The 125,252-nt window shown below is 40.0% G+C and overlaps 5 protein-coding genes across 6 annotated transcripts in view; 2 read left to right on the forward strand and 3 right to left on the reverse strand.

Moving 5' to 3' along the window:
- The window catches only part of glmna (glomulin, FKBP associated protein a), a 26,535-nt gene extending 25,918 nt beyond the window's left edge, over positions 1 to 617 (reverse strand). Inside the window, exons 1-2 of the mRNA XM_036556646.1 lie at positions 231 to 617; positions 42 to 116 (exon numbers count right to left, since the gene is read on the reverse strand). Of these exons, the coding sequence (XP_036412539.1) occupies positions 42 to 80 (39 nt within the window). The 5' untranslated portion in view covers positions 81 to 116; positions 231 to 617. The remainder of the gene's footprint in view (positions 1 to 41; positions 117 to 230) is intronic.
- An 861-nt stretch (positions 618 to 1,478) lies between these two features.
- rpap2 (RNA polymerase II associated protein 2) lies at positions 1,479 to 33,064 on the forward strand. The gene is made up of 12 exons (XM_036556495.1): positions 1,479 to 1,585; positions 1,831 to 1,876; positions 4,021 to 4,135; positions 5,801 to 5,899; positions 8,247 to 8,312; positions 8,408 to 8,496; positions 8,598 to 8,633; positions 11,625 to 12,564; positions 14,329 to 14,420; positions 15,028 to 15,108; positions 18,054 to 18,122; positions 32,818 to 33,064. Exons 1-12 carry the CDS (start codon positions 1,534 to 1,536, stop codon positions 32,981 to 32,983), a joined length of 1,851 nt encoding a protein of 616 aa, XP_036412388.1. The 5' UTR covers positions 1,479 to 1,533; the 3' UTR covers positions 32,984 to 33,064.
- A 1,397-nt stretch (positions 33,065 to 34,461) lies between these two features.
- Positions 34,462 to 48,403, reverse strand: gfi1aa (growth factor independent 1A transcription repressor a). Its single transcript, XM_036556533.1, has 7 exons — positions 48,350 to 48,403; positions 44,149 to 44,307; positions 42,004 to 42,234; positions 40,615 to 40,970; positions 40,292 to 40,429; positions 39,149 to 39,314; positions 34,462 to 34,877 (listed from the first exon to the last, which is right to left on the reverse strand). Exons 2-7 carry the CDS (start codon positions 44,258 to 44,260, stop codon positions 34,699 to 34,701), a joined length of 1,182 nt encoding a protein of 393 aa, XP_036412426.1. The 5' UTR covers positions 44,261 to 44,307; positions 48,350 to 48,403; the 3' UTR covers positions 34,462 to 34,698.
- Positions 48,404 to 52,072: 3,669 nt separating this feature from the next.
- evi5a (ecotropic viral integration site 5a) lies at positions 52,073 to 100,282 on the reverse strand. 2 transcript variants are annotated; one of them, XM_036556530.1, is made up of 17 exons: positions 99,951 to 100,279; positions 98,577 to 98,679; positions 95,757 to 95,916; positions 93,807 to 94,031; positions 92,360 to 92,434; positions 90,542 to 90,667; positions 88,698 to 88,841; positions 85,727 to 85,816; positions 82,866 to 82,963; positions 82,164 to 82,224; positions 82,010 to 82,063; positions 81,583 to 81,702; positions 80,408 to 80,545; positions 77,844 to 77,972; positions 75,308 to 75,445; positions 68,175 to 68,294; positions 52,073 to 52,650 (listed from the first exon to the last, which is right to left on the reverse strand). In XM_036556530.1, exons 2-17 carry the CDS (start codon positions 98,672 to 98,674, stop codon positions 52,594 to 52,596), a joined length of 1,833 nt encoding a protein of 610 aa, XP_036412423.1. In that variant the 5' UTR covers positions 98,675 to 98,679; positions 99,951 to 100,279; the 3' UTR covers positions 52,073 to 52,593. The 2 variants fall into 2 exon arrangements, with proteins under 2 accessions (XP_036412423.1, XP_036412425.1); XM_036556532.1 differs by lacking the exon at positions 77,844 to 77,972 and having other exon boundaries at positions 99,951 to 100,282.
- Positions 100,283 to 104,192: 3,910 nt separating this feature from the next.
- rpl5a (ribosomal protein L5a) lies at positions 104,193 to 121,458 on the forward strand. The gene is made up of 8 exons (XM_036556140.1): positions 104,193 to 104,327; positions 108,254 to 108,323; positions 111,956 to 112,071; positions 112,700 to 112,834; positions 114,099 to 114,301; positions 116,866 to 117,043; positions 119,572 to 119,660; positions 121,290 to 121,458. The coding sequence occupies exons 1-8, from the start codon at positions 104,325 to 104,327 to the stop codon at positions 121,387 to 121,389; spliced, it is 894 nt and encodes a 297-aa protein (XP_036412033.1). The 5' UTR covers positions 104,193 to 104,324; the 3' UTR covers positions 121,390 to 121,458.
- Positions 121,459 to 125,252: the final 3,794 nt, after the last annotated feature.

Here is a 125,252-nt window from a genome sequence, read left to right on the forward strand (position 1 = left end):
GGGCTTCCATACGAATCCCGCTGAGCTCCATTCAGCCTTACACATCTCTGGACGACATCACTGAACTGCTCTAGAGCCATTTTCACCGCATTCTCCTCTTCTTTCACACAGACCGCCTGCAGTGATGAGAACACGCTCAGTAACGCCGGATGTGCTTCATCACGCCAAAGAAATGAGCCGAAATTCCACTAAATCAGTCCGAAATGTGTGAAATAAGCAGCATCACTCACCAGCTTTACGTCCACTACAGCATCTGCAGCCCAGTCCCTGCACCGCGCTGCCCTTTTACACCACTTTACGCTCTTATTCCTTTATTTAAACTGAATTTAAGACTTTGTGACTCACTTGTTTTCCAATGCAGCCAGTTCATCTGCTAACTTAGCTGGCTGCGCAGCAAAATGGTCAGAAGAGTTTGCGCAAAAAACAGTAACCCTCCCTCGCAGAAGCTTTTCTGAGCAACGAAAAATAAATACAGAAATACAGAGAGAGCTTACTTTGATTCAAAAGCCACTCAAAAGCTGAAAAAAATAGGACCAGCTTCAGTGTCGGCGGGTTAGCTAGCTACACGCCTCCTGACGTGAAAGACAGCGCGGTTTGGACCACGCTTGTTGCTTCGCGGTTGCCGTAGAGCTGTGACGGAATCATGGCTCTGTCCCAAATCGAGCCCTAGATCCATACATAGTAAACAATTCTCTCCTCTGCTTAAAAAGGGACCGATTTTTCAGAACGACTGAATGATTCAGCGGCTGAGATGTAAACAGAGTCATTCAGAGTGGTTTGGTGTGAAACGCTCTGTTTTTGAGAAACTTACCGAGTCAGAGTTGTTCACAGTGGCGGTGATAGGAACCAGACGTCCACCTCTAAAAGCTCCCTCACAGAAAGTTACTGAAATGGTTGATAATCACGCTGCCTGATGACTGAGACACTGTTTTACGATAAAGTTTTGCCTTAAAAAGTATTTTAATCCGTTTATTTTGATCTGCTTGAGGTGGAGGGATACATGTAGGGTGTTGTGAGGCAAAATAGTCCTAAAAGAAAGCTTGTTTTTTCAGATTTATCACTATTTTGCCATCATCATCATTCCATATAAAACTCAGAAGACACGTGTAGGTTCACTGGTGGTTTTGGATTGTAAATAAAATGGCTATATTTGTGGCGACCCCTGGTTCCTATCGCCACCACTGTAAAAACATCTGAACCATTTCACACCAAACCACTCTGAATGACTGTTCATATCATAAGGATTTATTAGGAATTATTCAGAAATTTTGAAAAATGGGTGGAATTCCCCTTTAAGACACATGCTAATTTACATAAGCAATTTAAAAAAAAGCATAGGACACAGAAAACGGACAGCATATCACATATTTGAGCCCAAGCAAACAGCTATATTTAATATAGTTTAAAAAAGTATCAGTACTAGTGAACCACATAAGATACGTTCTACAAAAAGCACCCAGTTAGCTCACTACTTAGGCAACGAGGCGTGTATTTGGGACGCGGCCAGCGCGATTTGTTTTGAAGGCAGAAAGCATGGACGCCGGTGAGAGGAGGAATGTTCGTTCTTCTAAAACCAACAAGAAAGGCAAGACAGAGCTTTTTAAATCTGAAAATGAGTTCATTTATGTGTGACTTCAGCCTAAATGACACGTTTTGGCTAGATACTGTACAGCCAGCTAACCTAGGTTAGCCTTGTTAGCTAAACTGAACTCTGCTGACTTTCACTCTCAGCAGGTCTGAGCTGATATATGACTACCTTAAGGCTTTCTGTCCAAGTTAGTGTTCTTTGAGATGTAATAACAGTTTAAGACCTTTTCATGTGTGTTGCAGGTGGGAAAGGACCTCAGGTGAGGTCAGCTGCGGAGGAAGCCAAGAGGTCAGACTTTCACTTGATTGGAGTCATTCCCAATGAAACACGTCCATAGTAACACTACAGGATTCTTATAAGAGTCACACAGTTAAAGGGGAATTCCGTCCATTTTTCAAAATTTCCGAATAATTCAGTCGTTGAGATGTGAACAGAGTCATTCAGAGTGGTTTGGTGTGAAATGGTTGAGTGTACATTTACGGCATTTGGCAGACGCTCTGTGGTCATCATTTCACACAGATAGGTGAAGGTAGTGTTGGGAGTCTTGCCCAAGGACTCTTATTGGTATAGTGTAAGGTGCTTACCCAGCCAGGGAATTGAACCCCAGTCTACAGTGTGGAGGACAGAGACGTTACCCACTACACTATACCAACCACCATCGTAGAGACTCGTTTCTTAACAGTGGTGGTGATAGGAACCAGGGGTCACTGTGACACACAACACAAATGTTGCCGTTTTATTTGCTATCCAAAACCACCAGTGACCCTACACGTGTCTTCTGAGCTTTTATATGCAATGTTGATGATGGTAAAATAGGCATAAATCTAAAAATATAGGTTTTCCTTTAGGGACTATTTTGTCCCTATCCTGCATGTACCCCACCTCCATGAGTGGATTAAATTAAGGCAGTGAATTCATAACTAACACATGTAATAACTTTGTGTGAGGGAGCTTTCAGAGGTGGACATCTGGTTCCTATCAACACCACTGTGAACAGTTCTGACTCGGTAAGTTTCTCTAGAACAGAGCGTTTCACACCAAACCACACTGAACGACTATGTTTACATCTCAAGGACTAAATTATTCAGAAATGTTGAAAAAGGGGTGGAATTTCTTAATTTATGTAGAATTTATTGCAAAATCACTGGAGTTCTTCTTAAATTCAGTATTAGTTTACTGCAGAATACTATACAAGTATTATAGATTGCTGTAATACATGACTGTAGAAATGCGTATCGTAGATTATTATAAAAGTATTAGACTGCAGTATAGAAATGTTATGGTTCTGATAGTATCAATATCTTTTTTGTAAGAGGTAGGGCCAGTGTTCCAGACCTAGATTAGGCCTAAACCTGGACTAATAAAAGATTTTCAGTGGTGATTCATCACTGCAGTGAATTTTGGTCCAATGCCAGGCTTAATTTATGTCATTCTGGCCCAACACTATATGTAAATTAGATGTCTTGCTCATAATCTTGTTAACAGGTTTGTTTTTTATGGTTTTCAATTTGAAAGTCCCAGTTTTTACCTTTAACTCTTGCAGGCAAAACCGTAGGTAACTTCTAGACTTCATAACTTCAGTTTAAGCTACAGACATGATCCACATATCAGGACATTCAGCAGACCCGCCCCTAACTAGTTAGCATCATGTCATCATCAGTGAGTAATTTGGCTTGGAAAATCACCCAAAATATTATTGCTCAGCTTTTTGGCCTTCATATTCCAACAAAGAGTTAAAACAGTGACATGATTCACACATCAGATCACTCATCAGACTCTGACCTCACCATCCAGAGTGATTTCATCCAGCTGTGACCGTCCATCAGCCAGAGATCCAGCTCCAAAATCACCCAAACCCCACTCACTACTGTTATATTACATCTCTGCTTTTAGCCTTCATATTATAAACAAAGGGTTAAAAATAGACATGATTCACACATCAGAGCACTCAGAAGAACCTGCCATCACTAACCAGAGTGAGAGAAACCAGCTCTAATATCCCACAGCCCAGAAATACAGCACAAACACACAGCCAGATCACTGTAAAACCTGCTGTTAGGTCTCTGCTTTAGCCTTCATATGGCAGCAGAAGGGTGTAAATGTTTTTTTTTTTATATAAGTTTTATAGTATATTTTGTAGTGCATGTCTACTTGACCTGCATACATAGACATTCATATCTGCATATGTACAGATACCAACACATCTCATATGTATTTATGAAGAGGTGTATTACAACACACCTCTATATTCTATTTATTGCATTTTATTTTACCTTTCCTTTCATTTAATACTTGTTAACAGTTTGTTTGCTTGTCTGGTCAGTTTAGTATGTTACATGACATACATGTGTGACTCACCAGGACAAACTCCTTGTATGTGTAACATACTTGATGAAATAAAGTGATTCTGATTCTGATCCCTTCATTTACAGGCGGGAGGTTTTGAAGGAGGCGCTGAGGGAGAAGTTGGAGTTGGAGCAGAGGGCTCTTCAGGTGGTGGAGAGACTCCTGGACGATAGTGTGACGGAGGAGTTTCTTATTGACTGTGTGAGCATGCAGACTCATTTTACCCAACACATTAGTCAGAGAAGCCCAGACCAGCCACAGTTTTCCTCTGTCACAGCTCCTAAACTAGGGCTGGGCAATACGACGATATTTTATCATTATCGTGATACGTAAGGTCACAATACACTCTTCGGAGAATATCATGGATATCTTGAGTACTTAAAAATTTACAAATTTTAGAGGTTGACATGTAAACAGGGTCATTCAGAGTGGTTTGGTGTGAAATGGTTGATTGTAGAGACTCAGATTTCTTTACAGTGGTGGTGATAGGAACCAGGGGTCACCACAGTGTGACAGCACAGTTATAGGCATTTTATTCACTGTCCCAACCACCAGTGAACCGACACGAGTCGTCTGAGCTTTTATATGAAATGTTGATGATAAAATAGTGATAAATCTGCATAGTACAGACCTCCTATCTTGTCTGAGGCATCAGGCAGCATATTTGTTACTATCGTATATAATAACTTTCTGTGCTGGAGCTTTTAGAGACATTACACCCTTCACTCATCTGATTCTGTTCAGCACCGCTGAGAGCATCTGTTTTTTGGCTGTGAGCACACTGACCAATCAGAGCTCCAGAAGAGTTTCTGTTGGTGTTTGAATGAATGAAGATATTCATACACCGATCAGGCATAACATCATGACCACCTCCTTGTTTCTACACTCATTGTCCATTTTATCAGCTCCACTTACTATATAGGTGCACTTTGTAGTTCTACAGTTACAGACTGTAGTCCATCTGTTTCTCTGCATACTTTGTTAGCCCCCTTTTACCCTGTTCTTCAGTGGTCAGGACCCCCATGGACCCTCACAGAGCAGGTACTATTTGGGCACTATCAGCACTGCAGTAACACTGCCGTGGTGGTGGTGTGTTAGTGTGTGTTGTGCTGGTCTGAGTGGATCAGACACAGCAGTGCTGCTGGAGTTATTAAACACCTCAGTGTTGCTGCTGGACTGAGAATAGTCCACCAACCAAAAATATCCAGCCAACAGCGTCCTGTGGGCAGCATCCTGTGAAAACTGATGAAGGACCAGAGGATGACCAATACAACAAACTGTGCAGCAGCAGATGAGCTATCGTCTCTGACTTTACATCTACAAGGTGGACCAACAATGCAGGAGTGTCTAATAGAGTGGACAGTGAGTGGATACAGTGTTTAATAACTCCAGCAGCACTGCTGTGTCTGATCCACTCAGACCAGCACAACACACACTAACACACCACCACCACGTCAGTGTTACTGCAGTGCTGAGAATGATCCACCACCCAAATAGTACCTGCTCTGTGAGGGTCCATGGGGGTCCTGACCACTGAAGAACAGGGTAAAAGGGGGCTAACAAAGTATCAGAGAAACAGATGGACTACAGTCTGTAACTGTAGAACTACAAAGTGCTCCTATATAGTAAGTGGAGCTGATAAAATGGACAATGAGCGCAGAAACAAGGAGGTGGTCATAATGTTACACCTGATTGTTGTATAACCGAATAAAAGTCAGTTTTGTTTCCTTTATCCATGTCTCTATACTGGCTGGCCAATGTCTTAATATATAACACATCGTGATATAATTTGAGTGCTGGTGTTTTGTTTATATTGTTCATCTATAATTTGTTTTTGTGCCACTGTTGTGTATAAATCTGTTTCAGGCGCGAATGATCACCCCAGCCAACTACAAAGATGCAGTGGAAGAGCGCTCTATAGTGAAGATGTGTGGATATCCTGTTTGTCCGAACAAGCTGACCAATGTAAGAAGCTTCTTCACATTTTCACAAAATGACTGAAGCACTTGGGGCTCGGCGATATTGATCAAATTTAGTCTTGTGATATTTTCCAAGTATAACGAACTATTGATGTAAATTGAAATTTCTTCTGATAAAGTTAGTAAGTTAGCATTTATAAAAAATAATGAGATTAGATTAGATTAGATTCAACTTTATCGTCATTGTGCAGAGTACAGGTACAGAGCCAATGAAATGCAGTTAAATGCATCTAACCAGACGTGCAAAATACAGTATTATTTACATATAAAGTGCAGAAGAACGGTATAGTGGTTAAAAAAATCATACTTCCTGCTACTCTACGTTGAAAGAATGTCTTGTAAACCTGATACGGCTTGTTTTGACTGGACTATCTTGTTCTATTTCTCTTAAAATGACACCGAAACAAACCTTACATAGTATTATAAACATTAAACAGAGACAAACCAAATTAAGAAACTACAGTACAGTACGGTGCAAAAGTCAGAACTTCATTTATTTAATTTTCAGTCAGTTGCTTATTAAGAAAAGGAAATAGACTGAAAAGGGACATTTGCCCGAAACTGGATTGGTGTGCCTAAATTTTTAGCTGGGATTATTTGGATCGTGAGAAGCTGAAAATGATAGACCAACTTCTAAGACTGAACTTTGGAGGTGTGTCTGCAGGTTTCTTTGAGAAACTGAAAGTGAGTCTCCTGAAAAGAATGGAAGCTGGAATAAAGGGAGAGAGTGACACAATAAATACCTAGAAAACGCTGTTATATTTAGTTGTTGACACTTTGTTTTCTGCTTCTTTCCTGGCGCTGAAAAATTGGTAAGTTTTGCTTAATGGCTGTTCTGGCTGGAAATTAAATAAGTAAACAGGGGTCTCTGACATTTCACAGTGCTGTCTTTGTCAGTTCTGAATACCATTGAGTAAAGCGCAGAGCATAGAATGAAAATTCTGAACACAAACCTGGTGGCAACAGGAACATCACTATTTTTGGACATTATATAACATACAACATAAGAATTGTCATTATGCATGAAATATAATAAAAAAAACGGGAACACTATATTGTAGTATGTCAGTATCAATCAATCAATCAATTAATCAATCTTTATTTTGACTCCGAAGTACATTGAGGGTGACCCTCTTTTACAGTGTAGCAGAGCAAATTACAAGGGATTGAAAAAGTTTAAATGAAATTTACAAACTAAGACAAATGAAAATCATCAAGACAAAAAGATTTATTTAAAAATAAATACATTTAAAATGATAACAGCTGAAATAGAAAACAGGCATAAAATATCAATAAAATATACAGGGTGATTCAAAAAGATTCATCTGATTTCAAAATGATTTATTTGACTTGTGAATCATCACAGATCAATGCAGTGAACTGTAAACGGTTTAAATGAACATAAAGTTTATTATGTAATTGTACAAGGTCTCAGTATGAACCTCCTCCAGCTGTACAGACAACATCAACACCATAGTCAAACTCATCCCATACTGGATTGAGCATGTCGGGTGTCGCTGCACTCGCGGCTCTTTCAGTGCGATTTCGGAGATCATCCAGTGTTGTGGAACCAACGACGAACGCTCTGAGCTGTTGGAGCTTCACTGCCCACGAAAATCACACTGTACAGTTATGACGGATTCACTCTTATTGAAGTGGAGAACACAGAACGCTTTCTGCTCAGGGGTCTCATCTCCTCTCAGACTGAAGGGAGCCATCTTCCACTGACAGTCAGAAACTGTATGACCCCCTCTTTCAATTAGTATGTGATTGGTTCCTCGGCGCCTCACGGCTGTAAAAATATGACGCTTTGAAATCAGATGAATCTTTTTGAATCACCCTGTATAATGAAAACACAAAATGAAGTAAAAGAACCAACTTAGATAGTAAGCATTAAGAAAACTAAAATTTTAGAACAATTCAATTATTTACTAGAATAAAAGTTGCAATAAAATATAAAAATAAAATGTATTATTATTATTATTATTATTATTTATTTAGTTATTAATAAATAAATAAATAACTAAGAAAAAGGAAAGTTTTAACTCAGCTAAAACAGTTCTGAAGGTGGTTAGAGATTAAAAGTTTAAAATGACTGAGTGGCTCCAGCAAGTGAGGTTTAGAGACTCCTGTCGTGAATTCCAGCTTCCTGCTAAAAGCAGATTTTCCCAGTTCAGTAAAACACAGTATTACAGTTTACTGTCATACACCATAGATCAGCCAGCCCTAAACACTTCTTATTTAATTTACATATAATTGATAGTTATTTGAATGTGACTGTAAGTGTTTTGTTGTAATGAGTGTTATGTTAATGTCTCCTGTGTGTATTTCAGGTTCCAGCTCAACAATATAAAATCTCCACCAAGACCAATAAGGTGTATGACATCACAGAACGTAAGGTACTGAAACATCTAGAGGGAAGAATTATGGTCAAAATATTAACAATAACTGCTCTAGTTTCTCTTATAAAATTACACTTTCTTCTCCATTTCAGTGTTTTTGTAGCAATTTCTGCTACAAAGCCTCAAAATGTTTTGAGGTCCAGATCTCAAAGTCACCACTCTGGCTGAGGAAGGAGGAGAGGTAGTGTGATTTACTTACTCTGTGTTCATAGTAAATACGCTAATGAAGGATTAATGTTGTTGCTGTTGTGAATAAGTGCTCTGCCTTTGTTTCCTATACAGACCTCCAGACATCAAGCTGATGAAGAAGGGAGACGGGTATGTAAACACTCATCTTCTATTTCCAGAAAATAAACACATACATTAGAGCCTAAATACATCAGACCTTTGGCCGATAAAATTTCTTCACAGTTCAGGCGTTGAGATGTGAAATGGTTCATTGTAAAGAAACTTACAGACTCAGATGTCTTTACAGTGGTGGTGATAGGAACCAGGGGTCGCCATGACTACAACGCAAATATAGACGTTTTATTTACTATCCAAAACCACCAGTGAACCTACACGAGTCTTCTGAGTTTTTGTGGAATGTTGATGATGGTAAAACAAACGTTTTATTTGGGGCTATTTTGCCTCACAGCACCCTGCATGTATCCCTCCACTATGCATGGATTTTAAAAAATAAATTTTGGGCAAAAATCTTCTCAAAACTATCATAAAAAATAGGCAGTGAATTCATAACCATTTCATGTAGTAACTTTCTGTGAGGGAGCTTTTAGAGGTGGACGTCTGGTTCCTATCACCACCACTGTGAACAATTCTGACTCTGTAGGTTTCTCAAAAACAGAGTGTTTCACACCAAACCACTCTGAATGACTCTGTTTACATCTCAGCCGTAGAATCATTCCGTCGTTCTGAAAAATCGCTCCCTTTTTAAGCAGAGGAGAGAATTGTTTACTATGTATGGAACTAGCGCTCGATTTGGGACAGAGCCATGATTCCGTCACAGCTCTACGGCAACCGCGAAGCAACAAGCGTGGTCCAAACCGCGCTGTCTTTCACGTCAGGAGGCGTGTAGCTAGCTAACCCGCCGACACTGAAGCTGGTCCTATTTTTTTCAGCTTTTGAGTGGCTTTTGAATCAAAGTAAGCTCTCTCTGTATTTCTGTATTTATTTTTCATTGCTCAGAAAAGCTTCTGCGAGGGAGGGTTACTGTTTTTTGTGCAAACTCTTCTGACCATTTTGCTGGTTCCTGTCACCACCACTGTGAACAGTTCTGACTCGATAAGTTTCTCTAGAACAGAGCATTTCACACCAAACCACTCTGAATGACTCTGTTTACCTTTCAACCATTTAATTAAGCAGAAATTTTTAAAAATCACTGGAATTCCCCTTTAAATGTCCACAGATTTTTCAGTACGTGGCGAGTATCCATCGGTCAAAACACCAGCAAATTTAAGTGGCTTTTTTATGTTGTTTTAAACAATAAACCTTTAACGTGACGCGAATCATAATTTTTTTTTTTTATTATACTGATAAACACAAAACCCATCATGGTTAAAATAATACACACATATAAACTGGATCCCACTGTCACTTTTTGTGTTACTCAAAACATTTTTTAATGAGGAGAAGTGCTGAAGATAAGAAAAATAAGAGCTTATCTAGCACAAACTCACAAACTGCCTATAATTCGAGGAACCTCCACCCTCAGCGCTAAAGTATTCGTATTTTTCCCCAGACGTAGATTATTTGTTTCCCAGACATAGATTAAGGCTAGTCTAGGACTAAAGTGCAGCGTCAGTGGTGAATCGCCATTGGAAATAGTGTTTAGTCTAGGCTTAGGCTTGAAGGGCCCCCGTCCTATTTTATTATTATTTATTTATTTAATTCATTTTTGTATGACCGTTTTCCAACCTCTCTTCATCCCCCTAGAACAAGCTGTTTTTGTAACTGTGCCTTTAAGACTTATATATTTAAATGAGCTCTGTTCTGATTGGCTGTCCTGTACTGTGCCTTGTTCCAAAAGCAGTCTCCGATGAGACACTCCGCGGGAATAGGTGGAGCTTAATTGCTGAAGTCTGTTTGACCCCATAAAATTATATTTTGGTTATTTTGGCCCCTTAAAGCTGCATTATGTAAGCTTTTTTGGTTAAAACTGAAAGAAGTAGCATTTCTGAGTCAGGAGAATAAAATCAGGCTAAAATATGGCTGCTGTGAGTCGACTTTTAACCAGAAATTACTTCTTTATGTATTAACGTCACACACAGAGCCTCAAAAAGAAGGTGCGGCTCGATGTCTAGGTCTTAATGATGTCAAAATCAGCATTATACTGGTCAAGATATGATGACAATAGTGGATAATTCACTCACATCCATGGAAGACGCGTCCTTCACCAAGTTTAGACTGAGTTGTCTTTAAATTTCTTTCAATCATCAGATTAATTTGCTTGAGGAAGGGGTCCTAAGCACAGCCCATGTTATATAATGTTCTTCTGCACGTTCCATGCAGTTACACATTTCCACCAGAGAGGTCTCCAATCCCCAAATCTGACATAGTGCAGCTTTAAAATTGGTATTGCAACCCCAATTCCAAAAAAGTTGGGACACTGTGTAAAATGTAAATACAGAATGCAATGATTTGTAAATCTCATAGACCCATATTTTATTCACAGTAGAACATAGAGCACATATCAGATGGTGAAAGTGAGGCATTTTACTATTTCTTGAAAAACATTAACTCATTTAGAACTTGATGGCAGCAACACATCTCAGAAAAGTTGGGACAGGGCCGTGTCTACCACTGTGTAGCATCACCTCTTCTTTTAACAACAGTCTGTAAACGTCTGGGAAGTGAGGAGATCAATCGCTGGAGTTTTGGGAGAGGAATGTTGTCCCATTCTTGTCTGGTGTAGGTGCTCAACAGTCCTGGGTCTTCTTTGCCAGGTTTTTGTTTCATGATGCGCCAAATGTTTTCTATTGGTGAAAGTGGTTGGGCCCTGTCCCAACTTTTTTGAGATGCATTGCTGCCATCAAGTTCTAAATGAGTTAATATGTTTTTCATGAAATAGTAAAATGCCTCACTTTCACCATCTGATATGTGCTCTATGTTCTACTGTGAATAAAATATGGGTCTATGAGATTTACAAATCATTGCATTCTGTTTATATTTACATTTATTTACATTTTACACAGCATCCCAACTTTTTTGGAATTGGGGTTGTATTACAAGTGACATTTCCATATCAGTAGAGCCCTATCCCCATAGATTTTAGTGTGATCCTATTGCCTCCTCCTTCTTTTCCATATTTAGAGGCAGCTCCGGTTTGGAGGTGAAGCTCACAGATAAACCCGTGAGCGAAGCGGACATTGAGAATCCAGTCTCAGAACCAGCAGAGGTTCATGGAGGCTCCAGCGGTCCGAGCGACAGCAGTGATGTAGAGCAGGACTTTGTGTCCAGCGTGGTGGCCAAAGAGGGGTCGAAAGCTATAGTGCACTGGGGTAAACTGCCCAAACGTGATGGAGGGAGCGAAGAGGAGCAGTTACGTGAAGGACAAATTGTAAAGGATAAACAAGAGCAAAATCTGAAGCCACAAGAAGAAAACCATGATGAAGCCAATAAACCCTCCAGGTGTTCTCCAGAACGCAATGACGTGCATAGCTTCCCATCTGCGCCAGACAGAGATACACCAGTGGAGGAAACTAGGAAGCTTTTGGACCAGTTTGCTCTCTCAGACAGGTCGGTTACACCACAGAACGCTGCTGCTGATGTAACTCCTGAGATTTGTGATGCGAATGCAAACACCAAAGATGCTCCTGACACCAACCTAAACATCTCTCACGTTGGTATGAGTAAGAAGAGTGCTGCTGGACTCAAAAGCCTGCTGAAGAACCACATAAAAGCAAAGACCGAAGCTTCACCGGTCACGCTCAGCCTGCTAGAAAGCCTCAGAGTCACTCTGACGGAGTGGAGAACCGAGGAGACCATGACGTTTCTGCATGGACCTGATTACACTTCACAGACTGAACCCACATCACAGAGTGAGGAAGAAGAGGAGCTGGACGAAGACGATCTTGAGGACGTAGTGGAGAAACCTGCACCCCCCGCAGGACGTCAGGCCAGGCCCACCGCAGCAGCTCCTGATTACGAAACCCTGAGGAAAGAGACCGAGTTGATGGACGTCAGGGTGCAGGAATTCTACAAAGGAGTCTGCGTCCTGCCTGAGGAGCTCACAGCAGATAAAGGCACAGAGGTGAGGTTATATACAGTACTGTGTAAATGTCAGAGACCACCCTTTCTTTATTTAATTTCCAGTCTAAATGGTCATTGAGTACAAGTTAATAGACAAAAAGAAGAACTCTTGCAGATCGGATAAGGAAGCTGCTGTTGAGAAGCAAGAAGTGCAACCAGCTTCTCCCAGCTGTGGAAAAATATCCCTGCAGATTTCTTTGAGAAACTGAAAGTGAGTCTTCTGAAAAGAATGGAAGCTGTAATAAAGGTGAATTGGACACACTGAATACTGAAAAATGAATAACTTGTGCTTAATGGCTATTTTGACTCAGAATTAAATAAATGAAGGGTCTCTGACTTTTACACAGTAATGTCACATTTATGTATTCAGTGTATTTTTTATTTTTTTTTTTTTTAGGAAACTTAGATTTGTAGCAAAATAACCAAGTTGGGGTGAAATTTAAAAGTGTATGATGCATTGAATTATTTCCTAAAGTGTCGTATTATTGTGTGAGTTTACATGCACTCATTAATCTGATCATAATTGGATTTCTGCAGTTATCTGGTTATTCAAGTGGTCATGTGAACAGCTGACTCGGATTTCTTAGATCAGAGTAAGGTCTAGAAATCTGATTAAGAAATCTGATAGAGAGATGGATTTTAGCTCAGTAGTCAGATTTCTCAGTGCATGTGAACTCTTACTCTGATTTCTTTCGGATTTCTCAGTCTGTGCATGTGCGAAAACAGACTGTAGTACCAGAAATAAGCGAGCAGCGTCGCCGCGAGACGCAGCAAAACACTTTTAGAGTGACACTGAAACCAAACACATGCTTGACGGAATGAAGGATTTAAACATTCCTCGTCTTCTAGATGATGTATGTTCATATTTTCAGGAAAAGCTTATTGGCTGGTTGTAAAGCAGGTTATAAAGCAGAAATCTGATTACTGTGTGACTCATGTAGACCTGGAGTTTCCCCATTGTCTGATTACTCAAGTGCATGTAAATGCGTTGATCAGATTGCTGACAAAGGTGATTTTCTGCCGGTATTTAATTATTAAGTGCATGTTAACGCACTCACTGTGAGGTGAGAATTAAACAGCCATTCGTGTGACACATGAGAAGTCAAACTGCTTGATTGTGCAGCTGTATTAATGCTTATTGGAGTAATAACTGCTTTATGTTCTTCATATCTAAGTTGTGTATTTGTTTTGTTTTTTTTTTGTCGCTGAAAAGTGAACATTTTTACACAATTGACACCACAAACATCGCAAAGCAGGAGAAAGTGACTGGAGGGGTCTGTCATGTCTGATTGATGGGGTCCTGATTGATCCAAAAGCTGTTTGTGATCCTAAATTGGCCCTGGAGGAGGATAAAAAAGAAAACATATACATTTTAAGTTGCCACGGTGATGTAGCCGAGAAAAATGATCCACAGTCATGAGACAGAAAATTCAGGGTTAGTTTAAACTAAGCTTAAAGTGTGGGACAGATCCCTGCTCTCGGTCATGGCACTGCTAGCCGAAACAATGTGCGTCTTTCTCAATTAACGTTCTTCACGTTGTGTGAGGAGCATGTTTTTCGCTTCTAATGTAAATTTACAAGGAGATATGACGTTTTGCTCCGACAGCAACAGTTGTTTACTGTGAACTCACATGTCAACAAAGACTGCTGAGACACTGTGTGGTCATGTGTCCTGCTGTATTTGCTGTATTGTCCTGATGTGGGCGCTACATGCAAGCATTTGAGACTTCACCTTTTAAAATGCATGTGTTTGATGTGTCTCCAGGATGTTGATAAAGATCCTCCTCTGCCGCCGGTGGATTCTCACGCTCAGCGTCTCCTCCAGAAGCGCATAGTAGTGGAGAAGCTCAGCAGAAGGTCAATATTCAACACGTTTTAATGTCCCTCATTCTGTCACATGCAGTCGAGTTGTTATCCCAGATTACACGTCGTTTTTAATGCTTTAATTGAAACCATGTTTTAATGTTTTAACCCCTTAATATTTTACAGTAGCTTTATTGTTCACTTATAAGCCTGAAGGCTTATTATTCAGGAACTACTGTGAAACTAATATGCAAGTTGTGTTACATTTGAGAGTGAGGAACTAAAGTATTTTCAGCAAGCCATCAAAACGGCAAATATCCATCTCTGTATCTTCTGTTTTAGGGAAGAAAATGCACCTTAAAGCAAAGAATAGTCCCAGAAAATTTCATACATCTGCTGTCTGTAGTTCAAAAGCAATGCATTTTTTCATAGCAGTCAGGAAAAAGTAAGCCAACACTCACTTTTTAAGGCCTCAGTCTCAGAAACTAATGAAGATACAAGCCTAAAATCACAATCCCTTAGAGTTCAAGGGGTTAACCTGCTTGTTAAGGTCAGAATAAGGCTCTCATAATCTCACAACAGCTGCAGTCATGGTTGTAGTGATCACTGCACACCTGCATGTTTTCTTTTTTTAACCTGGCTATCCTGTGCTGCGCTCTAGCTTGCGAGACGTTGTGGGGCCCCTGCATGTGACCATGAGCGAGATTATCAACGACATCAACAACTTGGTCAGAACTTTCAGGTGAGCGACATTTCTCAGCAGCTGAACTCAAAAAGATGCGTTTAAAACAATCCAGAACAATCTGCCCCATTTTTGTCATATGATTGAATAGCGGAGATGATCATTTTAACATATTTCCCTGCATTTAGGGACGACAGAAAACCTGTTGACCTGAAACACAGTCACCTCAGGCCAAACGACATGTTTTGTTGATTTTTATAGTGAAAATAAGTGAACACATCCTCTACAGAGACACACTTGTGCACGTTTTAATGCACAGTTGCTGGTTATTTGCTGAACTTAAAATATTGGGGGGGGAAAAAGCATAAAATGTGACCTCCTACAGAAGTTATTGCACATTTTATTATGTTTTATCAGGCAAAAACTAGAAAAGATGCACTAAAATAATTACATTTTAACTTATTTTCACTTAGAAAATCAGCAAAATGTGTAACTTGACTAGGAGTAACTTCTGCATACGACTGTTTAACTTGCGTCAGCTTCTGCCCTTTGACTTCTGTTACAAGTTTGCTTTGAGTCAGTTGGTTTTCTGTACAGTACAGCGTGTTAGAATCGTTGTGCATATTAATTAACCATATCATATAGATGGGGCAGCTGGAGACTGAACTGAACAGTGCTGGAGCGCTCGTTTAATTCCCTTTATGACGAGCTGTGAGAAATATTAAGAACATTCCCTTGTACTAGCAGAATATATAGATGCTGTATCTGCGAAAGCAATCAGTGGGACTTTTTAGTCAGACGTGAGATTATTTTAATCTTCACACGGCCTTGAATAGCGATCGGTCATGGAGGTGTTGAGACAGGAAGTTGTGGGTCACACTTTGTAGATAATATACGGCGGCTCTGAAGGGCCACTTCAGTCTTAGATTGAACCTGCTTCCAGGAATTCAGCTGCTCCTATTGAGGACCACTAAATCTGAGCCCTGCACACAAGAGCACAGCACCCTTAAAATGTACTGGTTCAGTAAACAGCCTGTAGTAGCTTTTATTTTAATGGCACATGTCCAGGGGTTAAATTGGGGTTTGGGCAGTGGACACGCCCTGTTTTTTCATGAGGTGGATGGTATTGTTTAATGTATGTGGTATTATATTAGCACTGATGTAATGAAAACGTGATTAAAACTGTTAGTCTATTTCTGTCTTAAGCAGGAATTCCCCTGATTTTCAGATTTTCCCCTGAGCATAATTCCTGCATAATTACATTAAGATGTACACAAAGTCATTCAGAGTGGTTTGGTGTGAAGTGCTGGGTTCTAGAGATACTAACCAACCAAAATTCTTCACAGTGGTGGTGATGGGAACCAGACGTCTGGAGAGTTTAACACCTCTAAAAGCAGTACTTTGCTGCCAGTGCCATCCAGTCAGATTTGTAAACGGGCTTCTCGAAATACTTTAAACCCCAGCCTTCCTACCGTACATCACCAGCCAGTTCAACACTGTTGAATAGCGTTATTAATCTGTCAATACTGTTAGCTGTTTAGATGTATTTGAGCACATTCAGCAATAGGGCTGAACGATTTTGGAAAAATATCTAGTTGTGATTTTTCTGATCGATACTGCGGCTGCGATTTAAATTGGGATTATTTTTGTAAAATGAGGTCCAGGCCTGTTTTTTTGGTCAAGAAGACCGAAACATTCGCTTTTTCTGGCTTGAGACCTGAACACTGAACATGCCGGACTGCCAGTTAGCTGTGATTGTGATGTCACAGCATATTGTTCGGTTGCTTCTGATTGGTCCAACTCATCTACAGACAGTTTTCGCTGTCTCTGATATTACATTATTATGTATTACACCGATCAGGCTTAACATTCTGACCACCTCCTTGTTTCTACACTCATTGTCCATTTTATCAGCTCCACTTACTATATAGGTGCACTTTGTAGTTCTACAGTTACAGACTGTAGTCCATCTGTTTCTCTGCATACTTTGTTAGCCCCCTTTTACCCTGTTCTTCAGTGGTCAGGACCCCCATGGACCCTCACAGAGCAGGTACTATTTGGGTGGTGGATCGTTCTCAGCACTGCAGTAACACTGACGTCGTGGTGGTGTGTTAGTGTGTGTTGTGCTGGTCTGAGTGGATCAGACACAGCAGTGCTGCTGGAGTTTTTAAACACCGTGTCCACTCACTGTCCACTCTATTAGACACTCCTACCTTGTCAGTCCACCTTGTAGATGTAAAGTCAGAGACGATAGCTCATCTGCTGCTGCACAGTTTGTGTTGGTTATCCTCTAGTCCTTCATCAGTGGTCACAGGACACTGCCCACAGGACGCTGTTGGCTGGATATTTTTGGTTGGTGGACTATTCTCAGTCCAGCAGCGACACTGAGGTGTTTAAAAACTCCAGCAGCACTGCTGTGTCTGATCCACTCAGACCAGCACAACACATACTAACACACCACCACCACATCGTGTTACTGCAGTGCTGAGAATGATCCACCACCCAAATAGTACCTGCTCTGTGGGGGTCCATGGGGGTCCTGACCACTGAAGAACAGGGTAAAAGGGGGCTAACAAAGTATGCAGAGAAACAGATGGACTACAGTCTGTAACTGTAGAACTACAAAGTGCACCTATATAGTAAGTGGAGCTGATAAAATGGACAATGAGCGTAGAAACAAGGAGGTGGTCATAATGTTATGCCTGATCGGTGTATGTTCCCCATTAAAGACGTCATAAATAAAAAATGGCTATAATTAATATTGCAGCTCTTGCGATTTGAAAATTGCACTCTTTTAAATTGTGATTTCGATATAAAAACTATTCATCTTTCAGCCCTATTTAGCCACAGTCAGTTAGCACAACACAAGGCTAAACACCATAGTAATGCAATGCTGTCAAACTCAGTTAAAATGTTTTACATGGAACAGTTGATATGATACGAACATGTTTTTACATCTTGGTGTGCTGATTGCTGGTCTGTGTCTCTTACTAATGTCCTTTCAGATTCACAAATGTTAACATCATTCACAAGCCTCCTGAGTGGACCCTGATCTCAGTCGTTCTTCTGTCAGTGTAAGTCTCAGTCTTTCTGACCAAGTCACCTATGATCCTAAATCAAATTTTGGTAGTGGGAGATATGGCCAAAAATGTATATCACAGTAAAAGTTTCTGACAGTTTTGGTATACGTCACAGTGTATGTAATATATATTATAATAAGCACACAATCTTCCAAAATGTCTTGGTTCTGCTGAAGCATTAAGATTTCCCTTCACTGGAACTGAGGGTTCTAGACCAACCCCTGAAAAACAGCCCCATATCATCATCCCTCCTCCACCAAACTTTACAGCTGGCACAGTGCAGTCAGGCAGGTAATGTTCTCCTGGTATCTGCCAAACCCAGACTCGTCCATCAGACTGACAGATAGAGAAGCGTGATTGGTCACTCCACAGAATACGTTTCCACTGCTCCAGAGTCCAGTGACGGCACTTTACGCCACTCCGTCTGACGCTTGGCACTGTGCATTCTGATCTTAGGCTTGTGTGCACCTGCTCAGCCGTGAAAAGCCATTTCATGAAGCTCCTAATGTGCAGTTCTTTCGCTGAAGTTTCTTCCAGAGACAGTTTGGAACTCGTTAGTGATGATTCAACAGAGGATAGACACTGTGCGCTTCAGCACTCAGCGGCTCCACTCTGTGAGTTTGTGTGGTCTTTGGCTTCGTGGCTGAGCTGTTGTTGCTCTGAGTTGCTTCCATTTCACAATAATAGCACTTACAGTTGACTGGGGCAGATCTAGCAGGGCAAAAATGTGTAAATAATTTCAAATAAAACCATTTCAGATGCTTAAGTAAACCTGACAATTCCTTAATATTCTGGCATTTTAATAAGAATCATTTTTTAGCAATCAAATTGAATCTGAATGGTGCGAAATAGTATAAACAAAATTCAACAATATTTAGATAAACCTTTTTTGGCAGTATTGCTTTCTACTGCTAACCCCACAAGCCCAGCAAAAACTGTCCTATATGTTGTTTCGCATCTTAATTTCGTTGGTTTTTCATTTGGAAGCTTTTTGTTCTGATTTTGGTTCCACCTTAAACGGAGCAGCAGTTACATTCCGGGACCTGTAACGGAACCTGAATGTAACTGCTGCACCATTTAAGGTGGAACAGGAATTTACAACAAGACACCAAATGCAGCGTCGTTAAAAGTTTTCAGGTCATTTGTCTCACATGTGTGTCCCGTACACTCATGCTTCCGACCGTCAGACACTTCTGGAATCTGGGAAACATAGTTATACAGCTCTCAGTACCAGCCTGTTTCACGCTGGAAGCTCCAACCGCGGCGGCTGATGCAGCTGATGGATGTGATTGAGGGTCTGCTGCATTTTCCGGTATCTATTTGAGACGTGCCTGAAGCATCCCCCGACCCAGCCATTCAGCTAAAGGGCTTAACGTTAACGTGGTTTAAGCTGTTTGTGCATTAACACATCCTCTACAGCAGGGGTGTCCAGCCTTATCCGCAAAGGGCCGGTGTGGCTGCAGGTTTTCATTCCAACAAAGCAGGAGCTCACATGATCAGTTCCTCGAGGACTGACCAATTGATCAAGCAAGTGGAATCAGGAGTGCTCTGCATGTTTGGAATGAAAACCTGCAGCCACATCTGCTCAACAGGAAACATTTCTTTCTGCAAATTTTAGTGCATGATTTCTATTTATTTGCTAAGTTTAACATATTGGAAAATATAAAACATAGAGTACTAAAACCTCCAGTTTTATTAGGTTTCCAATATGTTAAATTCAGCCAATGTGCTGAAGTTCTCTCTAGAGAATTTGTTAACTGGGTCGTTCTACAGAAACGCCCATTTTTGTGTTCCTAGCGTTTAGAGATACATTACACTTAAAAAACATGTTAGGGTTACAATTTTTATATATTTTAATATAAAACAATGAGTTATTTTAACAATTACACCACCTTTAGCCATCAATTTAGCAATATTGGTTTTTAAATCAATTATCTAGAATTCCAAGCACCACAGAAGAGCTCATCCTCACAGTCATGTGTGAAGGCTGAGGCCATATTTTAAAGAAAAAAACATTTTTTTGCAGTTTTAACTACAAGAATCTATACATGACTATGAAACATATGATTTAAATGACATAAAGAAAACAAATAAATATTATAAAATATAATGAAAGCTCCCCAGGAGTCGTGTCACTGGTGTTACTGCGTAACAAAAAATCTCTTATTTTGAAATAAGAATCACACTGATGACATCACTTTACTTCCTTTTTCCTATTTTCTGAGTATCTATGAAGAAAAGCACATGGTGAGTCCACTGTGTCTTTCAGTTATCAGAGATTTTCTCATTTAGCTCATGATTTCATATGACCTGGCTGACTTTTATTCTGAGGTAACTGTGAAAAAACAGACTAGAAATGGATTAAATTACATATTTTAGTGGATTTTCCATGATTGACAACATGAGGTTTGATCCTCTCTTGTCATTTTGTAAAATGCATTTTTCATTAAAATGTCACTGGTGTTACATACAGGATCGGTAACACCAGTGACACCTATGGATAGATAGAAAAGTGGACGTTTCTGTAGAATGACGCAACTAATTTGGTAACAGCGCTGCCCAAACTTTTGCATACAACTGTACAGTTTATGCAGTTTCTATACACACTGGTTGTTGTGGCTCTCTATGATTGATATTTCTGTGATCTATGCAGTTGTTCTAGATGTGCTGACTCATGCACGTTGTGTAAATTGTGCAAATAGCACACAAACGGCTGTATTATTCTTTAATGAGTACCATGTTAGACATTAAGGAGCAGACATTTAAAAGGAAATCTTTACAATATGATTAAAGCCGCAGTGATTAGGTTCTGTACAGTCTTTCCTGAGAAAGTAGCAAATGTGCTGGTATTTAATGAAGGACTTCGGTGGAACTGCTGCATGGCTGAAGCCTCTGTGAGCTCTTTAATGGCTCAGATTATAGAGCTGTAGTGTTTTGCTGTTATCTGATGACGGCTGCTGATTAGAGTTTATGGCAGTTTGGTGGCCTGCTGTGCGACGGCAGTGAAAGCATGCGGTGCGGCAGCTGGAGGGCAGGATCGTCAGAGAGAAACTGACCGAGGAAATCAGGGAGCATTGTTTTCTCTGCAGGAACACCCAGTCAGTAAAACCATTACAGCAGAGTGATTTATCTTCGGGTGAGACGGAGCGAGCTGTCCTGATGATTTTACTCTCAAACATAAACATGCACACAAGCTGCTGAAGTGCTTGGAGTAACATCGTTCTAGTTCTGTGGGTAGTTTGAAAATAGACCATTTATGTTTTTTTGATATTTTCAGTCACGTTAAATAGTAATAGACATTGCTAATAGAATATATTTTCTAATATACGAATATAAAAACTTCTTGTAGAGGTGCAACGATTTACAGAAATGATACGATATAGCGGTGTCTCAATTTGATAGAGCAAAAATAAATAGTGGATAAAAATGTCCCTCATGTTAATATGTTGACCCTTGTGTGGTGTTGGGGTCTGTGGGACTCGTTTTCAGTGTTTACCAAAAGAAAAAACGATGTGATTTATTATTATTTTAGCCTTATTATTTAATTTTCTGTGAAGAACATATAAAATAACCCATTTTCAGTGTCCTCACTCTGTTCACCCCCTACACATTTATATTACATGTGGTGTTGGGTGAACCCGCAGGAATAAAAGTGTGGAGGTGCTGTGTCCTTCACTCTGTTCTCCTCCTACGTGGCCTGCTGTTAGAGTGTGAGTGTGAGTGTGAGTGTGAGTGTGAGTGTGAGGGTGAGTGTGAGGGTGAGTGTGTGGGTGAGTGTGTGGGTGAGGGTGGACAACATGGACAGGCTGCTGACTGGCTACAGCTGCTAAAGGAGAACCCTACACTGGCCACTTGTGACATTTTAAACATCTGCTGTTTTTTACATATATTGTTATGACTGTATTGATTTAAATACACAGTAATGCGGTGAGTTCACCAGACCACTGAGTAACAAACACATCAACACCACCCAAGGGTTAATGTTTCCATTTTCAGTTTATTGGAGCAATGCAAAATTAATTTATTCATTCATTCATTCTTTCATCTTTTAAGCCAGTTATCCTCCTGGGTCATGGGGGGGGGTGGAGCCTATCCCAGCGCTCATTGGGCGGAAGGCACCCAGGACAGGTCGCCAGTCCATCACAGGGCAGACACACAGACATATACACTCACACCTAGCACCAATTTAGCATCTCCAGTTGGCCTGACTGCATGGCTTGACTGTGGGAGGAAACTGGAGCACCCAGGGAGAACATGACCCTGGTCACCTGGCCGGGGAATCAAGTCCAGCCCCTTTTGCTCTAAAATAACAAACTAGCCACGAGCTATAATACTAAACACTATACAACAATACAATATGAAACACTCTCAGGAATAAAGGTACTAAACTGTCACTGGGGCAGTGCCCCTCTTGACGCTGGGGTGGGACCCTCAATGGTCCATCTCAGTACCTTTAGTCAGGGAACATAACTGAACCATAATCCACTGAAATGATATGTTCTGAGCTGTACTGACTCCACACACCCCGTCTCGTCTCCAGGCTTTTATTTTACTGTTCTGTTTTAAAACATTCGGTTATGAAAAGGTACAAATACGAACTTTTCACCTGGAAAAACTTATTTAAGGTTCACAGTCAGACCTTAAAACCACTGTTGTACCTTTGAGGGAACGTTTACATTGTTTGTACCGTGATGAACGAAAACTGTTCCTGCACAGAACCTTTATAACAGTGTACATTCTATTGTTACTTACAGAAAATCAGATTGGAATCTGTATCGGCCGATACTTAATTACTTAAGCTTATTAAGTGCCGTCAAGTCATTTCCGATACCTGGTAACCCTTTATTTAGTGTTTCTCCAGAATATCCTGTCTTCTGTTTATACCTTTAGTCTGAATGGCTGCTTCATGTTTCCTCTGATTGTGTCCACCCACCTTCTAGCTGGTCATCCTCTTCCTCCATTACCTTCACCGGTTCTAAGCATAATAGTCATTTCGACTTAATTGGATGTTCTCAGAATGTTTCCAAAGTAAGAGCCTCAGTTCTGGGCTTTGAGTGAGAGGTGAGACTTGATTTGGTCGAGGATCCGTTCCTTTGCCGTCTAAGGGACTCTCAGAAGTCTCAAAAGCCTTTGCCCTTTAGCCAGTGGTTGGTATTGGGCATGGTGACCTTAAACTCATTCTACTGGTCAGTGCTTTTCTATCAAGATCCTACAAGCTGTGTTCGCAGTTCAACACCTGTGTCCACAATGGGTGCACTTTCAAGGGGAATTCCACCATTTTTTTTTCAAAGTTTCTGTTTCTAATTCAGTGATTGAGACGTAAAAAGTCATTCAGAGCGGTTTGATATGAAGTGGTTCATTGTAGGGAAACATACTGACTCAGATTTCTTTACAGTGGTGGTCGTAGGAACCAGGGGTTGTGATGTCTACAAGGTAACAGGCTGTATTTGTGTTCAAACCAAACTTTTGAGCCCGATTAAAGCTCTAATGTATCTAGCTGGCTAGTAGTTTTCAAAGAGAAACTGGAAAAATGCATGAATCTTATTAGTTGTTACTGTTTCTCACCGCAGGAGCTTGTAGCCAATAGGAGCCAGTGTGATTAAACAAACTAATAGACGTGTTTGTTTGACGTTTGGGGCGGTTAAATATGGAGAAATCAGAATGATGACTTGATTGACCTTTGTTGAACATCATTATAGCACAAATATTGCACAGAACTGTTGTTTGACGTGTACAATCAGGTGGGCCACTGTAAACAATTCTTCAATTCTGACTCTTAATAGAACATTTAACATTAAACCACTCTAAATGACTTTGTTTATATCTTAACCGTTTTAATTGTGCAGAAATTCTGGTGGAATTCCCCTTCAAAGTAGCTAGAAGGGCTGTCCCTATGTACTTTTGGACAAACAGTGTACGCTAGCCTTGTAGCTTCAGTACAGAGCTAAAGAAGCTTCAGCAAACATTTGGATTAAGGGTGAAACTGTATTAGATTTTTTTTTTTAACTTTAATTTGCAGAAGATATTATACAGAAGTGGCCAGATTGCAGACAGACGAAAGATGTTGTTAGATATGGGATATATATCTCTTCATAAAAATGCCCACCCCTAATGTAAACACCTCCAGCGCTGACCTGTTGGTGTCTGAACCGTCCGTGCCGGCGCACTGCTGGTATGTCTGCATGAAGAGCCGTGGAAAGGTGGACTTGCGTTCCCTCTATGTTTGGAGCAGAGTTGACTCCGGGGGGGCTGTTTGTATTGCGCCAGATGGCTTGTGTGACTTCCCCAGGTTTTATGAAGGCTCTGAGGAGTTCCGTGCTGCTCCCGCCTGAGTCAACACGCAATCCGCCTTTATCTCAGCGGATCCGTGATAGAAAAGCAGCAGCATGGGAATTACTCCACCTGAGGATTTACACCCCCCTCCACCAGAGAGCTGCTCAAAAACAAGACTCTGATTTATCATTTACTCCTGCAGTGCAGTTCTGCTTTAACACGCACAGTTTTCTCACTTCTTGTTCGGACACTTACTGGGTTAAGTGTCCTGCACGCTCCAAAACATGCTTATTCATACACCGACTGGCCACTTCATTGCATCTACACTCAGTGTCCATTTTATCAGCTCCACTGACCGTATAGGAGCACTTTGTAGTTCTACAGTTACAGACTGTAGTCCATCTGTTTCTCTGCGCACTTTGTTACCCTGTTCTTCAGTGGTCAGGACCCCCACAGGACCCTCACAAAGCAGGTACTATTTGGGTGGTGGGTCATTCTCAGCACTGCAGTAACACTGACGTGGTGTTGGTGTGTTAGTGTGTGTTGTGCTGGTCTGAGTGGATCAGACACAGCAGTGCTGCTGGAGTTTTTAAACACCTCAGTGTCACTGCTGGACTGAGAATAGTCCACCAACCAAAAATATCCAGCCAACAGCGTCCTGTGGGCAGCGTCCTGTGACCACTGATGAAGGACTAGAGGAAGACCAACACAAACTGTGCAGCAGCAGATGAGCTATCGTCTCTGACTTTACATCTACAAGGTGGACTGACAAGGTAGGAGTGTCTAATAGAGTGGACATTGAGTGGACACAGTGTTTAAAACTCCAGCAGCACTGCTGTGTCTGATCCACTTGTACCAGCACAACACACACTAACACACCACCACCACATCAGTGTTACTGCAGTGCTGAGAATGATCCACCACCTAAATAGCACCTGCTCTGTGGGGGTTTATGGGGGTCCTGACCACTGAAGAACAGGGTAAAAGGGGGCTAACAAAGTACAGACTACAGTCTGTAACTGTAGCTCTACAACGTGCTCCTATACGGTCAGTGGAGCTGATAAAATGGACAGTGAGTGTAGATACAAGGAGGTGGTTTAAATGTTATGGCTAATGGGTGAATACACACATACACTGTATGGCCAAAAGTATGTGGACATGTTACCTCACTATTATATGAGCTTGTTGGACACCCCCCACTTTTGTGGCTGTAATGGGGTCCACTTTTCTGGGACGCTTTCCACACGATTTTGGAGTGCGTCTGTGGGCGTTTGTAAGGTCAGACACTGATGTTAGACATAGGTTTAGTCATGCTGGAACAGGAAAGGCTCTTCCCCAAACTGCTGCCACAAAGGTGGAAGCATATAATTGTCTGAAGTGTCTTTGTGCTGTAGTATTAACATCAGCCTTTACTGGATTTAAGGGGCCCAAACCCTGAAAAACAGCCCCAGCCCATTATCCCTCCTCCACCAAACTTTACTGTTGGCATTCCAGTTGGTAACGTTCTCCTGGTATCTTCTAAACCCAGATTTGCTCGTTACGTCACATCTTATTCTGTGAGTTTATTGTCTGTAAAGCAGAAATCCGATTATTGCCTGACTTATGTAGACCTGGAGTTTTCCCATTACTGCATGGAGATCTTCAGACTGCTAAATACAGCTTATAATGGAGTAATATCAACATCCCTAATACCAATTAACCCTTAATGCCAAAGCAAAAAAAAGATTCTTCCTTTCTAAACTAGTCTTTTTCAATAACACAATTTCTCAGTGTGGTTGTCACATTTATTTTGATGTGTGAAGAATATCATCCAACAAAGCCGAAGATTTGTAGACTTTGGGTTGGATCTAAACTGGTTTGAGGACATGAATGCATGAGTAATATTATTCTTGTTACTCTGATGAAACAAATCCATAAGTCATTTCCATAGCAATCTGAATTTCATCCTGAAAATATCACAGTTCACCCAATGATAAAGGCAGCGTTATACAGTTATACAGTAATAGGACCCACAGTAGCTCACAGAAATCTACACACTGATCCATTTTATTATGGCCGAAGTGGACCTGCATGCTCACCTACTACTGTGGGAGCAGATTTTAGTCAGATAAAAGAGGCAAACCATAAACATGATGGCTGGATCTCTGAAGAGACGTTAAAGTGTGTTTAATTAGTACGTTTTTACCTAGAACCATTTAGGAACCTTTATTTTTGAGAGTGCAGTGGCTGCTTTCGTCCTGATGAAGTTTCAGTATGTTATATATATGATAAGCTGGTTTTGTGTGGAAATAAACAGCCCTTTGTTTCCATTCATGAATAATTTGGATGCAGGCCTTACGTTAGCCGTGCAATTAGCCGCCGCTGCTTTGTTCAGACTCGATAAATAATGAATAAAGCTGCTGAAACAGTAGAACAGGTGGAACGCGAGCTGCCCCATTGTTTTTATCCTGAGAGAAATATGGACGGACAGGCGGTTTCATCTACCTGCTGGTGCCCCTGGGTTTCTCTTCGGAGTCTTGGCTCCAATCTAGGTCTTGGTGTCTTCATAGCAAATCTGCGAAAACCTGTTTAAATTGATCATACTTTTTTTTTTTTTATCATAGATATTTATCATGTACTCTAGAGTTCAAAAGTTTCGAATAATAGATAAAAACTGTAAATAAAATGAAGAAATGTGTCCAGAGATAATAGATGACTGAATAAAGCTGTAGAGCCTCAAGATTTAGGTTAAAATTAAATTAATGTCCTCAGTTCATCCTATTTCAAAAGTTATCTAGTTATCCAGTTATTTAAGTGGTCAAGTAGAGAAGTAGTGAATCCGCAGGAAATAAAAAAATAAATTTTTTGATTATTTTTATGTAGTATAATCATCTTGTTTGTTGTATTTAAACTCTTTAAGTACTGCAGTAATACTTTTATTTCATTATTAGGTTTTGGTTGGAAACAAAAAGTTTAAATTCTTGAAAGGCCCAACCAAAATGATCCAATCAGGATTGTGTTCTTAGTGGTATCTAGGTAGATACAGCCAAAATGAGCTTTCTCATTGGTTAGGATATCAGGAGCCAGACTGAGGGCCTTACCCGTTAGGTTAACAACCAACATAAATTGGTGAAGTAACAGAGGAATCAACCAGTCAACCGATTGCATGATAAAAACTATCACTCTAGATCTAGATCTGAAAGTTTTAGATACATCACTGACTGTAAATAGTCTAACCAGGTTCCAGTCAGTTCCAGTCAGAAATGGAAAACAGCGGTGACAGCTCTGTGCCAGAGTTATATATATCGCTGTTGTCGGAAGAAAACCTCGTATCTCCATTTTTGATGTTTTTCAGTTTTTGACATATTTTGAAAAAACCTGTTGCTCTTTACATTGTCTGTAAATTTCATGATTAAAGGACCAAAAGAAACGGCCCAAAATGACTTGGAGAAAATTCTGGTTCCATTGACTTACATTAAAAGTAAAGTATGTTTTTTCCTTCTCCTGTAAAGTTACCATTTTGGAGATACAAGGTTTTCTTCCGACAACAGCGATATGTATGTTAATGTCTGTTTCAAGCTTCAGATGTTTGTAATTAATCTAGAACGTCCAAAAAATGTTCATATGAATTGCTATTAGCCTAGCGCTAACATACTGGTAGAATACCATAGGGGTGCTAGCAGAAATTAGAATTATCATAGAGGTGTTTTTTTTTTTTTTTCCCCTTGTTTTCCTTGAAGGCCTAACTCTGACAGTCATGGCTCTACAGGTCAAGAAATGTGATAAAGTGAGCTGGATCTTGACTCGGTAAGGGTGTTTTTTTTTCTCAGCACCTGTAGACCCTTACTCTGATTTCTTTCATTTTTCCTCATCGGTGAATGTACGCAAATCAGATAAAGAAGAGGAAAAACAGGGAAACACTAAACTCTAGTTGCGCAACAGTGAAATGGCAACAAATGAGCATGTTGTGCGCGATTTGGAAAGTCCCAGATCAATATTTACCTGTAAACAAATCCATGTTTAAAAAATGCAGCGAGACGTTTCCATGTGCAGTGCTTTTTTTTTAGTGAGTTTGTTGTCAAGTTGCTAAGGAACAGTTGCACAGTGTATTAAAAAGAAATCTGATGGAGTGACTCATGTAGACCCCAAGTTTTACTCATCATCAGATTACTGAAGTGCTTGTAAACATGTTGAGTGGATTTTCTCCAAAATCTGCTTGCCTGCAGTTATCAGATTGCATATATAAATATGTGTACATGCGTATTAACTCATAGTACATGGATGACTCTTTGACACGCAATTAGTGGCATTCATTACAATTAGCAGAGTGGTGCTGTTGTGCAATCCTGACCAAATCTTAAGGTCCTGTATTGATGAAATAGTGCTGTTATGATTATATTCTGATTTGATACATGCATTAGTGCTTTATTTTGTGATTGCATTATTTTGATCTTTAATACACCGATCAGGCATAACATTATGACCACCTCCTTGTTTCTACACTCATTGTCCATTTTATCAACTCCACTTACTATATAGGTGCACTTTGTAGTTCTACAGTTACAGACTGTAGTCCATCTGTTTCTCTGATACTTTGTTAGCCCCCTTTTACCCTGTTCTTCAGTGGTCAGGACCCCCATGGACCCTCACAGAGCAGGTACTATTTGGGTGGTGGGTCATTCTCAGCACTGCAATAACACTGACGTGGTGGTGGTGTGTTAGTGTGTGTTGTGCTGGTCTGAGTGGATCAGACACAGCAGTGCTGCTGGAGTTATTAAACACTGTGTCCACTCACTGTCCACTCTATTAGACACTCCTACCTTGTCAGTCCACCTTGTAGATGTAAAGTCAGAGACGATAGCTCATCTGCTGCTGCACAGTTTGTGTTTGGTCATCCTCTAGTCCTTCATCAGTGGTCACAGGAAGCTGCCCACAGGACGCTGTTGGCTGGATATTTATGGTTGATGGACTATTCCCAGTCCAGCAGTGACACTGAGGTGTTTAAAAACTCCAGCAGCACTGCTGTGTCTGATCCACTCAGACCAGCGCAACACACACTAACACACCACCACCACGTCAGTGTTACTGCAGTGCTGAGAATGATCCACCACCCAAATAGTACCTGCTCTGTGAGGGTCCATGGGGGTCCTGACCACTGAAGAACAGGGTAAAAGGGGGCTCACAAAGTATCAGAGAAACAGATGGACTACAGTCTGTAACTGTAGAACTACAAAGTGCACCTATATAGTAAGTGGAGCTGATAAAATGGACAATGAGCGTAGAAACAAGGAGGAGGTCATAATGTTAGGCCTGATCGGTGTAGACTTTCGTTGGATTACGTGAAGAGCCTGATTTACTAAAACAGCCACAGAGGCTCTTCAGGAGCTGTGATTGGTCAGCATGATCACAGCGCACTGTAAACAACACTGGTTGGTTAGGGGGCTCATTTGCACATTGCAGCCTTGCGTGATGTAAGTATTGTAAAAGCTCGTATCGGCTTACGGTTAACAACCAATACACCGTGCAGCCCTAGGCTTTTTTCAAGCATCAATGTCGAACACAGTGTTTACGCTCGGAAAATCTTCTCGGTTATCTCAGGTTTACTGTGTGGAAAGTCTGCCTCTTCCGTCTCATTTCGAGTAAACGTGTGAGACAGGTGCTATCTCTGACCTCTGTGATGTCTAGCACATCTTCTGGGTTTCTGTGGGTTCTTAGAAGTCAGAAAATATAGTTTCTGACATCTTCATTATTGAAATGCGTATAAGAAATTAGCTCATAAATGTTCATATCTGAAATTTCCTATTTTCTTTTTTTTTTTTCGAGCTCTGTGCACAAATCTGAAAAACTTCTCAAAGTAATCAAACCACATAGTGAGTTTTTATCACGTTTTTCTTCACGATTCAGTTATGATGTTTCTATGGTTTATGTACCAAAAACGTTTCATTTTTACACAGCCATTTTCCAGCCACTCTTTATCTCTTAGACTTAAACATGCTGTTTTGTTACTGTGCCTTACTGACTGTATACGTAAATGAGCTCTGTTCTGATAGGCTGCCTCATTTAAAAGTGGTCCATGCTGAAACACTCGTTATAACTTCAGTGAGAATAGGTGGAGATAAACCGCTGTAGACTGGATGAGCGGATGTATGTGAATGAGTTCATTTTTGTGACATCACTGAAACAGTGAAAACAGGCTGTCTCTGCAGTTTTAGTTTCCCTGAATTGACTGTTTACATCACCATTTTATTTCAAAAGGGCAAGGAAAGTTCAGTTCTCAGTGACCGTATCCCTTTAGTGATGGTACAACCACAAAATTTCATCACTTTAGTCCAGGGATCGCAACCCCAATGCTAAAAGCGCCATTTTGTCCTTTCAACAAAAATCAAGCCATCTTTGGAGCCACAACATTTTGAGTCCTTTTTACCATCTTGGCTGTAAATATGTCTCAGTATGTGCTGATGTGCTAATATAGGCAAAAAAAGTGTGAATGATTAAGTAATCAAATTCACGTTCCCTTTGACAAATCAGGTCCTCGGGCGGCGCGTTCGCTGAACAGATAACAACGCCGAGCAACACTGGAACTACGGCAAACAAAAAAGGTTCAAAAACGGTCTGTACAGCTGCTGTATTCACCCAATCGGCGACAAACAGTACAAAAAGTGTTTATCAGTACGATTGTTTACTGTTTACTCGAACTGAAAATATTATTTATTACGGAATCTCAGTTATCTCAATTGTGCCGTGTTATCTCGGGTGAATTTATATCGGGGATTGGGTGAAAACACGCGGCCGTTTAATCTTTTTTTGAACCTTTTCGCTTTCCGTAGTTCCAGTGTCGCTTGCTGTTGTTTGGTGGATGCGCCGCCTGAGGTCCCTCTTCAAAGGCAATGTCAGTTTGAGGGGAAACTGATTCGGATGAACACATAAGCTCACTCACATAAGCTCTGAGTTTTGCTGACTGTGCGACGCAGCGCCGTCGACCCAAGCAACACTAACATGCAGGGTGGAGAGGTACATGCAGGGCGTTGTAAGGAAAAAAAAATAGTACCCAAAAATATATTTTTTTTTTTACATTTAGCAGTATTTTACCATTATCTGTGTAACATATAAAACCTTATAAGACGCAGTTCACTGGTCATTTTTCAACAGTAGAGAAAACGGTGATATTTGTAGTGGAGACGTCTGGTTCCTAGTACTACAAAGGTGAACAATTTTGACTCTGAATTTCTCTAAAAAGGCGCATTTCACACCAAACCACTCTGAATGATTTTGTTTACATCTGAACGGTTGACTGATTAAGTAATTTTGCTAAATCGGTGGAGTTCCCCTTTAAAGGGCCCATATCCTACACTATTTACTGTTTATTATTGTTTGTGTTTATGTTGTAACATCTCAATTCATTTTTATATGACCAACATATGAACAACAGTTTTTGTTTCTGTTCCTTCAAGAATGTTATATGTACATGACCTCTGTTCTCATTGGCTGCCCTGTACTGTGCCTCATTCCAAGTAGTCCGGGCTGAAACACTCCTTATAACTTCAGCGTGAATGGGCGGGGCTAAACTGCTGTAGACTGAAAAGGAGGACGTATTTAAATGTGATTGCATGACATCACAAAAACAGTGAATTTAAATCGCAGCTTAGTCTCCATATATGGACTTTAACAATGTTTATAAACCACATCAGCCTCACTGATTTTGGAAAAGCAGGGGAAATTCACTTTTCCGTGATTTGGGCCCTTTAGGATTTGTAATGAATTGTAATTTAAGACCTAATTTGCGGTGACCCAAATCACAGTGTCTCAGCAGCAGCCAACGCTAGTTTGATGTACGGCCCTGTGTCGCACATGCAGCTCTGTACTATTCAATGTATGGGGTGTCTATAAACTAAAAGACCACAAACATTGAATTTAAGATCATTTAATACCTATTAATGCCTTTTACCTATTTATGGGCAGCAACTATCTTTAGTATGCTATGGGAAAATGCCACAGACCTTGTTGTCTCTTTTACTGCCCTGAGGGGAACTGTAGCTGCAGGCTAGTAACTACAAAAGCACGTAAGCTTGTGCGCGTTGAGAATGCGGCTTTGACAGGAAAGTAATCCTGGAGTAATTTTTGTTTTTGGCCAAAACCTCATAACAAAACTATCACAAAACAATGCCGCAGGCATCAAGCAATGCATTTATAACCGCTTTGTGTTATAACTTAACGGGATGTGGCTTTTAGAGCCAGCGTCGGACGTCCGGTTCCTATAACGGTGAACAATTCTGACTGATTTCTCTAGAAAGGCGCATTTCACCCAGAACCACTCTGAATGATTTTGTTCACATCTAAACCACTGAATGATTGTCATTTAGCAAAATCAACGGGGTTCCCCTTTAAAGTGTTACATTTAACTCGAGGATGCCTGGTGACTGTGCTGTGTTTTGGCCAGGTTAACGGAAGTGTCCCCGCTGCTGAAGGAGTCGATGGCCAAGGCGTCTTCCGTGGAGTACATCTCCTCCCTCATGAAGGAGCTCAGACTGACGGAGCAGGATCTACAGAGCCTCGTACAGCTCTTCAAACCCAGCAGACACACATCCTCCACACACCCACACTAAATCAAGCAGTGCTGAATTCAATTGATTGAAATATGTTGATCTGTTCCATATGAATAAAATGATTTATTAATATCATGTCGACATCATTTTTGGACATAATGACACTTTTTTTTTTGCTCCATGTGAAAACACCTGCTGCTCTTTATATTGTGTGAACATTTCATATAAATGGACCAATATAAGTAAAATTTCAAAACTACAAAAAAAGTCAAATATAAAACAAATTAAAAATGGAGAATTGAAAATGAACAAAAAAGCGCTCAGAAGCCTCAACAACTAGATGTAATATCAGATATCAGAAGTGTTCAGTGAGTCACTCTTTACCTTTATTATAGTTTCCATTCTTTTCAGGAGTCTCGCTTTCAGTTTCTCAAAGAATCTGCAGAAACACCTCCACAGTTCAGTCTCAGAAGCTGGTTGATCATTTTCAGAAGTGATCAAACACATTCAGTGATGTTGAGGTCTGGACTCTGCGGTGGTCAGTCCATCGTTCAGCTTCTTTGTTTGATGTGTCCGTCTCCTTTTCTCAGTGAGGTTCTTCTTGACAGCTACACATCCTTTCAGACCCACAGCGCTGAGTCGTCTTCTCACAGTGGAAGGATGGACAGAAACACCTGTGGATGTTTTCAGATCTGAAGCAGCTTGATTTTCTCCTCTCTCTCAGAGATGAAAGCTTTAAGTGCTGTTTATCTGATGGGGGCAGTTTTGGTGTCTACCAGGTCTTCCAGGTGGTTGTTAGGAGGAACATTTTCTCTCTAGCTTTTAATCATTTGTTGAACATTTTTTTCCACTTTGACTTTTGACACCTTCCTTATACAAATGGATAATCACACATATATATATATATATATATATAAAATGAATAATGTAATGAATATGTGTATATATATATATATATAATGTGTGTGTGTGTATATATGTATATATATGCACTACTTATTGGCTGTTTTGACTCAAAATGATATGAAACCATAGGTGAAATTTTGCCTTATAAGCAGCTGTGCATGATGTCAATCAGAATCCATTGGTGATCATTTCAGCAAAGGTTATTTCTATGTAGTATGTACAGTCTTGCAAAAGTTTGGGAACACCTGGTAAAATAAACAGTAATTGTATTGTGCATTCAAATGTGCAGAGGGGTGTTCTCTGTAGAGGGTATAAAAATGTTATTTCCACTTAGAAAATCAGCAAAACATGGAATTTGACCCATATTGTCTTCCCCGTTTCAAAACCTTGTATCTCTACCAGGAGAAGGGAAAAACATACTTTTAATGCAAGTCAATGGAACCAGAATTTTTTTCCAGGTCACTTTTGGCCATTTCTTTCAGACCATTCATCATGAAATGTATACTCAATGTAAAGGTCAACAGGCATATTTAAATTATGTCACACCAAAAATGGAGATACAAGCTTTTGTTCCGACAGCAGTGATGCATCCCAACGACGTACATGACTGAATGATTTTATTGAATACGTTTATTTCCATGTTTTGCCTAATTTTAAAAAGTCTAACTCGTGTATGTGATTTTTGTAGAAATATGAGCAAACATTCAACATTCAGAGACATGAAATTAAATTAAGAAGAAAGTCACATAAAGTCTTGTCCATGGTGAAAGTGGAGATCAGGAGTATGTCCGTCCGTGGACGTCTACACGTCTGCATCCTGATAGTGTTTTCTGTGTAAAGCGTGAGTCTCTTAAGCCTGTGAGCTGTTCTTATTTGAGACCGTGCTGTGCCTCTCTGTGCCTCCTCAGGTCCACTTTGCGCTGGAAGCCTTTAGCGCACAGATCGCAGCCGAACGGCTTGAAGCCTGTGTGTTTGCGGCTGTGTGTGATGAGGTTGGAGCTCTGGCTGAACGCTTTCCCACACACCTGACATTTATGGGGCTTTTCACCTGGAAATACAGGAAAGAGAGGCGTGTTTATCAGTATATTCAGCTAAAACACAAACAATTACACACAAACATGCTCACACTATAAAAATGATCAAGATTTTTTTTTTATGGTTTTAACAAAAGAGCTAATAAGTTGGTTGCTTTAAAAGGTCCATATCTTTCATTTTTTTATTTTACCTTTTCCCTGAGGTCCATTTATATCTTTCGGGTGGGTTGATTTACCAAAAAACAGTCATAATTCATTTTCACATGGTTAATTTCCAATCTTTGTTTATCTCCTATGATTATAAACACACCAGTCTCTTACTAAGTGCCGATACGCTGGTAAAAAAAAATACACTGGTAAAAGTTGAAGTAGGTAAAAAGTGAAGTATTTAAAAATTCCATTGTTGTTAATTGGATGTTCGCAACCATGACGTTAAGCAAGGTTTCGTACCCCTATTTTGAAAAATAATGGTTTGTGCGAGACTTGCATGCGTCATCTGCAAAATTTATTTATTTATTTATTTAATTATTTATTTATGTGTGTGTGTGGGGGTGTAAAGCATACGCCAAAAATGTTTTTGACCCAACGAGACTGAAGTGAGCAGATATGTAGAAAAGCGCAGATATATATTTCAAGGGATCAGCTGCTCCTCAACTCAGCCACGTTTACATGAAGCCTAATAATCCATTAATAATCCGACTAATGGCTCAATCGGAATAGAATACGTCCATGTAAACACCTCAGTCGGAATGGACTAGCCCGATTGAGGCCATTCGGAATATAGTTTCTTTTTGATTGATTGTAAGATTGTAAATAATCTGTTAAAAAGAAGAATAATATCCGTGTAAACGCCTGTATCTGATTACATTCCCTATCGGAAAGCTTAAGTATGTTCTGATCATGTTCGTCACGTCATAGTGAAAGTTTATACCGTTCAACATGGTGGAGCAGAAACTGGTCTGCAGAGGAGACGAAGTTTATGCTCTGATCTTTAAAAGACGGCGGTGGGACGGACGTCCATCTTATGTGTCTCAGAACACGACGTCTTCCTCTCGGCCTTCTTTAATAAGGACATGTGAAGGACGTTTTCCTGAGTCTGACATCATTTTAAAGTAATTAAAAACACAAGCGCTGCTCACTGCTGCTCATCTCACTCTGACTGGACTCACATGATGCCCGTTGTTATGGTAATATCTACACTAAGCGGTTCTCTACAAATGCACGTCATTTTGGATCAGATTACTTGTAGTGAGCATGTAAACTGAGATTTTCCATCAGATTGTTGAGTAGAGTGAGAATAAACACCTCAGTCTTAATCTGTAATCAGAATGTATTTAATCAGATTGGCAAAAATCTTTGCATATAAACGCAGCCAATGTTGCTATACTAAAGTGAGGAAGAGTTCCATGATATGGGCCCTTTAAATGTTGACTTGATTGAAAACAACACAAGATGAACCTGAACTGGGGAACCTGGAATTATTTAATTTAAGAGAAAATCTTTTAATTTTACATAATGATTTTTAATCAGTATTAAAATTGCAGTTGTTCAGCCGATCGTCATGACTCAACTCTCCTCAGCGAAGTGGAAGATGACGTGGCAGAAATTATGGGGGGGCACTGGCCACCTCACCCACCCCTTTAAAACCACACATGCCACACAGTTTTCAGTGCTTTGAGGGGGGAATATGCACTTCTAAAGTAAAATATGAGGTACAGTTTACCTCCCAGGGGCTCCAGGGGCACAGAAGGAACCCAAAACAGCTTTTATGAATGCTAATATCCTGCTAATGCAGCACAGCAACATTCAATCTTACGTTATGGTGAAACCTAAAGTGACAGAAGCTCATCTACTGGGACTATTTTACTGCTCCACACTTACTTGATTGCTATGCATAGTGTGATGTGTTTCTATCTAGCTATGAAGCTAATATGTAAATAAAATGTTTATGCTAAAAATGACTTGCTATATAGAAATCTGTCATTTATAATAAAAAATCTTTTTTTTTAAATGGTTTTTGTCCATTTTGAACACAAAACAGTATGCAGTTCTAGGCCTCATATCATAGAAGCCTATATGATTTTTATATTTAAGTTCATGCTGCTAGAAACACAACACAATATCAATATTGTAGCATTCCTGCACAAAAATCCTCAATGAACCCTTTTATTCTAGATCTCCTAGATATGGGCAAGTCCAGTTTGAAATCAGAGTGAAACTTAAGCCATTTTCTCGTCTCAGAAATTTGTCTCCTGAGAAATAAAACTCAGATTTTCTCGCTTTGATTGAAATGTTGTCACATATGTGGCTTAACTCATTTGTGTCTGACTCATTTCAGCCCAGTCTGAGCTGAGTAATATCTCCATAAGAAAAGTGTGAGATCTCATCGGTTCATTATGTAGCGCTGTTCCAGATCACAGAACTCTCTCAGGAGTCTCTCACTGTAGGAGGAGAACTCATGCTTTGCCCATTCATCACCAGAACTTCTCACAGTGAAATGCTGATCTCCTCTTTTCTCCTGAGGGGAGGGTTCAGGAGAGAGAGGACTGAGAAATCAGTGATTCTTCATTAATACAACACGGAGATCTGCTTTTCTGGCTTTCACTGACCAGATTGCTCTGAAAGTTGGGAAAGCTGGGAAGAGGAAGTTAGCAGTGTTGCTGGCTAATGAGTAATACGGTAATGTCTTTCTTGAGGTATCTTACGTAATGTATAGTGGGCTGACATCATTATCTGGCTTAAGTAATTAAAAACTCACTGAGTGGTGGAGCTGCGGCTTATAGTCAGCAAACTTCTCAGAAAACCAGGTTAGAAAAGAGAAGTTAGCAGCGCCGCTAGACTCTGAGTAATGGAGAGGGTTAGGCTAATTTGTTTCCTTTCCTATTTGCGTATGGTCTGAGTGAAGTCATACCTGCCTCAAATCATTTAAAACTCATTCTTTGGTCACTGCCTGTTGTGGGCTGTAGTGACCAGATTTCTCAGAAATGAAGTTATAAAAGAGGAGTTAGCAGCGTTGTTAGCCACTGAGTAATGTTATGCTTATGTTTTTACGTAAGCTGCCTTTTGTGCCCTCAGAGTGACATCACATCTGACTCAACTGTAAACTTGTTCATGCTGGTGCCACGTTTACATGCACTAATAACCTGATAACTGCAGAAAGATTTTGTCAGTGATTTGTTCTATTGGTTCAAAGCGTTTATACGCGTTTGGGTTATCAGATAATGGAGCAACTCTACACGAGTCAGGCATTAATCGGATTTCTGCTTTATAACCGGCCAATAAACTCATAGAATAAGACGCGATGCAAACTTTGTGTAAAACTCAAACTTCGCAGCTTATTTTAAAACATCAACTCACTTTAACGGAAAATATGAATACACATCTTCTAGATCCCATGTATCAAACAAAAGGCCTGCAGGCCAAGTCAGGCCTGTGGCACAATCCATTTCACCATGAGCTGCACTACAGTTTCCAGCATGCACTGCAACGTAATGTGTGCTCCCACCCCTTCCCCAGCAACAATCTATGGGACAGCACCACAAAAACAAAACAAAACCAAAAAACATGCCAGCTGTCCAGTTCAAGCAAATGGGCAGTTTTAATAAACCTGCTGTACACTGGGGACGTTTGAAGAGGTTTAACAGTTACTTGCAGATAATGTAGTCTATTTTTTTTATATAAAACATTTTGTTTTTATTTAAAATTATTTTTGAATCAGTAGTATTCAGTCCCTATTTTGCTGTTGTAGTTTTGGCATATTTTGAAGTAACAATGACCAGTTTGGGTCGTGGCAAAATGTTAAGTAAAAATAAAGTAAAAACACAGATTTGTAGAGATATTTTAATACGGCCTTTTTAGTGGTTGAGTTTGACACCCCAGGTCTAGAAGATGAAGAATATTCAAATTCCGCATTTTGTCAAGCATGTAGTCGGTTTTAGCGTCACTCCAAAAGTGTTTTGTTGCATCTCGCAGGTGCTGTGTTAAACGCTTCTTGCTGTTTTTTAGGACAGGGCTCAGTTTTCACACATTCACAGAGAAGTGAAAGAAATCAGAGTAAGAGTACACATGCACTGAAAAACCCCATTACTGAGCTCAAATCCAGCTCCTGTGTCGGAATTCTTAATCGGATTTCTAGGTCTTAATCCGATTTAAGAAATTGGAGTGTGCTGTTTACATGACCACTTGAATAATCAAGACAACTGCTGAATCTGATAATGATCAGATTATTATGTGCATGTAAACTCACTCATTGTGACTTCAGATGTAATTTTTCACATTTTTTTACCTGTGTGTATAAATGTATGTTTCTTCATATCTGATTTCTGGTGGAATCTCTTGCCGCAGTACGGACATGCGAACGGCCGAGTGTCCGAGTGGATCAGCACGTGCGTGGACAGAGTTGAGGACCTCTTAAAGCTTTTCCCGCAAATTTTGCAGCTGAAAATCCTCTCCTATCAAAATAAATAGAGAAATCATTTTAAATGAATATATACATACATAAATTAATACACGGAAATATTAGATGTACAACACACAGAAACCTAAATAAAAAGAATACATGACATAATATAAAATATTATAACAAATATACATTTAAATAATATTAATCAATAAATAAATGTAAAGTAGTATGATAAATGAACGCTTAATTCATTAATACAATTAATGTATAAACGTATTATGATTCATTTATGTTTAATTAATATGCTTATTATATCATTGCTGTGCAAAGAAAAACAAGTATCTCCGAATGTTCTTTACTTTTAAAGTAAGTTAATGTAAAGAGATTTTACTCCAAGCAACTTTGGAGCATTTCTATTGTTACGTTCATCATGAAACTTTCACGCAATGTAAAGGGCAGAAAATCACAAAATTTGAGATAATTAATGTTTTTTGGACAGCGACAATATTTTAATGACACATTAATCCCATGCTTTATTAATTCCGACAAAAAAATCCAATTGACATATTTTTCCACTCACCCCAGATACAGATAATCAGCCAAGACAGGTTTGGTCTCCAAATTTTGCTTCTTTAATTTAGCTCTGGAGCTACAAGGCTAACGCTACTAACACACTGCGCCAATAGTCACCCAAATGTCTTCCGTAAAGACATCCCCAAAACTTCTCTCAAACCACTTCCAGCTCTTCATTAAGGTGGTGCAGACTTGTTGATGTGGTTTAGGACACAGTATGATTTACTGGGAACTATAAAAATGGACCCAGATGCTGTTTGAGTGGTTTGAGAGAACTTTTGTTGATGTATTTCTAGAAACAATTTGGGTGACTATTGACTTCTAGTGTTTGTTAGCTACATTAGCCACACAGCTAAACTAAAGAAGCAAAATTTGGACACAAAACGTCTTATCTGTCTGACCACTTCTGGGATAAATTCGATTTTTCGCTGAACCCCTTATTTAACTCTGTACCTGTGAGTGGACGGCTCTGTGCTGTTCCAGACTGACCGCGTGGCCGAATGTTTTTCCACACGTCTCACAGGCGAAGGGTCTCGAGCCACTGTGGGACCGCCGTACGTGCACCTCTAGACCATGGGGGGTGGAAAACACCTGCAGAACGATATAGAACCAACAGTGTATCACCCAAAAACGTATGAAAGTAATATTAAAGTTTTTCAGTTGATGAGAGTCTTGATCTGTCCACTGTTCATTAGAGTTAAACTGACCTAATCAGGGAAAACATATGAATAGATACTGTAAATCACTGTAAAGTAAAAGTGATTTGTAAACCTTACCTTGGTACATTTTATACACTTGTAAGAGCCGTTCAGCTGAAGTCGTGTGTACAGGAGATCAGGCTGCGGTTCGGTCTCAGAGACATCAGCAATGGCCTTAAAGTCAGAGTAATATCCCCTTGTGCGATTGTCCAGTAGACTCAGTGTGCTGTATTTGTGGCAGTATCCCCCACTGGAGGGCTGTTCAGTGGAAAGAGCCTCAGTCTTTCTATCTGATCCTCTGTAAATGCCCATAGGAACCCGATGGAAAGGCGAAATGAAGCGCCTGAGCTCGGATCTGGCCCAAGCAGACGGACGGTAGGTCATGTCAAAAGGTTGGAGGTCATCCGGTGATGAGACAGGACATTCTTCTACATCTGTTCAAAGAATATTGGCTTTATTATTCATAATGCTCTTGGTTTAATGTAATCAGCCAAGATATCTTTGGTGTCTTCTTTAGTTCTGGACTGGAGCTTTGAGGCTAATGCAGCTAACACAGCTAAAATGTAATGTAAGCATACGAATTAGCATTATACAACCTGCATGCCTGAGCATCACACACTCACCTCAAACCGTGAACATGCTAATATGATTTCTGACACTGTGTGACTGTCAGTGGGGAACCTCAGGGGCTTCAAAGCCTCCAGAGAAGGCCTAGTGATTTCTGGGAACTAAAAATGCATGTCTGTATTTTTTTTTTTTATTCATTTTTATTTACTGTGTTATAGTAATACTCTTGTTTCACTGTTAAGTTTAGGTTAAAAACAAAATAGTTCCAATCTTGAGAAGCCCAATGTAAAATTATACAATCAGGATGTCTTTTACAACTTTCAACTGTCTGTTTAATCTAGAACAACCCAAAAATGCCCATATGCACCAGCATTAGCTTAGTGCTAACATACTACTGGAAATCCCATATAGGCGCTAGCAGAAATGAACATTTAAGGCCTGAACTGAAGGCCTATCTCTAATAGTTATGGTTCCACTGCTTACGGTTATCCACGAAAAATGGCTAAAGGTATGCTGCATAGCTAAAAACAGCACTAGTCACCTCAGCTTTGTCCATTCTTTTGTCCATTTGTTCAGATAACGTTCATGTCATGATGTATGTTGATGATTTAGTTATACAGTTTGCCTAAAGATTTGTGGGATATGAGCTTCCACTACTTCTGAGCTACATTGCGCTCCAATGCAAAACGTCAGCCACCACGCAGGTCTTGACTGATTGACTACATTTACAAGGCATAAATCTGACTTACTGTTGTTTTAACTTACTATTTGGATTTCAATGCCTGTCATATTCTAAGGCAACATATTAATGTCATAATCTAAGGAAACAACAAATCATTTCCTTACAGTGCAGTGTGAAAATGAACCCGGCACTAACTGACAGGATTAAAATATTTGCACCTGGAGATGCAGACGACTCCTCCTCATGGTCCGAAGGTCGGTCACAGACACTGTCTCCACAGCTGAGGGATCTCCACGACTCCTCTTGGTCTGAAGGTCGGTCACACACACTTCCTCCACAGCTGAGAGGGGAGTGCTGAGCGCAGTTCTCCGCTGTGTGGACAGCGCTGCCCTCAGGTGAGCACCTGCCTGCATCCTCACAGCACTGGGACACATTTCCTGCTTGGATTTCTGCACAGGAACAACCAGGAGAAGGTTACTTTTGTTTGTAACTGTTTTATGTTCCCAAAATAGCCCTAATTCTGTTTTAACATGAGCATTTTCAACCTCACTTTAATTAAACAGGCTGTTTTTGCTATCGTGCCTTTAAAACTCATTAGTAAATGACCTGTATTCTGACTGTGATTAGGTGTCTTGTATTGTGCAGAACAAGCTTTCAGTTGGTTAAATTTAGACTAAAATGTTCAGTGAATTAAACTTCAGCCGCTCCTTTTGGATGTGTGGATCTGTGAAAGGCTGCAATGATCCATTTGCTTCCTGACAGCCACAAACAGCACAGCGTTTAATCGTTTTCTCCACATCTTCTGTTCTGATAACTCTCTGTCTACAGACTGTCTGCAGGTACAACACTCCACATTACTTCAATGGGACCTGGTGGGGCAAAGCTGCTGTAGGCTGAATGAGTGGGACTAAACTGCTGTAGGCCGAGTGGGTGGGACTAAACTGATGTAGGCTGAATGGGTGGGGCTAAACTGCTGTAGGCTGAGTGGGTGGGACTAAACTGCTGTAGGCTGAGTGGGTGGGACTAAACTGCTATAGGCTGAATGGGTGGGACTAAACTGCTGTAGGCCGAGTGGGTGGGACTAAACTGCTGTAAGCAGAGTGGGTGGGACTAAACTGCTGTAAGCAGAGTGGGTGGGACTAAACTGCTGTAGGCTGAGTGGGTGGGACTAAACTGCTGTAGGCCGAGTGGGTGGGACTAAACTGCTGTAGGCCAAGTGGGTGGGACTAAACAGCTGTAGGCCCAATGGGTGGGACTAAACTGCTGTAGGCCGAGTGGGTGGGACTAAACTGCTGTAGGCTGAATGGGTGGGACTGAACTGCTGTAAGCAGAGTGGGTGGGACTAAACTGCTGTAAGCAGAGTGGGTGGGACTAAACTGATGTAGGCTAATTGGGTGGGACTAAACTGCTGTAAGTAGAGTGGGTGGGACTAAACTGCTGTAGGCTGAGTAAGTGGGACCAAACTGCTGTAAGCCGAGTGGGTGGGACTAAACTGCTGTAGGCTGAGTGGGTGGGACTAAACTGCTGTAGGCCTAATGGGTGGGACTAAACTGCTGTAAGCAGAGTGGGTGGGACTAAACTGCTGTAGGCCGAGTAGGTGGGCCCAAACTGCTGTAGGCCGAGTGGGTGGGACTAAACTGCTGTAGGCAGAGTGGGTGGGACTAAACTGATGTAGGCTGAGTGGGTGGGACTAAACTGCTGTAAGCAGAGTGGGTGGGACTAAACTGCTGTAGGCTGAGTAAGTGGGACCAAACTGCTGTAGGCCGAGTGGGTGGGACTAAACTGCTGTAGGCTGAGTAGGTGGGACCAAACTGCTGTAGGCCGAGTGGGTGGGACTAAACTGCTGTACGCTGAATGGGTGGGGCTAAACTGCTGTAGGCCTAATGGGTGGGACCAAACTGCTGTAGGCCGAGTGGGTGGGACTAAACTGCTGTAGGCTGAATGGGTGGGGCTAAACTGCTGTAGGCCTAATGGGTGGGACCAAACTGCTGTAAGCAGAGTGGGTGGGACTAAACTGCTGTAGGCTGAATGGGTGGGGCTAAACTGCTGTAGCTGAATGGGTGGGGCTAAACTGCTGTAGCTGAATGGGTGGGGCTAAACTGCTGTAGGCTGAATGGGTGGGACTAAACTGCTGTAGGCTGAATGGTGGGACTAAACTGCTGTAGCTGAATGGGTGGGGCTTAACTGCTGTAGCTGAATGGGTGGGGCTAAACTGCTGTAGGCTGAATGGGTGGGACTAAATGGCTGTAGCTGAATGGGCGGGGCTAAACTGCTGTAGGCTGAATGGGTGGGACTAAATGGCTGTAGCTGAATGGGCGGGGCTAAACTGCTGTAAAAGGAAAACCAGTGTTCATATACAGTACCTGTGCATGAGTATGTTATAAGTGTATGGAGCTGGATGTGGTCATCCTCCAAGCTGCGGGGCTGGTGGTAGCTGTGTGCCCGTTTACTCTTCACCAAAAACGACCTTGGCATGATGGTCACTCTCAGGGTCAAAGGTCACTACCACAGGCCTTCAGGAGCTGTGTTGTTTGATTGGGGAGATTAAAAAAACAATTTATCACCAAACCGCAGCCTGTGGGCATTTTTATAAACACAGCCATGTGCATGTAAATGGGTCACATGACGTAATTCACCACATCCATAAAACCTGAAGCCCTGCGTCGTGGATCTGGTGTGAGCTGAAATAAATTCCCCTGAGCTCACCCTGGTTTGCAGTTTCTCTGTTTGGAAACCTGACCAGTTCTCCTGGAGTATCAGAGAAACATTATCGCCTCCGCATCAGTGATGCAGAGACACAACCAAAACTGCATGTAACAGCCTGCTGGCGTGGCCGAAAGCATCCTGGTACTGTCCAGATAATTGTTTATTAATATGTGCAGGTCAAGAATATATATATATATATATATCGCTGCTGTCAAAACCTTGTATCTCCAAAATGGTAACTTTACAAAAGAAGGAAAAAACATACTTTACTTTGAATGTAAGTCAATAGAACCAGACTTCTTTCTAGGCAATTGGTGAAATTTACACGCAATATAAAGAGTAACAGGTACTTTCAAATTCTGCCAAAAACTGAAAAATGGAGACTTTTGACACCTTCCTTATTCAAATGAATAATCATATATATATATATATATATATATATATATATATATATATATATATATATGTGTGTGTGTGTGTGTGTGTGTGTGTGTGTGTGTGTTATATGTGTGTATATATATATATATATATATGTGTGTGTGTGTGTGTGTGTGTGTGTGTTATATGTGTGTATATATATATATATATATATTTATATATACACCTGATGATAGAATAATCTGGAAATACCAGCAGCTTGTAATAACATAGATTTACATGAACTTACACTGGAACTTAAGAATCTTTTTCAGTTCTCCTTTTTCAGTTACTATTTTAGAGCTACAAGATATGTGCAATATTTATATATATATAAAACGTCATAGAACACCATTCAAAGGTATAGACGTGCTTTGATTGAGTATTTTTTCATTTTAAAGGCATTCTGATGTACACATTCACACATTTTGGCTTAAATGACAGAAATGCCTGCGTATGAATATATTTCAAACAAGTATTTTCCTTTTGCAGTGCCTCCAAAAAGCAAACCAGGTCTCAGCATATGTTGAACCTCATCAGTTCTGTTGAAGCATTCTAAGTGGCTCCTCATCAAGGTGTCTGAGATTATGCAGGGTGCATAAAATTGAGATCAAGGCAAAACAGGCTACTTTTAAGAACCTAAAACATGAGACAATTCTGTTTCATTTTTTCAATGGTCAATCAAACGATGTTATATCATAGTTTGATGTCTTTGATCACTTTTTATCTTAAATGAATAAAACAGGTCTGTCTAAACGTCTGTGCTTTTGATTGGTATTGGAATAAATACAAATAAGCAAATAAACAATCCCAGTAATTACAGTTACCATCACCTGACCAATCCTTCATTACATTAAATCAGGCGCTGCTGATGGAACTGAACAAATCCATGTGAGGATCCATGTCAGGAACCAAACCTGTGTTTGTGTTTTATGTTTATTTTTGTATATATTCTAATGTTTTTCTTACATTTTACTGGCAAAACCACACAATAAATAGTTTTATACATTTTACTCAGCGTCTATGACTTCTAAAAAGCTTCTATCTAGAACCTTTTTAAAAATGGTTCTGTAAAGCACAAAAAGAGGGTTCTTCTTTTGCTTCAAGCTTGACATCGCAACATGTAATTCTCTATTTCAGAGGGTAAAATCATAGAGTACACTCTTAAAAGATGGTTCTTTAGTAAAGAGTTCTATATAGAACATCTCATGCTTGACATCGTAACAATAGAAGAACCTTTTTTGGTGCTTTACGAAACCATTTTCAAAAAGCTTCTATATAGAACCATATGCAACACGTTCTCCACCAATCCGAGGAACCATTTAACCATGCAGAGAATCATTTAAGCATGAGGTGCTCTATATAGAACTCATGGTTCTAAAAAGAACCATCCTCTTTACTAAAGAACCCTTGATGAGCCATCTTTTTTAGAGTGTAGTCTATGGTTTTACCCTCTGAAATAGAGAATTGCATCATCTATTGCCACCATAACTGTGTATTAAAGTAATACGTAAAGCAGTATAAGAACCCAAAGATCCTATCAGTCAAATATGTTCTAAAATTCTGGGCTACAAGTTTAGGGATAATGACGCCGAGCGCCTAGAAGCTCCCTGTGCTGGTCATATGCAGCAGGTTTTAACCTCGTCCCCATAAAATCATTGCCCGCGTGCTGAGCTCAAGGTCTGACAGCAAGATAGAAGGGATTTCAATCAATGTGGGAAAAAGTTGAGCACAGCAGCTGTGAGCACTGAACCACACGAACTGCAGCAGCACAGAGAACATGCAGCACAATCTGCACGGCTGAATTAACATCTGTGATGAATGGACACCTGTAGAGCTAATTTAATACCTGAACTTTTGAAGTAGGACCTGCAGCGCTCACTGCTGTTCAGCTGGACAGACAGTAAACGCTGCACGTATGTTTGATTTGTTAGAATTAAAGGCTAAGATGGTGAATTCTGTGACAACAAAACACAAAAAGAGCTGTAAGTTGTAAGTGTAAAAGTATGAATTATGTACGAATAAAACACTGTAAGACTGATTACTGAAATAATAAAACACTGTAAGACTGAATTTTACATGTATAAAACACTGTAAACTGAGAATAAACCACTGTATGTTGAAATTATATATGAATAAAACACTTTAAGACTGAATTTTATATGTATAAAACACTGTAAGACTGAATTCTATATGAATAAAACACTGTAAGACTGAATTCTATATGAATAAAACACTGTAAGACTGAATTCTATATGAATAAAACACTGTAAGACTGAATTTTATATGACAAACACTGTAAGACTGAATTCTATATGAATAAAACACTGTAAGACTGAATTCTATATGAGTAAAACACTGTAAGACTGAATTCTGTAAGTAAAACACTGTCAGACTGAATTTTATATGACTAAAACACCGCAAGACTGAATTCTATGAATAAAACACTGTAAGACTGAATTCCATATGAATAAAACACTGCAAGACTGAATTCTATATGAATAAAACACTGTAAGACTGAATTCTATATGAGTAAAACACTGTCAGACTGAATTCTATATGAATAAAACACTGTCAGACTGAATTCTATATGAGTAAAACACTGTAAGACTGAATTCTGTAAGTAAAACACTGTAAGACTGAATTCTATATGAATAAAACACTGCAAGACTGAATTCTATATGAATAAAACACTAAGACTGAATTCCATATGAATAAAACACTGCAAGACTGAATTCTATATGAGTAAAACACTGTAAGACTGAATTCTATATGAATAAAACACTGCAAGACTGAATTCTATATGAGTAAAACACTGTCAGACTGAATTCCATATGAATAAAACACTGCAAGACTGAATTCTATATGAGTAAAACACTGTAAGACTGAATTCTATATGAATAAAACACTGCAAGACTGAATTCCATGTGAATAAAACTTTAAGACTGAAAAGAGTGACAACAAGCCAGAATGAAAGCTGCTGTGTAGATCAAGATTTAGCTGTATCTTGTAACTGTTCTGGAAATAATGTACGTAAAGCAGCCAGTAAAGCCCATTAAACGAAAACTGAACTGAACTGAGATTCGACTGTGTACGTGTTGAAAAGTTGCCATTTCAACATCAAAACCTTTCTAGGCGTAACAAAACATCCAAACGTAAACAGTTCTGAACACGTCGTCATTTATAGCCTCTATTTTTTATGTTTCATAGCGAATTAGTGCTGATCTGTTCAGCAAAACGAGAGCGTGGACAGACTGGAAACCCACAGTCAGTGATTCCTCTCTACAGCTGCAGCAGCACAGACATCACAGACTCCACAGCGCATTAAGAAACAGCACATTAAAGAAGTGAGTTAAAGTCCAAAGAAGCCAAACAAGCCACAGTTAACACAGTGCTTTAAGCTCCACAGCTGAGTTTTATGATGTGTGTGTGTGTACTGACCTGTTGCTCTCTCTCTCTGTGTCTCTCTCTCTGTGTCTCTCGCTCTCTCTCACTCTCTCTCGCTCTCTCTCGCTCTCTCTCGCTCTCTCTCGCTCCCTGCTGCTCTCTCTGAAAGTGTAACTGCAGTGAAGCTCCGCTCCTTAAATAAGACCGTCCACTTCCTGCAGGTGAGCAGCAGCAGCCCCCTCACAGCAGGACGGCGCACAGCACAGGTAAATCTGCCTCTACAGCTGCACTGACGAGATTATTATGAACACAGAACATATTTTGATACTATAAAATATGACCAAATATGATTTTTATACTATAAAATAGTTACACTGTAAAACATGATTGTGATGCTATAAAATATTCATGTATCATTATTTAATACTTTGATATCACAACATAATATCAACTACAATTCTGATACTCTTCATTTTAATGCTATAAAATACTATTATGATGCTTTACAACATAACTTTGATTCTGTATTATTAAACATTATATTGATACATAATAAAATCTCGATGATATAGGATTGGGTATCGCTTTAGAATAAGACTACCCTTATAAACGGTTTATAAATGATTTAAAACTAGTTTATTAATGTTACTAACCAGATAATAAACACCTTAAAATTCTTAATGAACATTTATAACACTTTAATAAGAAGGGTAAAGTGGGCTATTATATCTGACGACGAGGTGTAAGGCTGACTGATGAAGGTGTTTATAAACTGATTAATAAACTAATTTTAAACCATTTATAAACCATTTTTAAGGCTTGTTATACTATATAAGTTCATTATGATGCAGAAAACTATGACTTATATGCTACAAATATTATTTAGACGCTATTTACAATATCATCTTCACGATATAAAATGACTTTGATACTACAAAATACAAATGTGCTGCTAGAAATATGTTTTTGATACTATAAAATGGGATTATAATGCTATAAAATACAGTTTTGACAATATAAAATATGATGTTTTTGCTTTAAGATATGATTTTGATTCTCTGAACTGAATCCCAGGTTGGATGTCGATGTCCTCTTTTAGATTTCAACGCCTGTACTGATCTAAATCAGATCAGGATTTTCTTCCTCTCTTCACGGGCAGATTTCATATTTGGCCTGCATGTCATTATATGCAATTATTCTGCCAGGAATAAAGAACAACGGCACACTGACGACACGCTGAGTTATGTTTAGCCCACAGCTCACTGCCTCGAACCTTCTTTTGAGTTATCCAAGTCTAATTTGGTAATAGTCACGGTGTAGGTGTGGAAAAAACTCCAGATTTAGCCTTGTGTAGTAAATATGTCATAAGGACACGCCTCGTGTGGGATGAGTGCACGGAAGCTGTGTCAGCTTTACAAATCGACTCAGATTCAGTTAGTGGTAGATAAAAATCAACACTAATTTTTATGGGCTATGAAGCCTGTATGGTAACCAAAAATCATATTCAGTCAGAGCATTAATAACATACTTTTCATTATATATATCGCTGCTGTCGGAAGAAAACATTGTATCTCCATTTTTGTTGTTTTTCAGTTTTTAACATAATTTGAAAAGGCCTGTTGCTCTTTACATTGTGTGTAAATTTTATGATGAATGGACCAAAAGAAACGGCCTAAAATGACTTGGAAAAAAGTCTGGTTCCATTGACTTACATTAAAAGTAGAGTGTGTTTTTTCCTTCTCCTGTAAAGTTACCATTTTGGAGATACGAGGTTTCCTCCGACAACAGCGATATGCATTCATCTCATTTCATATTCATATACTTTACAACACCACTGATATGAAGGACTTTGTTCTTAGCACCACAAAAACATTTAGAGAAGTTTACGTTTCATGCAAACTATTATTAACGAAAATAAACATTTTCATACCATAAAATATGACCAAATATGATTTTTATACTAGAAAATAGTTACGCTGTAAAACATGATTGCAATGCTATAAAATATTCATGTATCCTTATTTTATACTTTGATACCACAAGATACTATCAACTACAATTCTGATACTTTTATTTTTAATGCTATAAAATTCTGTTATGATGCTGTAAAACACTTTTGATTCTGCATTATTAAACATTGTTCTGATACATAAAATCTTGATGGTATAGGAGTAGGTATCACTTTAGAATATGACTACCCTTATAAACGGTTTATAAATGATTTAAAACTAGTTTATTAATGTTATTAATCAGATAATAAACACCTTAAATACTTAATAAACATTTATAACACTTTAATAAGAAGGGAAAAGTGAGCTATTACATCTGACGACAAGGTGTAAGGCTGACTGATGGTGTTTATAAACTGATTAATAAACATTAATAAACTATTTTAAACCATTTATAAGACTGACTGATGAAGGTGTTTATAAACTGATTAATAAACATTAATAAACTGATTTTAAACCATTTATAAACCCTTTATAAGGCTTGTTATGCTATATAAGTTCATTATGTGCTATAAAATATGACTTATATGCTAGAAATATCGATGCTATTTACAATATCGTCTTCATGATATAAAATGGCTTTAATACTACAAAATATAAATTTACAATGACAAATATGATTTTTATACTATAAAATAGTTATGCTGTAAAACATGATTGTGATGCTATAAAATATTCACATATCATTACTTAACACTTTGATACCACAAAGTCTATCAACTACAATTCTGATATGTTTAATTTTAATGCTATAAAATACTATTATGATGCTGTAAAACATTATTTTGATTTTGTATTATTAAACGTTGTTTTGATACATAATAAGATCTTGATGGTATAGGATTGGGTATCACTTTAGAATAAGACTACACTTATTAACAATTTATAAATCAGCGCTTTTATATCCGATGACAGCTGTGAAATATGACAGGTGTAATTCTGCCTGATGAAGGTGTTTGTTAACTGATCAATAAACTTTAATAAACTAATATTTAACCATTTATAAACCCTTATAATTGACCCATAATAGCCCATTTATAAAGGCTATCCGAGCTGATGTGCTTGTGTTGGAATTTTATTTAACAATAAAGTTCAGCATGTGCCTCAAACAATGCACTGTTCAGAAATACATCACATCTGAAACAAGAGTCCATTACCAACCCCAGTGCTCAGATCATGATCAGTCATCGTTTTATGCAGTGGACTAGTGCAGACCAGCGGTGTGGATTCAAGGGCTCATTGGAATTGGGCCTTCCTATGTTATTTTACACTCACCCAGGCCCAGATTAAGCCTAAGCCTAGACTGCAAAGTACTTCCAGCGGTGATTCACCACTGCCACTGTGATTTAGTCCAAGTTTAGGCTTAATTCTGCTCAGGGAAACCAGTCCTGTCTGTGGGTTCACACTTCAGTTCCACTTCAGTCTCATAACTGCAGAGTTTATAGAACATTCTTACCAAAAGGGTTCTATATAGTACCAAAAAAGGGTTCTTTGGCTTGCAACAACAGTAGAACACATTTTTCAAATAGGGTTCTATATAAAACCATCGAAAACACATTCTCCATCAATCCGAAGAATGCTTTCACGATGCTTTATTCATGCAAAGGGTTCTTTGAGTGTCCCAGGTTCTATATAGAACAATTTTCTTTAGTAAAGAACCCTTGAAGAACCATCTTTTTAAAGAGTATAACTACTGAATAATTTAGTTGCTGCTGAATAATTCATAGTAATTGATGAGGCCTTTAAAGTAGTTACTAAATAATTCATAGTAGCTACTGAATAATTTACAGTTGCTGCTGAATAATTCATTGTAGTTACTGACAAATCCATAGTAGCTACAGAATAAATGATGGTCATTGCTGAATAATTCATAGTGGTTACTGGATAATATATTAACAGTTACTGGAAAATTTGTTAAGATGAAAAAGTCAAGATTAATAACTGATAATAAGCCTGCAGTTTAAGGCCTTAACCAGTGCAAGTTAGCTTCAAGTGCAAGTGCATGACAAGATCTGATGTTCGAGTCCACAAAGGCAGCACAATGGAGAGTCTGCAGAACAAGAGTGATGACCGGACCATCTGTGGTGTGGTAGGCTAAGAGTCTCCGCTACAAAGCGCTATAAAGCCTGTATTACTTTACAGCTCACACAGGTGCTACACATCACTGCTTTGGTGGACATGGTCGTGGGCCGGTTGGTCAGTGCTGTTCATAGCCCATGTTCTTCGCCCCTCGTCTGGTCGGATGCTCATGGAGACAGTTCGGCTAGCCAGCGGGATGGCCGCCCACTCTCAAGTGTCATTATGCTGCAGCCTGGTGGCTTCCTTCTGCCTGGAAAGCCTCCGAATCTGTACAGGACCAAGACCCACCCATGAGTTACAGTAAAGCCTTAAAGGAAAAATACATGCAGTCTGAGTCAGCTCTACAAATTATATCAGGTTCGGTTAGCGGTAGATAAGGACTAAGGCTCATTTCTATGGTATATAAGGTACTGAAGAAATAGTTTGGCAAAAAAAAGTGAAATTTACACAATTTTCTCCTAACTTCAAAATGTGTGAGATCAATCAAGACATGTTTTGTGTCTGAAGTTCACTTCTTGAAGAAACAGAAGCTTATGTTTACCAATTAGCATTGAGCTGACTGCACATCTGCTTCCTGATAGCTGCTACTACTGTTTTGCTAATTGGTGGGGTATAAGCTTTCACCACTTATTAGCCTTGTAAAGCACTGTGCCAGTCAGAGACCACCCTTCATTTACTTAACTTTCCAGTCAAAACAGCCACTGTTATTCATTTTTCATGAGAGATTTCTGAGATTAGAAATAACAATCTACTTGCATAAGTTAATAAAATAAGAAAAAAAAAACAAGTTTCCAAAACTTGAGCTTAAAAACCGATTAAAATCTAGAGAGAAAGGGGGATTCCTGAAAACCACCTGGAAGACCCGGTAGACACCAAGACGGCCCCCATCAGATAAACAGCCCTTAAAGCTTTCATCTTTGAGAGAGAGGAGAAAATCAAGCTGCTTCAGATCTGAAAACATCCACAGGCGTTTCTGTCCATCCTTCCACTGTGAGAAGACGACTCAGCGCTATGGGCCTGAAAGGATGTGTAGCTGTCCAGAACAATGGACTGACCACCCCAGAGTCCAGACCTCAACATCACTGAATGTGTTTGATTACTTCAGAAAATGATCAACCAGCTTCTAAGACTGAACTTTGGAGGTGTGTCTGCAGATTCTTTGAGAAACTCCTGAGATAAAGAATGGACACATTAAATATTGAAGAAATATATTATGTTTAGTTGTTAAAGCTTCTGTGTGATTTTCTGTACATATATATATATATTTTAAGTGTTCAGTACCTCAAGACTGTCCAAACTTATATATATATATATATATATATATATATCCTATGCTGAAAATGGCGAGGCCTACTAACAAAGCTGAGCAGATGAGAGAATAATTGTACGATGCACTTGGAAAATGGAACTGCAATTGCAGTCTGTGTTCAATGGCGTTTACAGTGTGTGAATCACATAATCCCACAATGCCATTTCTACAAGATGTGTTGAGGTACTGAACACTTAAAAGTGCAGGCTTGATTCATGAGGCCTACTCTCTCTTTAACTGTAAACAGTAGCAGCGCCTGCTGCATGGTGAAAGCTGTACGCCTTGTTCTCTTCGTCTCTGGATGAAGTCTCACTGTGCTGAACGTAAATGTGACAAACAAACTCTCATCAGTCAGAACAGGAAAACCAAAGCCGCTCTGAACTGACGCTATCACTGCACCGAGAGGTCAACGTGATGATGAGCTTGTGAAATGAGGTCTGCCCTTTTTTTTCTCTCTCTCTCTCACTCACTCGAGCCTTGATCGTAACTCCTCGGCTCTTTAGAGAATACGTGATTGAAATAGCAGCACAGGATAGCTGTGATAAGACGCTGAGGTTTTTCTTTTTTTGTTCTTCTCGGTTTGCGCTGAACTTCGACGGATGGAGCAGGGCTGTAAAAAATAAACAGCAGAAGCGAAGTGTGCGTGGCCTGCTTAGATATTTCTGCAGCTCAGCCGAAAGCTCTTCAACCTGAGAGCCATAGCAGGTGACTGTAGCTGAGGCTAAAAAGACATGACCTTTGTTGCCACATTTCATCACCACACATGTGTGAATTAAAGGTTAGATCACAGAGCTGTCCAAACTTAACAGCTTACCAAGGCTGCAGGAAGTGCAGGGTATTTTAAAGCCTGCGTACTGTCTCTGTGAGCTGCTTTAGCCAATGTCAAGCTAAAACACGAGCCTAGCATCTCTCTCACTAGGCCAGGGGTCAGCAACGTGTGGCTCTGGAGCCACGTGTGGCTCTTTTACTGCCCTGTTGGGGCTCCACAGCAGAATTAGATTTGTAGGTAAACATAAAATAATCCTCCTTTACAGTAAAATAAAGCTCTGCTGATCGTTCAACACAGTTTAACAGTAAATGGTCTTAAACTCTGGAGTTAATGTAGAACTGCTAATTCAAACTTTAACCCTGAAGGCTGGCGCACTGACTGCTGGTCACCATAGCAACGCAGACTACGGTCTCGCCTAGCTAGTAGCTAATAAAAAGGCAAAGAGAAAGATTTAAGACAAACATTGATAATTTGAAGACAAATTTACATTTATAATCACTCCAGCTGGTTTCCTGATATGTTTAATCTGCAACAATAAACTGTCAAACGCTAAAAAGTCACGATGCTGAAGTCAGTTTCTCATGTACCAGATTCTTGTTTGAATTTTCACATTCCACCTTAAATGGTGCAACAGTTAGCTACATAATTAGCTACATTCTGGCACCTCAGGCACCATTTAAGGTGGAACGGGAAAATTCTAAGAAGAAGCTGGCGAATAAGAAACTGACCTCAGCTTCATAAAAAGTCAAACATTGAGAGACATTTTACTAGAAACTGTTCTACATTTGGAAAAGTTTCCTGCCAGAGATGCGAGAAAAGCAGCTATAGCTGAGCTAAAGCTTAAAGCAGAGCAAAGTAAGTCTGCATTTTCGTTTATATTATATTTTTAGCCTATACTAGCACATCAGCACATACTTACACCCAAGATGGTGAAACGTTACTCTAATAAAATAGATATGAAGTGTTGTCCAAAGGTGGTTAGATTTTTGTTGAAACTTGACAAAACGGCTCTTCTTAAAGTTTGGGTTGCGACCCCTGCACTAGACAATCTGTCTTCCACTGGGTTGCACACAAACAGCAGCCAGATTATGAGAAGCAGATGACTGTTCATCTGAGGAGAGAGAAAAACCAGAAAACCGCCATACCCGGTTTATCATCTGGTAGGTTCCCCCCGGCCACAGAAACCACACAACCTGAGACTGAGAGAGGAACTACATTTACATTTTACATGTAGTCACTTTGCAGATGCTCACACAACAAACATGCTAAGAGTCAAAAAGCAAAGTGAAAGGCTACATAGCAAATCTGAAATGATTCATAACCCATACGACAAGAAGACTCTTCTCTGTCTTATCTGATCGTGATTGTGTGCAAGTGTAATGCAGAGGAAAAAAACATTTCAAAGTGCAACAGTGCAGTAAGAGTAACAACACTGCTCATTTACATCTAGCAAAGCAGAGCTAGCCAGACCAGCACAAACCCAACCCCTTAACTTGCCAGCACATTATTCAGATATTAACATCAAGACTTTTCATTTAGAAACTACTATAAATTATTTAGAAACTAATCTGTAAGGTCTGTAGTTGAAGAGTGTGAGGAACTGAACTGTGTACCCAAATAGAGGCCCTGTAGAGTTCATGCGGTTCAAGATTTGAAAAGTACTTTCGCACTGCAGGTAATGGAAGTATATGGATACTTTGTTCTGCAGTCAAAGAACTTTAGATCAGGGCTGGCCTTGGAGCTCAGATCACTGCTCTCAGGCTCTGGTCTTATTCAGAACTAATCTGCGGCTCACTTCCCCCAGCCACTTCAACTCTGCTTCACTTTCACACGATGCAGCATCTGCTAACTGAAGGCCGCCTCTCATCAAGCAGCACAGCTTAAAGTACATCACGGCTACTAACTCTTTAGGGTCAGCTCAAAAAGCCGTCCATTTCTGACATTTAATCTGATCTTTTTCTATCATAACTTTAAGTGCAATGCTGTTAAAACGTGGACTAAAGTACAACATGGCTGCTGTTTCTGTTTTTAGCTATTTAGTGTAGCTTTGTCCATTTTTTTTTTAGTTAATAGTACAGAGTGTCCCAAAAAATTGACATAATTTGAGATGTGAATGTCTAAGTAACTACATTAAATAGGCTTCATGTTGAACAATACAAGATTTATTTATCAAAATTCGAAACAGAAATTCAGAGGGATGTAGATTTTATAACTGATTTCACAGCTTCACAAATGTAATATCTTCCAATACTGGTGGTCGTCCAGGTCCCTCTGCGCTGCACAGACAGCCTTCCTCTTTGAATTTTTTGTGCCACGTCCAAATTCTGCTTTCCAGTTGGTGCATTTTTATTGAATTTTCTCGAAAATGCGCGCTGCACACTCTCGTTTGACTGTGTTCGAGCATATTCTAACACACAAAACGCCTTTTCATTTCTACTGAACGCCATTCTTCAACCTGAAAAACAAACATTAAAAATTAAACTTGGCTAGTTTTTACACATTTTGCTCTAATCTGAGATAATTTGAGGGAGAATTGGTTATTAGACTGCGAAATAATGTCAATTTTTTTCGACACCCTGTATGTTACAGCATGTTATCTATAAAAATATGATTTAATCATGTAATTTGCACAATACAAATATATCACTGCTGTTGGAACAAAATCTCCTATCTCCATTTTGCCTGTTTTTGACATCATTTGAAAATGCCTGTTGCCCTTTACCTTGACTGTAATCTGATCTTTTCCATTATAACTTTAAGCGCAATGCTGTTATTAGTTTGATATGTACAGCATGTCGAAAAGTTTTGAAGGAGAAAGCATGTAAATGTGAATACACTTCATATATTAGTGGACTTTTATAGGTACTATAAAGAAACAGCAATAAAAAGAGGTCTTACACATTAGAGGTCTACACAAGGCGGGCTAACACTTTCACACCATGTGAAAAAAATGTGTGTGTGATTCATTTTGAGGCATTGCGCTCATAGTGGGTAAGCAGCTGGTCTCATTGAGCTTGTGCATGTGGACGTTATGGCTTGCTGGGTGGGTCAGGCATAATGCAGCTGTATAACACATGTTTTCTAAGCCGCTTATCCTCCAGGGTCGTGGGGGTGAGCCGATCCTAGCGCTCATTGGGCAGAAGGCAGGAAAGACCCCGGACAGGTCGCCAGTCCATCACAGGGCAGACACACAGATACTGGTTGCCAGTTAAATTTCGCATCGATCACAAAATTCTTTTACTGACCTATAAAGCTGTAAACGGACTCGCCCCTCAGTACCTGAGTGAACTTCTCTCATACTATCTACTATCATACTATCTCTCATACTACTACCATCGCACCTACTTAGATCACAAGGTGCTGGATTACTATTAGTACCTAGAATTAGTAAAGTTACATCAGGGGGTGGAGCCTTCTCATACGAAGCCCCCCCACACTGACTGGAAGAATAATCTTCCAGTCAGTATTCAGGACTCAGACAGTCTTTAAGTTCAGGCTAAAAATGTACTTTTTTAATCAAGCCTTTGGTAATTAGCTTTCCCTGATAGCTAAAAGGAGGATGGGTTCCCCTTTTGAGTCTTGGTTCCTTTCAAGGTTTCTTTCTCTTTTTCTTAGGGAGTTTTTTCTTTGCCACTGTCGCCACTGGTGACGCTCATGGGGGCTTGGACCCGGATTTTTCTGTAAAGCTGCTTTGTGACAACACCTGTTGTAAAAAGCGCTATATAAATAAACTTTGACATGACTTGAGACATACTTTCACACACACACACACACCTTTGGCCAATTTAGCATCTCCAATTTGCCTGACTGCATGTCTTTGGACTGTGGGAGGGAACCCTTGCACATACGGAAAAGGACCCCTCACAAATGGACCCTGGTCACCTGGCCGGGGAATTGAACCCGGTCCCTCGCAGCATGCCACAGTCATGTATATGGCCTTTAATTTCATTTTGACTTACTTGTGAATGCTTTGTTGCATAATTAACTAATAAAATAATGTTGATTCAGATAAAAAGTAGCGAAGCAAAGCCAAGCTGCTTGGCTGTGCTGCCGCACGCTAGTCTGTTGATGTCACACAGTGCTCAATATGTGGTGCCATGAGTATTTTTTCAGCCTAAACTTGCACAAAATATACAAAAAACTTCTCTCTCTCAACATTAAACGTTTATTTTGAGGTGTCTGGAGGTATGATGGGTCAGGAGGCTGTTCAACTGCGTCACTGGGATTATGCGGGCATGCTCTACTCCAGTGGAGCGGATCTCAAGGCTAAACGTGGGTGGGTGCAGACAATGACCAAAGGCCAAAGTAAGCGGGTGGGGACGGGCATGAAGTGTGGTGGGTGGCTACTGCAGTGCATCCAACAATAAAGGCAGCACGGAGTTTCTTTTATATAGTGATAGGAAATGTGGTAGCTCACAGAAACGTCAGATTCCAAATGCTGATCCACTTTACTGACCAACGTGGACGTGCGCGCTCACCAACTACTCTGGGGTCAGATTTTGATCAGTTAAAGGAAACAAACACAAACACTCCGAATGTGTCGCCACTGAGACATTAGGTTTGATAAGCATAAAAGGCGTGAAATGGACTTTCCCGAGTGCTGGGGGAAGTCAGAGTGTTTGATCGTGCTGAACTGGGATGGGTCCTGTGACTTTAAAATAAACAGATTTGATGGTGTGGTTTCTGACACTGTATGACACACTGTTATCTATAAATCATGGACTAAAGTACAGATGTCAAGATGGCTGATATTACTGTTCTTAGCTATCCAGTTCAGCTTTGTCCTTTTTTTAGTTAATAGTATGTTACAACATGTTATCTATGCTATTATCTATAAAAATATAATTTAATCATGTAGTTTACACTATACAAATATATCATTGCTGATGGAACAAAACCTCACATGTCCATTTTTGTTGTTTTTCAGTTTTTGACGTCATTTGAAAATGCCTGTTGGCCTTTACATTGTGTTTAATTTCAATGATAAATGGATTAAAAGAAACGGCCCAAAATGACTTGGAAGAAAGTCTGGTTCCATTGACTTACATTAAAAGTAAAGTTAAAAGTTTTTTTCCTTCTCCTGTAAAGTTTCCATTTTGAAGAGACAAGGTTTGGTTCCGACAGCAGCGACGTACTTGTTAACCACATTAGCCTCGTAGCTCCATCACCAAAGACACCAAGTATGTCTACATCTATTGGAGCTGGATTAGTCATCTGAAAAAAATCACAAGATCCATGATTTTAATCCAGTATAAATCTGCAATGTCTGTAGTTTTTACTAGTCTGCTAATTAACAGTTCCAGAGCGGATTACCTTCAGTCATTTGCTGAACTCCATCAGCGACAGTAGTCCTGTTCCAATCAACATCACAGCAACGTAATAACAAAAGTGGGTGATAAAAAATGGCAACTGTTTTTTTTTTCTGTTTTTTGTGACCTGAAGACAAGACTACCAGCTAAATGGAGCTTGATTTGACCCAATTCCTTAATCCCCAAGTTCATGACAGGACTACTGAAATACACAGCCATTCGTTATACATGCCCTGCCATATGCTAAGATTACGTACCATCATTTGGAACTGGCGTTGATAACAGGTGTCACCCTATGCTGAATTGAGAAGTAAAGTCTCCTCCCTTGTCTGGTGTTGTCTTTTTTTTGCACCATATATGCCATTTAGCCACAAAATGGGTTATTGTTTGGACATGTGGCACCTGTCCAGGTAAATGTAAACTAATGTATTTATCTCATACGAATCGACCAGTTAAATCACACACAAATTACATTACCAGACCTCATCTGGTAAAACTAATCCAGCTCTAATATGGCTTAATTCTGAAGTAAAGGTGGGGAAACTGGGTTCATTTTCACCAAACTAATCCTTCAACAATGTGAGGTTAAAGCAAAGCCTACTGACAAATCTATGCAGGTCGAGTGCAGAGAGAATAATTTGACTTTAAATGTGGAAAGGTTTAACTTCTGACCCCAGAAGAGGGCTTGCCACTCATGCTGAGAAAGAGACAGTGGCCGTTATGCCATAAAGCCCAAAGCACTAGCAATAGAGGTCATTACTTCAACTGACCAACACTAGTGCTGAGTGCAGATAGGGCAGTGGGGGGAAACACAGGCCATAATTTACAACACAGGAATCAAAAACCACAAGACTGGGCCCCCCGTTTTCATCAGTATGGTCCAAAACAGATAAATGAATGAATGGAAGAGCCTTTTTGAGCTAAATTATTACATATTTGAAAACACTTTGTAAGGTCATGTGCATATATGCATAAACTGGGAGTTTATTGTAAAGAAAAATTTAAACGGCAATAGTTTTGTGATGCTTTACTGCAAAATGTCAAATGTCCCCAAAATTCTGACTGCCAGCATTCATTCTGTCTCATAATGGATCTAAGAAAGTCATGCAACTCGTAAGAAAAGTCACTGAAGTGCCACAGCAGGAGTTAAAAATCCTTCACAGTTCATATTTATGTTGTTTATAACAGGATCCTGTTTGCTGTGATAAATCATGTGAGTATGAAGAATAGCGGGCTGAAAGGCGGCAATAAAGGCAGCCAACACAATCAACAGCTCTGAGACTCGAGGGGGGTTTTCTCCTATCTGTAAAATCAGCCGTGCTCATCGTGACCCCTCCAACAAGGACTTCTCGCTGTAAATCTAACAAACGGCTGAGGACTACAAATCATACGCTGGCAGACATGTTGAGAGACTTTCCTGACCATTGTGTGGCTTTGAGATAATGTTCTCTCTCTTTTCTCGTTTCAGCCATGTCTATTTGCATTTACACTCTGAGATGAGTAATACAGCTCTCCAATGAGGGCCTACCAGGAAAACTTGTGTTTGTGCTGGTAATAATATGACTTGTTGATTACCTCAGCAAATTAACCCCTTATAAAGACTTAAGTGGGAATAAAAAACAAATGGGATAACTTTAATGTAAGAATATTGTTACAGTTACAACTTTGATATACAATGATCAGGCATAACACTATGACCACCTCTGTTTCTCTGCATACTTTGTTAGCCCACTTTTACCCTGTTCTTCAGTGGTCAGGACCCCCATGGACCCTCACAGAGCAGGTACTATTTGGGTGGTGGATCGTTCTCAGCACTGCAGTAACACTGATGTGGTGATGGTGTGTTAGTGTGTGTTGCGCTAGTCTGGGTGGATCAGACACAGCAGTGCTGCGTCTAATAGAGTGTCTGTCCACTCACTGTCCACTCTATTAGATGCTCCTACCTTGTCGGTCCACCTTGTAGATGTAAAGTCAGAGACGATAGCTCATCTGCTGCTGCACAGTTTGTGTTGGTCATCCTCTAGTCCTTTATCAGTGGTCACAGGACGCTGCCCACAGGACGCTGTTGGCTGGATATTTTTGGTTGGTGGACTATTCTCAGTCCAGCAGTGACACTGAGGTGTTTAAAAACTCCAGCAGCGCTGCTGTGTCTGATCCACTCGTGCAACACACACTAACACACCACCACCATGTCAGTGTTACTGCAGTGCTGAGAATGACCCACCACCCAAATAGTACCTGCTCTGTGAGGGTCCTGTGGGGGTCCTGACCACAGAAGAACAGGGTAAAAGGGGGCTAACAAAGTATGCAGAGAAACAGATGGACTACAGTCTGTAACTGTAGAACTACAAAGTGCACCTATATAGTAAGTGGAGCTGATAAAATGGACAATGAGTGTAGAAACAAGGAGGTGGTCATAATGTTATGCCTGACCGGTGTATGTGAGTAGGCAAAAAAACTAGTATAACTGTTTATTTCAACAGCTGTCAGATGTTATTTATGACTGCTTTGATTAAACATTAATGTGTGATGGTAAAATAAATCTTCCAAACAGCTTTAAATAGTGAAAAGATTGGTGTAAGTTTTTTTGTGACACTGTCGCTATTATCTTAGAGCAAATAATGGTCTTCGACTTTTACTCAATGTTGTTCCCAATTTAGTCACGGCCATGTCCACCTGCTGGCTAGGCCTCCCCCTATCACACGATACTGCTAAGCTGGGAGGGCGAAGGCTAGCACGTGCTTCCTCTGAGACATGTGCTCCATCACATCATAGCTATGGTGCCCCAGCGAGCTGGAATATGGTAAAAGACACACTAAAGCTCAACTGTCTCGCTCCTCTGAAGGTTTTTACTCTTTATTTTTACTCTCTAATTATTTTTACTCTGTTTGTAATTTAGTTGATTATCTTAGTGTATTGGATGGTGGAAAGGAGGTGACACTTACAGCTCTGCTGTAGTAAGGAATAGTACTCATATTACTAAGCACTGCCTCTTGGTTTATGCACCTGTAGGTGTTGCTTAGCTATTAATATACGTGATTGCTCTGTGTGTTTCTGCTTGGACGTTTTAGATGATACACTGGATATGACAATACACTGCACTGTCACCTGCATAATACTTACACAACTTTACCTACATATTTATTTACTGCACATTATACTTTTTATGGTTGTGTTATTATATTCTTATTATATATCTTCAGTTCTATTTATGCATCTGCTTGATAATGTACGGCAATATTTGCTCTTATTTTGCTCTTCACTGTAATTTATGCTGCTGTAATACATGACTTTCCCTCTGGGATTAATAAAGTAAACTATCTATCTATCTATCTATCTATCTATCTATCTATCTATCTATCTATCTCTGTGTCCGTTCGTCCGTCCGTCCGTCTATCTGTCTATCTATCAATCAATCTGTCTGTCTATCTGTCTGTCTGTCTGCTTGTCTGTCTATCTATCTATCTATCTATCTATCTATCTATCTATCTATCTATCCGTCCGGGTTTTTCAAATTCATGTGCATGAATGTGCTACAGATGGTTCTATATAGAACTTTTTTGAAAAGGGTTCTATATAACACCCAAAAGGGTCCTTCTATTGTTACAAGCTTGACATTGTCATAACAGAAGAACCTTTTTTGGGTGCTATATTTCAAAATGGTTCTATATAGAACCATCTACAGCACATTCACCATCAGTCTGAAGAACCTTTCACGATGCAAAGAACCCTTTAATGCAATGCAAAAGATCCTGTGAGTGTTCAGGGTTCTACACAGAACAGTCTGTCTGTCTGTCTGTCTCTGTCTGTCTATATCTATCTAGCTGTCTCTCTATCAATCTATCTGTCTGCCTGCCTGCCTGCCTGCCTGCCTGCCTATCTGTCTATCTATCTATCAATCTATCTATCTGTCTGCCTGCCTGCCTGCCTGCCTGCCTATCTGTCTGTCTATATATCTATATATCTATCTGTCTGTCTATCTATCTATCTATCTATCTATCTATCTATCTATCTGAAAACAATTATTACTGAGTAAGGAGGAAAAAATTGATGTATTAGGGTGGGAGTTTTTTGGACCACGTCATAAATCTTTACATACTAACATCACACACACAAACTCAAAGTGGATCATTCACTCACATCCTCAGAGGACACGTCCTTCACCAAGTTCTCTTCAAATACTCTTTCAACACGTTCACAATCATCAGATTCATCCCCTCTGGGAAGTGATCAGAAGCACAACCCGCATTAGATGTGCTTCCACACATTGCATACAATTAGACATTTCCAACAGAGAGGTCTCCAAATCTTACACAGTGTGGCTTAAAATAAAGGTTATAATGACAATCTTTTCAAACTGGCATTAAGGCAACGTACTCAATATACTCAACACGCTTGGAGGAGAACACTAACTGATGGCTAATAGACGCCCACATTGGCTAGCATAGCGCTGTGTTACACGTAGAGAGGAAGGACCATCCTACTTAGCCAAAGAGAGCGAGGACAGTTATGCTTTGCTGAAATCACCAAAGATTTCTCGATGACAGGACCAACATTTAAACACTTCTGCCACAGCCAATCATGTTTTTTTAAGACTAATCAAAGCGTAAACACAGATATCTGCTGGCCTTTGTGAACAGGCTATGTAAACATAGTCTCATAAATGGAGAAACCAGCAAAAACATATTGGCTTACATATATCACAAAATATAAAGGAACATAGAAACCGGACTGGAGAAGCACAAAAAGTAAAAAAGATGGTTCTTCAAGGGTTCTTTAGTAAAGAAAAATGCTTCTATATAGAACCATGTACATTCTAAGAACCCTCTGTATGATGAAAGGGATCTTTGCATCATAAAAGATTTCATCAGACTGATGGAAAATGTACTGTAGTTGGTTGTAGGATGGTTTATATACAGAACCTTTCTGAAAAGGGTTCTAAAAAGAACCAAAAGGGTTTTACTATTGCTACAAGCCAAAGAACTCTTTTAGGTACTATATAGAACCCTTTTTGCTAAGAGTGTATAAATACCTACACTCTCAAAAAAAAGTATGAAACTGTCTCTGGGGCAGGACCCCTCTTGTCACTGGGGTGGAACCCTCAGGGGTTCATCTCAATACCTTTAGTCAGGGAACATAACTGAACCATAATCCACTGAAATGATATTTTATATATTATTGTTCTGTTTTAAAACATTCAGTTATGAAAAGGTACAAATACGAACTTTTCACCTGGAAAAACTTATTTAAGGTTCACAGTCGGACCTTAAAACCACTGTTGTACCTTTGAGGGAACATTTACATTGTTTGTACCTCGATGAACGAGAAATGTACCTGCACAGAACCTTTATTTCTAACAGTGAACACATGAAAAAGAGACCATCTATCAAGGCAGAAAGAATACCAAGTAATGAAAACAGGTAAACAAATGATTTCTAACTTCCAGTGTCTCTGAGGCTGGAGGTGGGAAAGTTGCTGGAAACAGCTGAACTTCAGAGGCAGAACTTTTGGTAATTTACCAGCCAGAATCTCAAAAGTAAATCTTTGGTGTGATCGAGAAAGCACAGCACACTGTCACGCACCAGCAAGCAGAGCGAAACGTGCGGTCAGCAAGTCTAAATTTACATGCTGCTACAGCCGAGTCTAAATCAAGAAATCATAACATCTAAAGTAGTGAAGGCGTCTTGGTGTGTGTGGCTGCTATACAGGCTGAATCTGCTACCTTGTGAAAACTGACTGTGTAGTAAACGCTTTACAGCAACAGAAATGGTCCCTAATCACTATCTTCAAGGGTTCTTTACTAAAGAAAGTGGTTCTATATAGAACCATGAGCACTCAAATAACGCTTTGCATGATCAAAGGGCTCTTCGCATTGTGAAAGGGTTCTTTTATTGTTACAAGCTTGACATTGTAACAAAAGAACCCCTTTTGGTGCTGTATAGAACCGTTTTCACCGTGCTCCAGCACGTTCTCCATTAATCTGAAGAATCATTTCACCTTGCAAAGAACCCTTTAATCATGCACATTGGTTCTTTGAGTGTTCATGGTTCTACATAGAACAAATTTCTTTACTAAAGAACCCTTGAAGAACCATCTTTTTTAAGAGTGTACATTCGAGTACTACGTAGAGCACTATTACAGGAAAGAGAAATGGTCCCTAATCACTATTCTCTACACAAAAAAGATGGTTCTCGAAGAGTCCTTTAGTTAAGAAAAGGGTTCTATATAGAACCACGAACACATAATTAGTGTTCTTTGTATCATGAAAGGGTTCTTCTGTTAGATATTGACATTGTAACAATACACTTTTAAAATGATGGTTCTTCAAGGGTTCTTTAGTGAGGAAAATGGTTTTATATAGAACCATGAACACTCAAAGACCCCTTTCCATGATTAAATGGTTCTTTACATCGTTCTTCAGATTGATGGAAATGTGCATGAATGTGCTATAGACGGTTCTATATAGAACCTTTTTTAAAAAGGGTTCAATATAGCACCCAAAAGCGTTCTTCTATTGCTACAAGCTTAACGACGTAACAACAGAAGACCCCTTTTGGGTGCTATGTTTCAAAAAGGCTCTGTATAGAACCATCTACAGCACATTCTCCACCAATCTGAAGAACACTTCACGATGCAATGAACCTTTAAATTATGCAAAAAGTTCTGTGAGTGTCCATGGTTCTATATAGAACCATTTTCTTTGCTAAAGAGCCCTTGAAGTACCATCTTTTTTAAGTGTGTATGTATTTGTACCTTTTTTACAACCTTACATCCTGAAACAGTAAAAAGCCTGCAGACGAGGTTTGTTGAGTCAATATAACTTAAAATATATAACTGCAAAGCATTATGGCACAGTTATGTTCCGTAGCTCAAGGTACTAAAGGTACCACTGAGTATCTATCCTAGTGACAAGAGAGATGCTACCCCAGTTTAATAGCTTTTCTCTGAGAGTGTTTAGGGAACGGAAATTTAAATGTCAGACTCCCATATACAGCACAGTAAATAGGCCATAGTTCTTTATATATTACTGTTGAGAACCGTTTCATCAGTTGACCCAAGAGCTCTCAGAAGCTTCATCCATTCACAGGTGTGGATGTTTTTATGTTGATGGTGTCTTGTAATAGGAGTAAGCAGGTGGATACCAAAGTATTGATGCATTCAGCCCTGGACTTTTTGAGGTACTGGGGCCTCATTTCAGAAAATTCTTAAGTCTGAGATCTGCTTTGTTGTCATGGCAGCTTCAGTTAAGACTGAATTAGGACAGAAGCCATTACATTACATCACAACAGTTCTTAAGTCTGTAATCTTATTTCCAGATAAGAAAACAGTTTTACAGAAACATCCAAAATATCCTAAATATTTTCTTAACTTTAAGATAAACCCCAGAGCGTCTTAACTTCTGTTTCAATCGTCTGTTTCTATTTTTTTTTGTGCAGTGATGGGCAGCACAGCTCACTATAACCAGCATAGTGACGCTAAATTTATCTACACTGAAAACGGCGCTTTGACTTGTGAGTTTTTTTTCTAACAGCGTTTAAAAGCCCAGACGCTGCAGACACGACCTCCACCTTCCCCTCTTATTACCTTCGGGTGTTAATGTTAATGTTGATGATGAAATATTACAGTGATGGTGGTGAATAATGAGGAGACGGAGCTGAACGTGTGTCTGTTTATTAGGAGGAGTAACGTTAGCGTGCTCGGCTAAAGCGTTTGGGAAATGAAACTGAAACTGTGGAGCAGCGACTCTGATAAACAGCTCGAAGCGCTGAAACAATATAATTAACTCTGTTTATCGCGCTTTAGTTTTATTTGACTGTATTTGACACCAGCAACGACAGCTAAAGTTAGCTGTCTGGCTGACTAACCTGATTATGTGTTTACTACTTTCAGCCTGTATGGTCGGTTGCTAGGTAACAGACACAACAGTTGATTGTCAACTTCAATTGAGTAAGATTAAGATTTCCTAACTTTGGATAAGAAAAGATGCTGTGGGATAAGTTTTGCTTCTGTAATACGAATTTGTGAAAAATCTTATCTCGACCTGTCAGATTGTAAGTTAGGACAAAAAGATACGAATTTTCTGCAATACGGCGCCTGATCCGCAAATAAAAACCCTGATAAAAAGTGCCTTATTTCAGCATTACTTATAATAACTAACCATAACGATGAAATAAAAGTGTCTTTGATGCTGAAATGTGGAAAAAGCGATAAAACAAGAATTCCTGGAATGGCTAATAGGCTTTCAGTGCAGATATCACCCCTTTTTACACGCCTACGAAGACTTAAAAGTGTCAGTACTGATGCTGCTATTGGGATCCAAGCCTTAGTATTGTTATGTTTTGGATTAAAAACAATATTAGTGCTATCATCTATTCCTACTGTAGAACTGCTTGATCAGACATACCTGGGCCTGCAACTGCGCAATCTGGTCTTGCAGCTTTCTGACTGCAGTCACATCCTCTTCCTGTTCTTCATCGTCAGGAGCCTGCTGATGGGACTCATAGCTTATTCTGCGGCCTAAACGCTAGCAAAGGTAACAAAAGCAGTGGTTGCCAGTTAGCATGATTTCATTTCCTGAGTGCAAAAGAAGCAGCTCATAAACATGCTAATGTGGCTAAAAATGAATGGAAGTTAATGAGCTAACTGTTAGCTTGATGTCCTTTGTCTATTTGATGGGTACTGGCTTTCATTCACTGCCAGAACAATGAGCATTTTTGATTATGCTATCCCTTCAATTGCCTATTGACTCTTAGCAAATCTAGCATTTTCGGAGTAAAACACTAATTTTTACAGCATTTATTGGCCAGAAAAAGCTTGTGGTTTACTTTAGGCATGTTAGTCATCATCAAACATTGGTGGGAAACAAACACAGCATTGATATCAGTAACCACGGTAAAGCTGGAACTAAACACTCTGAAACTACATGCGCTAATGCTTCTGAAAGTAAAAATGTCCTTGAGTCATTTTGTAATATTCATAGTAAACCATCTTTCTTTAGATGTTTTAATAAGTTCTGTTTAATGTCGGTTTCTGATCAGCAGAAAAAGAAATCAGACTGATTTAATCCGTAACGTTGTCTCTAATCTCTAATTTGAGAAAAATACTCAGAGTGTAACCGTTTAAAAAAACAACTCTAAATCTGCACGAAGAGATGGATTTACAGAACTGCTTAATCACATTATCTTCCACACCTCCTCCGCGGAGTTAACGGCAGTGTTTATGCACAGTTGGCTGTTTTCTTGCGAAATCACTTCTTTAGAGAAGCGCCTGGGCCTACAGAGCTTCGGACGCTGGGCTGAAAGTGTGAACTCCGACAGCATCAGCCAGCAGAGTGAGAAAGATGCTATCAGCCGCAAACATTCAGAAAAAAAGCAGAAGATGTTGGTTCCTTTTCGGGTATTTTTTTTAACTTTTTATCTTTTTTGCCGATGGGCAGATAGACCTCTTTTTAACCAAGTCATTGTGCGATGCAGAAATATATAATTAACCAATGCACTTACTCGGTTTCTCAACTCCAGTACTAGTGCAGGGTGTGTGCGCGGAGGAACGAATCAGTTAAGGAAAAAAAGTGTGCGGTGCGAGAGTCTTCGAGGACTGGAGGTCTCTAACAAAGCTCTGATGCTGTATCCCCATTGTACACAAAGCAGTAATACTCTACACTATGATACACACATACTGGGTAGGGCCTCCCTTTGCTCTCGAAACAGCCTCAACTCTCCGTTGCCTGGATTACACAAGATGTTGGAAACATTCTTTTGAGATGCTGGTTCATGTTGACATGATTACACCATGTTCCTGCAGATTTTCAGGTGAACTTCCATGGTGCAACTTTCCGTTTTACCACATCCCAAAGATGTTCTACCTTTCAGATGCAGTGGCTGGAAAGGCCACTGAAGAACACTGAACTCGCTGTCATGTTCATAAACCAGTTTGAGACAACTTTTGTTTTTGTGAAATGGTGCATTAGAAGATGGTAAATTGTGGCCATGAAGGGACGCACACGGTCAGCAACAATACTCAAACAGGCTGTGGAGTTCAAGTGATAATTGATCGGTATTAACAGGCCCAAAGTGTGCCAAGAAAACATTCCCCCTCCCCATTACACCACCTCCACCAGCCTGGACTGTTGACAGCTGAGCAGTTGAGTCCATGGATTCATGCAAATTCTGACCCTACCATCTGTGTGCCTCAGCAGAAATCAAGATGGATTAGACCAGGCTATATTTTTCCAGTCTTCAACTGTCCAATTTTGGTGAGCCTGTGCCCAGAAGTGGAACCAGTGTGGTCTTCTGCTGTTGTAGCCCATCCGCCTCAAGGTTTGACATGTTATACATTCTGAGATGCTTTTTTTGCTCAACACAATTGTTCAGAGTGGTTATCTGTACAATGAGTTACCATAGCTTTTCTGTCAGCTCCAACCAGTCTGGCCACTCTTTGCTAACCTCTCCCATCAACAAAGCTTGTCTGTTTTTCTTTACTGCACAATTCTACTGGCCTGTATCTGCATGATTATATGCACTGCACTACTGCCACACAATTGGCTAATTGGATGATTGCATGAAGAAGTAAATGTACAGTTGCTTCTAATAAAGTGTTAGGTTAGTGTATATGCAGTCTTTAAAGAAGTGGTTTGCATACAGTTGCAAGCGAAAGTTTGAACACTCCAGACAAATTGCATGTTTTGTTGATTGTCCAAGTGAAACTAAGTTTATAAATCCCCTACAGAAAAAGAACCATAAAAATTAGGTGCCATAACTTTTGCAGAGAGAGCAAATATTCACCAAATAAACAGTAATTGTGCATTAAAATGTGCAGAACTGTGTTGTTTGTAGAGGATGTGTTACTTATTTACATCAACAAAACATGTCGTCTGACTAGGGATGCCAAACTTTTGCACACAGCTGCATTTACACAATTTTCCCCTTAAGCCAAATATAGTCAAAAAACTAAGACATATCTGCTTTATTAGCTATGAGGCAAATATTTTAGAAATTTACATCACAGAAATGGATTTTTAGGTGACATGGACTTTCATTACTTTAAATAGAGAAACATCTGTCTGATTTTTAAGCAAAAATGATGATCCTGTTATTATTGTGCATCTTTACTTTCAGTTAATATCACCTTGTTGCTCTGGTGTGAAACTAAATAAGCAAACTTAATCCTGAAAGTACTTTTTGTGATGGGAGAATTTGCCAATTTTAAAAATACATTAGAAACAAGGTTCAAAAAGTAAATATCTTTGCTTTACTTTTTCTTTGCTCTGCAAAACTGTTATATAAACATCAGAACACTCCAGGTTGGGTACAATGAATGATGCTGTAATTACAATGTAATTCATGGTGAATTACATCGTAATTACAACATCATGCATCACTCCCTCTCGTTTTATATTGCTGAACTATATACCCAAAAAACAATTTGTCATACTGTTTATAAGTGTCCATTTACATTTGTAGTTTGGTTCCCTCAATTGGGACCAAAGCGGGAACACACTGTTGCATTTTAATTCTGGTCCACTTAGCATTTACACTTCATTTTTGACATTAAGCCAAAAGATTTTATGATGTATTTATGATGTATTCACAACTGCATTGAAGCAATAACTCTAACAAAATTTCTGAGCTACATTGCACTTATGTGTTGGGATATTCTAAAACAATAACCCTTGAGTTACAGTCGTTTTTCCATCTCATTAATATAATTGTGCTCTGACGTTGAACTCTTTCATTTGGCGCTGACAATCATAAAATTGTGGTCCCACTAGGAACAACCACAGTTCACTTGGAAGTGGACTGAGACTTGCAATTTTTGGCGGCAGTTCCTTCGTTTGGTGCACACTTAAGCATGTGTGCAAACTGACTAAAAAGTTCAGTAAGAAGGTGTGAAAGCGTCCTAAGAACATAGACCCTGTTTACACCTAATCACGTCAAGTGTCTGCATCAAGATCATATCTGGGGAGATTATCATTAAAATGCAGGTGGAAATCCACCCAAAACACAGTTAAAACAGATTTAAACCCGATCACTCACACCACTTCGGGAGGTGTTCTGAGATGCATTACAGATATTAGTCAGATATTATACAAGTTTGAATGCAACTAGGACCCAGTTTACACCTGGTCACTTCATGTGACCAGTATCTGGATTGTATCCTGACAAGATTTTAGCCACATGCATTTAGACTTGGCAGTTAAACCTGTCTCTGGTTAGTTGGACTGAATTCCGATTGCTGTGAGGGATGGAATGTGCAAATCCGCCTGTTATGCAATTGTTTATCCATTCAGCCAGTTTGACAGCAGTTTTTTTCGCACAGCAGCGAATGTCCATGTTGCTATTAAGCCTTTTGTTTCATCAGGTCCCCAATCATATGCTTCCTCCATGATTCTCCTCACAGACACGGATCACATGCTAAGTGACACACTGCATAGGGAGGAGTTTTGGTTGTACTGTGAGGAGTTTCAGTTGTACCAGGAGGTGTTTTGGTTGTACTAAGAGGCGTTTCGGTTGTACTCAGAGAAGTTGTGGTTGTATTGGGAGAAGTTTCGGCTGTACCAGGAGGAGTTTTGGTTGTACTGGGAGGAGTTTCAGTTGTACAACAAGGAGTTTCAGTTGTACTAAGAATAGTTTCGGTTGTACTGGAAGGAGTTTCGGCTGTACTAAGAGGAGTTGTGGTTGTACTGGGAGAAGTTTCGGCTGTACCAGGAGGAGTTTTGGTTGTACTGGGAGAAGTTTCGGTTGTACTGGAAGGAGTTTCAGTTGTACTGGAAGGAGTTTCGGCTGTACCAAGGGGAGTTTCAGTTGTACTAAGAGGAGTTTTGGTTGTACTGGGAGGAGTTTCGGCTGTACAGAGAAGAGTTTCGGTTGTACTGGGAGGAGTTTCGGCTGTACTGTGAGGAGTTTCAGTTGTACCAGGAGGTGTTTTGGTTGTACTAAGAGGAGTTTCGGTTGTACTCAGAGGAGTTGTGGTTGTATTGGGAGAAGTTTCGGCTGTACCAGGAGGAGTTTTGGTTGTACTGGGAGGAGTTTCGGTTGCACTGGAAGGAATTTTGGTTGTACTAGGACGTGTTTTGGCTGTTGAATGTGTCTTGGAGAGACAGATGTGTTTACGCTGCTATGTAAATGCATCTCAGTCCACCTCCTGGTGCTCTGAGTTGTATGAGATTGTATCTTGGGTGCATCTTGAATACGTTTACACTTGCATTTTTGTGGCTTGGCCTCATCCAGATATAATCCTGGTACTCAAGACGCATGAAGTGACCAGGTGTAAACAGGGTCTGTCTCTCCAAGCCACATATGACAACCAAAACCCCTCCCAGTACTGTAATGGTGCCTCCACCTGCTGTTCTGCACATGTGAGAAAAACACCCACTAAACGGAGCATGGCTGCAGCTTCAGTTCAGCTCCTGACACGAGTTTCTCCTCTGAGTTTAATTCATTAGCCTTCAGCGCTGCTGTGCTGACTTAAAAATTAATGCAAACTTGTGATTTGAGGTGGCAACGTTTTTTCAAACAGAACAGAAAAAACAAGGGACAAAAAGGTCATTGGTTGTTGAGCTGATTTGCATTTTATGTGCCACACGGCAATCAGATTTCAATCTGACTAACCGGAGACACATTTGATTACTCAGTGTGAATGCATATGGTTAAATTACTACCAGGCTGAAATCCGGATACCATGTTGTATGAGATTTGTATCTTGGGTGCATCTTGAATACGTTTACACTTGCATTTTTGTGGCTTGGCCTCATCCAGATATAATCCTGGTACTCAAGACACATGAAGTGACCAGGTGTAAACAGGGTCTGTCTCTCCAAGCCACATATGACAACCAAAACCCCTCCCAGTACTGTAATGGTGCCTCCCCCTGCTGTTCTGCACATGTGAGAAAAACACCCACTAAACGGAGCATGGCATGCCACAACTAGGTGTAAACGGGCTCAAAGAGACAGTGCCGGACTCTGGTTTGACCTTTCAAAGGAGAACGGATTTAAAACAGAGCGTGTGCTGACACCACGAAAAAACAGGTTAATCAAAACAGCGTGTGATAACACTTTGGGTGTGTCTCCAGCTGCTGGTAATGGTGATGCTTCACTGCAAATAGTTTCAGTGTACAGCCCCTCACACACACACACACACAGAGGAGATCTGTTTTGGGGGAAAATCTAATTCACTAATTTACAGTTTCCTTCCATACTTCAAGCAAAGTTGATCAGGTACCAGGATGATGTAGCTAACAAGTAATCTTACACATTCATCCTTACTGCTACTGTTTTTAGCTTTGCTCTGTAATTTAGTGCATGTTTATGGATCAACAATGTGTCATACAGTGTCAAAAAACACGTAAGCAATGTGATGATTTAAGCACGCAGTCATCCCCATGCTAATGGATTTGATATAAGCTTCCATTACTGAAAAGTGGAATAAGTGTCACTGCGCTTAACACTGAGGTCATCGTGTCCACTTCCCCTCAAGCTCAGCCCACAGCATATGGAGTTGCACCCAGCAGGGCTAAGTAGGGTTTAATAACGCACATGGCCTGGGTCTGAATTTAGCCCTCAGGAAGAGTTGTGGAGGATAAATGACCCAGTAATTAGCCACCTCTGCTGGCTCAAATGGGGAATTATGTCACTCTGGGCTAAGGGTGGGCAATTTGGCAAAAATATAACATCAAGATACATACTTTTACATTCTCATACGTATCACAATATTTCGCTTTTCTGAGGATCGCAGACAAGTTGGAATAGGCAAAATAGGATGTCATAACGGGCTGCTGTCCAGTCAGCTACTTGTTACCATGCAGTTTATTCAGCTACTATATACTGGTTGTTGCAGTTGTTCACAGTCTCTCTATAATTGGTCTTCTTTATGAGGAGTTTCAGTTGTACTGGGAGGGGTTTTGGTTGTATTTGGAGGAGTTTTGGTTGTACTGGGAGAAGTTTCAGTTGCACTGAGAGGGGTTTCGGTTGTATTTGGAAGAGCTTCGGTTGTACTGGTAGGAGTTATGGATGTACTGGGAGAAGTTTCGGTTGTACTGAGAGGGGTTTTGGTTGTATTTGGAAGAGCTTCAGTTGTACTGGTAGGAGTTCCAGTTGTACTGGGAGGGGTTTTGGTTGTATTTGGAGGAGTTTTGGTTGTACTGGGAGGAGTTTCAGTTGCACTGAGAGGGGTTTCGGTTGTACTGAGAGAAGTCAAAGTTGTACTGGGATGAGTTTCGGTAGTACTGGGAAGAGTTTTGGTTGTACTGGTAGGAGTTATGGTTGTACTGGGAGGCGTTTTAGTTGTACTGAGAAGGTTTTTGGTTGTATTTGGAAGAGCTTTGGTTGTACTAGGAGGAGTTTCAGTTGTACTGGAAGGAGTTGGTTGTTGTTTACAGCCTCTCTATAATTGGTCTTTTTAATGATCTGTACAGTTGTTTGTGTCCTAGAAGTGCTGCCTAGACCCATCATATACTCAGAAAAGTGTATTACGACATAATGGTCATCGTCATGTAACATATTGTCACGTTGCCGACCCCTATACCGGGCCATGCTGTTACCTTGTGTTGCTCTTCCTCAGTTGTTTGTCCCAGTAGACTGTGCAGACGCTGGTTCTGCATCATTATGTCCTGCAGACGCTCGTGCTGGCTGTGCATGCGCTCGGTGATGCGCTTTAGCTGGAGACTGCAGAGTTGATCCTGCAAAAACAGCAATAAGGCTTGTTAATCTCTCAAAAACTGACTCGCTATTATGCAGATCAAACAGATTTGATTGGGGGTCTTTAGGAAACAATTCAGTGCAAAATGAAATCTCAAATTTCACCACAAACTGGTTATTAACGTACGATTCAGTATTATCTAAAAATATACTGAATTCACAAATGCGACTATTTACACAGTAGTGGAATATAGAAATTAAAAAAACAATACCCCAAGATTTTTTGTATATATTTTTTGTATACATTTGATAATAGCTTGAGAATTTTGGCCAATATAATTAGCTTTGTGAGTATTATAACAATAGATAATAACCTATTCTAACATTCCAAATTGATGCAGCAGAATCACCATCTTGCACATTTACCCCCAGGAACAGCCGTGAAACAAATTTCTGTATTTAGAAGATGAGGAACTGAAGTGTGCGCACACTTTATGTGAGTTTAGGGTCAACGCAAGTATACTGCAACGTGGGAATTTTTTAAGACTGGTGTTTAGTTTGAAATGATTCAGATTCGCACATGTTGCTGATGGAATGAAACTGATTTCTGCTTATCAACCGTTTTGGGCGGATCTGATTTTCGAGTGATTTCGCAGCCCTGAGACAGACATTTTTCCCTTCTGACTGTTATTCTGGTTGTGTGCTTTTGCAATGTCAGTCTCCAGATCAGACAGATCAGGCATTTTGAAATTTCTAACGTTAAAAGCCACCTGTGTGTCATCGTGACTTTTTTTGAAAAACAATGATATGAGAATTTCGCCACAAGCAAGATGTTGCAATCCGGGGATTCTACAGCAAAATGTTGTCCAAAACAAAGCAAACAAAAGCTACATGTGCTTCAGTCCAGATAGTAATTAAACTCAATGAACACAATTACTTACACAATGCAGTTCTACCCCCTAGATTCTACATTTGTAAGGGATATTTATGTCTTACACAAAAGAACCATAAAATCTTGGTAAAGTCTCAGACTGAGCTGCTGTTCGGATGCTATGTAAGTAAAATGTCTCCATCTACTGGACCCTTAATTACTGTGCATGTTCATACTAACGCTTGTAGGAACCAGTCAGCAGTCTGAGTTCCGCTGTATTATGTGTTGTGACCCCCACAAGCTTCATCTGAAAAAGCAGCTTTAGGGGTGTAAATTGTACTAAAGATGGTGATTAAAGTGCAACAGCTTTGAATTTTAGAGCTGATTATAACTCACTACAAAATACTGCTAACACTTTATTCTGATCGGTCCTTTTAGATAAAATAAACACTCAATGGACTCATTAACATTTCAAAAACATATGAGGGTTAGGATTAGGATTAGCACCAGGATGAGGGTTAGGATTAGGTTTTGGGTTGAGGCTAAGGTTACGGTTAGGATTAGGGCCAGGGTTAGGATTAGGTTTTGGGTTGAGGTTAGGATTAGGATTAGGGCCAGGGTGAGGGTTAGGATTAGGTTTTGGGTTGAGGCTAAGATTACGGTTAGGACTAGGTTTTGGGTTGAGGCTAAGGTTACGGTTAGGATTAGGGCCAGGGTTAGGATTAGGTTTTGGGTTGAGGTTAGGATTAAGATTAGGGCCAGGGTGAGGGTTAGGATTAGGTTTTGGGTTGAGGTTAGGATTAAGATTAGGGCCAGGGTGAGGGTCAGGATTAGGTTTTGGGTTGAGGTTAGGATTAAGATTAGGGCCAGGGTGAGGGTCAGGATTAGGTTTTGGGTTGAGGTTAGGATTAGGGCCAGGGTTAGGATTAGGTTTTGGGTTGAGGTCAAGGTTAGGATTAGGTTTTGGGTTGAGGTTAAGGTTAGGGTTAGGATTAGGGCCAGGGTGAGGGTTAGGATTAGGTTTTGGGTTGAGGTTAAGGTTAGGATTAGGATTAGGGCCAGGGTGAGGGTTAGGATTAGGTTTTGGGTTTAGGGTAAGGTTAGGATCAGGATTAGGGCCAGGGTGAGGGTTAGGATTAGGTTTTGGGTTTAGGGTAAGGTTAGGATCAGGATTAGGGCCAGGGTGAGGGTTAGGATTAGGTTTTGGGTTTAGGGTAAGGTTAGGATCAGGATTAGGGCCAGGGTGAGGGTTAGGATTAGGTTTTGGGTTTAGGGTAAGGTTAGGATCAGGATTAGGGCCAGGGTGAGGGTTAGGTGTTGGGTAAGGTTGGTAAGGTTAGGTTTTGCGTAATGAAAGTAACATATTAACATAACATCTACTTAATGTAAGTAATGTATCAACAGAACATCTACAAGATATTTACTTCAGTGTATTCAGACGCTTCACTACTGATACATCACTGATATGTTGTTGATGTGTTACAGATAATCTGTTAAGAGTTTATTAATCATCTACAAGGGACCGCTCTAAATAAAGTGTACGAAACGATCATTATGTGGTGTCTGACCTGCGTCTGCAGCTGCAGCAGTTGGTGGCGGCTCTGTGTGAGCTGAACCTGAGCGTGAACTTCTCTGAACCTCACACTCATCAGCTCCCCCTGCAGGTCACTCACACTACTGCTGCCCTTCTGCTGCATCTGAGGAAGAGAAATAGAGCCAAACTCAGCCTTTTTTAAGAGCATTTCACAGATTTCTCCAAATCTCTGCATAATTATGTAGATGTAAACAGATTCAGGTGTTTACAAAATCCAGATATAAACAAAATCATGCAGATTTGTTTGACGTGAATTGCTCAGTTTTAGAGAATTTACAGAGTCAGAAGTGTTAACAGTGCTGTTGATAGGAACCAGACGTCTGCGGAGTTTAATGCCTCTAAAAGCTCCCTTACAGAAAGTTATCACATGTAATGGTCATGAAGACACTGATGCCTGATGCCTGTGATATTGTTGTATGACAGTTTTTAAATAAGTTATATATATTTTATGGTGGAAAGGTACATACAGGGTGTCTTTTTCACCACTTTTTTACCATGTTCAACATTACATATAAGGCTCAGAAGACACGTGTGGGTTCACTGGTGGTTTTGGATAGTAAATAAAATGTCTATATTTGAGTTGTAGACATCACGGCCCCTGGTTCCTATCACCACCACTGTGAAGAACAGCGATGCATCAATACCGTGCTCGTTAACTCATAATGCATACTAATCAGATACTAACACCTGATACCAGCTGATACCTGGGTAACACTTTATTTAGAGCGGTCCCTTGTAGATGATTAATAAACTCTTAACAGATTATCAGTAACACATCAACATATCAGTGAAGCTGCAGTAGTGAAGCGTCTTGAATACACTGAAGTAAATATCATGCAGTTGTTCTGTTGATACATTACTTACATTAAGTTAATGTAACGTTAATATGTTACTTCCATTATGCAAAACCTAACCTTACACAACCTTACCAAAAACCTAACCCTCACCCTGGACCTAATCTTAACCTTAACCTCAACCCAAAACCTAATCCTCACCCTCATACGTCTTTGACATGTCACTGAGAGTCCGTTGAGTGTTTGTTTCATCTAAAAAGGACCACTCAAAATAAAGTGTCACTGATACTGATACGTGACATAAGCTTAGTTAACGTACGCCGCTGCTTGGTCCTACAATCGCACAGTGTATGTCTGGCTTTAGAGGATATTCAACTACAGCTCAACCAGCCAAACAAAAGACTCCAACAAGACATAAGACTCTAAAAATGAGCTCTTCAGATGCATTAGCTTCAGATTTGATTCCTGCTGTCGCTGTGCTACAGCGAGTGTTTTTGAAAGAGACAGATGCAGAGCAGGGATCAAAACTATGAAACATACTTTACAACTGTACAGAAGTGCTTTTCTGACACGGACCAAACTCTCCTCCATTGTAATGCTGCTCGATCCAAGGTAACTTACGTAGCATAGCTAGTTAATGCACGTCATTTAGAATCAGCTACATTTTAATGATTTAACTGCTAAGGTACACTGCACTCATTTACACTAACAGCTGCTTAATAAAGCAATAAGCCACAAGAGGCTGTGGGTTACTGCGATTTTATCACAGGAAGGGTGTTCTTAGGCACGATGCGAAGCTGTGATAAACCCTCTTCTCCTGCTGGGGCTCAATCTCAAATAGCTCCCTGCTCCCTACATAGTGCACTAGGTGGGAATTTAAATACTGTATCCTGCAGCCCAACAGAGCATAATATAGTTAGGAAATAGTAATTTGGGACTGTACGGAGCCTTTTGGGATTCAGTCTGGGTTTGATGCTACTTCTGACTAAAACACTAACATTTGAAGCATGTAAGATATTCATGTGACATTTTTTAGACTTTTATACTGCTGTTTTACAGTTAATGATACCGTAAGTACTTTAATTCAAGCCTGTGATGTTAATGATGGAGTAGTTTTAGCCTATTAGCTATCTTTTAGCCTGTCAGCTATCTGACCAGTCTAGTTCTATTTAAGAACTTAAGTTGCCCCTCAGTTTAAACAAAAAACGGGTTCTTACTTCATCAGTATACTTGGTGGTCTGTGCGAGGGTCAAAGATTATTCCATGAACAGCACAAGGGACTTTTCGTGCCGTGATGCAGTAATACAGAGTTGTTGTGAGGCATCATAGGTGTGAGTATATCGTGGATTTTACAATGTCTTTGAACGCGACTCAGCCAATCGGATTTTAGGACCGGAACTATCCGTTTGTAATTCTAAGTACATGACTCAGTATGGTATCACAATCAGTATCGACGTGTACTAAAAAACACACTCATACTCGATCTGAAAAAATGGTATTGATGGATCCCCAGTAAAGAATGTAGAGTCAGTAAGTTATGAACCATTTCACAACAAACTGCTCTAAATGACCGTTTACACTTCAACATTTGAACTATACTGAAATTTTGAAAAAGTTGAGGAAGGGATTCCTCTTTAACATTTACACTGTTTGTCCTGATTAAATTGTAAAATTAAGTACAGTAAGACACTGCAAATATAATCATGATCAACCATTTATTTAATACAAACATGCAAACACAAACCTGCCATTTTTCCTCCAGATCTTTAATGTGATGTTTAATCTCTCTGAGTCCGGTCAGTGCCTCTGCCTCCCTCAGCTTCCCACCGACCAGCTGCTCATGCAGATACTGCATACTGACCTCATCAGGAACTGTACTGCTCTAAAACACACATGAACACATTATGATAAAAATACCATTACTTAGTATTACAAGTACGTGAGCAACTATATTTAATACTTATCATGAAATGATAATGTAAACGCAATGATAACGTAAACAGCAACAGGCATTTTCAAATTATGTCAAAAACTGAAAAACAACAAAAATGGAGATACGAGGTTTTCTTTCTTCCGACAGCAGCGATGTGTGTGTGTGTGTGTGTGTGTGTGTGTGTATATATATATATATATATGTGTGTGAAATGTGTCCTGTTTGCGTATAATAATAGTAATAATAATAATAAAAATAATAATAATAATAATAAAAGTCCCTTATTACAAATATTGGGGTAACTATATGTAATAACATTAAGTCTTATATGTATTATATACATGTAATATATATGTATCTCGCTGTTGTCAGAAAAAAACCTTGTATCTCCAAAATGGTAACTTTACAGGAGAAGGAAAAAACCTATGTTACTTTTAATGTAAGTCAATGGAACCAGAAGTGTTTCCAAGTCATTTTGGTCCGTTTCTTTTGGCCCATTTATCATGAAAGTTACATATAATGTAAAGAGCAACAGGCATTTTTAAATTATGTCAAAAACTGAAAAACAACAAAAATGGAGATATGAGGTTTTCTTTCTTCTGACAGCAGCAATATATATATATATATGCGCGTGTGTGTGTCTATATATATATATATATATGTGTGTGTGTGTGTGTGTGTGTGTGTGTATAACAGTTAGTTCTGATGGCACAGTCTAATTCTGCTGAGCACTAGTTGCTAAGTAATGACTCGCTTTATGCTGCAGCTTGTTGTTACTACATTCCTGCTTGTTTTTAGCAACAGAAATTGAACACATTAGATAACGTCCATAAGATAATATTTGACCTGCAGCCTGTTTGGTCAGATTCTGAAGAAGAGCTTACATCAAATCATGAACCTGTCATTGACACTGATAAATGCTATCTGATAACGGGTCACTTAGATTAGAACAGTGTAGTGAAGTGCACTATGTGGACGTTTCGCACTTTCTCCATCAGCAGCATCTTTATCTCCATCTGCTTTAAGACGTGCCGATGCTCTGCCTCTCTCAGCCGGATCCGCGCACACTCCTGCCCCAGCTTCCACACCGCATCCTCACAGAACCTCTACCAAAGAGAGAGAGAGAGAGAGAGAGAGAGAGAGAGAGAGAGAGAGAGAGAGAGAGAGAGAGAGAGATTGTATTGTTTGTTATCCAGGAGTCCACTTATAAGGTCTGTAATGTGATTTCTCACATTACAAGAGAAACCACATTACACCAGCCTGAGCCTGGTGGCAGCTCCTGGCCATTTCAGGGCTTAACTTACTACTACACGACAATATAAAGACGTAGATGACAGAAAACCTTCACAACCTAGAAGGCACTATACTACTGTATCGCATGGTCAAAAATGACTGACCAACTGATCCACTCACTTTCTCCAGGGTGTCAATCCGCTGTCGCAGAAGTTTATTTTCTGAATGTAGTTTCTAAAGAAAAACACAGACAGCACAGCCAGAGGTTCTTATATAATTTATATAATTACGTTACTATTCTCAGCAATGCAAGCGTAAAGGAAGCAAAGCTCACCTTCATTTCCTCTTGTTCTTCCATCTCCTTCATTTTTATGGCTGTGTATTCTTTTTCAAGCCTAAAAAGACATTAACCAGTGTGCATAAACATCAATATCAAATCTCAATATATATGTTTTTTAGATTTATAATGCCAAAGTAATAACATATGATACACTATATGTCCAAAAATGTGTAGACATGTGCTCATCCAGTGTTTCTTCTGAAATGAAGGGCATTAATAGTTAGTTTGTCCCTCTTTGCTGAAGTAACAGCCTCTACTCTTCTGGGAATTCTTTACACTATGTTGGAACATTGCTGTGAGGATTTGATTGAGCATTTGTGAGGTCAGGTACTGATGTTGGATGGTCAGTTCTGGATCACTCCAACTCATCCCAAAGGTATTGGATGGAGCTCCATCACTCCAGAGAACACAGTTCCGCTGCTCAACAGCCCAACGCTGGGGGGCTCCATACCCCTCTAGCCCATGTTTGGCACTGGGCATGGTGACCTTAGGCTCATGTGTGCTTTCCTATGGTGAGTATACAAGCTGTGTGTGCATAGCTGAATGTCTGTGTCAGCAACAGGTGCACCTTAAAGTAGCTGAATTCACACAATAAGGTCTGTCTGGACTTGTGATTTGTAATCACATTTAGAGGTCATTTGTATAAAATAGTGAACAACAGGTGGCGCTCCTCTCAGGAAGGATAAACACACTCACTTCTTCATTCTCTTGGAGTCGTACTTTATTTGATAAGCCGTCGTTATCATCCTGCCCGGATCTCTGTCCATCTGCTGGGGGGCCGTTTTCTCCAAAAACTGAAACAACATGGACAGTATCTTCAATATGACACACACACACACACACACACACACACACACACACACACACACACACACACATCATCTAAACCGCTTATCCTTCTGGGTTGTGGTGGGGTGCTGGAGCCTATCCCAGCTGTCATTGGGCGGAAGGCAGGATACACCCTGGACAGGTCGCTAGTCCATCGCAGGGCAATTTGGTAAACAACTCAATTCTATTTTCAGTACTTTCAATTCCGTATCTACAGTATCTAACACAATGTTGACACTGTGTTCTGCCTATAGATGAATCAAAATGCACATGCTACTTAAACAAAGATGAACAGATGTGTGTATATAAATGAAGAGTTTTATTCAGTAACATGTGACATTAGAAACAATCAACGCAACACATAGCCCTGTTTGTGTTTGAACACAGTGGGTTTTTAGACGCTTTAGGCTCTTTAAAACAGATTTTTTGAATAAAAACATGTTAATTATTTAGTAACCAATTTGATTTGACATTTGAAGAGTTTTATGTTGATGAAAATGAGACTTAATGAGATTTATGCAGCTGCCAGAGCTCTCACACCCCCATTTTTAAATCCTTACACTGGCTACCAGTCTGTTACAGAATGGACTTATGATACTATTACTGGTCTTTATATCATTCAGTGGTGTAGGAGCAGCGTCGTTATCTGATCTGCTGCAGCGAAATGAGCCGAGCAGAACTCTCACATCATTAGGAACTAGTCAGTCCTGCCGATGGAGGAGCAGTGTTTCGATACTGTGCTGCTCTTAAATGGAACCAGTTGACAGAGCATTAGAAGAGCCCCAACACTGGACACTTTAAATCCAGGCTCAAAATGTTCCTATATGAGCAGCTTTCAGTTCAGTTTAAAACACTGTTAGCGTTTCTAGGCCTTCTTCTCTGCAAAAGCACTTAATCTTAATTTAATTTTTAATTAGATTTTTAATTATTCTTATTTCATTTTTAATTTTGCTGTTGTCAGAGCAAAACCTCTTATCTCCGTTTATCATTTTTCAGTTTTTGATATGATTTGAAAATAATAAAACTCATAACTCTTTACATTGTGTGTAAATATAATGATGAATGGACCAAAAGAAACAACCCAAAATGACTTAGAAGAAATTCTGGTTCCATTGACTTACATTAAAAGTACAGTATGTTTTTACTTATCCTGTAAAGTTACCATTTGGAGATGCAAGGTTTTGTTCCGACAGCAGCGACATGATTTGTAATTATTCAAATGTAATTTTTAATTTGATTTTTAGTTGAATGATTTTTCTCTTTTAAATCTACTGCTTTAGTCATGTTTTTAATTTCTATTCTCCTTCACTTTCCATTTTTCTATTCTCCCTTACTTTACTTTTTAAATGACTTCTTTTATGATTTGTACAGCACTTTGAATGACAGCGGTGTATGAAAGGTGCTGTATAAATAAACTTGCCTTGAATACAAAAAGTAGATGTTTATTAAGCTGTAACAACCTGAATACTTGTCTGTGTTTACACTAATAAACGGTAGGTGTTCACATGGTAAGTGTTTTAATCAAAGACAAAATTCTGATATCACAACAACGTTACAGAGGAGCTTCGGAAACTACCGAAGTGCAGCCTAACCACACAGACCGACTTCCCAGACACAGATTAAAACCCAGTTCCAGCCTAAAAATACATCTTGGGTAATTTGGTCAGACAGTGAGCTTAACTTTTGTCTGGAAAACCACCCAAAGTGTCTGCTCAGGAAGACGATACAAAAATAGAAGAGATGGTATCACTCTTAAAAAAAAGGTTCTTTAAGGGTTCTTTAGTAAAGAATATGGTTCTATATAGAACAATGAACACTCAAAGAACCCTTTGCATGATTAAATGGTTCTTTGCAAGGTGAAAGGTTGATGGAAAATGTGCTGTATATGGTTTTAAATATAGATATATAGTCTATGTAGCACCAAAAGGGTTCTTCTACTGTTACAATGTCAAGCTTGTTATAATAGAAGAACCCTTTTGGGTGGTATATAGAACCATTTTCAAAAGGTTCTACATAAAACCATCTACAGCACGTTCTCCATCAATCTGACGAACGCTTTGATGATGCAAAGTACACTCTTAAAAAAGATGGTTCTTCAATGGTTCTTTAGTAAAGAAAATGGTTCTATATAGAACCTTGAACACTCAAAGAACCCTTTGCATGATTAAACGTTTCTTTGCATCATGAAGGGGTTCTTCAGATTGATGGAAAATGTGCATGAATGTGCTTTAGACGGTTCTATATAGAACCTTTTTTGAAAACGGATCTATATGGAACCCAAAATGGCTCTTCTATGGTTACAAGCTTGACATCGTAACAATATAAGAACCCTTTTGGGTGGGATGTAGAATCATTTTCATCTACAGCACATTTTCATCAGTCTGAACAGCCCGTTCATGAACCGTTTAATCATGCAAAGGGTTCCTCGAGTGTTCTTTTCTAAAGAACCCTTAAAGAACCATCTTTCTTAAGTGTGTATGTGAGCGAAAATTCTCTCTTTCTACTAACACTCTCTTCCCACTGTTGTCTCTTAGAGATCAGAGGGTGATTATATGGACTAAACTTGCAAACTACAACTACATAACGTTCATATTTGCTTTATAGGAATCACTGATTCACAATACAGATTAATTTCAAGATCAGTAACTCAATAATAGGCCTGCGGTTTAAGGGGTTAATCTTCTGGTAATCTTCTTTATGGACAGCATGGCTGTAAAAATAGCTTTTACCTGCGTCATCCCCTCCATGTCCAGCTTCAGCAGTTCAGTCTGGGTCATCTGGAGGATGGCCATACCCACACGGAACACGATCTCCAAACCCTGACCACACACAAACACGCATACAGTCTGAGTCAATCAAGTTTCGTCACATCCTCACTCAACGGTTTCACTTCTACATACACGCTGTACACACAGTGATTCCAATTTCAGGTCCAGTTTCAACTCTGCAAGTATTGTAGTAACACTACTGTTTCATTATTAAGTTTTGGTTGGAAACACAAGGGTTAAATTCTTGAAATGCCAAACGACAGCGTGTCCAATCAGGATTTTTTCTCTGTGGTTTCTAGGTAGATATAGAAAGTGAGCTGTCCCATTGGTTAAGACTTCAGAGGTGGAAAAAGTCATATCAACTCACATAATTAGGAAGTGAGGAATCAACCAATCACGTTTTGATTTATAATGTGACCAATTTTGTGAGAAAAAAACTTCTGGAAGCTCCAGAAACGCCTCTGACTATGAACACAAGCTGTAGTCTAACCAGGTTTCAGGTAGCTTTTAGAAATTAGCTCTAATCAGTCCCTGTAAAACTGCCACAAAGAGTAACTTTACAGGAGAAGGCAAAACACTCTTACCTTTCAACGTAAGTTAATCTAGAAAGATTTTATTCCAAGTGATTTAGAGCATTTTTATTGGTCCATTCATCATGAAATTTTACACAACAAAAAAGACAGCTGGTGTGTTGAAATGATGAAGCAAAATATCGACAAAAATCAATACATGGTTTTCTTGGGACACTGACGATACAAGGTAAAATATCTGGAATGTCTTATACAAACTGTAAATGTTTATGTTTAATCTAGAACACACAAAAATTGATCATGTGAAATACCATTAGCTTAGTGCTAACATACTACTAAAAGGGGTGCTAGAAATTAGCACTACCACAGGGCTGTTCTTTCCCTTGGTTTTGACTGAGTTTTGACACTTATGGCTCAAACTGAAGGCTACGACGGCTTTTTAGGGCCACTGTTAATAAAAATAAAAATAGTAGACTTTGAGGATAAAGTTGTGCTATTTTGAGAAAAAAAGTTGTAGAATTCCGACATTAAAGCAGCATTACTACCAGGAATGGTCACAATATTGTGGCCAAAGCCTTTGCAAAGGGAAGCAGCACCTCCTCGTGTTAAATGAGGGGCGGTGAGTTGGTGGAGTTATAGTTTCATATCGATTCACCCATAAAGAAACACTCAGTCTCCCTGTCTCTCCTGCACATCAGCACCAGCCTGTTATTAGGATAAGAACCGGCTGAAACGGCTGAGCAGGAAACCGTGTTTATCTAGAATAAAGAGCCAGACGGACTCGGAGGAAACTGTCTGTCTGTGCTGTTGAAGGAGAATCTCAGGCAGGGTCGTCTACACGGCTATCGGGGGCTACATCTCCCCCCATTCAGAGAGTGCATGAAGTTTCACAGACAGTGAGAATGATGATCAAAATGATCCACAAACAGACAGGAGTGAGTGGAGCTCCGGCACCAGTACAGCAACCGAGACCTCAACGTGTTATGGCAGCCCCTACAGTTAGCCCCCCTACAGTTAGCCCCCTACAGTCAGCCCACTTTATCCACCAAATATTACGACTTTATTCAAGTCTACTAGTTTTATTTTTATTAACAGTGGTCCTAAAACGCCTACATCAGGGGTCAGCACCCCAAATGTTAAGAAGAGACATTTTGCCCTTTAAACAAATATCAAACACGCTCCCGAGTGGTGCAACCATCTAAGCGTTGGCTCTGTTATCAGGAGATCGTGAGTTCAATCCCTGGTGATGCTACAGCCATCTGTAGCCGGGAGTCCAAGAGAGCATAACTGGCCTCGCTCTCTCTGGGTGGGTAGGATGGCCCCTCCTTCTCCCCCATCACTTAACGCGTTGCTGGTCAGCGCAGGCGTCTGTTAGCTGACATAACAGATCTGGCGGTTGGCGCTTTCCTCCGAGTGCGTTCGGCTGTCCAGTGACGTTGTGTGAGCTGCAGTTCAAACAGATGCGGAGGCTGGTTTCACAGGTCTCGGAGGAAGCCTGCGTTAGCCTTCACCCACCTAGTGTTGATGGTATCGTGTGATTGGGGGAGTCCTAACTAGTGGATGGAATTGGAGATGACTAAATTTGTGGAGAAAATTGGGATAAAAATCCAAAAAAAAGAAATATCAAACCACAAACTTGGGAGCCACAACATTTCATGTCCATTTTACCATTTTGGCTGTAAATATGTCTCAGTATGTGCTGATGTGCTGGTATAGGCTAAAAAATTTAAATGAAAACGCAGACTTACTCTGCTCTGCTTTAAGCTTTAGCTCAGCTATAGCCGCTTTTCTCGCATCTCAGTCAGGAAACTTTTCTGCGAAAGTGGAACAGTTTCTCGTAAAACGTCTCTCAACGTTAAATTTTTTACGAGGCTGAAATCAATTTACCCACCACATCATTTAAGGTTGAACCGGAAAATTCGAACAAGAAGCTGGCGAATGAGAAGCGACTTCAGCCTCACGACTTCTTAGTGTTTCACAGTTTCTCGTTGCAGATTAAACGTATCAGGAAACCAGCTGGAGTGATTATAAACACAAATAAGTCCATTCGTCTCCGAATCGTTCTCTTTGCCTTTTCGTTACCTACTAGCTAGGTGAGACTGTTGTCTGCATCGCTATGGTAACAGCATTCTGTGCGTTGATCTTCAGGGTTAAAGGGTGAATTAGCAGTTCTACATTAACTCCAGCGTTTAAGACCATTTATTGTTAAACTGTGTTGAACGATCAGCAGAGCTTTATTTTACTGCAAAGGAGGATTATTTTATTTTTACCTACAAATGAAATTCTGCTGTGGAGCTGCGACAAGGCAGTAAAAGAGCCGCATGTTGTCGACCCCTGAGCTGCAATAAATTATTAAATATTCCCCATGACCCTCTCCAATCCAGCCTTGTCATAAGCCTTACCTCACACATGAATATGTCAAAGACCCTGTTGGCTGCAGTTAGGGGCAGGCAGGAGAGGAACACTGTGAGGAACCAGGATGAAGAGAATGTGGAGGTGTAGAAGGCGTGAGTTTGAAAGTGAGAATAAAGCTCAGGAAGCTGGTCCTGGACAAGAGAGAAACAGTAGTGAAAGCTATATAGGGGACACTGTGCTGGCCACTTTATTAGAAACCCCTCCGTTGTAGCCCCACCTTGCTGGAGTACAGTTTAAAACAGTAGCCCATCTGTTTGTGTTATTTATCCTCTAGCCTTTCATCAGGGGTCAGTTTCTGACCACAGAGCCGCTGGATATTATTGGGCAGTGGTCCACTCGTACCAGCACCACACACACTACCATGTCTGTCACTGCTGTGCTGAGAATGGATGCCCAAATATCTGGACCAATGGTGGTGGTCAGAAACTGATGATGAATGAGGTGGAGGGAGGCTGCTCGTCCATACATGCACCTATATGGTGGATCTAAAAGGTAAGTGGAGCTCATAAAGTGGCCAGTGGGTGGAAGTATAAGGTCAGAGTTTCTAATAAAGGCAACAAAAGCAATATTGTGTGGGGTAGCCTGGCCAGTATACAGATATCAGTAATAATGTATACATTATCACACTTCTGCACAAGCGGATTGCATATCATTTTACTGTACAGGCTTATGCAGAAGTTAACACAGCCCTGGTCACATTACATACACCAGTCAGGCATAACTTTATGACCACCTCCTTGTTTCTACGCTCATTGTCCATTTTATCAGCTCCACTTACTATATAGGTGCACTTTGTAGTTCTACAGTTACAGACTGTAGTCCATCTGTTTCTCTGCATACTTTGTTAGCCCCCTTTTACCCTGTTCTTCAGTGGTCAGGACCCCCATGGACCCTCACAGAGCAGGTACTATTTGGGTGGTGGATCATTCTCAGCACTGCAGTAACACTGCCGTGGTGGTGGTGTGTTAGTGAGTGTTGTGCTGGTCTGAGTGGATCAGACACAGCAGTGCTGCTGGAGCCTTTAAACACTGTGTCCACTCACTGTCCACTCTATTAGACACTCCTACCTTGTCAGTCCACCTTGTAGAGGTAAAGTCAGAGACTGTAGCTCATCTGCTGCTGCACAGTTTGTGTTGGTCATCCTCTAGTCCTTCATCAGTGGTCACAGGACGCTGCCCACAGGACGCTGTTGGCTGGATATTTTTGGTTGGTGGACTATTCTCAGTCCAGCAGCGACACTGAGGTGTTTAAAAACTCCAGCAGTACTGCTGTGTCTGATCCACTCAGACCAGCACAACACACACTAACACACCACCACCACGTCAGTGTTACTACAGTGCTGAGAATGATCCACCACCCAAATAGTACCTGCTCTGTGAGGGTCCATGGGGGTCCTGACCACTGAAGAACAGGGTAAAAGGGGGCTAACAAAGTATCAGAGAAACAGATGGACTACAGTCTGTAACTGTAGAACTACAAAGTGCACCTATATAGTAAGTGGAGCTGATAAAATGGACAATGAGTGTAGAAACAAGGAGGTGGTCATAATGTTATGCCTGATCAGTGTATTTTATTGCTTGTCTGATTCAAATATGGTGTTTTTCTGCACAATATATAACAAATATTCCATAACTTTTGCACAGATTACCCCCCTCGAGACGTTAAATTGAGTAAATTAACAGTAATTGTCCTTTAAAATGTGCAGAAGTGTGTTCTCTGTAGAGGATGTGTTCACTTATCTACACTCACAAAATCAACAACAACATGTCAATTGACCAGGGGCGCCCAAACTTTTACATACGACTGTAAATGGCAGACTGTGGAATTGTACCTGGATCAGCCCTTCTAGCTGGAACACGCAGCAGCCCAGTTCAACCATGCGGGGCCTGTAGAGCTCTCGCAGCCTGAAGTCCTGCATGAGCCTCAAAAACACACCAAAGGCCTCCACCTCTGGCATCTGTAGTGTAACAAACACATTAGTTCCAACTGAGTTAACCTTTAACCCATATCTGACACTGTAGTTACTGAAGCAATAGAACCCAAGAGGGAGTGTGTTATCACGAAATCACACCTCGGCTGTGATTTGGTCACCGTAGATCATCACAGCCATGATGTTATTGGCGATAACACACTCCTCGAGTGTTCTATTGCTTTTATACAACAGTTAAATAAATAAAGTAATAAATTAATAAACTGGGTCGTGAACGCGGCGTTTAATATGTTTTAATGTTCGCAGTTCCTTCCGCCAAATTATAGTTCCTTAACAAGCAGCTTGTTGCTACGTCAGAGTAACGAACTCCACCCACTCGCTGCACAGCCGGTAGTTCGTTCTCCAGCTCCTTACACTAAATTCCCAAACTGTCATCACCACTGAGCAGCTTTTGTTTTTTATTGCTGCAGTTTTATGACTCAGTCTGATTTGGTCAGACTCTGAAGATCAGACTACACGTTTGGTGAATGGTATTGGGTTCATTTCTGGCTGATTCCAGGTTGTTTAGCTGTTCTTCTGTCACAGCTGCCGACTGAAAAGCTGCTCAGTGGTGATGACAGTTTGGGAATTTAGTGTCGTCTCATCTTCAGAGTCTGACCAAATCGGCTGTCGGTCAAATGTGATCTGAAAAGTGTCCATTTTCTGTTTGTGGCAAAATTAGAAGTAAAAATGTTCAAATGGCTCGAGCGTCTCCTATCAAAGTTGTTGCTTAGCAACAGCGTCTTAGCGGAGTGATAGTTACAGTGTTTGTGAAAAAACTAGAACACTTCTCAACCAATCAGCCTGCATGGCCGGAACTAACTGTTGTATAATGAGACATAAAGCAAAAAGCTATGAGAGGCTGTGGGTTACTGCGATTTTACCACAGCGAAGGGTGTTCTTTGGCATGACGCGAAACAGAGTGCATAATACTCCCTTTACTGTGATCACAGTAACGCACTGCCTTGAGTGGCTTATTGCTTATTTCATGATTTTTAAAAATTTTTTTGTATAACAGTGAACATATGATAACACATCACTGTTTAATGAAAATACTTTCAGTTTATAAGTACTTTTTGGTCACCAAATTACATTCTTTCTACTTTTATACTGCCGTTTTTACTGAATCATATCGTAAGTACTTTAATTCAACCCTCTGATATTAATGTTGGAGTTGTTTAGCATGCTTGCTATCTGTTAGCCTGTTGGCTAACTGACCAGCCTAGTTCTAGATAAGAAAATAAGTTGTCAGCCCCTCAGTTTAAACAAAAACGGGTTTGTGCTTCATCAGTTCACTCAGTGCTCCATGTGATCAGCAATAGAGTCAAAGATTAATCCATTAACAGCAGAAGGGTTTTCGTGCTGTGGCGCAGTGATACAGAGTTCAGTCGCTGTGAGGCGGTCACAGCCGTGGTATATCGTGGATTTTACAACGGCTTTGAACGCGGCCCAGCCAATCAGATTTCAGGACCAGAACTATCCATTTTATAATTCATATTAGATACTGAATAGTTAATAGATAATGATAATAACTGAATAATTATATTGAATGACTGCATCCAAACAACCATGGTTCAGTCTGTGAAAGTTCAGAGTAGAGTTAGAGCAGTAACTGCAATAAAAACAACAACCTTTCCCAAAACTAATAATTAAAAGAATCCTCGTTAGAGGATGTATTACCTGCATGAGTAACAGTCCAGCTATGAATGCACTTCCCTGGTTGTATCCAACTTCATGGTCTAGAACTGAATAAGCCTGAAACGAAGATAAACAATCAAATGGTTTATTTGAGCTGATTTCTAAGAAGTTTGAAAAATGACATTTAAAGGAATGGTTCAGTAATGATTTACACAGTTGTCCCCTCCCCCCCCAAATGTAGTAGATCAGACAAGATTTGATTTCTTGTCTGCAGTTGCTAATTGGTGTACATAAGCCTCTATTACTTTAGCCTACGTTAGCCTCATAATAGAGGCTTATGTACACCAATTAGCATCATGCAAGACTGCATGCCTAAATCATCACATCCTTGCCTCGAAATATATCAGATTGTTAAGTCGAATTAAATAGACTTAAATAGATCATTTTATTGTGAAACCAACACATCTTAAGACATTTTCTGTAATAACACGGAAAACTACTGTAAGGTTGAAGGTGCACTGTAATTTCACCGTAACATTGTTAACAGATGTTATACAACAGTTAGTTCCGGCCACGCAAGCTGATTGGTTGAGAAGCGTTCTAACTGTGCTGTTATTTCGCCATAGCATCACGTTTTTTTCACAAACACTGTATCGCTCCGCTGAGCAACAACTTTGACAGCTGTAGGAGACGCTCAAGCCATTTGAACACCTTTACTTCTTACTTTGCCACAAACAGAAAATGGACACTTTTAAAATCACATTTGACCGACAGCCGATTTGGTCAGACTCTGAAGATGAGACGACACTAAATTCCCAAACTGTCATCACCACTGAGCAGCTTTTCAGTCGGCAGCTGTGACAGAAGAACAGCTGAACAACCTGGAATCAGCCAGAAATGAACCCAATACCATTCGCCAAACTAAATGGGCTGTAAGATGCTTTACAGACTGGCTGGAACAAAACAACATTAATACTGATCTGGCAAAAACTGACAAAACTGAGCTGAACTTGATATTGCGGCAGTTTTAAGCCTCAGCCCGTACTTCAAAAGGTGAGGCTGACAGCAGACTGTGCAGCGAGTGGGCGGAGCTCGTTACTCTGACGTAGCAACAAGCTGCTCGTTGACGAACTACAATTTGCCGGAAGGAACTGCGAACATTAAAACATATTAAACGCCGCGTTCACGACCCAGTTTATGTATTTCTTACTGTATTTATTTAACTGTTGTATAAAAGCAATAGAACACTCGAGGAGTGTGTTATCGTGAATAACATCACAGCTGTGATGATCTACGGCGACCAAATCACAGCCGTGATGTTATTTTGTGATAACACACTCCCTCTCGTGTTCTGTTGCTTAATAAGCTTCCATTGCTTGTTAGCTAGTAGATGCAGCCCAAAATTAAAGAAGCAAACTTTGATTTTCAGAAGCAAAACTAACTAAACTCACTAAACACTCCTTAACAACTTCACACAGAGTAAAATAACCTTAAGCACGTTGAAGAGCGGCTGCTGGATGCTGCTGTGCAGACCCTGGAAGAGCTGATGCTGGGAGAAGATTCTGCTCAGGTCTTTCTCGATCACTTTCTCACACGGACAGGTCTTCTGCAGCAGCTCAGAGTACTGCTCCCGCACAGACACGCTGTGCGCATTGCACAGCATCTGCCACACCGTGGGCCGGAAATGAGGATGGATCCCTTTCCTTATCATCTCCTGAAGAGGGAGACAGAAAACCGGTTTATGAAGTGAAAGCATCAGTTATATTTACAGATAATACTGTTAAATTCTAACAACAACCTGAAACCTGGTGAGACTACAGCTTGTATTCATAGTCAGTGATGTTTCTGGAGCTTCCAGAAGTTTTTTTCACTCAAAATTGGTCACATTATAAATCATAATGTGATTGGTTGATTCCTCACTTCCTAATTATGTCAGTTTATCTGACTGAAGTCTTAACCAATGGGATCTACCTTAAAGCCTTAGAGGAAAAATCCTGATTGGACACGCTGTCGTTTGGCATTTCAAGAATTTAACCCTTGTGTTTCCAACCAAAACTTAATAATGAAACAGTAGTGTTACTACAATACTTGCAGAGTTGAAACTGGACCTGAAATTGGAATCACTGTGTGTACAGCGTGTATGTAGAAGTGAAATCGCTGAGTGAAGATGTGACGAAACTTGATTGACTCAGACTGTATGCGTGTTTGTGTGTGGTCAGGGTTTGGAGATCGTGTTCCGTGTGGGAATGGCCATCCTCCAGATGACCCAGACTGAACTGCTGAAGCTGGACATGGATGGTATGACACAGGTGAAAACTACTTTAACAGCCATGCTGTCCATAAAGAAGATTACCAGAAGATTAACCCCTTAAACTGCAGGCCTGTTATTGAGTTACTGATCTTAAAATGAATCTGTAACTACTGTGAATCAGAGACTACTATAAAGCAAATATGAACGTTATGTAATTGTAGTTTGTAAGTTTAGTCACTAAAATTACCCTCTGATCTCTAAGAGACAACAGTGGGAAGAAATGTTTGAATAATTAAACATAAACCTGAATGATTATCCCTTGTGTGCTGTCCAGGTCTGTGGGACCCAGTTTCAATGTTTCCCAAAAGAAAAAATGATGCGATTTATTATTATTTTAACCTCAGATTCTTGGTCTTTGCCCATTTTCTGTGAAGAACATATAAAATAACCCATTTTCAGTGTCTTCACTCTGTTCACCCCCCTCACATTTATATTACACATGTGGTGTTGGGTGAACCTGCGGGGAGTAAAAGTGTGGAGGTGCTGTGTCCTTCACACTGTTCTCCTCCTAATTGACCTGCTGTTAGTGTGTGTGTGCGTGTGTGTGTGTGTGAGGGTGGACAACATGGTCTTCATCTTATTGTCTTAAGTGTTTAAGTATTATGTTGATATTTTTCCAATGTTTAAAAAAGTTTCAAATGAAAGTATTGTAACTGTTTACAATGCAAATTCAATAAGATGCTCCCTAATTAAAATATTTAAATAAAAAAAATCCATTCTGTGTTGATATTAGGTCTGATATACTGTTAATATAATTTTTTTTTCTTATATTATTATCAAACATGTACAGGGTACGAACCATTTCATGCATATACTTTGACACTCTTACAGAAGCTGAATTAGATCATTTATGTTTACTGAATGAAAAAAAAACATTGCGTTGACTCTGTAATAACTTAAAGCACGGATGGAAAGAACATTAAGGGCACAATAAAGAGTGCATCCAAAATACAGGTGAATTAACACATTATCATAACAGTGCTGAGCATCAAACTGGGTTTGTTTTATGGAAACATCTGCAGACACCAATATAGTGTCAGCATTAGAGTGAGTCCATTACTGTTACTGTTACACATCTTGAAAAAACACATGCAAGAAACACCAAGATCAAGTTTCCTGTGCCTCTACCTTCAACTGTTTTACTTTCTTCTTGCTCCATTCATCCCAGTTGTCAACAACACAACCCCAAGTGCTGGAGTCTTCCTCGAAAGAGAAGATTTTTGAAGAACAGGGGCTTCGCAGGACGCCGTTCACAGAGTATAAGGATTTACTGTCAGTTTCCAACAGCCTGCAAAGACAAATGATAACAGTCACGCCATCAGCGCTGTAATAATTCAGGATCGATGGATCAACATCCTACTGAAAAGTGTGCCCTTCGTGTGAAAAGGATAAGGATTAGTGACATGGTTAGTGAGCTTCAATCCTGTAACAGAGGTACACTAACAGCTGTACTGAGAACACATTTCAAGATGATGATGGTGCCAACAGCACAGAAAGCCAATTCGCAGAGCCTGTCCTTCATTACGGCTGATGCTTGTTAGGTATGGCTAGTGATGGACTGAGAATGTGGCGGCTCCCACTTGCTCTGGGTTGCAGAGGGGGCTTTAGAGGGGTGGTATGCAAAACTACACTCTCAGAAAAAGAGGTACTAAACTGGGGTGGTACCCTCAAGGGTACATCTCAGCACCTTTAGTCAGGGAACATAACTGAACCATAATCCACTGAAATGATATTTTGACTCCACACACCCCGTCTCGCCTCCAGGCTTTTTATTTTATTGCTCTGTTAGGTTATGGAAAGGTGCAAATACATATTTTTCCACTGGGAAAAACTTATTTAAGGTACACAGTTGGACCTTAAAACCACGATTGTACAACCCCATTTCCAAAAAAAGTTGGGATGCTGTGAAAAATGTAAATAAAAGCAAAATGCAACAATGTGCACACCATATAAACCCTATGTTTCATTGAAAATGCTTAAAAGACAACATATCAATGGAAGTTGGAATGGAAAAATTTTATTGTTTTTTGAAAAATATATGCCCATTTTAAATTTGATGCCAGCAACACATTCCAAAAAAGTTGGAACGGGGGCAACAAAAGGCTGGTAAAGTTGCGTAATGCTTAAAAAAACACCTTGTGGTTTAACAGGTCAGTAACATGATTGGGTATAAAATGAGCATCTCAGTCTGAGTATTTCAGAAGTAAAGATGAGGAGGGGTTCACCACTCTGTGAAAGATTGCACAAGCAAACAGTGCAACAATTGAAGAATAACATAAAATAGAAAAAAAGAACTTTTGCTTTACATCATCTACGGTACATAATAACATTAAAAGAATCAGAGAATCTGGAGAAATCTCTGTATGCAAGCGACAAGGCCAAAAACCAGTATTTGTAAACACTGTCTGTGAAAACAGTTTGTCGCTCCATCCACAAATGCTAATTAAAACTCTCAAACGCAAAGAAGAAACCGTATATAAACAGGATCCAGAAATGCTGCCACTTTCTCTGGGCCTGAGCTCATTTAAAATGGACTGAGGGGAAGTGGAAAAGTGTCCTGTGGTCTGACGAATCAACATGTGAAATTCTTTTTGGAAATCATGGACACTGTGTCCTCCGGGCTAAAGACCACTCAGCTTGTTATCAGTGCACAGTTCAAAAGCCAGTATTCATGATGGTATAGGGGGGCATCTACGAAGGCACCATTAATTCTGAACGATATATATATATATATATGTTTGGCAACATATGCTGCCATCCAGATGACGTCTTTTTCAGGGAAGGCCTTGATTATTTTAGTAAGACAATGTCAAACCACATTCTGCATGTATTACAACAGCATTGCTCTGTATTAGTCCGGGTGCTAAACTGACCTGCCTGCAGTCCAGATATGAAACTATCCAGAGTGTTTCATATATTGTTTCTCAGAAACCACCATCAACAATTAAAACTAGGCATCTGTGTGCATCCTGTCTGTGTTTGTACTGTTTATAGCTCAGCTGCTCTGTTTTATAGCTAACATCCTATTTTTCACAAGGGCGCAATACTAACTAAACACTGGACATAAGCTAATGCTAACACGGTAAGGCTATCTTAGCTTAGCTAATTAGTTACCTAGTGCAGACAGGTTTAACGACTAACTAAACACCGGACATAAGCTAATGCTAACACGGTAAGGCTGTCTTAGCTTAGCTAACTAGTTACCTAGTGCAGACAGGTTTACTGACTAACTAAACACCGGACATAAGCTAATGCTAACACGGTAAGGCTATCTTAGCTTAGCTAATTAGTTACCTAGTGCAGACAGGTTTAACGACTAACTAAACACCGGACATAAGCTAATGCTAACATGGTAAGACTATCTTAGCTTAGCCAATTAGTTACCTGGTGACGACAAGTTTAACGACTAACTCACCACTCACATTTTGGAGAATATCTAGAAGAACTGAACCATTTTCCTGAGCGTTACCATGGCAACAGCGCTGAACAGAAGTTAAAGCCTGTAAACGGTGGAAAAGCAGCTCATCTCACCTTTTTCTCCTTCGTCTCGCTCTAATAATGAAGCTGAGAGCTGATCAGAGTTAATTATCTTCTCAGCGAAGCTCGTTCTGCTCGTTAGTTTGTGCTGATGATGCTCGTGATTCATTCACGTGACGTTACTGAGTAGGATGAGCTCATGAGGGTCATTTCAGGACGCCGGTTCGTCACATTAATGACAGATTTGAGTCACTTAGCTAAACGAGTGTGAACCATCATGTCAGAGAGATCGGATCTGAGCAAAAAAATCGGATTTGAGCAATGAGGCTTGTAATGTGAACGTAGCCTAATATTTGATCATGACGTAGAGATTGTCTCGTATATACGTGTAACTGTCTGGTCGATACACTGCAGGCTTATTAATAGAGTTTAACGGGTGAATCTATGTGGGTGGAAACCAGTAAAAGTGACCTGTTCTGCTCTTCCAGCTTGGCCAGTAACTTCCTCTCATCTGGGCTGAGCTGAGATGAGTGGTGGGAAGAAGAAGGCGGGACAGAGAGAGAATCCATCACTTCTGCAAAAGAGAAAGCAAATGGCACAAGGGAAACCACAAACATGCAACAATGAACTTCACTGTATGCCCAAAAGCATCTAGCACCCAGCTGGGATTCCCAAACTTGCATAATGCATGCTGGGTAATGTAATGAGAGAACACTGAAGGACAAAAAACATGAAAACTATACAAAATCCTGAATTCTGACAAACAGATGAGGCTGAGGGTTGCCATGTGTATTACAGAATACTACACAAATAACACATTAAATGCTAGTTTAAATTTCAGAAGAAATGCTGGACGGATACTTTAGACATACTGTGTTTCATCTCAAGTTCAAACCCTTTAGAGTCAACCCGCTTTTCCTTTCAGGAAGGCTATTTGTGACACTGCATAGTGGGTTAAGATATACACCGATCAGGCGTAACATTATGACCACCTCCTTGTTTCTACACTCATTGTCCATTTTATCAGCTCCACTTACTACATAGGTGCACTTTGTAGTTCTACAGTTACAGACTGTAGTCCATCTGTTTCTCTGATACTTTGTTAGCCCCCTTTTACCCTGTTCTTCAGTGGTCAGAACCCCCATGGACCCTCACAGAGCAGGTACTATTTGGGTGGTGGATCATTCTCAGCACTGCAGTAACACTGATGTGGTGGTGGTGTGTTAGTGTGTGTTGTGCTGGTCTGAGTGGATCAGACACAGCAGTGCTGCTGGAGTTTTTAAACACCTCAGTGTCGCTGCTGGACTGAGAATAGTCCACCAACCAAAATATCCAGCCAACAGCGTCCTGTGGGCAGCGTCCTGTGACCACTGATGAAGGACTAGAGGATGACCAACACAAACTGTGCAGCAGCAGATGAGCTACAGTCTCTGACTTTACATCTACAAGGTGGACTGACAAGGTAGGAGTGTCTAATAGAGTGGACAGTGAGTGGACACAGACTCCAGCAGCACTGCTGTGTCTGATCCACTCAGACCAGCACAACACACACTAACATACCACTACCACATCAGTGTCACTGCAGTGCTGAGAATGATCCACCACCCAAATAGTACCTGCTCTGTGAGGGTCCATGGGGGTCCTGACCACTGAAGAACAGGGTAAAAGGGGGCTAACAAAGTATGCAGAGAAACAGATGGACTACAGTCTGTAACTGTAGAACTACAAAGTGCACCTATATAGTAAGTGGAGCTGATAAAATGGACAATGAGTGTAGAAACAAGGAGGTGGTCATAAAGTTATGCCTGGTGTATTTAGGCCTCATAATTGGGAAACAAGACTTACCAGTGCCCAGTGTTGATCTCACGGGGGCTGAATCTATCCAGATCTCTTGGAAATCCTTTCTTTTTGTCTTCCTGTCAGCACTATTCAAGTCTGGACCAACATTTTGCTCTCACACCTGCTTACACGAGTGAAGAAAAGGCCGTTTGGAAATCACATGCTGTTCATTTAGCATCTCAGTCTGGTCAAAGTTCTTTCGCAAGAAGGCCTCAGCCAATGACTTACAGATACAGTAACTGTTTGGTGACCTGAATAAGCAACTTCCTCTTGCCACTTCTCCCAGATCTTTATATATGTCTCCAAGGTTTATCTAGGACAATGCCATCCTGTCAGGAAAGGGAAGCTCCAACTAAGTGAACGAAAACACGAAACAGTTAACAGCCACTCAGGTGATGAGTTTAATAGTGTAGATATTTAGAGAAGAAGTGGATGTTGTTTATTGAGGTCGTTGAGGAAGCTACACTGTACCACTGTGACTTTACAACAGCGGCAGGGTGGAACTTTTCCTTTGCAGAGTTGCTACACAGCTTTAGAGAAGTGAGAAGTGTTACACTAATGTTTTCAGCCTGTTTGTACACATCATACAGGTTTTAAAGAAACAGCTCAGGCAAAAAAATCCAATTTATAATTTTCCAATTTTCCCTTCAGTCTAAATGTAGTCGATCAGCCAAGACATCTTTACTGTCTGAAGCTTTCCTCTTTAGTTTTGCACTGCAGCTAAGAGGCTAATGTAGCTAACCAACAATAAAAGCAGATACCAATTAGCTTGGCGCTAACTGCATGTCTAAATCATCACACATTCATCTCAAACCATGTTGACCAGTGCACCAGCATTCAAAACACAACATTTTGCTGTTGTTGGAAGAAAACCTTTATGGTAACTTTACAGGAGAAGGAAAAAACCTACTTTACTTTCAATGAAAGTCAATGGAACCAGACATTTTTCCAAGTCATTTTGGGTCGTTTCTTTTGGTCCATTCATCATGAGGTTTACACACAATGTAAAGAGCAGCAGGCATTTTCAACATACGTCAAAAACTGAAAAACAACAAAAATGGAGATATGAGGTTTTCCTCTGGAGGCAGTGATATGCTGGTTTTGGTGGTGACCAGCCATGTTGCAACTATGCTGGGTTGTCTAGCCGGGAATCTGGAGGCTCTCAATGCAAATGTGTTTTCTGTAATTGTACATATTTCGACTTGTTTGTCTGAGTAATAACAATAATTTTCAATTATTTTCAATTGAATTATGTCAACTTTTGCTACGTTTACATTACCAGGCTGAAGTGGCACAAATCCGATTTTTTGCCCTAATGTGACTCAGATCTGACGTTTTCAGAGCAGCATGGACACAAATCTGATCTCTTCAAATCCGACCTGAGCCACTTTCATATGTGGTCCTAGATCGGATACATATCTGATTCCATGTGACCTTAATGTGACGCTCAGATCGGAATTCATGTGCTTTTTCTCCACTGCGCGTGCGCCATCATTCAGTGTTACCATGGCAGCAGCGCCGAACAGAAGTTAAAGCCTGTAAACGGTGGAAAAGAAACACATCTCACCTTTTTCTCCTTCGTCTCGCTCTAATAATGAAGCTGAGAGCTGATCAGAGTTAATTATCTTCTCAGTGAAGGTTGAGTTTTCTCAGATAGACTTGATTATGTGGGTTCTGAGACAGTAGAACACTGTAATCTATAAAAATGAACAAAATTATGTTAGCATAGCTAAAAACAGTCGCAGCCGCCATCTTGAAGACTGAATTTTGTTCACCCAGTTGTGTTTATCTTTATAAATAATACGTTATATAGTGTCAGAAATCACTGAAGACAGTGAAAGCATTCTGGAAACCAGCTAAACTCTACACTCTGTAAAGAAAAGACGGTTCTTTAAGGGTTCTTTAGTAAAGAAAATGGTTTTATATAGAACCATGAACACTCAGAGTGCCCTTTGCATGGTTAAAGGGTTCTTTGCATTGTGAAAAGGTTTTTGAGATTGGTAAAGAATGTGCTTTATATGGCTCTATATAGAGCCTCTTTGAAAAGGGTTCTATCTAGCACCAAAAAGGGTTCTGCTATTGTGGCAATGTCAAGCTTGTAACAACAGAAGAACCCTTTTGGTGCTATATGGAACCATTTTCAAAGAGGTTTCTTTATAGAGCCATCTACAGCACGTCCTCCATCACTTCTTTGAGTGTTCATGGTTCTGTATAGAACCATTTTCTTTACCAAAAACCCTTGAAGAACCATCTTTTTTGAGAGTGTACGACATATTCTCCACCGATCTGAAGAAGCACTTCACCATGCAAAGAACGTTTTAAGCATGCCAACTGTTCTATATAGAAATCATGGTTCTAAACAGAACCTTTCCTTTACAACAGAACCTTTGAAGAGCAATCTTTTTTAAGAGTGTGTATAGAACTCATGATTGTAAACAGAAGAACTGCCTTTACGAAAGAACTTGTGAAGAACCATCTGTTTTAAGTGTGTATTAAACCAACCACCATGATTAAAGGGTTCTTTGCATCAGGAAAGGGTTCTTCAGATTGATGGAGAATGTGCTTTAAATGGTTCTATATAGAATCGTTTTTTAAAAGTGTTCTATATAGCACTAAAAAGGTTCTTCTACTGTTTCAAGCTTGACATCGGCACAGTAGCGGAACCCTTTTTAGTGCTACCTCTTTGAAAACAGTTTCATATACCACCAAAAAGGTTCTTCTGTTGTTACAAGCTTGACATCGTCACAATAGTAGAACCCCTTTTGGCGCTATATAGAACCCTTTTCGAAAAGGTTCGGCATAGATCCATATAAAGCACATTCTTCATCCATCTAAAGAACCTTTTTACCATGCAAAGAACCCTTTAATCATACACAGGTTTCTTTGAGTCTATATAGAACCATTTTCATTACTAAAGAACCCTCAAAGAACCTTATTATTTAAGAGCGTAGCTACATTTACATTGTCATTTTCCAGTAGCTTGCTTATCAGAACCACTTACAAAGTGGTGGAACGTTACAGTGATGGAAAATGTACACAGGGTACCTTTGTGATCTGAAGGATGAGAGTCTTGGCCTAGTTTGATCGAGTACCGGTGGAACCCAGGCCAAAAAATGAAGAGAACAAAAGTATTTCTGAGTAAAACAGGGCAGAATAAGCAACAACTAGCCCAGCAGAACAATCCTGGCAAGTGACCTAAAAAAAAGTTATATAGAAAAAAATGAAAAATGCAAAATATACACAGATTAAAACTCATAATCAGTGTTTCCCAGATCTCTGAAACAAACCTGCGGAGCACTGAGGGGAGATGGGGAGGTGTTTTTGAACATATCTGAACTCATCACAGCATTTGTTTACTTAATAAGGCATGAAATAAGTGAATATTAAACCTTCCACGTTCTTGGTTTTAGATGTGAAGCACCTCATGGATTTGATTCAACTCAAGATTTAGGCCGTTGGGACCGCAGGGGACAAAGAGTGATGCTTTACATCAGTGACACTGTGCGTCCGTGTTTATTTATAACAATATCAACTATTTTCTCTTTGGAATTTCATTTCATTTATTACAAAACATACTTCGGTGGCCATCAATATACTTTGTTGGGGTACAGCAAGAAATACATTAAAAATGATTTAATTTTGATTTGCTGAAATATAATGTAGCCTAAACAAATAAACTAACCAGTAAACGCACAGAAATTATGAATTAATGTGCAAAAAAACGAATATGCATGATAATAAATGTAAGCTAATGTGCAAAAAATATTTTTTAAATGATTTTATTTTGATTTGCTGAAATATAATGTAGCCTAAACAAACAAACTAACAAATAAATGTACAAAAATTATAAGTTAATGTGCAAAAAATACAAATATTCATGATAATAAATGCAAACTAAAGTGCTGAATATATTTTTAAAATGATTAAATTTTGAATTGCTGAAATATAATGTAGCCTAAACAAACAAACTAACAAATAAATGTACAAAAATTATAAGTTAATGTGCAAAAAATACTAATATTCATGATAACAAACGCAAACTAAAGTGCTAAAAGTATTTTTTAATTATTTAATTTGAATTTACTGAAATATAATGCAGCCTAAACAAACAAACTAACAAATTAACGCACACAAATTATTAGTAAATGTGCAGAAAAAGTGCGCAGAAACCGCACGTTGGTGCGCACCGACCCCAGCTGTGCTCCTGTGAGTGAGTGTAACGCCCCTCCGCGCGGGCAGGGGGCAGTGTGTGCCGTGTGCGCTCGCGCTGCCCTATTTCCTGCCCCGTGCCCTGGTCCGCTTCCTTTTCTCAGTGCAGCGGGAGCAGTATCGGAGTCTAAGGGCTTCATCTCCTGACCGGGGAGATCTAACGAGCGCAGAATGGTCAGTAAAAATCAACCAAAACCTACTGAATACCCTCCGAGGCCTTCACGCGGCCCTGCCGTGGCCTCGTGAGCGGGGTTCGCGCGCTGTGGCGCGGGGATGGTGGTAGATTGTGGCGGTCTTGCCCCTCAGCCCCGAGCTCAGACTCTCACGGGGCAGCTCCGCTTCTGAACCGGAGACGCGCGCGGGGCCTTTAATCGCTCATTTCATTAACTAATCAAAGGAGCACGTGCGTGGAACCTTCAGTCGCGCACGCGGGGAAACGTCAAACGCGCCCCTGCCAGCGTTAAAGCGTCACCTGTGCAGGTGGACGGCAGAGCTGGACTGAAGTGCGGGCAGTAACTGAAGGAGGAATGTAGTTATGGTTATTAATCTGGTTATTAATGTAGTTTTGATTTAAATGGTAATATTTACATGTTCTTTTGGGTTGGTGGTTCTATACACACTTAGAACAGATGGTACTTCTGGGGCTCTTGAGTAAAGGCAGTAGTTCTGTTTAGAACCATGAGTTCTATGTACACTTTTTAAAAAGATGGTTCTTCAAGGGTTCCTTAGTAAAGGCAGTAGTTCTGCTTAGAACCATGAGTTCTATATACACTCTTAAAGGGGTTCTGTAGTAGGGGGATGGTTCTGTTTAGAACCACGAGGCCTATAAGGAACCTGCTTAAAGGGTTCTTCGCATGGGGAAGTGGTTCTTCAGATTGATGGAGAATGTGCTGTACACTAATTAAAAAAGATGGTTCTTCAGGGGTTCCTTAGTAAAGGCGGAAGTTCTGTTTAGAACCATAAGTTCTATATACACTCTTAAAAAAGATTGTTCGTCAAGGGTTCTGTAGTAAAGGGCATGGTTCGGTTTAGAACCACGAGTAGTATATAGGACAGTTGACATGCTTAAAGGTTCCTTTGCATGGTGAACTGGTTCTTCAGATTGATGAATGTGGTACACACTTAAAGACGGTTCCTTAGTAAAGGCAGTAGCTGTGTGTAGAACCGTAAGTTCTATATGCACTCTTCAAGATTGCTCTGTAGAGGTTCTGTAGTAAAGGGAGTGGTTCTGTTTAGAACCATAAGTTGGTTCAGATTGATGGAGAACGAGTTGTACACTCTTAAAAAGATGATACTTCTAGGGTTCTGTAATAGGGTAATAGATCTGTTTAGAACCAAGTTTTCTACATAGAACGCATGGAGTGATGAGTTCTTTGAATCAGGAAAGGGTTCTTCAGTTTGGAGGAGAATGTGCTTTAGACAGTGTTATACTGAACTTTTTTAAAAATGGTTCTGTATAGCACCAAAAAGGTTCTTCTGTTGTTACAAGCTTGACATAGTCACAGTAACAGAACTCTTTTCAGTGCTATGTAGAACCCTTTTCAGAAAGGTTCTATATAGAACCATCTAGAGCATATTCATCAATCTGAAGAACCTTGTCATGATGCAAAGTATTGTTAATCATGCAGAGGGTTCTTTGAGTGTTTATAGTTCTATATAGAATAATTTCCTTTACTAAAGAACACCTGAAGAACCATCTTTTAGACCGTATATGGTTCTATATAGCACCAAAAAGAATTCTTCTGTTGTTACAAGCTTGACATCATAATAGCAAGGAACGCTTTTAGGTGCTATGTAGAACCATTTTTAAAAGGGTTCTGTTTGGAACCATATACAACACATACTCCAAGCTGAAGAACCATTTAATCGTGCAAATGGTTCTGAGTGTTCATGATTCTATATAGAACCATTTTCTTTACTAAAGAACCCTTGAAGAACCATCTTTTTTAAGAGTGTATATGGTTCTATATAGAAGCTTTTTTTAAAGAAATGGTTCTGTATAGCACCAAAAAGGGTTCTTCTGATGTTACAAGCTTAACATCATAATAGCAAGGAACCCTTTTAGCTGCAGTATAGAACAATTCCAGAAATGTTCTATGTGGAACCATGTACAACACAAGCTGAAGAACCATTTAATCATGCAGATGGTTCCTTTAGCGTTAACGGTTCTATATAGAACTGTTGTCTTTACTAAAGAACAGCAGGTAAAAGTGGCCCAAATCTGATTTTCTCACCAAATCCGATTTTTTTTTGGCTGTTCACATTGTCTTTAAATGAGATCTGTATGCGACATCAGTCTGAACAGATCAGCTCCTAAACTGACCCGCATGTGCAAAAGAACAGTGCTTCACGTGGCTCATCCAAGGGTAAACAGTCAGGACGGCCAGTGAACGCCAGTCGCTCCCGCAGCTTCAGTTCCGTCTTTGCCAGCATCACAGGAGCGATTCTAAAGTTCCAGTGGTTGACAGCTGGACTCATCACCCACAGTGTGTTCGAGTTCGCAGTAAAAAGGGCGTTTTATTCGGCCACGGCCGCTTCTTTGGTTCGAGTCCTCGGATTCTTTAAACTGTTCTGTGACGCTGCAGCCTCGGGCTCCTCCGGCCGCGCTCGGCCGGTCCGTTCGAAACCCCTTCAGACACGGAGCGGCTTGATGAGTCTCTTCTAATGTTTTGGTACAGAAACATCAGACTAAATGTTTCTGAGTCTCAGCAGCGCGAAATTATGACGAATGTCGAATTGGATTGACGTAAAAGTCGCATGAATTCCGATCTGGCTGTTCAGACTGAGTCGCAATGCCGCGGATCGGATACGTATCGGATTTCAGCACCACATATGAAAGCGCCTCAAATCGGAATTGAAAATGTCAGATTCAGTGCGTTTTTGCTGTTCACACTGACACACTGACACACATCTGTGTCACATTTGAGGAAAAAGATCGGATTTGGGCCACTTTTACCTGCTGTGTAAACGTAGGCTTAGTTTATATACGAGTAAATGGTCTTAATTATTGTGGTCATTCACACAGCAGGTAAAAGTGGCCCAAATCTGGTCTTTTCATCCACATGTGACACAGATGTGTGTGTGTCAGTGTGAACAGATAAACACACTGAATCTGTTTCAACTCCGATTTTCATATGTGGTGCTGAAATCCGATACTTTTACGTCAATCCAACTCGACATTCGTCACAATTTCGCGCTGCTGATGCAGTTAATTAGAAGAGATTCATTAAAACCCCAAAAAAGGTTTCTAAAGAAATGTCCGAACGCGGCCGCAGGAGAACGAGGCTGCAGCGTCAGAGAACAAACAGTTAAAAGTCTGAAAGCAAGCTTTAAAGAATCCGAGGACGCGAACCAAAGAAGTGACCGCGCCCTTTTTGCGGCGAGCTGGACCACATTCTGGGTGACGAGCCCAGCCGTCAGTCAGTGAAGCTTCATGGTTGCTCCTGTGATGCTGGTGAAGATGAAACTGAAAGCTCTGGTCGCCGACCTGCATTTGTTTATCGTCATGATCGTTCACCTCTGGATGAGCCACATGAAGCAACGTGACGCGTTGTTCTTCTGCGCATGCGGGTCGGTTTAGGAGCTGATCTGTTCAGACTGATGTCACATACAGATCACATTTAAAAGATACCAAACAAAAAAAAATGGATTTGGTGATAAAATCAGATTTGGGCCACTTTTACCTGCTGTGTGAACACAGCTTTGGATACATATTAGCAGTTTGGATATTGTAGTAGTTTTAATTTAAATAGTAACGAATATTGACATGTTTTTAGTCGGTATTTAGGGGTTTAATTAGCAAAAGAGTCGTCATTCGTTTAAAATTGTGATGAAATGTGGATCTTAGTAGGTTGTGTTGTAGCTGTTTTGTCACTGTAGTAGATATTTCTGTCAGTGTGAATGTTGTAGGACTTATTTAGTCATCTGGAAATGATTGGTTAGTCATTTACGGTGAATATTATGAAAATGCTTAGGTATAAAATTAGCAGTTATTTAGTAGTAACTGGTATTAAGTGTAGTTTTGAGTGAATTTGTAGATGTGGTTTAGTAGTTGTCTGTTCTAACTGCACCTCGTCTAACATCCAGTCTTTCTTTTCCAGGGTTTTGTTAAAGTAGTGAAGAGCAAGGCGTATTTCAAGAGGTACCAGGTCAAATACAGGAGGAGGCGAGGTAACCGGCGCCTTTCATTCTCGGCTTCATATGAATTATTACTGTGAATTTGGCTCGAAGGCCTGTTTCGCACCTACTGCTTCTGGGTGACTACAGTTAAGGGCTGAACGTGATCATGAAAAGGTTCTTCTGATTGATGAAGAATGTGCTGTTGATAGTGTTATGTAAAGCCTTTTTGAAAGGGGTTCTATATAGCACCCAAAAGGGTTCTTCTACTGTAAAGATGTCAGGCTTGTTAGAATAGAAGAACCCGTTTCAAAAGGTTCTGTATAACATTAACAGCACATTGTCCATCAGTCTGAAGAAAGCTTTCATGATGCGAAATACCCTTTAATCATGCAAAGGGTTCTTTAAGTGTTAGTGGTTCTATATCGATTTGAAGAACCAAGTTTAAGTGTGTAAAGCAACTCTGACTTCCTGAGATGTGACGTTAAAGGTATGCAGCCCACATAATATAGTTCAGGGGTCGGCAACCCAAATGTTAACGGGGTCAGTTTTGTCCTTTCAACAAAAATCAGACCACCTTGAGAGCCACAATATCTTATGTCCATTTCATCATCTTGGGTGTAAATATGTCTCAGTATGTGCTGATGTGCTAGTATAGACTAGACAAACACAGACTTGCTAAGCTTTAGCTCAGCTATAGCCGCTTTTCTCACATCTCCAGCAGGAAACTTTTCCCCAAAAGTGGAATAGTTTCTTGTAAAACGTCTCAACATTCAACTTTTCACGAGGCTGAAGTCGCCTCTCCTTCACCAGCTTCTTGTTCCCGTTCCACCTTAAGGAGTGCAGCAGTTACATTCTCACTCAGGCACCATTTAAGGTGGAATGGGAACAAGAAGCCGACGAATGAGCCTCGCGACTTTTTAGTGTTTCACAGTTTCTCGCTGCAGATTAAACGTATCAGGAAACCAGCTGGAGTGATTATAAACACAAATAAGTCCATTTGTCTCCAAATTATTGATGTTCATCTTAAATCTCTCTCTTTGCCGGTTCGTTAGCTACTAGCTAGGCCAGATTGTTATCCATGTTGCTATGGTGACCAGCAGTCTGCGCTGATCTTCAGGGTTAAAGGGTGAATTAGCAGTTCTACATTAACTCCAGAGTTTAAGACCATTTACTGTTAAACTGTGTTGAACGATCAGCAGAGCTTTATTTTACTGTAAAGGAGGATTATTTTATTTTTACCTACAAATCTGATTCAGCTGTGGAGCCACAACAGGGCAGTAAAAGAGCCGCCCGTTGCCGACCCCTGCTGTAGGCTAATATGCCACATAGCTGTGATGTGAGTGTGAGCGTTTGAGGGTAATGAACAGATCACGCTTGTAAAATTTAAACCTTTTGTTTTTTTTACCACTCATAACCCATCAAGCACACTGATGTAGCTGTAGTCTAGCTCCAGTAGCTGCTCAGTTTAGGCTACAGGCTCTGTAGTTGGATATTTTAGGTGAGAAATTAATGGCAGTTCAAAGTTGTATTGGTACCGTTAGCTGGAGTTTGATAGACTCTTATAAAGTAATTTTAATGTGTGCTTTTTCAGTAATCAGTGAGGACAGAGAGGAAAGAGAGCAAAGAGACTGAGAGGCAGAGAGGTAAATTATATAAAATCAATGTAACTGACTTAGTGTGTGTGTGTATATATATATATATATATATATATATATATATATATATATATATATATATATATATATATATATATAAATAAAATATATATATAAATAAAATATATACACACACACACACTTTAAGATGGTTTTCTTTGCATTATGAAATGGTTCTTCAGGTTGATGGAGAATGTGTAGTATAGTGTTCTTCTGTTGTTACAATGTCAAGCTTGTAATAATAGAAGTACCATTTGAGATGCTATATAGAACCATCTACAACACATTCTCCATCTATCTGAAGAATGCTTTAACGATGCGAAGAACCCTTTAATCATGCAAAGGTTTCTTTCAAGTGTTCATGGTTCTGCATAGAACCATTTTCATTATTAAAGAACCCATTTTTTTTTAAGAGTGTAGGTTTCAGTGTGTATTTTCAGCTGACAGTTAGTGGCTACATAGTTCAGTGATTTGTTAAATAAACTCAAACAGGGTAACAAGTTTTTAGGGATGCATTGACACTGTTTTCTTTCCAGACTGAGAAAGTCGATACATAGTCGGCGTAGCAAATGTCGACTTTTTCGCCTCCGTTTGGCTGGCCTATGTGTCTTCACCTGTACTGGGGAAGCAGCTGTGATTGTGTTTTTAAAATGGGCTAAAATCACAGTGTCTGGTGGGAATACACAAAGACAGAATGTTTAAAGTGACCGACAGCTTGGTGTCCGACTGTAACAGAGTCGAAAACACTTCTCTGTTCAAGCCGAGCCTCCTTCACTGCCAGCTTGAGTCGTTTGTTTATTAGCACAGCACTGTACACTCCGCTTACATCACACGGTATCAGCTGATATCAGAATGTTGGTGTCTGTTAATGCCCACAACTTTTAAAGCCTTAACAGATTGCAGAAAGACTGGGCATCTCACGCTATCACACTGGTTTCTGATTTTTTTGGGGACTGAAATATTGGGGATCACACACTACTCAACTTCTAAGCTGTTGAGTCGTTGATCAGTAGATTTTGCTTGGAGTCGGGTCAAGAAAATCAAACCTGTTTGATAAACTCTGGTCTGAAACGCGATCGGGAGGCCAAAAATCTGAGTCTATGCCCCTCAAACACGACTCGACTCTCTCGCCAACTGTCGACTCCAACTGACCCAAACATCTGCAGGCTAGAGCTGACCAGCTCAGACTGAGCCAGACTGAGAATCGGGGCTAAAATCGGGGTAAAAGTCGTGTAGTGTAACGCTGGCTTGAATGAGCACGGTACTGGGCTGATACCCGATGCCGGTATCTGTATCAGTGCATCCCTAGAAAGAAAGAAATGAAAGAAAAGATACATAATTATGGACTGATTAAAAAACAAGCAGTGATTTGGTTTAGACGGAAGAAGAAACTGACATTTGGTTTAGCCACTGCAGAAAATCAGATTTTGTCAGAAATCCGATCAACACATTTACATGCACTTGAGTAATCAGATAATGGGGAAACTCCAGGTCTACATGAGTCAGGCAGTAATCACATTTCTGCTTTGCAACCAGCCAGTAAACTCACAGAGGAAGACGTGACGTAAACGGAACGTAACTTTAAACATTGCGCCACTTTACCTAAAAATATGAACACACATCATCTAGACGATGAAGAATATTTAAATCCTTCATGTCATCAAGCATGTATTTGGTTCAGTCGTCGCTCCAAAAGTGTTTTGCTGCATCTCGCGGCGTCGCTGCTCACTTATTCCCGGTACCTCTGTCTGTTTTCACACATGAGCAGACGGAGACATCCGAAAGAAATCCGAGTAAGAGTTCACATTATGATCGGATTATTGAGTGCATGTAAACAGACTTGCTGTGTGATGTCGGTCACTTTTCACTAAAATGTTGATCTTTAGTTATTAGCCCTGCTCACGCTACCGCGCTGTATGTGTGAAACACACCTAACAGTGGAAACTTAGCACTTAACTGTGGTTATGCAATGTAGCAATGTAGCTTACTTTGTAGTGATGTTCTTGTGTCTGTGATTGTTTGAAACAGAGGGAAAGACCGACTACTTCGCTCGCAAGCGCCTTGTCATCCAGGATAAGAACAAGTACAACACACCCAAGTACAGGATGATCGTTAGATTCTCTAACAGGGATATTGTTTGCCAGGTAAGTTGAGGTTTTTTTCCCCCCAGTTTTCTTACGTTATTTGCTGATGGTAGTCAAGTTTGTTATAATGAAACATTTGATGCACAACATGTTGAACATAAATAAAGAAAACAAATAAAAGTGAAATAATTGAGTGGAATGAAAACTGGAAACACAGCTGACACAAAAAAAAGAATACAGCGCAGTTGGAAACGGGTGAGCTAATGGAGTAAAGTAAGATTTTGAAAAGAGTAACAGCTGATATAGATGGAAAACGTTTTATTTTTATTTTTCTAATAAAGATGGTATTAATTGGAATCTAGCATTAATATTTGTTGTGTTAAGCACACTCCCAACAATGTATGTCATGTAAAAAAATAATAATAATTTTAAAAGTGGTCTATAATGAGTTTTGCTAAAAAAAAAAACCCTAAAATGTAAGGTAAATTTCAGTTTTTCCGTTTTTATTTCACCAGTTTCTGTTATTTGGTAACATTTATTAAGCTTTATGTAGCTTGTTTTGTACATACAGCTGCTGTTTAGTGCAGCTATTAGGAATTTAGGTCTTTGCTGAGTATGACTTCGCTGTGACGTCACTGATGACCTGTATCATTGAAATTAAGACACAATGTCCTGCGTTTGTCTCCAGATCGCGTATGCCAAGATTGAGGGCGACGTGATCGTCTGCGCTGCTTACTCTCACGAGTTGCCGAAATACGGCGTTTCTGTGGGTTTGACGAACTACGCCGCTGCTTACTGCACTGGTCTGCTGTTGGCACGTCGGGTAAGAGCTCTTACACAACACGGCGTAAATCACCATGAATAGAGCTTTTTTAAATGCAGGGGTTTTTGTCTGTTGTAATCAGTCAGAGAATAAAATTTCATCTCAACTGCTTTAAAGTCATTTGTAATGAATTATTAACTGACTTTTGGTTTTTAATACAATATGTCGTACATAAACATTGCAAAAGTCTCAAGCATACCTTTCCGTGCTCATGCTGAAGTTATAAGGGGTGTGTCCATGTGGAATGCTTTTTTGAACGAAGTACGGTACAGGGCAGCCAATTAGAATAGAGCTCATTTACATATGTTTTAAATGAATAATTTACACCATGTTTTTTAACATTATCACTCATTGTGGTGTATAAAACTACACTTATTGCACTTAAGGTGGACTAGAAAATGATTGCAAGTAATATGTAGCGCAGAGACTACTCAGTGTGTTTGAAATAATAAATAAAATAAATATAAATAAATAAAATATAAAAACCTTTTATAGGTTTTAAAGGGTTCTGTAGGAAGAGCTGTGGTTATGTGTTAAACTGCTAACACTCAAAGAACCATTTGAATGCATAAATGAATCAAAACGCCTAAAAGGGTTCTGGTATTGTTGCAAGTCAAAACCTTCTTGGTGCTATATAGAACCCTTTTTTTTGAAAAGTGCACACTTAAAAAAAGATGGTTCTCCAAGGATTCTTTAATAAAGAAAAAGGTTCTGTATAGAACCTTGAATACACAAGGAACCCTTTGATTAAGGGGTTCTTTGCATCACGAAAGTGTTCTTCAGATTGGAGAGCGCGTTTTAAATGTTATTATGTAGAACCATTTGGAAAAGGGTTCTATATATGCACCAAAAAGGGTTCTTGTATTGTTATCGGCTTGACATCATAACAGTAGAAGAACCCTTTTTGGTGCTAATAGAACCCATTTCAAAAAGGTTCTTTATAGAACCATCTACAGCACATTCTACATCACTCTGAAGAGCCATTTAATGATGTAAAGAACCCTTTGATCATGCAAGAGGTTTTGTGTGTTCATGGTAATATATAGGACCATTTTCTTTACTAAAGAACTCTCGGAGAACCATCTTTTTTAAGAGTGTAGGAAGAACGCGGTGTGTGTCTCTGTTCTGTGTGAGTTTGTCAGATGTGTTTATAATGATTCTGAATTGTACTGAAGTAAATCGAGGTGGCGTAAGATTGTCGAGCTGTAAAGGCTGTTATGTTGGATATGCGCCACTAATAATGACTGCTTTTGTTCCTCTGCAGCTGCTGAACAAGTTCAGTCTGGATAAGGTGTATGAGGGCCAGGTGGAGGTGACCGGTGAGGAGTTTAATGTCGAGAGTATCGATGGTCAGCCAGGAGTGTTTAGCTGCTATCTGGACGCAGGGCTCACCAGAACCACCACCGGAAATAAAGTTTTCGGGGCCCTCAAGGGAGCGGTGGACGGAGGACTGTCCATTCCACACAGGTTAGAGCACGCAATGCATCAAGTTACACTGTGCTTGTCGTTACATTACGTAGCCGCATGACTAGCCTGTCCAGCAGGAGTGTTCAGTTCCAGTCTCGTTGGGCTGGACTCGTGGTTTGGTGGTCCTCTGTCTGCTTAAACACCTTATAACACGTCATTATTTACTGTTCAAGGGGAGCCAGCATGTTGACGTGACTTCAGCTCAAAATTAGTCTCTTCAGACGTCTGGTTCCCATCAGTGCTGCTGATGGGAACCAGACGAGTTTCTCTAGAGTGGAGTGTTTCACACCAAACCACTCGGGATGACTTTGTTTTGATTGTTTAATCGTGCAGAAATTTTGAAAAATTGGTGGAGTTCCCCTTTAGCTCATTTATTATTTACTACACGCTTAAAAATGATGGTTCTTTAAAAGTTATTTAAAGAACATGGTTCGATATAAAACCATGAACACTCAAAGAACCCTGTGGAGTTTTCTTTGAGCACATTTATTAGTTACTACACACTTAAATGATGGCTCTTCAGGGGTTCTTTAGTAAAGAAAACGGTTCTATATAGAACCATAAACACTCGAAGAACCCTTTGAATCATTAAATGGTTCTTCAGATTGGAGAAGGTGCTGTGGATGGTTCTATATAGAACCTTTTTGAAAAGAGTTCTATGTAGCATCAGAAAGGCTCCTTCTATTGTTATAAGCATGACATCGTGACAGTATCAGAACCCTTTTTGGTGCTATATAGAACCCTTTTCAAAAAGGTTCTATGTAGAACTATCTACAGCATGTTCATCAATCAAATGAAGCAAATTTCACGATGCAAAGAACCCTTTAATCATGGGGTTTTTTTGAGTGTTCATGGTTATATATAGAACCATTTTCTTTCCTAAGGAACCCTTGCAGAACCATCATGTTTAAGTGTGTAGGTTCAATAGATGGTTAAGCAAGAAAATCAAACTGCTAGACTTGAGTGTTTATGGTTCTATATAGAACCATTTTATGTAAAAACTCTTGAAGAACCGTTATTTAAATGTGTAGGTTTAGTAGATGTTGAGCAAGAAGATCACTGAACCCTGCTGGACTGCAGCTCCAGTGCTGAGACTGAATAACCTGCAGTGAGTAAAACTCTTCAGAGGACTTTCATTGGAATCGTTTTCCTCTCAGCGCTTCAAGCAGTGAAACCAGGGAAACTGTTTTAATCCTGGTTTGTTCGGCTTCTTGATGATGAGCCTCTTGAACTGAGCATTTGTAGTTGGTCCTTCATTTGCACAGTTGATGTTAAACATCGTTTTCAAGACGGGGCTGAGAGGAGCTTCATTTCGGGCGCACTCAGGAGTTTATCAAGCAGGAAGTGCTGGGCATCGTCAGTTTACTTGTGTTGTTGTTGCACAACAGATTTAAAATACATCGTGTAAGGTTCCCTTTCGCTTTGAAGAACCCAGTCGAAACAAGCCTCGTCAGGTGTGTAAGACGTTCCCTCAGCATAAGTTACCAGCACTCAAGAAGCATTAACTTTATTAATGCTAACGTAGAGGTTTTGAGTGAAAGTGGAGGAGCAATGCCTGTGTTTAATGATATATAGGGAGGTAATGATGAAGACCATTGGTCAGTATAGTGTAGTGGGTAACACCTCTGCCTTCTGCGCTGTAGACTGGGGTTCAAACTCCCGCCTGGGTCAGCACCCTGCATTATACCGATAAGAGTCCTTGGGCAAGACTCCTAACACTACCTTCACCTACCTGTGTAAAAATGATTAAATTGTAAGTCGCTCTGGATAAGAGTGTCTGCCAAATGCTGTAAATGTAAGACCAGGGCAAAGTCAAGATCAAGAGGAAAAAATCAAAGAGAAATCAAGCTATTATTTTGGGATGAAGAGTCACAGACTTGAAACAAAGAAGCCATTATTTTGTCAGAAGTCAGAATCCTGAGGAAAATAAGCCATTATTTCAGCAAACATTTTAAAATCTCAAAAATAAGCCATTATTTTAGCACAATCAACAAAATCGTGAGAAAATAAGCCATTAAATCCATTAATTTAGTCAGTGTTTTGCTGAAAAAAGCCAATTTGGCCAAATCAGTGTAATCAACCTCGAAACTAAAGTCATTATTTTGAAATTTAAAAGTCAAACTTGCAGCATACTGCTGCCAGAAACGGAGTGAGGGAAAAACAGGTGATGTTTCTCCTTTAGTTGGGAGTAAATTGGCTTCTAAATTACTGTACTCCTCTGCATTGTGGCTTATGTTGTTCCTGCTTAAATATCTCAGCAAAATGTAAGGCATTTTCGCTGATCTCTTCCTGAAGTGACCGTTGTCATTCGAATAAAAAGTGAGGGTGCCCATCCTTCACTGGCTCCACTGCTCAGGCCATTTTTAATGCCTGTCACGTTGCCCTCTTAACAAAATAACCCCCACAAATCACAAATAGCCACATTTGTGAAGTGTCAGGGGCAAAAAAACAGTCATGGGAGTGGAAGTGTGCACATAAACTCCACCTACTTTACTCTGATTGGCTGTGCCTAGTTTGGTTATTCAGAGTTATATTGAACTTTTTTTTATTTCTGTGTTTCTCAGCACTAAGCGGTTCCCGGGCTACGACTCTGAAAGCAAAGAGTTCAATGCTGAGGTTCACAGGAAGCACATCATGGGCGTGAACATTTCGGAGTACATGAGCTACCTGATGGAGGAGGACGAGGACGCCTACAAGAAGCAGTTCTCCCAGTACATCAAGAACGGAGTCACTCCTGAGTCGGTAAGGAGAAGCACGTTCCACCCTCATCCCACCATGTTTGGTGTCTGAAGTTTTACGCTGGAGCTACACGGCTAATGTAGCTAACAAGTAATGGAAACTTCCACCCCACCAATCAACATGGTGCTAACTGCGTACCTCAGTCATCACCTCAAACCGTGTCAGGTTATCTGTGTGTGCTCACATCACAGGGCACAAATCCAGGTTTTTGCCTTAATGTGACCTGTCTGGTCTTTTCAAATCAGATCTGAGCCGCTTTCATAAGTGGTCTTAGGCTACGTTCGCACTACAAGCCTCACTGCTCAAATCCGATTTTTTGCTCAAATCCGATCTCTCTGACACGATGGTTCACACTCGTTTAGGTAAGTGATTTAAATCCGTCAATGTGAACGAACCGGCATCCTGAAATGACCCTCATGAGCTCATCCTACTCAGTAACGTCACGTGAATGAATCACGAGCATCATCAGCACAAACTAACGAGCAGAACGAGCTTCGCTGAGAAGATAATTAACTCTGATCAGCTCTCAGCTTCATTATTAGAGCAAGACGAAGGAGAAAAAGGTGAGATGAGCTGCTTTTCCACCGTTTACAGGCTTTAACTTCTGTTCAGCGCTGTTGCCATGGTAACGCTAAATGATGGCACACGCGCAGTGAAAAAAATAAAAGCACATGAATTCCGATCTGAGCGTCACATTATGGTCTCATGGCCACGAATCGGACACGTATCCGATCTAGGACCACATGAAAGTGGCTCAGGTCGGATTTGAAAAGATCAGATTTGTGTCCACACAGCTCTGAAAACATCAGATCTGAGTCACATTAGGGCAAAAAATCAGATTTGTGCCACTTCAACCTGGTAATGTGAACGTAGATCGGACACACATCCATTTTGTATTTATTTGTCTCAGGCTTTTGTTTGGCTTAACTGATTAACATGCACTTGCAATGAACTTCGACAGTGAATTAGGAAAATAATTGCAGCCATCTTACGGAACTGCAGTCGGACAGTTGTGTAGTAATAATGACTCGTAGCCATAAAGCCTGGTTTTATTGGCATTTTAGTCTGTTAAGGCTTGAGGTAAGAGTGTAATCTAGACGTGTAGTTTGCACAGTGCTGATTGACGCTTATACTTGCTAGCTGCGTTAGCCTCGTAGCTGAAGTGTAACCCTGAGTTCGCACTGGCACCAACATTTCACCTCTTGTTGCCCAAATCACTGGTCACTCATTCTGAACTCGAGCGAAGCTCTCACTGAAAATGAATGACCTTCAGCTGCTGTGTAGCTCTGCGCTGCTGCTGGTGTGAACGAAAGGGAAAAGTAAAGAACCAACTGCCTTCTGATTAATGGCCATCACCATCGCTTGACCATGAAGCGAATCAGCCTTTAAAATATGGTTTTATCCTGGTTTGTTCGGCTTCTTGATGATGAGCCTCTTGAACTGAGCATTTGTAGTTGGTCCTTCATTTGCACAGTTGATGTTAAACATCGTTTTCAAGACGGGGCTGAGAGGAGCTTCTAAATTTGGCAACACTATAGTGATTTCTCTTATTTACTTTCGTTTAAAGGTGCGATCAGCACTTTCTGTACAAATGAACAGAGTGGAAACCACTCTGGGTTTCAGAAGTTGATCAAACATTTATATTAGTGGTCAAGTAACCTACTAATTAATTGTTTAGATTAATGGAGTAATCCAGCTTTTTAGAAAGGACAAATAATGTATGTATAGGCTTAAATAGTCAATAACAAACCATGCTTTCCAAAGGTTTCATACTCCTATTGAAATATAATGTGGAAAATATAAAAATACAGAGACATTATTTTTATATTTTTTTCATCCAGTGTTTGTATAATTGACAGTCCTGGTTTAAATTAAATGAAGATGAGCTGTGAATAATACCGACTTTAATTTTAATTATGTATGTAAAGAACTTGGCACATTAGCTGTGCTGAAAACCTTTCATTCTCAAAAGTTTAATAAAGCTTCAAAAAGCTCTGCCAGTGAGAATTCATTGTTAATGTTAATGTTAATTTTAAGTCCTGTGATCTGACCTGTAACACATTCCTGGAGAGTAGTAAACAGTGTAAAAGAGCTCCACACAGGAAGAATGTGCTTTTCGTTTCATTCAAACGTGTGAAAACGATGCTTTTAGGGCTGCACGATATGAACAAAACATCAGTATCGCCATTATATTTCTACATATTGCGATGTGCCGTACAGTATATTAAACACATTGGTGAAACAGTGACGTGGTTTAAAGATGAACCTGCATAATTTTGCTTCACATTAATGTACTTTTGTTGGATTACATGAAAACCTACATCAGGACACCCACAGAAACTCCTCTGGATATCTGATTGGTCAAAATGATCAAAGCACATAGTAAATACTCTGATTGGTTTGAGGGCCAGTTTGTGTAGTTAATGGATACATGATATAAATAATAATAATAATAGTAAATAATGTATATTGTGCAGCTCTGCTGGATTTGTTGTTGAGTTCTGGTGTAATTGAGTGTGTGGATGTTCCAGGTGGAGGGAATGTACAAAAAGGCTCATGCTGGCATTCGTGAGAACCCAGTCCATGAGAAGAAGCCTCAGAGAGAGATCAAGAAGAAGAGGTGAGTTCTCGTGGTTTAGCCTTGGTTTGTGAGAGGTGGTGATTTTTGGTTAATATAACTCTTGTGGGGAGGATCTACTGAAAGAGTGCATAATATTCAGTAACGTGTGCAGTGATATACATTCATATACATTCATGAGTCATTTTTAAATTTGAATAAATGTAAGAGTTAAAGAGGAATTCCACCGATTTTTCAAATGTTCTCCATAATTCAGTCACTGAGATTTGAACAGTCATTCAGAGTGGTTTGGTCTGAAATGGTTGATTGTAGAGACTCCGATTTCTTCACAGTGGTGGTGATGGGAACCAGGGGGTCACCATGACTACAACATAAATATAGACATTTTATTTACTATCTAAAACCACCAGTGAACCTACACGAGTCTTCTGAGTTTTATTACCATTAATAGATTTAAAAAAAAAAGGCCAAAATCTTTAAAACTATCATAAAACGGTGAGTGCGTGTACATGCACTTGAGTAATCAGATGGGAAACTCCGGGGCTACATGAGTCAGACAGTAATCAGATTTCTGCTTTACAACCAACCAATAAACTCACAGAAGAAGACGTGACATAAATGTTATGTAAACCTCTAACTTTGTCACGACGAAAAACATCGCACCACTTTACCTGAAAATATGAACCAACATCATTTAGAAGATGAAGAATATTTAAATACTTCATTCACTCCAAAACAGTGTTTTGCTCCTCGCTTATTTCCGGTACCGCCGTCTGTTTTCACACATGCACAGACTGAGACATCCGAAAGAAATCAGAGTAAGAGTTCACATGCACTGAGAAATCTGATTACTGAGCTAAAATCCAGCCTCTTTATTGGATTTCTTAATCAGATTCTAGACCTTACGCCGATCTAAGAAATCAGTGTGCTTTTTACATGACCATCTGAATAATCCTATAACTGCAGAAATCCGATCAATGTCTCAGATACACAGCAGCGTATTTATCACAACTTCATGTAGTAACTTTGTGATGGAGCTTTTAGAGGCATTAAACTCCTCAGACATCTGGTTCCTATCACAAACACTAAGAACAATTCTGACTGTCAGTTTTCACACCAGACCACTCTGAATAACGCTGGAGCGGTCCAGCGCGGTGGCAGATCATGACTAGTCTTCCACATGAGGGTTTTTTTTTTTTTTCCAGTGGATGTGCCATGTTTGTTAGCCTAACACTAAAAACAGAGAAACATTTTTTTTTATTGTTGTTTCTAGCTAAGGGCAGTTAGCCTTTACCTTCTCATTCACAGTTAAGGCACTTACATTTTGTTGTAGCAAAGTATAATTATAATATACATACTATGAATGTGCATTACAACTAATTTTGATATTCGAGTATCCATGAGAGAGAGAGGGAGACGACATACCGAGAAATCAAATGATGTTTTGGTGGCAGGCCAGTTTATTTTTAATAGAAGATTACAGGAAAGGAAGAATTTAGTCTTTTAAATGATGCAGTGAATTGTGTTACAGTGACGAGGGACTGAAAAGGTACAATGGAATGAAGCAAAGATTGTGAAATCTGTATTTAAGACAAGTTTATGGTGTAGCCGAGTTTCTGATACGACCGTGATGCTTCTCAGCAGTAATGAATCTATCTATTTATTTTGCAGGTGGAACCGTAAGAAGCTCACTCTGGCCCAGAGGAATGACCGCGTGGCCCAGAAGAAGGCCAGCTTCCTCCGAGCTCAGGAAGCCGCTGAAGATGAGTGAAGAGATGAACAGTCTGTTCCTGCTCCAAAGAAAGTGTGCACCTTATCCAAATAAAGCATTTGGAAAGGACGTTATTGTTGTGCTGTCTTTATTACGTTTAGTGTTGTATTAGCATTAAGCCGTGTTACATGCTGATGCTCCTTCATGAAGAGGTCAGTTGTAGATGCACGGGCAGCACTGTTTCATCAAAAACAATGTTTAAGGCTGGGGTGCACAGTTCTGGTCCTGGAGGGCTGCTGTCCAGCACAGTTTGGAGGTTTCCTTAGAGATCTGCTTCCCTGCAGAGTTCGGTTCCCACCAGCGTCTAACGTGCTGCTCGCCTTGCCTAACACTAATGCATCTGATCCAGCCAATCAGGAACTTTTGAAAGGTATCAGAGTTATGGCCTTAATCAATACCCAAGTAAAAGTATTGATACCTGTGTAAAATAATTTCAGACAGGAAGCAAATATCGGTCCACTAGCTTGATCAGGTCGGCACACCAGGGGGGCAGTTGTGGGCTGGAGGTTAGGGAACCAGCCTTGTGACCGCAAGGTTGTCGGTTCGATCCCCTCAGCTGACAGTATGTGACTGAAGTACCCTTGAGCAAGGCACCTAACCCCCAACTGCTCCCCGGGCGCTGTGGATAGGGCTGCCCACCACCCCGGGCAAGTGTGCTCTCTGCCCCCTAGTGTGTGTGTTCACTAGTGTGTATGTGGTGTTTCCCTGCACGGATGGGTTAAATGCGGAGGTCTAATTCCGATGTGTTCAGACACAGCTAAAAAGGTTCATTTCATTCATTTCATATAAAATGATTTTATAAAATGTTGTTGGTGACACTGAGCTAGATTAAAGTATTTACTAAACTAATTTACAAAGTATAACTAAAGAAAGGAAGGAAGGAAAAATAAGTAAACTGAACTGTGAGTGGAAAATGAGCGATGATGAGTGGACTTTTGTCTAATATTCTGCTTAAACAGTAGTTTTGTGGGTGGGCTGCCCTGAGAAATCTAAGCAAAACGCCAGTGGACCACCAGCTTTGCCATCACTATCCTCTCGCTATCAGGTAAAAGCACCTGTGCAAAAAAACAATTTGAAAAGAAGTACAAAAGTATCAAAAACTGCTGAGTGACTTCAGTGGAAATCCAGCATCCATCAGCACAGGAACTGAAGGTGGTATCGCTCTGTTCTCTTTTTGGATTATTTTGGTCTGAAATAAAATGCTTAAGCTCCAAAGCTTTAGTAGCCAAGATGTTTTCACCCACAAAACAGCATGGAATTCATATGAATGGCTACACTGTAACTGTGTGATTGCTTGAAAAGTAGTAAAAGTATTTTTAAATCCTTTGAAAATACTCAAAGTACAAATCCATAAACAACCATAAACATTCAAAGAACACCTTGCCTGATAAAAGGGTTCTTCGGATTGATCCATACAGCACCCAAAAGTGTTCTTGTATTGTTCCAAGTTTGACACCGTAACAATAGAAGAACCCTTTTGGTGCTGTATAGAGCCATTTTCAGAAAGGTTCTATATAGAACCATCTGCAGCACATTCTCCATCAGTCTGAAGAACTTCGAATCATGCAAAGGGTTCTTCGAGTGTTCATGGTTCTATACAGAACCATTTTCTTTACTCAGGAACCCTTGAGGTTTCGATTAAGAGTAAATATATAAAAACTGAGTCAGATGTAAATATTGGAAAATGATCACAGGGAAGGCGGTTAAGTGCAACAAAACATTTTAATGTGCAAAGTCATGCATTTATACTTTAAAATAGAAATATTTTCATCATTTCATCCTCATAACAGCAGCAATGACCTTCAGCAATGGATCGTTTATAGTATGATTGCACAAGAACTGAATTTGATGATTGACGGACCTTTTGATACAAAACACTGCAGAAAAAAAGTCACATCACATCCAGTCATAAAGCAGTCGCGTCCATTCGTTCCAGCATGTGGTCAGCAAACCGTTTCACGCGTGAAATCGTACAGATTTCAGCTCCAGCACACGAGCCAGTTTATTAGAAACACAGCTTTGATCTGGATCATTGGCCACTTTATCAGAAACATCTTCTGTATAGATGCTCTTTGCAGATTTACAGTTAACAGACTGCACTATTTCTCAGACCCTCTACTCCAGCCCACCCTAGGACCACCGCTCCAAAGATTTTCAAATTTTATTTGGGTGGCGGACCATTGTGCAAAAGTCAGAGACCACCCTTCATTTTTTCAATTTCCAGTCAAAACAGCCTTTAAGTTAATTTTTCGTTCAGAAATTCATTTTCATTTTTCAGTGTCAGAAAAAAAATATATATAATCCAACCGGTTTCAGTCTTTAGTGCGTCCACTCTACATTTATTACAGCGTCCACTCTTTTCAAGAGACTCGCTTTCAGTTTCTCAACGAAATCTGCAGTGATATTTTTCCAGTTCAGTCTTAGTTGAATTTTAATGGCAACTACAGATTTTGATTTAGATCAGGGGTCGGCAACATGCGGCTCTTTTCCTGCCCTGTTGTGGCTCCACAGCAGAATCAGATTTGTAGGTAAAAATAAAATAATCCTCCTTTACAGTAAAATAAAGCTCTGCTGATCGTTCAACACAGTTTAACAATAAATGGTCTTAAACTCTGGAGTTAATGTAGAACTGCTAATTCACCCTTTAACCCTGAAGATCAGCGCAGACTGCTGGTCACCATAGCAACACAGACAATAATCTCACCTAGCTAGTGGCTAACAAAACGGCAAAGAGAGAGATTTAAGACAAACATCGATAATTTGGAGACGAATGGACTTATTTGCGTTTATAATCACTCCAGCTGGTTTCCTGATACGTTTAATCTGCAACGAGAAACTGACAAACACTAAAAAGTCACGAGGCTGAAGTCGCGTCTCATTCACCAGCTTCATGTTCAAATTTTCCCATTCCACCTTAAATGGTGCAGCAGTTGCATTCTGGCGCCTCCAGCACCATTTAAGGTGGAATGGGAAAATTCAAGAAGCTGGCGAATGAGAAGCGACTTCAGCCTCGTAAAGTCGATGTTAAGAGACATTTTACAAGAAACTGTTCCACTTTTGCATAAAGGTTTCCTGCCAGAGATGCGAGAAAACGGCTATAGCTGAGCTAAAGCTTAAAGCAGAGCAGAGTAAGTGCATTTTCATTTATGTTTTTAGCCATAATTAGGACATACTGAGACATATTTACAGCCAAGATGGTGAAACACTTCCCAAGGTGGTTTGATTTTTGTTCAAACTTGACAAAATGGCTCTTCTTAACATTCGGGTTGCCGACCCCTGATCTACAATAAAGAAAGCGTTAAGTGCTGCTTATTGAATGGGGGCAGTTTTGGTGTGTACCAGGTCTTCCAGGCAGTCGTTACAGGTTTTCTCTGTAGCTTTTAACCATTTTTTGAATTCCAGTTTTGGAAAGTCCCAGTTTTTTCATTCATTTTCTTTAGACCGTCTCCTTCCTTACGTAAGTGGGTTGCCTTCTATCTAACCTCCTCAGAAACGTCTCCCGAAAAATGAATGTTTTGACTGGAATCATGTCATTTTTTCCTCCCTTGTGCACTTAAAAATACCAAATTATTCACTGGTAACATGCAAACCACAGCATGATGACAATCTTTAAGGAGAGTCCTGGTTGAGTACCTAATAAAAATGACAAGACCTGTACAATCAATCACAGTTTGTGGTTAGTACATCCTTCAGCATTCTGTACGTCGTGTTCTCATCCAAGAATGGATGCAAAAAAAGCTTCATCTTCCCTTCACAAGACTTGAAGGAAGTGTTAAAAATAGCATGATCAGTGATCACTTGTGTATGGCACCGTTTGGTCTGCAGACGTTACAAATGCAAGTACAAATGAATGTGCTACATAC

This window comes from Colossoma macropomum, unplaced genomic scaffold, assembly GCF_904425465.1.
Source record: "Colossoma macropomum unplaced genomic scaffold, Colossoma_macropomum, whole genome shotgun sequence".
Classification (NCBI taxonomy): domain Eukaryota; kingdom Metazoa; phylum Chordata; class Actinopteri; order Characiformes; family Serrasalmidae; genus Colossoma; species Colossoma macropomum.

What these genes read in the sequence shown, in the direction of transcription:
- rpap2 (XM_036556495.1), top strand. Translation starts at nt 1,534, where the DNA reads ATGGACGCCGGTGAGAGGAGGAATGTTCGTTCTTCTAAAACCAACAAG. An exon ending in GTCCGAACAAGCTGACCAAT is followed by an intron (nt 5,900 to 8,246) that starts GTAAGAAGCTTC and finishes TGTGTATTTCAG; the next exon opens with GTTCCAGCTCAACAATATAA. An exon ending in GTGGAGAAGCTCAGCAGAAG is followed by an intron (nt 14,421 to 15,027) that starts GTCAATATTCAA and finishes GCTGCGCTCTAG; the next exon opens with CTTGCGAGACGTTGTGGGGC.
- gfi1aa (XM_036556533.1), bottom strand. Translation starts at nt 44,260, where the DNA reads ATGCCAAGGTCGTTTTTGGTGAAGAGTAAACGGGCACACAGCTACCAC. An exon ending in TATAACATACTCATGCACAG is followed by an intron (nt 42,235 to 44,148) that starts GTACTGTATATG and finishes GTTCCTGTGCAG; the next exon opens with AAATCCAAGCAGGAAATGTG. An exon ending in GGAGTCGTCTGCATCTCCAG is followed by an intron (nt 40,971 to 42,003) that starts GTGCAAATATTT and finishes TTCTTTGAACAG; the next exon opens with ATGTAGAAGAATGTCCTGTC.
- evi5a (XM_036556530.1), bottom strand. Translation starts at nt 98,674, where the DNA reads ATGGATTCTCTCTCTGTCCCGCCTTCTTCTTCCCACCACTCATCTCAG. An exon ending in CGCTCTTCAACGTGCTTAAG is followed by an intron (nt 92,435 to 93,806) that starts GTTATTTTACTC and finishes TCTTCGTTTCAG; the next exon opens with GCTTATTCAGTTCTAGACCA. An exon ending in GACTCCAAGAGAATGAAGAA is followed by an intron (nt 82,225 to 82,865) that starts GTGAGTGTGTTT and finishes ATGTCTTTTTAG; the next exon opens with GCTTGAAAAAGAATACACAG.
- rpl5a (XM_036556140.1), top strand. An exon ending in ACAGGGATATTGTTTGCCAG is followed by an intron (nt 112,072 to 112,699) that starts GTAAGTTGAGGT and finishes GTTTGTCTCCAG; the next exon opens with ATCGCGTATGCCAAGATTGA. An exon ending in GTCTGCTGTTGGCACGTCGG is followed by an intron (nt 112,835 to 114,098) that starts GTAAGAGCTCTT and finishes GTTCCTCTGCAG; the next exon opens with CTGCTGAACAAGTTCAGTCT.